Source organism: Notamacropus eugenii, chromosome 4, assembly GCF_028372415.1.
Source record: "Notamacropus eugenii isolate mMacEug1 chromosome 4, mMacEug1.pri_v2, whole genome shotgun sequence".
Classification (NCBI taxonomy): domain Eukaryota; kingdom Metazoa; phylum Chordata; class Mammalia; order Diprotodontia; family Macropodidae; genus Notamacropus; species Notamacropus eugenii.
The window spans coordinates 355090734-355234912 of record NC_092875.1 but is presented as its reverse complement, the minus strand read 5'-3'; the positions used below and the strand labels follow the sequence as shown (position 1 = coordinate 355234912).

The window sequence follows — 144179 nt, the reverse complement described above, 5'->3', positions numbered from 1 at the left end:
GGAAGAGCTCAAAAAGGATTTTGAAAATCAAGTAAGAGAGGTGGAGGAAAAACTGGGAAGAGAAATGAGAAAGATGCAAGAAAAGCATGAAAGGCAGGTCAACACCTTGCTAAAGGAGACCCAAAACAATGCTGAAGAAAGTAACACCTTGAAAAATAGGCTAACTCAACTGGCAAAAGAGGTTCAATAAGCCAATGAGGAGAAGAATGCCTTAAAAAGCAGAATTAGCCAAATGGAAAAGGAGGTTCAAAAACTCACTGAAGAAAATAATTCTTTCAAAATTAGAATGGAACAGATGGAGGCTAATGACTCTATGGGAAACCAAGCAATCACAAAACAAAACCAAAAGAATGAAAAAATGGAAGATAATGTGAAATATCTCATTGGAAAAACAACTGACCTGGAAAATAGATCCAGGAGAGACAATTTTAATATGATGGGACTACCTGAAAGTCATGATTAAATAAAGAGCCTAGACATCATCTTTCATGAAATTATCAAGGAAAACTGCCCTGAGATTCTAGAACCAGAGGACAAAATAAGTATTCAAGGAATCCACCAATCACCCCCTGAAAGAGAACCAAAAAGAGAAACTCCTAGGAACATTGTGGCCAAATTCCAGAGTTCCCTGGTCAAGGAGAAAATATTGCAAGCAGCTAGAAAGAAACAATTCAAGTATTGTGGAAATACAATCAGGATAACACAACACCTAGCAGCTTCTACATTAAGGGATCAAAGGGCGTGGAATAGGATATACCAGAAGTCAAAGGAACTAGGACTAAAACCAAGAATCACCTACCCAGCAAAACTGAGTATAATACTTCAGGGGAAAAATGGTCTTTCAATGAAATTGGGGACTTTCAAGCATTCTTGATGAAAAGACCAGAGCTGAAAAGAAAATTTGACTTTCAAACACAAGAATGAAGAGAAGCATGAAAAGGTAAACAGCAAAGAGAAGTCATAAGGGACTTACTAAAGTTGAACTGTTTACATTCCTACATGGAAAGACAATATTTGTAACTCTTGAAACTTTTCAGTATCTGGGTACTGGGTGGGATTACACACACACACACACACACGCACACACGCACACACGCACACACACACAAAGACAGAGAGCACAGAGTGAATTGAATAAAATGGGATCATATCTTTAAAAAATGAAATTAAGCAGTGAGAGAGAAATATATTGGGAGGAGAAAGGGAGCAATGGAATGGGGCAAATTATCTCATAAAAGAGGCAAGCAAAAGACTTTTTAGTGGAGAGAAAAAGGGGGGAGGTGACAGGAAAACATGAAGCTTACTCTCATCACATTTAACTAAAGGAAGGAATAAAATGCACACTCATTTTGGTATGAAAACCTATCTTACAATTCAGGAAGGTGGGGGACAAGGGGATAAACAGGGTGGGGGGGACAATGGAAGGGAGGGCATGAGGAGGAGGGTACAATTTGAGGTCGACACTCATAGGGAGGATCAGGATCAAAAGAGAGAATAGAAGTAATTGGAAGCAGGATAGGATGGAGGGAAATATAGTTAGTCTTACACAACACGACTATTATGGAAGTCATTTGCAAAACTACACAGATATGGCCTATATTGAATTGCTTGCCTTCCAAAGGGAAGGGGTGGAGAGGGAGGGAGGAAGAGAAGTTGGAACTCAAAGTTTTAAGAACAACTGTCGAGTACTGTTCTTGCTACTAGGAAATAAGAAATACAGGTCAAGGGGTATAGAAAGTTATGTGGCCCTACAGGACAAAAGAGGAGATGGGGACAAGGGAAGGGAGGGATAATAGAAAAGAAGGCAGATTGGTGATAGGGGCAATTAGAATGCTTGGTGTTTTGGGGTGGGGGGAGGGGACAAATTTGGAACCCAAAATTTGGTGAAAATGAATGTTAAAAGTTAAATAAATAAATTTAAAAAATAAAAAAAATTAAAAAGAAGAGAAATATTTGAGTTTGATCAAAATTCTTGATGAATTTGATTTTTTCTGTAGCTACTATCCACATGTTGTTGCTATTTGTCCTTTCTCAAAGAGGACCATGACATCAGGTAGGTGATGCCATGTCTTGCAGGTGAATTGGATTTAAGTAAGAGAAAGATATGGAAAAGCACCAGCCTCACTTTCTCCTCTGGTGCCATCTGGATCCAGTGGCAAGATGTAGATCAGGATGACTAGAGGTAGCCCCATATGCACACATACAATATTCTGGTTGGACAATGAAAGAAATTGCAAAGAATAAATGAGCTTATGCTCTAAAAGGCTGATGGATCAGTCATCACATATAACTCCATGTTTTAGTTTGACACTCCATTCAAATTCAGGATCAAAGCCAATCAATCACATGGAAACAAAGTGCCCAAAGATACCATCTTCTGGGGAAAAGTTTCTTGACACAATCATCCTCAAAAATACTACATTCTTAATACTTATTGATAACACAGCATATCAGGAACTTCTTCCTAAATGTCCATTATTCATGGGGTACCCTCATGGGAAGATAAAATCCTACTACATCACTGTAAGACAAGGAGAAAGGACTAAATTTGGTGTCACTACATTGCCTATATAGGAAAAGTGAGTACCATAAAAAGTAATTACCTTGCTCATGTCAAGTAAGTGGGAAAATGAGGAATAAAAGCTGTACTTTCTGATTCCCAATCTTTCCCATCAGTGTTCTACCATTAGAAGAGTCAATAAGGAAATCCTCAGTGTTTGAATGTAAAATCTGACAGAAAGGCTGTAAAAGTGTAATACAATTCAACAAAAGGTAGTGAGTTTTCCATCATTCAAGATATTCAGTGTCTGAATGACTTTTTTTCAGAGTTGAGGTAGAAGAGACTCTTTTGTTTCAGGTGTGAATTAGACTAGATGACTTATAATGTTCCTTCCAACTCTGAGATTTTATAATTATGTCATAAATTCATGTTCAACACAAACACTAAATTGGTGTTGCTCCAATTTGAGAAGGAATAAACAGCTTTGTAGATGGTCATAGCTTACAGCCAGTAGGAATGGTAACTAGAATGCAATAGACCAATCCCTTCCTTTTGCAGATGAGGGAACTGAGAGCCAGAGGAGGGAGGTAAGTTGTCCAAGGTCACACAAATAGCAAGTGGCAGAACTTGGAGTTTGAAACCAGGTTCTCTGACTCCAAATCCAGAACTCTTTCTGCTACTCTGTGTCATTATTATTTGATGAATATATTCTTTTACTCCCCCAAAATTCTTTCTATAAAGCAATGTTTCAGTGTTTCTCAAACATTTTCAATCAGTGAATCACTTTTATGAATTAAACTTAATCCATCAATGAGTTATGTATTTTTGCTTTCTATTCTCTCTCTCTCTCTCTCTCTCTCTCTCTCTCTCTCTCTCTCTCTCTCTCTCTCTCTCTCTTTCTCTCTCCTGTTTTTTAAGAGCTAGAAATTCTCATCATCCTCTGGAGGCAGCAAGGGGGGCACAATGGATGACTGTTGGATCTGGAGTCAAAATAACAAGTTGACTCAGGTTAAATCACCTAACCTTGACTCAATATCCTCAAAAGTAAATTGGAGATAATAATACCTCTCCAGTTTTCGTGTGAGAATCAAATGAGATAATATTTGTAAGCATTTAACCCAGTTTCTGGCACATAATGGATGCTTAACAAATATTCATTTCCTTTTTCCCAATTTTTTTCTTAAAGATATAAAACTGAAAAAACAGTGCACAGTACCAGTAAGAACTATCATAAATATTTTTTTTTATCTCTCTGAAAACAAGTAGGCACCCTTGCATATACAAATCACTATAATAAGACCCTTGGCCACCATTCCCCAGTCTATTGGTTGGTTGATGTCCTTCATTCTCAAAGAGGACCAAATGACATCACCATGATAAAGTGAAGTATCAGTGTCCAACTGTGGCTGATCAGACCAATGTGGGCTTGGAATGTTTTACCACAGATTGGCCACAGATAATCCATGGTTACTCCAAATTTTCACATCTTACATTTCCTTTGTGCTGTCTCAATTCCATTTTGCTCATAGAGCATGGCACTCTTTCTGATGTGGGCACGCCACGCTGGGCATTCCTGTGCCAGTGTCTCACATGTTGCTCAGTCAAATCCAAAGTTCTTGAGAGAGACCTTGAGAGTGTCCTTGTATCGCTTCTTCTGAGCACCATGTGATCTCCTGCCTCATGTGAGTTGTCCATAAAATAGTCTTTTTTGGCAAGCATACATTTTGCATTCAAACAACATGGTTCCAGCCTATAATTTGAGAAGAATTATAATCAATCAAAGAATATAAGTGAGGAGATGGAATAAGAAGTAAACATCTTCTCCACAGTAACTGATACAGGCATATATTGAGGAATCAAATTCTTCCAAAAGCCCTCTCCTGTGAGAGGAGGGAAGATCATTAAAGAAACATGACTCAACCCTACAGACTTATATATATATGACTAACTAGACATCATATTATCAGACAATTTATTTCATAATTTCCCTCATTATTGAAAGCAAACATCACATTTCAGAGAACTTGTACCCACATTCTATTACTAACATCTAAAAGCTCACTTATACTCAAAGGAAAGTTGGTGGAAATGTAGGAAAGAATCCGCTTTCATTGTTGTTTGTCTTTCCCCTTAAGGGAAAACCAGAGTACTGAATTCTAAAAACTCTGCCCAGCAGGTGGGCCCCTCCAACTCACAGTGAGAGACACATCACACTTGGCTGTGTTGAGACACGATTCTCAGATCCCTGTTCCTATATAAAAATAGTTGTGTGGAGAAAAGAAGATCACCATCAAATATATCATATTCTTCTATTTTTTGATCCCACACACAACCAAATGAATAATACTACTTTCATCTCCACAACTGATTATCCAGAACGTGCTTAAGACCCCTCCCCTGTTCAATTAAATTCATTTCAATAAAAATGGTCAAATGCCTGCTACAGGTAAGGAATTGTGCGTTGTGTCTAAAACATTTCAAAAGTAAATTATAGTCATGAAATATAAATTGCAAAAGCATATTATCATTTGATGGCTGCAAATTCAAACTGTGAAACTCAGGGATGCAAGAGTACCTTTGAGACATTTCAAAACTATCAAAGTTGGTGACTTCACTCTCTTCTCTTAGAACAGAAAATAAACATAGAGGTGAAGATTCAAGGCCTCATAGTAGAATAGGCTTTAAATCCCCTTCCCTTTCTCTCATGGTCTCTCACTGGACCCCATGAGCACAGCTCAACAATGAACAAAGAAGCTGAGGAAAAAGAAAATAACTTCTTCCTGTACCCACAAAGGAACTGCTCACCTTTCTTACTTTCATGACCCAGTACATATACTGATAGGCTAAAAAGTCTCCAGTGTTTGCACAAATCTAAGATGAGAGATGTTCATCTTCAGTAGAGAAGTCCTTTGGTCAAAGGGCTTCACGCAGAAAACTAGTTCAGATTAACTGAATTTGCCAAGCAATTAAAATGTACTTAAAGGCTCTGTGGGCTTAGAAAATTGGCATTTTCTTTTTCTTCTATCTATTCTGTCATGTAGCATGAAAACCATTTACAAGATAGTGTCAATATGAATGGTAATTTCCCCTGGTTCAGGAAACCTAGTACTGGCAGGGAACTAAAAGCAACATTTTCAAATAAAATATTTGAGCCCTGGGAAATGTCAACATACAAAACAACCAAAAGAACAGGTACTGGAACTCAAATATTTCCACGAGAGAATAAGGATTCGTGAATACATGTCTTTTTTTCTTTTTCTCAATGAGTCAAGGAAAGTTTCCAGGTTGATCTATAATGAATCCATTGAGGACTGTCCATCCCTGGAAATGTTACAAGTCAGACAACACAAAGGTCTAAGACAGTCACAGACATTGTAATTGGTGTTTTAGTAATAGTCTGATGTCTTAGGTGAGGACTTTGACTTTTGACTTTCTTGTTTTCATTTTGTGTTATTATAAAAAACAAAGCATTAAGAAGTTACCTCTGGGGTAGTGTTTGGTAGGTTTGCTTACAACACATTTTACAATCTCCTGTGAATGTCCTGTGGAACAGATGTCTCTTAGACACTAAAATAATACCATTTTTGTTTTGTTTTTATTTTGTTTTGGTTTTTAATTTATATTTATTTATTTAAGTTTTCAACATTCATTTCCACAAAATTTTGGGTTCCAAATTTTCTCCTCACTTCTCCCCTTCCCCCACTCCAAAATGTCAAGCATTCTAATTACCCCTATCACCAATCTGTCCTCCTTTCTAACATCCCTCACTTCTCTTGTCCCCATCTTCTGTTTTGTCCTGAAGGGCAAGATAAATTTCTATACCCCATTACTTGTATTTCTTATTTCCTAGTTGCAAGAACAATACTCAACAGTTGTTCCTAAAACTTTGAGTTCCAGCTTCTCTTCATCCCTCCCTCCCCACCCATTCCCTTGGAGAAGGCAAGCAATTCAATATAGGCCATATCTGTGTAGTTTTGCAAATGACTTCCATAATAGTCGTGTTGTGTAGGGACTAACTATATTTCCTTCCATCCTATTCCACCTTCCGTTTCTTCTATTCTCTCTTTTGATCCTATCCCTCCCCAAAATTGCTCCCTCCTCCCACTGCCCTCCCTTCCATTATCAACCCCAGCCTGCTTATCTCCTTCTCCCCCACTATCCTGTATTGTAAGATAGGTTTTCATACCAAAATGAGTGTGCATTTTATTCCTTCCTTTATTAAATGTGATGAGAGTAAGCTTCATGTTTTTCCTGTCACCTCCCCCCTTTTTCTCTCCACTGAAAAGTCTTTCAATTGCCTCTTTTATGAGAGATAATTTGCCCCATTCCATTTCTTCCTTTCTCCTGTCAATATAGTTCTCTCTCACTGCTTAATTTCATTATTTTAAGATATGATTTGATCCTATTCAATTCACCTTGTGCTCTCTGTCTCTCTCTCTCTGTGTGTGTGTGTGTGTGTGTGTGTGTGTGTGTGTGTGTGTAATCCCACCCAGTACCCAGATACTGAAAAAAGCTTCAAGAGTTATAAATATTGTCTTTCCATGTAGGAATGTAAACAGTTCAACTTTAGTAAGTTCCTTATGACTTCTCTTTGCTGTTTACCTTTTCATGCTTCTCTTCATTCTTGTCTTTGAAAGTCAAATTTTCTTTTCAGCTCTGGTCTTTTCATCAAGAATACTTCAAAGTCCTCTATTTCATTGAAAAACCATTTTTCCCCTGAAGTATTATACTCAGTTTTGCTGGGTAGGGGATTCTTGGTTTTAGTCTTAGTTCCTTTGATTTCTGGAATATCATAATCCATGCCATTCAATCCCTTAATGTAGAAGCCACTAGATCTTATGTTATCCTGATTGTATTTCCACAGTATTTGAATTGTTTCTTTCTAGCTGCTTGCAATATTTTCTCCTTGACCAGGGAACTCTGGAATTTGGCCACAATGTTCCTAGGAGTTTCTCTTTTTGGATCTCTTTCAGGGAGTGATCAGTGGATTCTTTCAATATTTATTTTGCCCCCTGGTTCTAGAATATCAGGGCAGTTTTCCTTGATAATTTCATGAAAGATCATATCTAGGCTCTTTCTTTGATCATAACTTTCAGGTAAATTTTAAATTGTCTCTCCTGGATCTATTTTCCAGGTCAGTTGTTTTTCCAATGAGTTATTTCACACTATCTTCCATTTTTTCATTCTTTTGGTTTTGTTTTGTGATTGCTTGGTTTCCCATAAAGTCATTAGCCTCCATCTGTTCCATTCTAATTTTGAAAGAATTGTTTTCTTCAGTGAGTTTTTGAACCTCCTTTTCCATTTGGCTAATTCTGCTTTTTAAAGCATTCTTCTCCTCATTGGCTTTTTGAACCTCTTTTGCCAGTTGAGTTAGCCTATTTTTCAAGGTGTTACTTTCTTCAGCATTGTTTTGGGTCTCCTTTAGCAAGGTGTTGACCTGCCTTTCATGCTTTTCTTGCATCTTTCTCATTTCTCTTCCCAGTTTTTCCTCCACCTCTCTTACTTGATTTTCAAAATCCTTTTTGAGCTCTTCCATGGCCTGAGCCCATTGAATATTTATTTGGATGTTTGGGATATAGAAACTTTGACTTTTATGTCTTTCTCTGATGGTAAGCATTGTTCTTCCTCATCTGAAAGGATGGGAGAAGATATCTGTTCACCAAGAAAGTAACCTTCTATAGTCTTATTTTTTTTTCCCTTTTTGAGACATTTTCCTCAACCCGTTACTTCACTTTTGGGTCCTTTGTCAAGAGTAGGATATACTCTGGGAATCTGTAAGATCTCAGTTCCTCCAAGGTGGCATGATGAAGTGTGTACTGGTCTGGATGCAGAGAGGGATTTTTGTGCCCAGAATCTTAGCAGTTACCTCTCCACAGCCTCCCAGCCTCTAGTTCTGCCAAGTCAGCACTGGGGGCTGATTTTCAGATAAGCTGGATGGGCAGGGCCGCCATTCAGTGTGAGACAAAGACCAGCTCGCCCAGGGCCTTCACACAGGGTGGAGGTAAGACTCAGCTCTTCAGTGCCCCTAGGGGTTTTTACACTCCAACAATGGAGCAGTCCATATGGGCTGCTGTGCAGCCTCTGTGTCCACTGCCTGAGGCCAGAGCTATGGGAAGGCCCTTCTCCCTTCTTGGCCAGCTGAAAATACCCCGTCACTGACCTTTGGCACCTGTGGGTTGAGGGATGTGGGAACCACTGCTACTGGAACTGGTGATTCTGTGACTGGAGACTCCACCCCCAGGGGCTGTTCAAGAGCCACGAGGTTAAGGCTGGGCTGGGCTCCACTACACATCTGGTGCAACCGACATTTCCTGTGGGTCTTTCAGGTCACCCAGGGCTAGAAATCTCCTCCACTCTGTTGTTCTCCATTTCTGCTGCTCCAGAATTTGTTGAGAGTCGCTCTCTACAGGTATTTTATGGGCTGTATGGGGAGACCCTGCATATGTATGTCTTTCTACTCCACCATCTTGGCTCTGCCCCCTCAGTAACTGTTTTTCTACCACTTTGGGCAGGCTATTTCTCAGAGAGAGCAAGTGGATATCAAGTGAAGTGTGGCCCTTTCTAGATTGGGGAAACTGGAGTAGATGCAAGAAAAAAGGGGAGGCTCCTGTTAACCTATATGATAAGTTAACTTCTGTTCAAACCAGGAACAGCAGGGCATAACCTTCATTACTATCTTCCTAAAGACACAGCTGTAATGTAGTCCTCCAATGGTGCTTAATGCCTAGGCAAACCCAGTGTTTATTATGAACTTGTGTGTGTGTGTGTGTGTGTGTGTGTGTGTGTGTGTGTGCACATGTGTGTGTGTGTGTTCATATAGAAAATTACTAAGCATGCACTCATCCAGACTGAACGTTGAACCAATGGGAGGATGTTCTCACCATTACTTTGTTATCCTGATATTAATCAATCAACAAGCATTTATCAAGTCCCTACTATGTGTTAGGCATTGTGTTAGTCTCTGGCTATGAAAATACAAAACTGACACATCTTTCACATCAAGAAACTTACAGATTTCAGAGGATCTACGGACTTCGATGAAAAAAAATATCATAATAATATTTCATAAAGTAATTGATTTCTTTTGTAATACTACATATTTTACTTCATGCATTTAAAAATGTGATTCTGAGAAGGGGTCCTTGAGCTTCACCAGACTGGCAAAGAGGTCTGTGGCACAGAAAAGGCTGACAAAAGACATCTGAAAGGAGATTGTATTAGAGCAGAAACTTGAAGGGAACTGGGGAGTTTCAAAAAGAGTTGAAGAGGCAGAACATTCCAGACAGAGGGGCAATCCGTGTAAAGGCATGGTGGGAGATGAAATGTTGTTAAACAGCATGAAGAATAGTTGAGTTTAGAGGTAATATTGAATAATCAGTCTAGAAAGAGAGTTTGGAGTAAGTCTGAGAAGGGAATTAACTGTCAAAAGTAGGAGTTTACATTTTAACCTAAAGTCAATAGGGAGCCACATAAGATTCTTGAGCAGAAGAGTAACATGATTAGACCTACACTTTAAAAATATCAACTTAGATTCTAAGACTTGGGTCCACATACTGATTCTACTAATTAGTACTGGCATCAGCCAATAGATGTTAATCACCAAAAATTATTAAGTGCGTACTGTGTCAGACATGCGTACTAAGAGCTAGGGATACAAAGAAAGGTAAAGGATAGTACAAAATAAAATAAATAAAAATATCAATTTGGGATCTATGTGAGATATTGGAAAAGGGAGAGAATGAATGTGGGGAAAGCAATTAGGAAACTACTGAAATAATCCAGACAATAAATGATTGGTCCCTGGTCTAGCATTTTTATAGTGCTTTTGGTTTCAAAATGCTTCACAAATATTATCTCATTTTTAGTGGGATGAATATAAGATCAATCATGTTGGCCATCTCTTGGATATAGGAAGGGGGAAGAGTAAAGAGTCAAAGATGATTCTTAGCTTGTGAATCGAGATTTTGAGAAAATGGTGAGAAAGTTGTAGAAGGGGCAGATTGAGAGGGAAAGATAGAGTTCTGTTTTTGATGTGCTGAGTTTGAGTTGCCTAAGATACATGAAGGTTACTGTCAAGTACTCAGTTCGAGTGTATAAATGGGACTCAGGATAGAGGTTGGGTATGTAGATATGGAAGTCATCTGCACCAAGATAATAGTTAAATTCACAGAATCCAATAAATTATGGAGAGAGAGCATTTAAATAGAGAATATAAAAAGAAATGACAAGAGGGACTGGAAGAGAGCCCTGAAGTATATCCATACCTACAGTGAGGGATATAGATGATGAACCTGCAAAGGAAACCAAGAAGAATTAGTTCAACAGGTAGGAAGGAAGTCACAAGATAATGTTATCAAGGAAACCCAGAGAGAAAAGAATATCCAGATGGAGAGGGAAGGTTATTATAGAGTCAAAAAAAGAAAGTGAGGAGGAAGTATTGGAAGCACACTCACTCCCCCTTCTGTTACAGTATGTCTTGGGACCTAAGAGAAAGTACAAACAGGACTAAAGAAGAAGCTAGGAATACAGCATATTCAAGGGAAAGTCAGGTTCTTGTGCCTTCAAGAAGATGAAAAGAGCATGATAGGAAGAGGGCTAATATGGAGAGCTGTTTATGAAAAATGGAACAGGGCACAGTGAGAGGGAATGTGTAAGTGGATATCCCATAGAAGAATAGAGCTAAAAAAAAATAGTTAACAGGTAGTGAGGAATGATGGCTGAGGAAGGGAGAACCCTGTTTCAGCAGGAAATATCCCTCACTGATCTCTCTGCATAGAGATCTCTTGTGAGACTCTCATAAGTCTCAGTCTTGTGGGGGAGATATTAGGGAGAAAGTTAAACAAGTTATCAATAGGATTGTTTCATGGTTTTGCTAGACGTCAGTATTTTTTTAAATCTGTTTTTCCTTGTAATTGCTGATGCCTCACCCTGATTGTGTTTGGGTTTATCTCCTGCTCCAGGTCCTCCAGATGCTCAGTAATCAAACCCAGCTGTTTTGCCAAACCCTTCAGTTAATCCATCAATCAAAAATATTCACACATCTCAGGGAAAGAATGTGATAGTCCATTTTTTTCCATCATTCTCAATGCACTCCAGTTATTCTCTTTGATTTTTATCACAGTCATTTCCAAATATATCATTCTTTCCTCACCTCCCAAGATGCACTTACAACAAAGAAAAACAAAAACAGGTCTCAAAACTAGTGGACTCATCATCCAAGTCTGACAGCATATCCCAACCAATTTTAAAGGGCTAATGCAAAATGGTTCTCAGGAGACAGTCTTAAGTAAGTATTCACATGTTTTTAAAATATAAGCCAAATTAAAAGATATATCAATATAGTTCTTTCAGATAATTTCTCCAGAACACTAAAATTCAAAGACACACTCGAAAGACCTGGGTTCAAACCGTGCCTCTGACAATTTAACTAGCTTTATGACCTTGAGCAAGTCACTACACCTTGTTGAACTTTAGTTGGCTTATCTGTTAAATGGGATTGATAACCCTGTAGTATCTACCTCACAGGGTTGTTATGAAACTCAAAAACAAAAAAATAACAAGTGAAACAATTAATGTCAGCTATAATTGTTGTCTTCTCCCTGGAAGACTAAGAAACTGTGAACAACATTAAAAAAAACTGAACAAAATTTACAGTCCAAGAGAAGGAGATTATCTACATGGTAGTAGCCATAAAATTCCTAGAGAACTGGCCTACGAAACAAGCATATATGTAAACACATTAGCCTGCCAAGGTGTTCCACATTTTTAAAGATTACCACCTTAATTACTCCTTGCCATATCTGGTGTTTCCATAAGAGGAAACTGAGACATAGAAGATTAGTCATTGTTGGAGCCAAAATGAGACATCCCCTGCTTCTTCATTAATTCTATTTAGATTGTTCTACTTTTCTCATAAGAGACACAGAAGGTGGGAGACAACATGCAAGCCTCTGGTCTAGTCCTTCATTGTATGATTGGGTCAAATTAGCGACTATAATTACATACATTCCCTGGAAACAAAAACTGATTTTTATCCCAGAGAAGGTCTCTTTAGATTGTTAAAGAAAAACCCTCTAATGCTTGGCCCTATAAGCCAAATTAAAATGAAATGTAGAATCAAATGGCTTGATCATCTACAGAAAGGAAGGCAACTTTGTTTGTGTAGGTAGCGGGACTGTGGAGGCAGAGGTGCTGAGCATGTGGGGGGAATCGAGAGATTCTTGGCTTTTTTGGGGCTCATATTTCTTGTACACAAGCTACCTTTTCTCTGCAGAAGCATTAGTTGCCAAAAAAATTCTCAATTACAGGTCATGATGAGAATCAAAACAAAAAATGTAATGCTTAAGCCTTTTTAAAAAATCCCACGTTTATAAGAAGTGACTGAGACTTAATTGGTTTGTTCCTTCAACTGTAGGCATTTCAACCCACTAGAAATGTGTTAGCAGCTTCCTATTCCAAAAATGAGGCCTGCGCTAAAGCAAGGGTTATAAACCTGCGGTCTGTAAACTTCCAAGGGACCTCTTGGGACATTTCCAGGGGTCTAGGAAAATTTATATATATTTTTTTTATTTTTACTGTTGGTTTACTTTATCATCTTATGTTTGTTTTTATTTGATGCATTTAAAATATTATTCTGAAAAGAAGTCCATAGGCTTTACCAGACTGCTAATACAGTCATGACAACAAAAAGGTTAAGGTTCCCTTTATTTGAGCAAAAAGATGCTTCTAAAACATGAGAGAAACATTCACTTTTTTCTTTAGTGTCTGACACCTCATTTGAAAGTCAGAATTAATGAAAGTTGGGTCATTGTATACCCATGGTGACTAGGACTAGGGGTAGGTGAGAAAAGGATAGAAGATAAAGTCACATGGAAATTTTAGAAATACTCCAAGTTCTTTGTCAGATCAACTAGTCGGCAGTCTGAGGGTCAAATCCAGCCTAATTGTGTACAGCCCTTGAGCTAAGAAAGTACCTTATATTTTTAAATGCAATAAAACTTTATTTAAAAAGGTAAAAACCATAGGACCAATTGCTTGCCATAGTCTGTGTACCCCTGGTCTAATCCAATGTATAAGCAAAGTTGAAATTAGAATTGTTGGGTTTTTTTCCCCTTAGAAAAACCCTAGGGGGGCGGAGCAGAAACACACAAATACGCTAGCTCCGAATCCACAACCCATGAAATATCTGTAGTAAAGAGCTGCCAATAAATTCGGGAACAGGAGAAGCCACATAACAGCAGAGCAGATAAGATTTCTCTTCCAGAGGGACCTGTAAACCTCTCGCAAAAGGTCCGTCGAGCTGCGAACGTGGAGCCCAGCCCAGCCCTGCCCCAGCCCCGGCACCGAGAGGAGAAGATCCAAGCAGACTTCAGGGACGGGATCTCCAGCAGCCACATGGGTCCCTCCACCCACAGGTGACAGGGGTCGGTGAGAAGGTCTCTTTGGTGGGTCGAGAGGGGAGTGGGGTGCCCCCACACTCAGGCCCCCTCAGGAGGCAACAGTGGAGGCAGAAGCAGACCGGGGCTCCCCAAGCAGGCAGGAGCCCTGATCCATTGTTGAAGGTCTCTGCATAAACCCCCTGAGGGAACTGAGCCCGTGAGGCGGCCCTGCCCCCACCTGAGCACCTGAACTTAATCTCAAACTAAATAGCAGCCCTACCCGTGTCAAAAGCCCTGAGGCTGGGAAGCAGCATTTGAGTCTCAGACCCCAAGCACTGGCTGGGAGGATCCGGAGGCAAGGTGGGTGTGAGGAGAATATTCAGAGCTCAAGTCACTGGCTGGAAAAATGCCCAGAAAAGGGAAAAAAACCAAGACTATAGAGGGTTACTTTCTTGGTGAGCAGGTTTCTCCTCCCCTCCCTTCTGATGAGGAAGAGCGGTGCTCACCATCAGGGGAAGACACGGAAGTCAGTGCTTCTACATCCCAGCCCACTCAATGCGATCAGTTCTGGGAAAAGGTCATAAAGAGCTCAAAAAATTTTCAAAATCATGTTAGAGAGGTGGAGAAAAAACTGGGAAGAGCAATAAAAGACTTGCAAGCAAAGTATGAACAACAAATCAGCACCCTGCTAAAGGAGATCCAAAAAAATGCGGAAGAAAATAACACCCTGAAAAATAGGCTAACTCAACTGGCAAAGGAGGTTCAAGAAGCCAATGAGGAGAAGAATGCTTTCAAAAGCAGAATTAGCCAAATGGAAAAGGAGATTCAAAAGCTCACTGAAGAAAATAGTTCTTTCAAAATTAGAATGGAACAGATGGAGGCTAATGACTTTATGAGAAACCAAGAAATCACAAAACAAAACCAAAAGAATGAAAAAATGGAAGATAATGTGAAATATCTCATTGGAAAAATAACTGACCTGGAAAATAGATCCAGGAGAGACAATTTAAAAATTATGGGCCTACTTGAAAGCAATGATCAAAAAAAGAGCCTAGACATCATCTTTCATGAAATTATCAAGGAAAACTGCCCTGAGATTCTAGAACCAGAGGACAAAATAAGTATTCAAGGAATCCACAGATCACCACCTGAAAGAGATCCAAAAAGAGAAACTCCTAGGAATATTGTGGCCAAATTCCAGAATTCCCAGGTTAAGGAGAAAATATTGCAAGCAGCTAGAAAGAAACAATTCAAGTACTGTGGAAATACAATCAGGATAACACAAGATCTAGCAGCTTCTACATTAAGGGATCAAAGGGCATGGAATAGGATATTCCAGAAGGCAAAGGAACTAGGACTAAAACCAAGAATCACCTACCCAACAAAACTGAGTATAATACTTCAGGGGAAAAATTGGTCTTTCAATGAAATAGAGGACTTTCAAGAATTCTTGATGAAAAGACCAGAGCTAAAAAGAAAATTTGACTTTCAAACACAAGAATGAAGAGAAGCATGAAAAGGTAAACAGCAAAGAGAAGTCATAAGGGACTTATAAAAGTTGAACTGTTTATATCCCTACATGGAAAGACAATATTAGTAACTCTTGAAACTATTCAGTATCTGGGTACTTGGTGGGATTACACACACATTCATGCACACGCACACACTCATAGAGACAGAGTGTGCAGAGTGAGTTGAATAGGATGGGATCAAATCTTAAAAAAAAAATTAAATCAAGCAGTGAAAGAGAAATATATTGGGAGGAGAAAGGGAGCAATGGAATGGGGCAAATTATCTCTCATAAAACAGGCAAGCAAAAGATTTTTTTAGTTTGGGGAAAAAGAGGAGAGGTGAGAGAAAAACATGAAGTTTACTCTCATCACATTCCACTAAAGGAAGGAATAAAATGCACACTCATTTTGGTATGAAAACCTATCTTACAATTCAGGAAGGTGGGGGACAAGGGGATAAACAGGGTGGGGGGGACAATGGAAGGGAGGGCATGAGGAGGAGGGTACAATTTGAGGTCGACACTCATAGGGAGGATCAGGATCAAAAGAGAGAATAGAAGTAATTGGAAGCAGGATAGGATGGAGGGAAATATAGTTAGTCTTATACAACATGACTATTATGGAAGTCATTTGCAAAACTACACAGATTTGGCCTATATTGAATTGCTTGCCTTCCAAAGGGAGGGGGAGGGGAGGGAGGGAGGAAAAGAAGTTGGAAAGCAAAGTTTTAGGAATAACTGTCAAATACTGTTCTTGCCACTAGGAAATAAGAAATACAGGTAAAGGGGTATAGAAAGTTATTTGGCACAACAGGACAGAGAGAGGATGGAGACAAGGGCAGAGGAATGATGGAAGAGAGAGCGGAGTGGTGATGGGGGCAATAGGAATGCTCGGTGTTTTGGGGTAGGGGGAGGGGACAAGAGGGGAGAAAATTTGGAGCCCAAAAATTCTGTGAAAATGAATGTTAAAAGTGAAATAAATAAAAAATTTAATAAAAAAAAAAACCCTAATGAAAGGAGGTAGTGTAGTACAGTAGTAAGATCACTAACTCTGAAGTCAGAGAACTTGTGTTCAAATCCTGCCTCAAACACTTTCTGTATGATGTTGGCCAAGTTGCATAACTTCCTTGGACCTCAGATTCCACACATGTAAAAGAAGAGTTGGAATAGATAGTCCCTAAGATCCCTTTCAACTCAAGAGTTATGATCCCGTCTGAAAGGGAAGTTGAAACTTAACTACCCTCCTATCTTCAAATGAGTACTGAATAATGCTTCCTAGTGAACTCTCCAAGTCTTTTCAGCAGAGTAGACATCATGTTGAATTCATAGTCAAGAAGACCTGGTTTTATTCATTTGTGTGACTCTGGAAGAATCATTTAACTTCTCTGAGTCTGTGACTGGGGATAAAGGGAATTTGCAGAAGAATTAGACAATCCATTCTTGCTAAAAAGCAATAAACTTTTATTTGGTATGTTAGAGGGAATACTCAAAAGAGAAGGCCACAGATATGATAAAAGGGGGCATAACAATAAAAGGAGGGGCTGAGTGAGAGTAGCCTAGCAAGCTGCACTCCAATGAGGTGAGGTCTTACATCTCCAAATTAGGGTATCAAATTTACTTCATTCACCTAGAAGCCAAGACTGATACCTTCAAAGCAACTATTGTCAAGATTCAAGGAGAATATACAAAAAAGCGTGTAGCCAGGACATGTCAAACTGGGATAGGAAGAGGGAAGTCTAATCATGGTTTGGAATTCCTAGATTTTTGCTTCAGGGCAGCTCAAGGGTCACCCTAGAAATCATGCAAGCTCTAGAATGTAACTATTGTTAGTTCCTGGCAGCTGAAGATGGGGAAACACATCTGCAAAGTACCAAAATCAGAGTTCCTCTGAGATTTTCTAGGTAAAAGAACTGTCCCATTCAATTGTGGCTTTTTGAATTTATTTTTAACTTTTTTTTTACTTTAGATTGAATAATTTACTGTGTTAACAATCATTCTTTTTACGTAGACATTAGGTTTACATCATATTGTAGTTTACATCAGCAGTCTGAGAATACAATATCAAATCCCCCCATTCCCTTTCCCACCCTATGTCCTGGGTAGAGGTGTCTGGGCAGAGGTAGTCAGCACAACCTACAGGTTCCTCCTATCCCTTGCCCCCATTGACTTCAGCTGTGCCTTATCTCTGATAGACCAACTTTGTAAAGTCCTCACCTTCTTTGCTTCTGGTGTCCCACTCCATAGATTTATAAACCTCTCCTCTCCCCCCCACTTAAGGTTTAGGCAGTTGGTAAACAACCAAGTTGTTTGGTGTCCTTGGGTGAGCTCTGAGCAGGCACTGGGGTGAGGAGATACGTGTGCAAATTCACCTACGTAATTGTCATGGGATGGTTTTCATAGTCTTTCAAACAAGAGTGCTACTGGGGGCACTTGTTCTCTGTTTTGTTTTTTGTTTTTTTTCTTTCTTTATTTATTTATTTAACTTTTAACATTCATTTTCACAAAATTTTGGGTTCCAAATTTTCTCCCCTTACTTCCCCTCCCTCCACCCCAAAACACCAAGCATTCTAATTGCCCCTGTCTGTCAATCTGCCCTCTCTTCTATCATCCCTCTCTGCCCTTGTCTCCATCCTATACCCCTTTACCTGTATTTCTTCTTTCCTAGTGGCAAGAACAGTACTTGACAGTTGTTCCTAAAACTTTGAGTTCCAACTTCTCTTCCTCCCTCCCTCCCCACCCCTTCCCTTTGGAAGGCAAGCAATTCAATATAAGCCAAATCTGTGTACTTTTACAAATGACTTCCATAACAGTAGTGTTGTGTAAGAACTAATTATATTTCCATCCATCCTATCCTGTCCCCCATTACTTCTGTTCTCTCTTTTGATCCTGTCCCTCCCCATGAGTGTTGACCTCAAATTGCTCCCTCCTCCCCATGCCCTCCCTTCCATCATCGCCTTCACCCTGCTTATCCCCTTATCCCCCACTTTCCTGTATTGTAAGATAGGTTTTCATACCAAAATGAGTGTGCATTTTATTCCTTCCTTTTAGTGGAATGTGATGAGAGTAAAGTTCATGTTTTTCTCTCACTTCCCCTCTTTATCCCTCCACTAATAAGTCTTTTGCTTGCCTCTTTTATGAGAGATAATTTGCCCCATTCCATTTCTCCCTTTCTCCTCCCAATATATTTCTCTCTCACTGCTTGATTTCATTTTTTTAAGATATGATCCCATCCTCTTCAATTCATTCTGTGCCCTCTGTCTCTATGTGTATGTGCGTGTGCATGTGTGTGTGTGTAATCCCACCCAGTACCCAAATACTGAATAGTTTCAAAAGTTACAAATATTGTCTTTTCATGTAGGAATGTAAACAGTTCAACTTTAGTAAAGTCCCTTATGACTTCTCTTTGCTATTTACTTTTTCATGCTTCTCTTCATTCTTGTGTTTGAAAGTCAAATTTTCTTTTCAGCTCTGGTCTTTTCATCAAGAATGCTTTAAAATCCTCGATTTCATTGAAAGACCAATTTTTCCCCTGAAGTATTATACTCAGTTTTGCTGGGTAGGTGATTCTTGGTTTTAGTCCTAGTTCCTTTGACTTCTGGAATATCCTATTCCACGCCCTTCGATCCCTAAATGTATAAGCTGCTAGATCTTGTGTTATCCTGATTGTATTTCCACAATACTTGAATTGTTTCTTTCTAGCTGCTTGCAATATTTTCTCCTTGACCTGGGAACTCTGGAATTTGGCCACAATGTTCCTAGGAGTTTCTCTTTTGGGATCTCTTTCAGGTGGTGATCTGTGGATTCCTTGAATATTTATTTTGCCCTCTGGTTCTAGAATCTAGAATTCTAGGCAGTTTTCCTTGATAATTTCATGAAAGATGATGTCTAGGCTCTTTTTTTGGTCATGGCTTTCAGGTAGGCACATCATTTTTAAATTGTCTCTCCTGGATCTATTCTCCAGGTCAGTTGTTTTTCCAATGAGATATTTCACATTATCTTCCATTTTTTCATTCTTTTGGTTTTGTTTTGTGATTTCTTGGTTTCTCATAAAGTCATTAGCCTCCATCTGTTACATTCTAATTTTGAAAGAACTATTTTCTTCAGTGAGCTTTTGAATCTCCTTTTCCATTTGGCTAATTCTGCTTTTGAAAGCATTCTTCTCCTCATTGGCTTTTTGAACCTCTTTTGCCAATTGAGTTAGCCTATTTTTCAAGGTGTTATTTTCTTCAGCATTTTTTTGGGTCTCCTTTAGCAGGGTGTTTACTTGTTTTTCATGCTTTGCTTGCATGTCACTCAATTCTCTTCCCAGTTTTTCCTTCACCTCTCTAACTTGATTTTCAAAATCCTTTTTGAGCTCTTCCATGGCCTGAGCCCATTGAGTGGGCTGGGATACAGAAGCCTTGACTTCTGTGTCTTTCCCTGATGGTAAGCATTGTTCTTCCTCATCAGAAAGGATGGGAGAAGATATCTTTTCACCAAAAAGTAACCTTCTATAGTCTTATTTTTTTTTCCCTTTTCTGGGCATTTTCCCAGCCAGTGATTTGACTTCTGAGTGTCCTCTCCACCCCTACCTCTCCTCCAGATCCGCCCAGCCAGCACTTGGGGTCTGAGATTCAAATGCTGCTTTTCAGCCTCAGAGCTTTGGGCGGGGGCAGGGCTGCTATTCAGTGTGAGATTAAGTTCAGGTGCTCAGGTCAGGGCAGGGCTGCCTCAAGGCTCAGTTCCCTCAGGGGGTTTATGCAGAAATCTTCAACAATGGATCAGGGCTCCTGCCTGCTTGTGGAGCCCTTGTCTGTTCCCGCCTCCACTGCTGCCTCCCGAGGGGACCTGAGTTATGGGGGCACCCCACACCCCTCTCGACCTGCCAAAGAGACCTTCTCACCGACCCTTGTCACCTGTGGGTGGAGGGATCTGTGTGACTGCTGGAGATTCTGTCCCTGAAGCCTGCTCAGATCCGTTCCTTTCCGCACCATGCCACAGAGGCAGGATTGGGCTCTGCTCCGGGTCCGGGGTGGGAAGGACCTTTTGTGAGAGGTTTTCAGGCTCTCTGGAGCAGAAATCTCATCCACTCCGTTCTGTGGCTTCTGCTGCTCCAGAATTCGCTGGTGGTTCTTTTTTTTACCAATATTTTATGGGCAGTGGGTTTGGAGGTAGCGTATGTGCGTCTTTCTGCTCCACCATCTTGGCTCTGCTCCCCGCATATGTTCTCTGTAATTGGGGAAAATGGAGACTAGTGAAGGGGAGGCCACCAGAAACTAAACTTCTTCATGTCAGGGATTTTAGATTCCAGGTTGCATTTTACAGATAGCTACTCATGTGCTGACCAGTACTACACCTGGCCCTTCAGCTCTTCTGGGCTTTTTGAATTCCATATTGGGAAAAATCATACCTCCATGAGATCTCTGGATCTTACCCTAAGCCACTGAGTCCTCATTTCAACAGTACGTGGTGCTAGATCTTTCTCTAATGGGGTTCATTCAGGTGAAAACCAAACACCAACTCTTAGGTGTCTGGTCCTGTACGAAAGAACCCAGGTATATTATTTGGGTTGGTATGAACAGGCTATGTTTTATTTTGCTAGAGCCTCATAGTAATCAGTATCTACTGATTAGATGGGGGTGGCAGAAGACTTTTTCTCTATATCCATCCACATCTCTCTTGTTTTTACCGTTTGTCATCTTTCTTACTCCCCTTCCCATCTGTTTATCCAGAAGTCCTTTCTCTCCTTTATCTTTCCTTGTCTCTTGCTAAGATTCATTGCCTGGCCATCAGGTCAAGGAAATGGCCTGGATGAGTCTCCTTTGGCATTTTCCAAATGATCTGCTGCTGAACTGGAACAGAGGTGAGGAGGCTGCTCCAGTGCACAGGGCTCATGTCTTCCATTTTTACTTCTTCCAGATTTCTCTCTTACCTTCTTAACAACTGGCTTTTACTCTGACTCCTTTGAGGCAGAAAATATGTTAAGGTAGGATTGGAGATCAATTCTTTGTTCTCCTCATTTTGTGATTCTCTTTATTCATTTTAAAAGAATCAGGTTAACAAAGGGTTAGATTATAAAATACGGATTGTTGAAATGTTCTCTGATTGTTGAGGTAACTGTTGCATACAATGAGAACCAATGTGAACACATTATATTTATAGAGTATCTATTTTTCCATTATGAAACGTGGAAAGGGTAGGGGACAGCAGTCATTCCTTTATCTCACTAGGTATTGCTATCCTGACATCAGTGACATAATAATAAAAATAATAACTTTAGCTGGAATTTATCTAGCACTTAAAGACTTGCCAAGTGCCTTACATTCCTTATTGCATTTGATTCTCATATCAGTAGGTGCTACTGTCATTTCTGTGACAGTATAAAAAAAATGAACTTTATCCAACTGGTTGTTTCCTATTCATTTCCCCTCTTTCTATCTGTTCCTCCTTCCCTTTGGTACTGTTCTTTCTCTAGAACATTTCTCATCCCTCTCTCCTTCCCCCACCACATATGGAGACTTTGATATTTGAGACAATATAAGCCAGACACTTCCAGTTTCATTTGGTGGCTTCCTGACTATGACCTAAGGGGTGGACAATACAAAAAGACACATGCTTTCTCCCAGCTTGAGACTTTACTTGGGTGTGTAAATAAACCTTTGGGACTGCTAGTGTGCAACAAAGAGGTCAAGTTCTACTTTATAATTCCTACCCAAGGCTGAGATATTTGAGACAATATAAGCCAGACGCTTCCAGTTTCATTTGGTGGCTTCCTGACTATGACCTAAGGGGTGGACAATACAAATGTTCTAGAGAAAGAACAGTACCAAAGGGAAGGAGGAACAGATAGAAAGAGGGGAAATGAGTAGGAAACAACCAGTTGGATAAAGTTCATTTTTTTTATACTGTCACAGAAATGACAGTAGCACCTACTGATATGAGAATCAAATGCAATAAGGAATGTAAGGCACTTGGCAAGTCTTTAAGTGCTAGATAAATTCCAGCTAAAGTTATTATTTTTATTATTATGTCACTGATGTCAGGATAGCAATACCTAGTGAGATAAAGGAATGACTGCTGTCCCCTACCCTTTCCACGTTTCATAATGGAAAAATAGATACTCTATAAATATAATGTGTTCACATTGGTTCTCATTGTATGCAATAGTTACCTCAACAATCAGAGAACATTTCAACAATCCGTATTTTATAATCTAACCCTTTGTTAACCTGATTCTTTTAAAATGAATGAAGAAGTTTTCTTCTCTTGGAGGCACATGGTTTTTCATAAAGTCTTAAAATCATGATAAACCTTTCTCAGATGTAAAGCTGACAATGTCTGAAAGTTTATCTTTTACAGTCCAAACTAGATTATATGCTGAAGAGTAATACTTCAAGCCTGACACTTATTTTAAATGCTCCTATTTTTTATTTCAGCCAATAATTCAGCTTTGTAGTTAATTTGTTATTTTGGGATATGAACACAGATCTGTGAACTGTAATTTATGGATACAGCTACTGATGTTTATCTGAAATTAAATCCCAGTCTTATCTAGGTTATGTTCCATGTGCAGACACATGACCATTTGCAGATAGAGGTCTAAGTGTTTAAAGCTTGAATGTTTTAAATATATCCTCTGAGATGACTCCTTTGTTTATGCTATATTGCCCAAGTCAGAGAAAGTGTAAGAAACTCATTTTATTTCCTGCCTCTTTGCCTTTGAAACAGCTGCTCCCCTATCTGGAATATTGTCCCTTCTCACCCTCATCCATGTTTTGGAATAGCAAGCTTTTTTTCAAGGGTCACTTCAAATGTCATTTTGTCTAAAAAGTTTCTCCTGATTCCCTTGTTGTTAGTTCTTTGCACATACATACACCTACACCTAGAAAATATTTTATTTTTATTGTATACATATTGTCTCTGTACATGTGATTCTTCCAGTAGAATATAAAGAGGACATCATGTGAATACCTTTTGAATTAATTTGAATTGTATTACCATATTTTAATTTTCAAGATCTACATTTTGTTGATTTTAAAAGGTTCTAAATTGATCACTCCTCTTGGACACTATTTGTCTACCCATGGGTATACTGGTTACGTGTAAATTGGCAAGTTTGAATATATGAGGAACAATATGTTTATCTTTGATCCAAGTTATTGGGTCAAGAACTCACTGTCCTACAAAAACTGCTGGAAAAACTGGGAAAAAAATTATCTGGTCAAAATTATGTATAGACCAACCTCTTATATAATATACAAGATAAGCTTTAAATGGGTACATGATTTAAAAAGAAAAGGTGATATCATAAACAAATTAAAGGAACATCGAAGAAATTACCTGTCAGATCTATGGCTCAGGCAAGAGTTCATGACTAACCAAGAGAAAGAGAATATTATAGGAGGCAAAACAAATTTGATCTGTGGATTTTTTCAATTTTTATTTTACCCTCTGGTGCTAGAATATCAGGGAAATTTTCCTTGAAAAATTATGTCTGTTTTTTTTTTTATCCTGGTTTTCAGGTAGTCAAATAATCTTAAAATTATCTCTCCTAGATCTATTTTCCATGCCAACTGTATTTTTCCAGTGATATATTTCACATTGTCATCTATTTTTTTCATTTTCAGTTTGTTTTGTAATTTCTTGATTTCTCACAAAGTCATTAGCTTCCATTTGTTTTATTCTAATTTTTAAGAAAGTATTTTCTTCAGTGAGCTTTTGGACCTTCTTTTCCATTTGGTCAATTCTGCTTTTTAAGGCATTCTTCACCTCATTGGCTTTTTGGACCTCTTTTGCCATTTTGGTCAGTCTATTTTTAAGGTAATATTTTCTTCAGCATTTTTTTGGGTCTCCTTTAGCAAGCTGTTGACTCATTTTTCATGATTCCCTTGCATCACTCTCCTTTCTCTTCTCAATTTTTCCTCTGCCTCTCTTATTTTATTTTCAAAATCTTTTTTTGAGTTCTTCCATGGCCTGTGAACAATTTGGATGTAGGATGTAAGAGCTTTGGATGTAGGATCTTTGCCTGTTGTCTTCTGCTTGTATGTTTTGGATACAGGAGCTTTGAATTTGTTGTCGTCTGGTTGTATGTTTTGATCTTCTTTGTCACCAAAGTAAGATGCTATATTTTGATTTTTTTCTGTTGTTTTCTCATTTTCTCAGCCAATCACCTGGCTTTCTAACTCTTTGTTAAGGTACTATTCTGCTTCTGGTGTGGAGGATGTACTGTCCCAAGCTTCAGGGGCTTTGGACAGCTTTTGTCAGAGATACTTCTAGGTACCTGGAAATTTTCAGGTCTTCCAAACTTGTGTCATCAAAAGAGAGATGTTTACTCTTCTCTGGGTCTATGCTCCAGTCTATGAGTGACCACAGCACTCTTTTCTGCCTTGGAACTGTGAGAAGGATGCCCTCTCCACTCTTGCCACAATCTTCTCCAGACCAGTGCTCCTCCTCACCCCAGGTCCACCACCCAGGACTGTGACACAGATCCAGGCAAAGCTAAAGAATCCTGCCTCAGCACCAGAGATCCCTGCAATCTTGCTCTGATTAGATGCTCGATCCCCTTACTATCTTTGGGCCAAAAGTTCTGGAAGCAATCACTGCCGCTGTTGAAGTGACCCCAAGCCTAGGACTAGACCACACTCTTTCTCACCTAGGTCACACAGACCTTTCCTACTGACCTTCTAAGTTGTCTTTGGCACTTGCGGGTTGAGAAGTCTGGAAACCACCACAGCCTGCTACAGGTTTGCTCGGTAGCCCATTCTGTACTGAGGTGGCCCACTCTGGACTGTACTTCACTCCCAACCAAGTGCAACAGAACTTTTCTGTCAGCCTTCCAGGTTTTCTTAGACTGGAAATTTGTTTCACTCTGTCATTTTGTGACTTCTGCTGTTGTAGAAATAGTTTGGAGTCATTTTTACCTATTTGGAGGGGTTTAGGGGACAGCTAAAACAAGTTCCTACTTTCACCCTGCCATCTTGGCTCTGGCCCAAGTATAAGTATTTTTCAGAGGAAGAAATAAAAATGATCAATATCCATATTTTTTAAATGCTCTAAAAATCACTAATATGTTTAAGTGCAAATTTAAGCAACATAATATACTATCTCAAGCCCGACTGGCAAAACTGACAAAAAAGGAAAATGGCAAATGTTAAAGGGGCTCTGAGGAAATTGGTACATTAATATATGATTGATGGAACTGTGAACTGCTCCAGACATGCTGGAAAACAATTTACAATTATGCCCAAAGAGCAATTAAACTGGGCATACTCTTTGACCCAAAGATAATGCCACTTTACCCATGTGTAAAATATATGTATATGTGTGTAATATATATACACACACATTTATAACATGTAAATATACATATACATACATACATAATACATGCATACATGTGTGTATATATATACATAAATTCATTACTCTTTTTGTAGTGGCAAAGAATTAGAAACTGAGGGGATACCCATCAACTGGGAAATGGTTGATCACATGGAATGTGAATGTCAGGGAATATTATTGTGCTGTAAAAAATAATGAATGGGGATGGTTTGGGGGAAAACTGGAGAACACTTGTATGAAAATATAAAAAGTAAAGTGAGCAGAACCAGGAGAATATTTTATACAATAATACTGTAAAATAAACAACTTTGAAAACTTAGGAATTCTGAACAACACAATGACCAACTACAATTCCAAAGGACTCATGATAAAACATGCTACCCACCTTCTGACATAGAGGTGATGGGTTCTGTGTGCAAACTGAAGCATATTTTCTTTCCTTTATTTTCTTTTCTTTTTCTTTCTTTCTTTTGGATATGTCTAATGCAAAAATTTGTTCTGCTTAAATGTGTGTGTGTGTGTGTGTGTATACACACATACACATATATAAAAGGTTTTTTTCTTATATTCTCAAAGGATACAGGAAGAAGGTAGGAGGGGGAGAATATGGAGCTGAAAATAAATTAAAATTTATTTTTAAAATAGGCTCATCTATAAGGGACTTCTCACTATTAATCTTTTATCATTTTTCACAAAAAGACTATATAGGACAAAAAAAATCCCAAAATGACTCACATTCTTTCTCAGTACTTAATAGCAAATGCCATTTTACCCCTATATTTGGTAATAAGAATATATAGGAAGCCTAACATCCCTTGACATAATTTCTACATAATACAAAATTACATGTATCATTTTTAATAAGTTGACCCATTTTAGTAGGAAATCATTTCTATGAAACGCAATATTATTTGTCTAACAAGAACAATGAAGTCTTCTTTTATATAAAGGAAGAAATAATCCACATGGAAAACAAAGGGGTGCAAAGGCCTTTTTGGGTACCCAGGAGAATCCAAATCTCTATCAAGAGGATTAATGCATGAAAGAATGAAACTCAAGCTAGGAAAGGAAGAAGGGACCTCTGAACTGCTGGAACTATATGATCAGTATAAAGCTCTTCCCAAGGAAGGTAGATCTGGCTTTTGGAGGAAGACATAGAGTTCTATGCTCCATGGAATGATGAGTGAAATACAAGTGTTTCCGGGAGAAATGGCATCTACTATATCCCAAAGCAATAGGAGCTGCTTTGCTGTGGTTGGCAATTCCCTGATAAGAGATTAAAAGGGATCAGTGACTTAAACTAATATGGCCAGTCCAAAGAAGGTTTAAATATTTCAATATATCTTTGATTTCATTGAAATGAACACTCCTTTCAATGGCACAAATTATAACCCACTCATACCTCTTTTTTCATGTCGTTTGAATCTTGTCCATGTCTTCCATTAAGTTTCAACAAGAGATCCATTCAATGTTCTGGCACCTTTCTCTGGCTCTCTTGATAATGTATGAATATCAGTCGAGCACGTGGGTTTCTTGACTTTTCTCTGGTCTCCTCATATGATCAACTCACTTTAATTTCTAGTTATACACATTTCCCTGGTGACATTTTTCACATGTTCTGGACAATTGATCATCGGTAATCCATTCATGCCCATCATGTTTTTCTCCCTTGCTGTCTGACAAGTGTATTTGGTGTATATGAAATGAGACAAAAACCTACCTGATAGTGATACAATCTAATGACCTTTACCTGTTTCTTCAATTCATATGGAAATTGATGCTATCAGAAAGATAATGAGTGTAACAATCTCTAAGGACCTTGAAGTCTGCCAGGCCTAGAGGCCTGAGGGCTACCTGAGTCTTACCTTACCTGTATCGCAGGTCTTTGGCTGGCCAAACCGGATAAACGTATGAGAGAAGAGACTTTACGGAGTCGAACAAGGGTTAGGCTTTTATTCAGGGTCCTGGTTACAAGTGCAGGGGGAATTCTTCCTTAGGAGGGAGCGAGGAATCTCCCAAGGAGGCAAAGATCTTATAATAAGAGATTGGAAGCAGAAGTGTAAGTGGGGAGAGAGGGGGAGGGGAGAGCGAAGAGAGGAAAAACGGAGACTTCTGTCCTGTCCGCGCCCCTCCCGTGCTAAGAGCGCTTTCAGGCTTTCCTGATCCCAATTAAGCTCACCGGCCACGTAGTTTGCATCTGAATACCGTGCCTGTTAGATAACAATAGGTGTGCCCAGACCCGGGACAGTCTCGAGGGGGATGCTCCTCCCATCACATTTCTCACGGGAAGAGGCGGAAATACACAAGATTGCTTGGTCTCACTCCTTGATTCCCTGCTGCATTATGGGGGGCCTCATGAGAACTCTAAGATTTAGAAGTTCCCACCTTTACCCGCCCGAGATTGTCCACATGGAATTGAGCTTCCATCCCCAGCAGAAGTCCTTAGAGAAAATTAAAGAATTAAATTATAGAAAGAGAAAATTAAAGAATTAAAGAAATAGATAGTGACTTTTATTATTATTTCTGATTAAAAGTACAAACTTCAGAGGAGGAATCAATACCCTAAAATGGACAGTTGGCTTTAAAAGAATGGTGTCAGAGAATAGTATTTAGCTTTTTTGATCAGAACTTATTAAATAAAAATAATGGGCTCATCACCAAGGACAAAATAAATCTAAGGAGGACCAGGAAAATTCCTATTTATCTGAAGTATTCCTAATGATATCAAGATGGCTTTAAACTGAAATCAGAAGGTTCCAAGGAATAGAGGCAATGACAAGATAGAAGACCAGCAAAAGAATGGTCATCTCTTGGGCTGGCTATACAGAAGGGACTTTCAGCAATGAGAACCATAAAGACTTTATGGAGACTTTAGGAGTTCCAAAGCTGAACAGGCTGACTTCTCAGGAGCATAATCACGAGAAGTATCAGACTGTGTAGCATAAGTAGTAGGGCAGAAAATCAGATACCTAAAGAAAATCATGCAAAGATCTAAGGGTCTGAGAGGGGAGATATCATTAGCAATGGGAAAATCAGACTTCATGGATGAAGGCTACCTGAATTCAATTCTGAAAGAAGATGATTTTGTAAAGTAAGGATAAGGAGAAAACACATTACTCAAAGGAGGTGTAGCATGTGTAAATACAAAATGGTAGTAGGCGGAGTAAAGTACTAATAGGAGACCTGACAGTCCAGTTTGGCTGGACCATAAAGTTTATGAAGTAGATTATTATAAAATAAGGATTGAATGATAGACTCTAGATTGTGAGGGCCTTAAAAGAAAGTCTTAAAATTGTATTTTATTTGTAAAACATTAGGGAGCTATGGATGGCTTCTGAGTAGAGGAGGGACATGTGCTTTAGGAAGTCTCTCATGATATCTTTGGAGATAAGAAAGAATGAAGTAAACTAATAATTAATTATAGTACAAAGAGATGGGTCAGAAATAGTGGAACAGAAAAGTGATGGTTAATGGAGTGACTTAAAATTGAGGGAAGCATCTACCAGAATTGTACTGTATTGTGTTCTATTCAACATTTTTGATAGCATATCAAAATTGCACATGATACAAATATAGGCAAGAATTTAGGAAAGGGAAATATAAATTATAAAGGGTGAATATAAAGTATGTGACTCAATGGATGGAGTACTGGATCTAGAGTCAAGAAGACCTGAGTTTAAATCCAGCCTCAGACACTTATTAGCTGTATGAACCTGGACTAGTCACTTAACTTCTATTTACTTTAATTTACTGGAGAATAAAATGGCAAACCACTTCATTATCTTTGCCAAAAAAAATGCCTTGGACAGTGATTAATTGGAGCAGAATGATTAATTGAAGCACATCTGCCGGAATAAAGGGAACAGAGACATAGTTCAAGTGCAAAACCAAGAAGCATTTATTACACAAGTACAGCATATGTGCAAGCAAAAAGTAGACCTAGTCAGGGCTGGTCTGAAGATTGGGCTTTATGAAGTGGTTTGTAAGGTTTTACAACAAAGGGAGGCAAGAGAATAAGAGGAGTGCAGAGTACCCACAACCGAGATGCTTGTTCAAATTCTGTCAGGTTGGGGCTGATATGAACTAGTTCGAGCCACCCCTGTGGTTGCTGGCACAGAAGAAGCTTTCTGGGTTCACCCAGTGAACACCACAAAGGCTCACTGGTATGTGAAACTAGAACAATACTCATTCTACCTCCTCATTGGCTGATTCCAATTCTCAGATTATTTTGGCCTGTCCTGAATAATAAAGGAACTCAAGCAAATCAAGGTGATTAATAGACTCATTATTCATTCCATTTCCAGAACAATATGGTCCACAGAGTCCAAAGATTCACATAAGACTGAACAATAACAACAAACATGAAGTCCTATATTAATAAATCACACTGAGTGTAGAATAGGGGAGATGTGGCTAGAAAACTGTTCATATAAAAAGGAAAATCCTTCTGGATTCAGTTGACTACAAAGTCAATACAAAGTATCATGTTCATCATCATCATCATTATTATTGGTTGTGGTGGTGATGGAAGGAGTAGTGTTTATCGTTATTACAAGTGTAATATGGAAACCCCCTCATCCCACAAAAATCAAATGCAGACATTTTTGGTCCAAACCAAGGTAAATCAGCAAGAGTTCTGCAACTTATGATCTTAGACAGTAGTCTGAGTCACATTGATGGCTACGGCACTTGCTCAGGGCCACATAGCCAGTATGTCAGACAAGACATTTGAATTCAGGTATTCCTGGCTCCAAAGTCATCTCTTTACACACTATACCACATTATTTCAAATAGAACTTTAGACTGGACTTAATCAGAAGTATCATTACCAGAAGAAAGAAGTGTTCATCATAGGATTAGAGATTTCTATGTGGAAAGAAGTCATTGAATCCAATCCACTTAATTTAGGAAAGGGAAATATAAATTATAAAGAGTAAATATAAAGTAGGTGACTCAATGGATGGAGTACTGGATCTAGAGTCAAGAAGATCTGAGTTCATTATGTGTTATGCAACTAATGAATGAACATTAAAAAATAATCACAAAGAATCTGTATTTCTTTATCAAAAACAATCTATAACAAAATAACATAATTTACCTATTTTTGACAGTAGAAGTATGTGGTAAATCAGAGAAATGTTCTAGATACATTTTACCCAAATTGCAGCAAGTCATTTGATTTATCATGCTATCATTGAGAGAAAGATAGAGGAATATGGCTAAAAATATTAAAGTTAAGTGGATTTGGAAATAATCAAATGAGAAGACACAAAGGAGAGTCACTAATGGGTCAATATCAGGAGGAAGATGTCTAGTGGAGTGCTTCAAAGATCTGTCCTTGGTACTGTACAACTTGAAATCTTATCAATGACTTAGATGATGGCACAGATGGTGTGCTTTTTATTAATCTTGAAAATTAAATGAAACTGAGGATAGCTAATACATTGGATGATAGATAACAGAATCAAAAAGAGATCTTAACAACCAAAAATTTTAGAACAAACTTCATAAGATGGAATTTGGTAGGGCTAAATGCAATCAACTATATATGATTACAAAAGAAAATTCAACTTCATAGACACAATATGGAGGTGCATGTTACTAGATAGAACTTTTGGATTTTCCTAGCTTCTTTGATGTTTAGTTTTCCTCAGCACATCTCTCTAGGCCTGATCTTATTCTGCTCTTGACAGCTAGTTCTTGTATATTCAATTGAACCTGCACTCACTAAACTTCCACTCTTGTTTCCTCACTTGGTAGAGTAAGGTGATGCAAAACATAGCACCAGTGTTCAAGGAGATCATAATTCAAGTAGAGAGGGCGGCCTTGGGCATGTACAGATTTAATAAATAATACATAATTAAATAATAATACCAAAAATAATATAATATTGATAATAGTAAGTAACAATGCTTCAATGTTTTATATGCCACCTAAGCAATGTGAATATTTCTTCCAGTAATATAGTTGGCAACCCATCCATGCTTTTCTATTCTGGGTGATTCTTGTACATATGTACCCATAAATTTGCCACAGTGTATTCACCCACCATGCTCAGGGTCTTTCTATAAATGTTTTAACATTATATAGATACTAATAAAGTATGTGGGCTGCCCATCTTTTCATTTTCAGTTTGTCTCTTACTCTTACTACCTACCTGGTCTTCCTTTTCTATGTAGCCACATTCTCATGAAATCCTCTCTATATATGGTTTTTTCAGTGATAACTTATTTCACTTAAAAATATTTTATTGATATACAAACATTTCCTCATTACTCCTCATGAGAGCTTTCTTATGAAAGAATTAAGTAAAAAATAACAACACATCGATTTTGTCAGAAAGCACAAATGCCTCATACTTTTAGCCTTCAACGTCTATATTTTAAGCGTTTTAATCTTTTTAATTAACAGAAATCAAATTTCTCTTTTGTACTCTCCTCACTACACTGAGAAGAAAGAGAAAAATAAATTCCTTTTAACAAATATGTATACTCAAAAAAAAAAACAAATTCTCTCATTGGCTATGTTCAAAAGTTATGTCTCATATACACTCTAAATCCATCACCTCTGTCAAAAAGTGGATACGATATCTTATTAATCTTCTGGAATTATGACTAGTTATTGCATTGATCATGAATCTTGCATTTTTCAGAGTTGCTTATCTGTATAATGATGTCATTCTTATAAAAAATGTTCTCCTAGTCCTGTTCCTTCATTCTTCTTTGGCTTCACAACTGTCCATTTTTTTTGATATTGACGTTATAATATAAATTGTTCTTTTATTTCTGTTCCTTTGATTCTTCTTCAGTTTATAAAATTCTTAAAGTTGTCCACTTCTAAAATATTGATGATATAGCACAAATTAGAACTTATACTATAAATTTATACAGGAAATACAATAAATCAACTTGTTTTCTTCTAGTTCTTCTACCTTCTTTCTTTTCTGTTCATATAAAATTTTGCATGTCCCTTTGATATCATTTATTTCTAGATTTCTTACAGTACAATTTCATTCATTCACATTCATATACCACAATTTACTTAGTCATTCCTGAATTAATAAGCACCTCTTTCATTTCCAGCTTGTCATCACAAGAGAAGGTCTGCTATAGATATTTTTGTCCATAGAAGAACTTTTCTTATTTCCTTACTATTTTACCCAATTAATAAGCAGATTATATATGTATATGTATATATATGTATACACATATATATATATATGAACAGACAATTCTCAAGGGAGAATAGTTATATAAAGAACGTCTCAAATTACTACTAATTAGAGGATATCAGTTAACATCATTCTTACACCCATAAAATTGGCAAAGATGACAAAAAAGAAAAATGAAAAATGTTGGAAGGCCTTGGGAAAACATTGGTACAGTGTTGGTGAACTTGTCAATATGTACAAGCATTCTGGAAAGCAATTTAGAATTATATACAAAAAGTTAGAGAAAAGTTCATTTCCACAGACCACTGCTAAGCCTATACCCAAAAAGTAATTGGTAATATTTGGCAGTCTACTCATGTCTACCATATGCCTCTTGTTGCCCTTTTGGTTATCCACAAATTAATTCTTCAAAGTCTGTAGTACTCAATCATGTGTAGGCATATAGCACCACTATAAAAATAAGATAAAAATTATTTGTTTAGGAGAAACTTGGAATCACCTGAAAGTACTGCACAAATTCCCAAAGTCAGTACAGCCCTGCCTCCTTTTATTTACTTCTAAGACCAGTTTATTTACAACTTGTTGTATCTATTCAAGAAATTTGTACTGATAGACTAGGGCATTGACTATGTATCCAGATGTTTATCATGGTTGAGACAATAGGCATATCTGTCCACTTGATTAACCAAAATAGGGATAGGGACTGGATCTGTGCTTTGTTGAAATATAGAACTCCAAGGTGAGAAAACAAGCCCTACACATTAGACCTTTCTGTAAGCATTGAAAAGTTGTGTACCTTGCCCAGGGTTATACAGATAATGTTTCAGAAGCCAGGCTTGACCCTAGGTCTCCCTAACTTTAAGGCTGTCTCTTTACTATGTTCTGTTACCTCTTCAGTTGAAAGATAATACAATATTCAAGAGTCAGCAATAGAAATAGTTGTATAAACTCAGGCATTATTAGTTGCCAAATGAGTGACTTAGATAATAACCAGTATCAAAGTAAGGAAGAGAGAGATCACTGTCAAATGAGATGGTTGAGGAAATAACATAAACTGATCCCATAAGATCATTCCCCTAGGTGATTTGTGTATGTATAGAAGAGAGAGGGAACATTTCTTCAGGGCAGAAAATGACAAAAAAAAAAAAACATAAAGCATTTTTCTTGGAAAGGTTGGCAAGAATGAAACATTAATGTAGAAAAGGAGTTACTTTTTATGTTCCCTTTATTTAGTTTTGCAAAATATTTTAGAAAATATGGAGTGTAATTTATGTTACTTTTAATGAGTATTTTCTTTCATATTTGAATTCACATCTGTAGCGTAGGCATTTAGGAATCAGTGAAAATACCCCACATACACACAACTGTCTCAATCTGGATGCATCAATGACCAAATTATTTTAGGGGTTAGTCAAACATCCTGCCCCACAAAAACACTTCCTAGGGAAGTGGCTTCTTATGTCTGAACATGGCACAAAAATGCAGCATGCACACAAACATAAAACATTAATTCCTTCTCTCCACAGAGTTCAAAAGAAATTACTGACTTCTCAGGTAACTAGGTTTGCAGTTTTACAGAATACAAATCAATGGAAGAGTCAGAATAAAGTTATTGATGAAAAGTTATTGGCCAAAAATGAGAACTAGATGGTAAAGTGGATAGAGCACTGGACTTGGAATCAGGAACACTGATCTTCATGAGTTCAAATCCAACCTCAAATATTTACTTACTGTGAGACCCTGGGCAATTCACTTAACCTTGCTTGCCCTGGTTCCTTATCTGTAAAATGGGTTGAAGAAGGAAATGGCAAATTACTCTAGTAATGTGGTCATGAAGAATTTGACATGACTGAAAAAACTGAATAGCCATGAAAGACATTTAAGGCATTCTTACAAAAGAAATCAGATGTTGGCAGATTACTTGCTTTGTAAACAAAAAGGGAAATACAAGAAACATAAATACAGAAACCATGGAAGCCACAAGTAATGAAATATACCCCAGAGGAAAAAACAGTAGGGGGGAGAGGGAAGAGAAAGACAGCTATGAGGTTAAAACAACAACAGGAACAACAAGTAACAGAGGGACCATTGAGAAATTTCATTTTATACCACATCACACCTATCAGATTGGCTAACATGACAAAACAGGAAGATGATAAATTTTGGAGAAGATGTGGGTGAGTTGAAACACTAATTCATTGTTGGTGAAACTGTGAGCTGATCAAACCATTCTGGAGAGTAATTTGGAACTATGCCCAAAGGACTACAAAAATGTACATACCTATTGACCCAGCAATATGTCTCCTGGGACTCTATCCCAAAGAGATCATAGGAATGGGAAAGGGTCCCACATGTACAAAATTATTTATAGCAGCACTCTTTGTGGTTGCCAAAAACTGGAAATCAAGGAGATGCCCATCAATTTCGGAATGGCTGAATAAATTGTGGCATATGATGTAATGGAGTACTATTATGCTACAAGAAATGATGAACAGGAAGACTTCAGAGTGGCCTGGAAAGACTTATATAATCTGATGGTGATTGAAAGGAGCAGAACCAGGAGAACTTTGTACACAGCAACGACCACAGTGTGTGAGGAATTTTTCTGGTAGATGTAGTACTTCATTGCAGTGCAAGGACTTAAAAAATTTCTGGTGGTCTCTTAAGGCAAAATGCCTTCCACATTTAGAGAAAGAACTATGGAATTGGACTGCAGAATGAAGTAGATCATTTTCTTTTGTATTATGTTTTGTTTTATGATTTCTCCCATTCATTTTAATTCTTCTATGCCACATGACTTAGGTGAAAATGTACTTAATAGGAATGTACTTGTAGAACCTATATAAAATTGCATGCTGGCTCAGGGAGGGAGTGGGGAAGTAGGGGGGAAGGAGGAGGAGGGAGGGGAAAAAAATCTAAGATACATGGAAGTGATTGTAGAACACTGAAAACAAATGAAATTTAAAAAAGAAATTTCATTTTAAAATACATGAGAGAGGTGGAGTTAAAATGATAAATTATCAGGAAGAATTGAAGCCTAGACCCCATAACATACCTCTTCCACAAAGATCTAAAAAATGCACAAGGCTTAACTCTGATTTAAAAACCTGAGAAAAAGTCACAGTGAGTCATTTTTCCCACCCAAGTCTGCTTAAGGAGACAAACAGAAAGGTTGGCAAAACACTGGGGACTGGATCTGACTAGTAGTTCTATCATAGACTCCTTGTAGTTTATGCTTGTGAAGCATTTCAAGGACTGAAAATGAGCCTAGACTGGGCACTAGAGCAGAAAATACTGAAACTCCCAGCCAGGGAAAAGCTAAGAGATCCAAATCTTGGCCAGGAACTTATATAATATAACCAGAAAGATAATAAGCAGATTTTGTCACAGATCACAGCACTTTCAGAGAAGTAAAAGCATACTTGCCCCCACCCTGAGCTTTAAAAATAGCAAAAGGAAGCAAGAAGAGAGAAACTCAGGCCAGACATTTTCCCCAGAAGTATGCAAAGGCCAGCACTAACATAAAGTCCAAAATCAGGAAATAAGCTGAGCAAATGACCAAATAAAGAATTACACTATAAAGAACTATAATGGTAACAGGGGAGCTTAAGAGAAGAGAAAAAGAAGAGGTTCATAAAGCAAAAACAACTGACATCAAAAAAAGGAGAAAATGTAAGAATTATTAGACTACCTGAAAAGCATATTTTTTAAAAGCAGAGTAGAAATTATATTGCAAGAAATTATGAAAAATTGTCCAACTCTCTTAGGATAGGAGGGCAAAAGAGAAGAAGGAACCCAACAATTACCAAAAGAAAAATAGTTTAGCCAAAGCCTAACTGCAAGGTCAAAGAAAAAATTCTGCAAGCTGCCAAAGAAAGAATTCAAGTACCAAAGAGACACAGTCAGAACTACACATAATACAGCAACTGTTGCTCCAAATGAACAGAGAACTTGGAATGCGATATCTAGAAGGCAAAAGATCTAGGCTCCAACCAAAAATAACTTATTCAGAGATATCAAGTATCAATGATTCTGTTTTGATGACCTTAAAGAAGAAAGCGCAGATTAGAGAACAGCAATACACTGGAAAAGGAGGGGAAGAAACAATACAAATGGGGAAAATTAAAACATGGATGATGCACAAATAGGAGTCTATATAATAAAGAAGAGAGAGTGAAGGAGAACTGGAGACACTCAAACCCCACTTTTACTTGAACTGGTCAAAAGATGAAAGAAGATATACAGAAGGAAACACACACACACACACACACACACACACACACACACACAACAGAAATTCATCTTATCCAACAGAGAAACAGAAGAGAAAGGAATAAGGGAAAGGGAGGAGAGAATAAGAAGAAAAGTGGATTAAAGGAGGGATTAGTCAGAAGCAGAATAAACTCTTAAAGAGGGGGGCCAAATAAAGGATGGAAGGTATAAAGGAAATATGTAATAAACAATTATTAACTCTGAATGTGAATGAGATTCACTCAAAACTGAAGAAGAAAACAGAATTGATTAGAATCAACATCCAATAACATGTTGTTTAAAAAAAAACATAATTGAAACAAAAATACACAAAGAGTTAAAATAAGGGACTGGAATAAAATTTATTTTGTTCAGATGAAATAAAAAATAAAAAGTCAAGGGTAACAATTATGAACTTGGACAAAGTAACAGCAAAAATTGGGCTTAATTAAAAGATTAAGAGGGAAATAACATTTTTGCAATGAGTTAATTTAACAATTACAATGAGTTAACATTTAACAATGAGTTAATATCAATACTGAATACACGTACCAAATAACATGGTATCTAAATTCTTAAGGGAAAAATTTAATGAGTTATAGGGAGATATACACAACAAAACTATAGTTATGGGAGATCAACATACCCACTCACAAATAGAGATAAATCTAATGAAAAAACAAAAAAATTGAAAAACCTCAATAGAATTGTAGAAAAGTTAGATGTGATAAACCTAATGGGGATATTGAATAGAAACAGAAAGAAATAAGCCCATTTCTCAACAGTGCACAGCATCTTCACAAAAATTAATTGGAAACTAATTTAATCCTAAAGAATGGATGAGTCAAAGAACACAATACAGACTATAAATAATATAGCTAAAATAATGACAACAATGAAACAACACACCAAAATTTTTGAGATGCAGTGAAAGAAGGAGTTATAGAAAAGTATATATTACTAAAAATGTTCATCAGTAAAAAGAGATCCATTAATTGGGCATGTAACTTTAAAAATATTTTTAAAAACAAACAAAAAGGAAACCCTCAATTAAATGCCAAATAGAAATCCTGAAAATCAAAGGAAAAATTAAAAAAAGAAAATCATTGAATTAACAAATAAAATTAGGAGCTAGCATGTTTAAAAAATAATAAATAGATAACCCATTATCTAAATTAATTTTAATAATAAGAAAATCTAATTGCTAGTGTTAAAAATAAAAAAGTGAATTCACAAAAAAATAAAAAAAATTATGAGAAACAATTTTGCTATATCCTAATAAATTATGTACTAATAAAATTGTCTATCTAAATGAAATACATGAATATTTACAAAAGCATCGAGTGCCTAGAGGAACAGAATAGGAAATAAAATACTTAATAAAATTTTTCTAAAGAAAATATATTGAGGAGCAGCTAGGTAGAGCAGTGAATAAAGCATAGTCCTGAAGTTGGGAAGACCTGAGTTCTAAACTGGCCTCAGACATTGACATTTACTAGCAATGTGACCTTGAGCAAATCACTTAACCCTGATTGCCTCACCTCCTCCCTCAAAAAAAAATATATTGAGAAAGCCATAATTTCCTAAAAGGGGGACAAAAACACCTGGAACTTTTCAAGTGAATTCTACCAAACTTTTAAACAATTCCTATACTATATAAAATTTCTGGAAAAAAATAAAAAAAGAATGGACCTAACCAAATTCCTTCTATGACACAAATATTTTTTGATACACTGGGAGAGTCAAAACAGTGAAAGAAATCTATAGACCTATTTCTCTAATGAATATTGATACAAAAATGTAAAGAAAATATTATCAAGTATACTTTATACATATCACAAAAATATATAGTAAAACTACAATGGATTTATAACAGGGGTACAAAGTTGGTTCAGCATGAGGGAAATTAAGAACCTAATTGACTGTATTAACAAAAACAAGAAAAAGATATATGATTATATCAACCAATACAAAAAATACTTTAAAATATACAATAATCATTATTACACACACTAGAATGCATAGGAATAAGTGACACTTTTCTTAAAGTGACAAGTGGAATTTATGTATAACCAACAATATCTATAATGGAAATAAGCTAGAAGCCTTTTCAGTAAGATCAAGGAGTAAAGGAAGGATGCCCATTGCACCATTAGTCTTCAGCATAATCCTAGAAATGATAACTATTGCAATAAAACAAGAAAAAGAAATTGAAATAATAATAAGCATAGACAAATAGTAAACCAAAATGTCAGTTTTGCAAATGATACAATGGTTTGCCTAGAGAAGCCCAGAGAGTCAACTTAAAAAAAATAAAACTGATTGAAACAATTAAAAACTTGAGCAAGTTTATAGGATATAACTGACACATACCATCAGTGTTTCAGTATATCATCAATAAAACCAAGCAGAATTTAAAAAAAAAAAAGAAATTCTATTTAAAATAACTACAGACAGTACAAAATATTTGAGATCCTAAGATGTGCACAGGAACTATATTAACACAATTAAAAAATACACTTCACGTGAATAAAGACATTTCAGAAGGACAGTATCAATTGCTCATATGTAGACTGAGCCAACATAATAAAGATGGCAGTACTTAAGTCAATATATTTATTCACCTATCAAATAATTATGGAGCTAAAAATAATAACCATATGTAACTGGAGGAATAAAAGGTCAAAAATATCAAGTGATTCAATAGAAAAAATGTGAAGGAAGAGGGCGGCGCAGTATTAGCTATTAACCTATTCTACAAAACCATAATCATCAAAACAATTTGGCATTGGTTAAGAAATAGGTTAATGAATATAAGAAATTAGGTATACAATGTACAGAAGCAAACAAACACAGGAGTCTGAAATATAAAGAAACACAAGATCTCAGTTACTGGGGCGAGAACTCATTAATCATAAAGACCAAAAAGATGTTGGGAAAACTATAAATGCCATTGGGCAGAAACTGTTTATAGACCAATGTCTCACACAGTATACCAAGAAAAGCATCAAATAGGTATATGACTTAGACATAAAGGATGACATCATAAATTAGAAAAATATTGTGGGGGTGCCAAGATAGAGTAGAAAAGGCAGAGACTCTCCTGAGTTCTCCCCAAACCCTTACAAATATCTTTAAATAATGCCCCCAAACAAATGTGAGAGTAGCAGAACCCACTAAAGGATAGAGTGAAATAATTTTCCAAGACAAGATAATTTAGGAGTTCTGTAGGAAAAGTTTATCACACTGGAGTAAGAGTGGAGCACAGTCCAGCATGTGTGCTACCTACACAGAACAGGCCCCAGAAAACCAGGAACAGGCCTTAAGATTGACTGAATCCGTGTTGGCTAAGGCTGCTTCCAGAGCTTGTGGCCCATAGATGCTAAGGGGAAGAAGAACTGGTCACAAGGAGATTACAGGGGCTTCTTTGCTGACACTGGGGGCAGGATATTGTTGCTTTGTCCATACTCAGATATGGATCACAATCCTGGGTCTTAGTCCCAGGGCTAGGAGGAGCATTAGCACACCAGAGCTTGCAGCTCCACAGGGAAACAGGCACCCCTTCTCACAGTTCCAGGTCAAAAAAGAGTGCTTGTGGTCACTCACACACCAGAACACAGAACAGGAGATCAGTAAACATACTTCTCCTTAGATCATACCACCTTGGAAGAACTGAAAACTTATAGGTCCTTAGAAGTGCCTTTGAAAACAGCTGTATAAAAACCCTGAAGCCTGTGACAGTGCACCCTTCAACCTAGAAGCAGAGCCCTACTTCCACAAAAGTCAAGAAATAGAAGCAACAGAAAAAATATTCAGACTATTGAAAATTACTATGGTGACAGGGAAGATCAAAACATATGCTCAGAAGACAATAAAGTCAAAACTCCTACATCCAAAGTCTCCAAGAAAATATGAATTGGTTACAGGTCATGCAAAAGCTCAAAAAAGGAATTGGAGAAGGCAGAGCCATGATGGCAGAGTACAGGCAGGAACTTGACTGAGACCTCCCCCAAATCCTTCCAAATACCTTTTTTAAATGACTCTAAACAAATTCTAGAGCAACAGAACCCACAAAAAGACAAAGTGAAGCAAATTTCCAGCCTAAGAGAACATGGAATATCAGCAAGAAATTTCTATTGCACCAGAGTAAGAGAGAGGAGCATAGTCCAGTGCAGGTCATGCCAAGCATAGCCCTGGCTCCAGCAGACTAGGAGCAGGCTATGGGAGTGACTGGATCAATAGTGGCGGCGGCAGCAGCAGCAGAGGTTGTGTCTGGAGCTCTCAACACACAGACAGTAAGGGCATCAAATAAGTGGTCAGAAGGAGATTACAGGGGTCCTTTTGCTAGCATTGAGGCAGAACTCTGTTGCTTTGCCCATGATCAGATTTGGGTCCAGGGTGTTAGTCCCAGGGTAAGGAGGAGCACTATCAGAGCAGAGCTCACAGTTACAGAAGACAGAAGACCCTCCCGACAATTCCATGGCCGAAAAGAGTGCTCGTGTTCTCTCACAGACCAGAGAAAAGGCCAAGACAGTAGTAAACACCTCTCCTTAGACCATGCCACCTTGGAAGAACTGAAAACTTACAGGTCTCTAAAAGTATCTCTGAAAACGGCTACACAAACCCCTTGAAACTAGGGACAGAGTGCCCTCCACCCTGAAAGCAGAGCACTACTTTAATAAACAGTTAAAAGTTAACTAATAAACTGGGGAAATGACTAAACAATGGGGAAAAACCTCTGACTGAGAGTTACTATGATGACAAGAAAGATCAAAATATACACTCAGAAGGAGACAACATAGTCAAAGCTTCTACTTTGAAAGCATCCAAGAAAAATATGAATTAGTTCAGGCCATCAAGGAACTCAAAAAGTATGAGAAGTAGAGGAGGGATTTGGAAGAGAAATGAAACTGATAAAAGAAAATCATGAAAAATGAGTCTACAACTTGGGAAAGGAGGAGCAATACTGAAAAAAAATAACATTTTAAAAAACAGATTAGGCCAAATGGTAAAAAGAGTTCCAAACAGCCAATGAGGAGAAGAATACCTTAAAAAGCAAAACTGGCCTAATGGAAAAGGAGGAGAAAATAATTCCTTAAAAATTAGAAAGGAACAATAATGACTTTATGAGAAATCAAAAAACAATAAAACAAAACCAAAAGAATGAAAAAATAAAAGACAATGTGAAATATCTTATAAGTAAAACAATGGGAAACAACTGGATGGAGCCAAGATAGTGGAGTAAAAGCAGGGACTTACTTCAGCTCTCCCCCAAACCCCTCCAAATACCTGTAAAAAATTACTCTAAACAAACTTTAGAGCAGCAGAATCCACAAAATGATAAACTGAAACAAATTTCCAGCCCAAGACAACGTGGAAGGTCAACAGGAAAGGTCTGTTGCACCAGCGTAAGACAGGAGCACAGCCTGGCACAAAACACACAAGCAAAGACTCGGTTCTTTTTTCTCCCCTTCCTCCTCCAAAAAGAAGAAAAAGGAAAGAAGAAAGGTAGAAAGAAAAAGAGAAAGAGAAAAAAGAGAGAAAGAAAGAAAGAGACAAAGAAAGAATGAGAGAAAGAATGAAAGAAAGAATGAGAGAAAGAAAGAATGAGAGAAAGAAAGAGAGATAAAAAGAAAGAGACAGAGGAAGGAAGGAAGGAAGGAAGGAAGGAAGGAAGGAAGGAAGGAAGGAAGGAAGGAAGGAAGGAAGGAAGGAAGGAAGGAAGAAGAAGAAGAAGAAGAAGAAGAAGAAGAAGAAGAGGAAGAAGAAACATGAAAGGATCAACAATTCTAAAGTTCACAATATTCCTTTAAGGAATGTTAAAATTTTTTGAAGCCTCTCCCCATTTAAGTAGATGAGGACTTCAGTCCCAGAAAGGTTAAGTGATTTGCCCCGATAAGAGAAGTAACATTTGGCAGTTCTCAAGAATTAAAATCAGGTACACTGACTCAAAACTGATGCATATTTCTGGCTATCTAAGGGCATATACTATTCAATTCAAATCAATACATATTTACTAAGTGAAAAAGAGAAAGAAAGAAAAACAACTTACCTGGAAAATAGATCCAGGAGAAAGAGATTTTTTTTTTAAAGTTATCACAAAGCAAGAATTTATTTATAACAAGTTTCCATCTTTTACAGAAATAAAATGGAAAAAAAAATAAAGGACAATGTTATCAAATAGACAAGTACTTCTTGTTCTTTCCTAAGGGCTCAGGCTCATTTTGCAAACAAGTCAAACCATAGAAAAATATTTCAAACCTTCGCAGTCTCCAAAAGAAAACATCCATGAGTAAGGACGCTGAATTGTTCTTCACTCTTTCCAGGGATGGTATATGCAAATAGAAAAACTGGCATACATTTACTCTACAACATACAGATTTGCAACAGCCTAGTTGTCCTTCAGTTATTTATTTTGTATTGTAAAATTTCTCTTGTTTTCATATTTTTGTTGGCTGTGGAAAAGCACAGTAAAGGCTCATTGGAGAATAATCTTTAAACACTGATTTTTCAACAATGCTGTTGTAAAAATGTACAATAGTACATATCTTGTTGGTAATTAGGAACTTTTCTTCATTTTAAAGTAAAGGGTTTTTTTAGGTACACACGTTTCAAAGGTCAAATTTGAAAAGCTGTGAGATAGCTACGCTATTTCAAAATTTATAAACAATAATTTGTCAATAACTTTCTCAGAAACAAAGCTAGGGCAGGGCTTTTTATACAGTCAGTTTCAGTCTTAGAGGAGATCTGAAACAGCAACAGACCCAAAAACACATTCCACCAACCCAGCGACAGAGGGCTGTGCGTTGTCAGCTGAAGATGCCTCCTCTAATGTGGACGTTCTCCTCCAATCCATGTTCAATCAGTTTTATGTCCTCCAGGTCGTCTTTGATGATGCTGATCAAGTGGCTGAGGCCTTCCTGCTGCTGCTTTAAATGCTGCTTGACCTCCCATAGAAGATCTGCATCTACATAATACTGTTCTTCTGATTTCACAGCTCCAAAGTGATTCTGCATCCTGATCTGGAACATCAACTCATTCAGCAGACCCTTGAACTGTGTAGGTACATTTAGCTCACACAAAATCATATCAAGCTGTACCTGTAACTGCTCTGCATCAGCCTGCATGGCATAACCACTCTTCCTCTGAATCTTCTGCTTAATCAGGACCTGCAAGGTCCTATGGGAAAGTTCCATGAGTTTCCTATTGTACTGTGTTATTTTAGCCAGAGTGGCGGTCTGATTCTTCTGTAACTCACTGATATCTTCAGATATAATATCTAATCTGACCTGATGCTGCTTTGTCATCTGATCCTGGACCTTCAGTCTTCACAGAAGTTCTTTGAAGCCCACCATTGGCATAGGAATCAGCTTTTCAGAATCAGGGTTATCCGCTTTGGCTTGTTCTCAGATAACTGGATCAATACCATCAGGAGGATTCTGCAAAAGCTGCTTGATCTATACAGGGGAGAGTTCTGTTCTTGTCTTGGAAAGGTGCTGCTGTAATGAAGTTTTTATATTCTCTTGTTCAAAATGGGCATGTAGTGTTGTGTCTGGAACCCGTCTTGATGTGCCATTTGGAGACAACATATATAACAACTTCTGTCTGGTCATCTGGCGATGTTTTTACCCCTTCTGCATTGACAGTAAGGGTCTGGTTTCCTCCCAAAATTTTATGGAACGATTCTATTAGTTGTTGTTGCTGGCCTCGGATGTCTGTTTCCTTCCTATTGAAGATTAATACCACCAGGGGCCATCTTCATCCTTATTGTTGGGCATACAGTTATAGCCCACTGCCTTAAATCTACAGAAGAGATTTTCCTGGGTGAACTCCCCAGGTGGAATGTTATTGTGGAAGTACCCTTTACCTGTCCCCCAGAAGGACTGGAGCTGATTCCATTTTGCCAAAATAGCATCTCTCTCATCTCCTAGCAGGGTTGGGGCAGAAAGAGCGCTTGCTGTATTGATCAGTTGGTTAGACTGGACAGGGGCTTGGGCAGGCTCACTGAAGAGACCACCTAAAGTATTTTGAGTCTGTTTTTCGGTCATGTTTTCTTTCACAACATGACTATTTTGAACTTGTTTTGCATGACTACACATGTATAACCTATACGGAATTGCTTGTCTTCTCAATGGAGGTGGGGTATGAATAGGGAGGAAGGGAGAGAATTTGGAACTCAAAGTGTTAAAAACAAATGTTAAAAATTGTTTTTAAATGTAACAGGAGAAAAATAAAATGCTAAAAAGCTGGAAAAGGATTTTGAAAATTAAGAGAGAAAAGTGATAACAGAAATGGGAGTAAAGCAAGAAAATCATGAAAAAAAATGAGTCAAAGGCCTAGTAAAGGAGACACAAGAAATACTGAAGGAAATAACACCTTAAAAACAGAGTAGGCCAAATGGTAAAAGACTCACAAAAATCCAATGAGGAAAACAATACCTTTAAAAGCAAAATTGGCCAAATGGAAAAAGATGTAGAAAAGTTCACTGAAGAAAAGAACTCCTTAGAAAGCAGAACTGACTTAATGGAAAAGGAGGTACAAAAGTCCACTGAAGAAAATAATTCCTTAAAAATTAGAATTGAGGAAGTGGAAGCTAGCAACTTTATGAGACATCCAGGAAAAAATAAAACAAAACTAAAAGAATGAAACAAATAGAATACAATGGAAAGTATCTCATAGGAAAAACAAGTGATCTGGAAAATAGATTCAGGAGAGATAATTTTAAAATTACTGGACTACCTGAAAACCATGATCAAAAAAAAAAAAGAACCTAAACATCATTTTTCATGAAATTATCAAGGAAAACTGTCCTGATATTCTAGAACCAGAGGGTAAAGTGGGAGTGGAAAGAATTCACTGATCCCAAAATGAATACTCCTAGGAATGTTATAGAAAAATTTCAGAGTTCCCATGTCGAGGAGAAATTATTTTAAGCAGCTGGAAATAAGCAATCTAGGCATCACAGAACCACAGTCAAGAGAATACAAGACTTAACAATTTCCATTTAAAGGAAAGGAGAGCTTGAAATATGATATTCCAGAGGGCAAAGGAGCTAGTATTACAACTAAGACTCACCTACCCAGCAAAATCAAATATAATCCTCCAAAGGAAAAATGAAATTCAATGAAATAGAGGACTTCCAAGCATTCCTGTTAAAAAGACTAGAGTTCAATAGAAAATTTGACTTTCAAATACAAGACTGAAGGAAACATAAAAAGATAAACAAGAAAGAGAAATATTAAGGGATTTAATAGGTTAAATTGTTTACATCCCTACATGGGAAGATGATACTTGTAACTTTTAAGAATTTTCTCATTATTAGGGTAGCTGGAAGGAGTATACCTATACAGAGGTCAAAGGTGTGGATTTACTATGAAGGGATGATATCTTAAGAAATAAAGCTAAATGGTAAGAAAGAGGAATGCACTAAAAGAAAGAGAAAGAAAGAGGTAGGATGGGATGAATTATCTCACATAAAAGAGGCAAGAAAAATTTTTACAGTGGAGAAGAAGATTAGGGAGGTAGCAGGCTTGAACCATACTCTCATTGTAACTGGCTCAAAGAGGGAATAACATAGACACTTAATTGTGTATACAAAACTCTGTCTTACCCTTTAGCAAAGTAGGGGGGACAAGGACAAGAGAAGGGGGTGGGGTAATATAAGGGATGGTGGATGGAGGGAAGTATATGTCAGAAGCAAAATACCTTTGTGGTGAGACAGGGTGAAAAGAGAGAGAACAGATTAATACAATGACCCATCACAATTTCAGAAGATTTGTAATGAAACATGATTCCACTTCCAGATAGAGAGTTAATGGACCAAGAGTGCAAACTGAAGCATATTTTTTAAGCATGGCTAGTGCAGGAATGTCTTTTACTTGACTATATATATTTGTAATGAATTTTGTTTTTTTTTTTTTATTTCCTCAGTAGAGAAAGAGAAAGGGGTAAGTTTGGGAAGGAGTAAATTCAGACATGAAAATAACATTGAATGGAATCCAAAAAAAGTTTTAAAATTTTTAAAAATACACAAGGAGACAGGAATGAAAGCAGAATTTAAATAGAACTGATTATGGTTGAAACACCATGGTCTAGTCCTCCTAACCCTTTGCCTACGATATTTTTAGAAGGGAAAAACTGTAGAAGGGGAGGGCTATAAATGGGAGAGGGGAAGAAGAAAATAAAGAAGAATGTCTAATGTACCCTAATTAAGTCAGTGCTTTTAAAGAGGAGTAGAGAAATAACTCCTGAAGTTTCTCAGGAAGAACATAACCTACAGGAGAAGAGGTGAGGTGGCAAGGGAAATGAATGAGATCAGCAAAGAAGGTAGGAAATCTTAATTCAGGAGAAGTAGGGAATACCACTGAAGAACTCTACTAAGGTGGATATATCCTAGTATGGGAAAATGCAACTTTACAACGGGGATAATTTGAAGCAATTTTGTACTTAGAACCACTACTACCTATAAAAGAGTATTGTGACTCCATGATGCATCCTGCCCTGAGACACGATGAATCAAAACTCCTGATGACAACTGACATTTGTAGCAGCAGAGGGCATTGATCTAGACAGGAAATTTCATGGCAAATTGGTGGAGGGAGGGAATCATTATACGGCAGGTGCAAGTAATGATCTGTATAATCAGAGGACCAAGAACATTTCTAACATGGACCAATACTTCTGTCCTCTATTCTGTACAAAGCGATGCTTGTAAGACTAAGTTGAGAGAGAGAGAGAGAGAGAGAGAGAGAAAGAGAGAGAGAGAGAGAGAGAGAGAGAGAGAGAGAGAATGTATGAAATCTATAAGCTTTATTATAGAAATTGATTAGACAGGCAGCAAACTAAATTCCATGAGAAATACAGAGATTAAAGAAGAAATAAATAAATACAAGCATCATGAATCAAATAATAAAACATTTAGGTTAAACAGAAAGAGAAGAGAAATAATAAATAGAATAAGGGAAATTTTTCTCAGTAAAAGGCCTAAAAATGAAATTTTAAGACGCTAATAAAAATTTTAAAGGGAGGAGAGGAAATTTGATTTTTTTTAACAGAGAGAGGAAGAGACAGAATTAGATAATGAGATAAAGAAAAAGCAATTAATAAGTTGAGCAAAACTCTAAAATTAGAGGAAGTGGCTACAAATCACAGAGAATGCTTGAAGGTAAAGGTAAGAAAGCCAATGGGAATAGGGTAGCCTTAAAGAAGAATAAGAAACAAAAATACAATTTCTCTAAAGAGAGAGAGAAAATGCTAATTGGAAAAAAACAGAATGAGAGAAATAAAGGAACTCTATAACTTTAACAACTCTCAATCATTTAATGTGAATGGATTAGAGAATCCAATGAACAGAGGGGAAAAAAAGAAACACTCTAGATAGAAAATCAAATCTTTCAATCAGTTACATACAAGGAATAGCTCTAAAAAGCAAAAACATATGCAGAATATAAATGAGGGTCTAGAACAAAATTTATCATACATCAGGTGAGTCCAAAATTATGAAACTGAAACAAAAGAACTAAAAGAATATCTTCAAAAATAGAAAATGCTCACACTAAGAGAAAATCAAGTGGAAGTCTTAAAAAATACAATCTCAGTAAAAAAGTAATAGAACTAGTTCCAATTTTTCCTATAAAAGAAAAAATATTCTAGTTATGATGGAAAATTCCAAAAGAGTGATTCTAAAAACCTTTTAAAATCAATCAGTATCAATGTGAGAAAGAAAAAAAGGAAAGACATATTTATTAAGCTTTTTATGCTAGGTACTATGCTAAGGGCTTTACCAATATCATCTCCTTTTATTCTCGCAACAGCCCTGTGAGTTAGATCCTATTGTTCCCTTTATTTCATAATTGAGAAAACTGAGGCAGGCAGAGAGTAAGGGATTTCCCAGGGTCATATAGCTAGTAAATGTCTGAGTTCTAACTTGGATTCAAATGTTCCTGACTTCAGGCACAGTACTATGTATTATACAATTTAGCTGCTTCAATATTATACAAATTATTCTCCAAAACTGAAAAAGAATTTCTTCCTTTTAGGAGACAAATATAATCCTGGGGAAGGATAAAGCACAGAAATATAAATATAGATTCAGATGATTACTATTGATTCAAAAATTTTGGATAAAATCCTGTCAAACAGACTACATCAGTTCACCCAAGAAACCATTCATTAGGACTAACTTGGATTTATGCCAGGAATGCAAGGAAAATAATAAGCATAATTAATCATATTAACAAAAATGTATAATTACATCAATTAATGCAGAAAATTTCTGATAAAATGCGACCTTCATTTATACTAAAAATCTGCAATATAGAAATAAAAATAGTAATATCATAAAAACTATTTAAAACCAAAAGCAACCATCATGTGCAATAAATAAAAGAGCAAAATATACCTCTTTCATCACTATTTTTATGTATTTCTAGAGATTCTAGCAAAAATAATAAGAAAAGAGAAAGAAGTTACAGACATTAAGATAGGTAAAGAGGAGATAACACTATCCTAATTTATTGATGACATGACTTACTTGGAAAATTCCAGTGGATTAATAGAGATATGACTTGAGACAATTAATAGCCTCATCAAAATTACGGGCTACAATATAAATCCAGAAAAATCACTAGTATTTCTGTACAACAAAAAATAGGAGAAATTGAAATACCTTTTAAAATAATTACAAAACAAATTAAATACTTTGGGTTCAATATAGCAGAACACACAAAATATTTACATAGAATAAATTACAAAGTACTCCTTAAGGAAATAATGAACAACATAAATATCTAGAGAAATATCCAATGCTCATGGCTATACCGTGCCAACAACTTATAGTTTTAATGCTACACCAGTCAAAGTACAAAAATATGTATTTTATGAAACTTGATAAACAAGTATCAGAGGAAATAATGAAAAGAGTTAGGGATGAAGGGAAAAAGAAATTCTAGACATCAAAATGTATGATAAGGGAGCAGTCATTAAAACTATATGGTATTTGTTTTGTTGTTGGGTTTTTTTTTTAATGGAGAGGTAGATCAATGGAATGGATTACAAAAGCGAGAATCAGAAACAATGGAACTCAATAATCCAGTTTTCAATAAATAAGAAACATGTATTATTTGGAAAAAACTATTTAATTAAAAAATCTGGAAAAACTGGAAAACAGTCTATCAGAAAAACACCTTAGATCATATTTCATAATAAATTATAAACGGATTTATCACTTTAATATTAAAGTACATAACATCAAAAAATCAGAAGAGAAGCAGATCATATCATCTCTATAGACAGGAAATGTATTTTTAACCAAACAAGATATAGAGGTAATTATAAAAGATATTTTTTTAAATGATTATATGAAACTGAAAAACTTGCACACAAACAAAATTAACATGTCTAGAATAAGAAAGGAAGAGGTAGGATAAGAAAAAATCTTCATGTCAAAATTCTCATATAAGAGTTTGGTACACAAGACATTAATAAAAACTAATAAATCAAGCAAAAGCACAAGCCTACTCTGTGCCAGACTGATGAGCTCATCAAGCAAAATGCTGTATTGGGAGAAGACCTAGTACAGATGCCTGGGGAATGGGTGTGACCTAAATCTATTGCCCAATGCATAAGTGGTCCAAGGATTTCAACAAAAATTTCTCAGAATGAGAATTGTGAATTATTAATAGCCAAATAAAAGAATGCTCCAAATTGTTACATATTTTGAATGCTATAATAAACTGCTAAAAAGAATATTTTATGGAACTTCATCAAACAGTAACATTCATTTTAAAAATGAATAACAGAGAAAATAATGAAAAGAAGTAGGGATGAAGGAGAAAGAAATTCTAGATATGAAAATTTACTAAAAAGCAGCAGTCATAAAAAATATTTGGTATTTTGTTGTTTTTTTAATGGAGTAGTGGATCAATGTGACTTAGTGGAATCAAGTGGATTACAAAAGGAAGAATCAGAAACAATGGAATTCAACAACCCTACTTTCAATAAATAAGAAACATCACTTATTTAGAAAATACTGAGGTAGTACTCTATTGTTTTACTTATACTCAGAACTGGGTCATAGTCCTGGCTGTCAGCCGCAGGGTGAGGGGGATAGGGCATAGAACTAGCATAGAACAGCCTGCAACCTTAGCAAAGGGGGAACCTTCCTTATAGTTCCAGGAGAGAAAAGAGTGGTTTGGGGTCTCTCACAGACCAGAGCACAAATCAGGAAAGCAGTAAACACCTCTCCTTAGATCATGCCATCTTGGAAAAACTGAAAACTTGCAGGTCCCTAAAAGTATCTCTGAAAACAGTGCCCCTGAGGTTTGGAGGGGTGTGCTCTTCACCCTAGAAATAAAGCTTTACTTTAACAAAGAGTTAAAAGCAAGTAATAAGTTGGGAAAATGACTAAACAATGGTAAAAAAACAACCTCTGACTTTTCAAAGTTATGTTGACAAGATCAAAGCACATACTCAGAAGAAAACAACAAAGTCAAAACTTCTACATCCAAAGCCTCCAAGAAAAATATGAATTGGTCTCACACTATGAAGGAATTCAAAAAAGGATTTTGAAAATCAAGTAAGAAAGGTAGAGGAAAAATTGGGAAAAGAAGTAAAAGTGATGAACAAAAACCATGAAAAATGAGTTAACAGCTTGGTAAAGCAGACACAAAATATACTGAAGAAAATAACACCTTAAAAACAGACTAGACCTAATGGTAAAAGAGGTGCAAAAAGCCAATAAGAAGAAGAATGCTTTAAGAAGCAAAATTGGCCAAATAGAGAAAGAGGTACACAAGCTCACTGAAGACAATAATCCCTTAAAAATTCAAATGGAACAAACATCTTTATGAGAAATGAAGGAACAATAAAATAAAATCAAAAGAATGAAAAAGCAGAAGTTAACGTGAGATATCTCATTGGAGAAAACAACTGACCTGGGAAACAGATCCAGGAGTGAGAATTTTAAAATTATTGACCACCTGAAAGTCATGATCGAAAAAGGAGCTTAGACATCAACTTTCAATAAATTTTCAAGGAAAATTGCCCTGATATTCTAGAATGAGAATGTAAAAATAGAAATGTAAAGAATCCACTAGTCACCTCTTGAAGGAGATACCCAAATGAAAACTCTCAGGAATAGTATAGCCAAGTTCCAGAGTTCACAGATCAAGGAGAAAGTCAGGATAACACAAGATTTAACAGGTTCTATATTAAAAGATTAGAAAGCTTGGAATATAATATTCCAGATAGAAAAGGAGTTAGGATTACAAACAAGAATCACCTGCCCAGCAAAACTGAGTATAATTTTACAGGGATAATATGAACATTCCATGAAATACAGTAATTTCAAGCATTCGTGATGAAAAGGCCAGAATATTAGGGTAGCTAGATGAAACATATATAGACTGAGGGCACAGTGTGACTTGAATATGAAGGGATGATGTCTAAAAAATAAAATTAAAGGTTTAAAGAGGAATGTAATAGGAGAAGGAGAAAGGGAGAGGTAGAATGGGGCAAATTATCTCACATAAGAGTCAAGAAGTAGAGGGAAAGAGAGGAGATGTGAGTGAAACTTTCATCAGAATTGGCTCAAAGAGGGAATAATATGTATGATCAACTGGGTATAGAAATCTATCTTAGACTATAGGAAAGTAGGACATGAAGGAGATGAAAGATGGGTGATAGAAGGGAGGGCAGATTGGGCAAGAGAATAGTCAGAAGCAAAATACTTTTGTGGAGAGACACGAGTGAAAGGAAAGAGAGAACAGAATAAATGAAGAGGATAAGATGGAGGGAAATATAGTTCCTATGATTTTTCCCTTTTGTTCTGATTCTTCCTTCACAACATGACTAATGTGGAAATATGTCTAACAGGATTGTATCTGTATAGCCGATATCAGATTACATGCTGTCTTGGGGAGAGGAGGGAGGTAGAAAAAAATTTGGAACTGAAAATTTTATAAAAGTGAATGCTGAAAACTATCTTTACATATAATTGGAAAAAATAAAATACTATATATTGGGGGAAAAGAAACAATGAATATGATAAATACAGAGAATCATGGAAAGATTCGCAGGATTTGATGGAGTTAAGTAAGCAGAACCAAGAAAACAATATTCACAATGATGTAAATAGTATCACAAAATAATTAAAAGTGAAGGTTGAAAAATTACAAAGCACATGCATGATTGCAAAGAAGAAATATCTCCATGTCACTACTCTGTAGAGATGGGAGGTCCATGAATATGGTACACTGAATATATTTTCAGTATAGATAGATGATAGGTAGATAGATAGATAGATAGATAGATAGATAGATAGATAGATAGATAGATAGATAGATAGATAGATAGATAGATAGTTGATATAGATTTACCAGTTTACCTGAATTTTTTTCTTTATAAAGATAATTTGTTGTATGAGATGACTTTCTGAGATCCTTAGAGGAGGGAAGATATTGGGAGACTTTTTGGAGCTGTACAAATGCAAAAGATATCAATAACAATTTACTTCTAAAAAAATAATCACATTTATCATATTCTTGGTCTCCACTTTTCCCATGCATTTGATGAAATATATCTATATGTGTATAGATATATATATACATAAAGATGTAACAAACTTTTGTTTTATCCCCAATGCCTTGTACATTGCTGGATACATAGTAAATGGTTAATAACTATCTGGTCAATTAAATTAAATATACTAGGTACTAGCTAGGTACTAAGTACTAGAGATAAAAGGATGAAAAAAGACATAAAAGGAAATTATTTTTCCTTTTTGTGTGGCTTTCTCTTGAAAATAACCTGGAACTCCAGACAGTCTCACAAAACCTGAGCCAAGATCAAGGAATAACAGGAGTCACTTTGTTTTTCCTTCCCAAAGGTCTCGTTATATTGAGTTCCATCATTAAATTGCATGTCAGTCATAGGGAAATCTATTCTTCTACAGATTACCTCAGGTGCTTGTGAACGAAGTATAAAGTTCTGGAGCCCTGGGAGGGTATATGATTAAAGAGTGGAATTCTTAGAGACATTCTGAGAAAATGCTTTTCTTTCCAGCCCCTTCACTTGCTTCATAATCAGCTCAGTAGCTGGTTTTTTTTTTTTCTTATTTGCCTCCAGACTAATTGCCATTACTCAGTCTTAATGGACCTAAGAACCATATTGAACACCCAGAAATGGTTCTCTGGGTGACTCATGTGAGCTACTAGATATCAAATTTCTGCCTTTGTGTGCAAAATGGCAAGAGGTGTTTCTATTTCTCTCTTCTCACTAGCTTACTGTTCATGATCCCCATCACCTCCCTCCATCTCTCTCCAGTTCCCTAGCATTTCCTCTGCTGCTAATAAGCATTATTCTGTTCTGGCCAGATTTTTGTTCTGCTTTCATGGAAAGAGTCACTGCTACCTCTGACCCTGGGTCTATATCAATGATGTTATGTTTATATTAATTTCTCACACAATAGTTACGCCATGGAATTATAAGTACTAATGTACAGCTCTCATGGCCACTTGTCTACAGGGCTCAAAAAAGGCTTATGTTTTACTACCCCTATTCAATTGTGCGATTCTCTCTACCTTGACCATCAGGCTTATCACTATCCAAGGTAAATTTTCCCACTTTCTGGGGTGCATATGAGTACAAAGAGAAGACAAAAGACAGAGGGAGGAACGTTAGGGAAAACTTGACCTAATTTCAGTAAAAGCAGCAGCACAGTCTTGCAAAATAACTCTAAATATTATATACATTTATTAAATTCCTACAACTTGCTATGGGTTTGGGGAGGTTATAGGTTTGAATAGGCATGAATTTTGTCCTCAGGAACTTTCTAGCAAACGAATAAAATTCAGGCGGAGTACTTATACACAATATTAATAAAAGCATCAAAGAAGTGCAAACAAGCTGTTGTTCATACTAATTTATGATGCATATGTGTATAACAGTGTCTTATGTTAGAGCACCTGCCAGTGACAATAATTAGTTTTTCTCTCTTATTTTCTGAGATAAATAAGCACTTTTATTACTTTGTTTCACAAATAAACTGGCTTAAATAATAGTTTCCTGTGAATTAATCATACGAGCCAAGCCCCAAATCTTCATCAGACTCCTCTGACTATCCTTTGGCTTCCATCTTTGCTGGAAGCAGGCAGGGTAGCAACTGGATTAGCCACTGCAAATATTGAAATGTGAGCCAGGGAAGTCTTAACCTTTTCAGCTAGTGGGAAGGTATACTAAGTCTCCGCAGCTATAGTCAATACCAGCTTGTACTCAATGATGATAGAGTGGGGTACTGATGAAATAGTTGGATAAGGAACCTGCAGACATACACTGGCAACAAAGATCCTCTAAGAATCAAGAGTACAAAGTCTCCTCCATGATGCCCAGCACTTTAACGTTGTGGATGCTGCCATTGTCAAACACCTGCAGAATTACAGCCCAAAGAAGAATGCGGAGATGTTCAGCATATTCAACAATGTGGATTCATTCATGCCCACTTTGTCCCCAGTGGCGAGTGCACATCCCTCAAAATTTCAATAGTGTCCCCTGGAAATCTTGGTGGTGATACACTGAGTCTGGAAGAAGAAAGTCTTCTTGAGATCCAGACCAGTGTTCTGAGTTGGCATTACATGGGATGAAGGCACCAGAACACTTGGCAGCTGGCACCTTATTGCCCAGAAGCATATCCTTAATTTCAGTCAGGTCTTCCCTGCTGAATACAAAGCCCACATTCCCCTAGATATTAGGCAGAAGTTTCTCCAGAACAGCGTTATTCTCCAGATGCCCATGAACAGCTTTGTGCATAGTGGTGTTTGTTTTTTTTTTTTCCCATCAGCACTACAGTCTTCCCACAGAGGAACATCTGGATCTGCTGCATCTGCTTGTAGCCCATGTTGCCTTCCCTCACAATGAAGCACTTTGGATAATCATACAAAACTCGGATGATCTTGAGGAAGCCATTTGATTTCCAGTACCTCTGTCTTCTCTGGACATCTCAAAGGGATTGCCATGTGGGATTTAAAGATGTCACTCACACAAGGCTGCCTGGGGAGAACAAGTTCTGAATTCAGTGGGAAACAATCTCATAAAGTAGTTTTAAGAATAACAATTCAGCCTGACAGTTTCAAAATGCAGCTGAGAATCAATGAATTTAAGAAACAATGATTCTGTTCAATGATAGAATAGAAAACTTCTAGTCATTAAGAATGATATATTGGGCAGCTAAGTGGCACAGTGGACAGAGTGGCAGACCTAGAATCAAGAAGACTTGAGTTCAAATTTAATCTCATATATTTACTAATCACAGAATCCTGGGCAACTCAGGTAAATTATATGTGCCTCAAGTTTCCTCATTTGTATAATGGGAGTAATAATAGCACTTCCCTTCTAGGGCTATTGTAATAATTGTAAAGTGCTTAGCACAGTGCCTGGCATATAATATATACCATATAAATATAAGCTATTATTATTATGTCTAAGGAGGCTGTATGAGAGCGGAAAAAGCCATGACTTAGGATTCAGAGGACATAGTTTCAAACATTTCTCCAAATGCTTATTACATCTATGAACTTGGACAAGTAATTTAATTTCTCCATTTCTTCATCTATAAAAGAAGTTGGTGAAATGAAATTGCTGCTGGTCCCTTCCCATTCTAAATCTGTAATATGATCCAAAATCTAAGGTAATCTTAAAAGTCAATCAATAAAAGCAAAAGCAATTTAATGATACAAAACAAATTGACAGAAGATTCATCTGTGTCTTTGGCATATTTACATTATTCATCTAAGGGAGAGCAACTGAAGGACACAATATAGTCTAATTTTTAATGTTGTTCTTTTATAAATACACATATTTTAATACCAGAAATTTCTGCTTTCTGTGACATATAGATCACGTGTGTGTGTGTGTGTGTGTGTGTGTGTGTGTGTGAGAGAGAGAGAGAGAGAGAGAGAGAGAGATGTTTTAGATTAGATGAGTAAAGCTCAGTTTCCAAGTTTTTCTTAGCAATGCATTGGAAATGCAATTTTCAAACACTTTGTGGCTCACATAAATTCTTTCCTCCAGCCCTATTTCATGTTGTCTAAAGCACAGTGTCTTACGCATAATAGATATTCCTTAAGTATTTGGTGAAAGAGCAAAAGAATGAATGAAATTCAAGGAATCACATAATTAAGAAGGTACGGCTAAGAGATGCAGTGGATAGAGGACCAGAGCTTAGAATCAGGAATACCTAAGACCAAATCTGGCCTCAGACACTGACTAGCTTTATGACTCTGGGCAAGTCACTTAATACTGTTTGCCTCAATTTCTTCATCTGTGAAATGAGCTCGAGAGGGAAATGATAAATCACTCTTGTGTGCTTGCTAAGAAAATTCCAAATTGGGTCACAAAGAATCAAACACCACTGAAATGGCTGAACAACATAAATATGTACGTATGAATACAGAGAGCTACAAGGTCGTATCTAAAATAAGTAGGATGCATATCTTAAGATGCCTAAAAGATGTAAATTATCTAAAATAATTAAGATGCCATAGCCTGGCATATATTACAGAGATAAATTGGTTATCCAAGTTTAAACCAGAATGGCTGAAAATAAAGGCTATCAAATGCAAACCCCCAATTTGCCTTAACTCACCGGCTCCCATTTAATTCTTATCTCGGTCTAAAAGTGTCACTCTTTTTTAAGGCTAATTATGCCACTTGTATCTTGAGCCAATCCCCTCCCACCTCCTCAAAGACCTTTCTCTTTCAAATATCCCCACTCTCAAATTCTTTAATCAATTCTCTGCTGGATCATTTCCCTCTGTATACAAACATGTCAACGTTCCCTCTAAAAAAGACAAAAACAATACAAATGATAACAGCCCAAAATTCTTCCTGTGGCCCTACTACCCCTGAAGCTTTCATCCTATCCCTTTACTTTCCCTTAATACTAAATACATTTGTGCACCACTTCATAGTTTACAAAACGTTTTTTAATCATTCTGCTATCAAGATGTATAAGGCTGCTTTGCACATTGGATGGAGCACTGGTCCTACACTCATAAATACCTGGATTCAAATCCCACCCCATCTCTGACAGCTACTAGCTGTGTGATTACTTCGAGGTTCCTTAACCAAATCAATTAAGCTCTGTGTGCTTGAGACAACTTCCTAGACAAATGGAGTTTCTACTAAGACAGACACGATGTGGTCCAACTTGTCATCTCCCTGCTACTGAAGGGAATTTCCACACCTCCACACCAGATGTTTCAAACTCTAATAAGAGCAAAGTTTTTCTTGTATTAGAGCACATACTGGTGACTCCCCAATTTCATCTCCAACCCTGTCTATCCCAAGCTTCAGTTAGGCCCTTCCCAGTTGTCTTCAGCTGAATGCCCTGCTCAAATTCAAGCTCCACATGTCCAAATTTAAACCCATTAGCTTTCCCCAAAACCCTAATCCTTCCTTTGAATTTCTTAACAAAATAAATAAATAAAAATACCAGCATCTTTATCCTCACAGTTATCTTTGATTTCCTTGTGTTCTCTATACCCTAGTCCAGTCAATCACTAAATTCTGCTTGTTTTTCTCTTTCCCAACATCCCTGTCATCTATCTTCTCTCCATTCCTACTGCCACTATACAACTTCAGGTTCCCATCCTGTACTCAGGACCGTTGCCAGTCATCCTGACCTATGTCTTGCCACTGGACCTGAATGACTCTGGAGGAGAGAGTGAGATTGATGATTTTTGCACAGCTTTGCTTTACTTAAATTCAATTCACTTGCCAAGTCAAGACATAATCCTAACGTCATCGGTCCTTTTTGAGAAGGAAGGATGAAGAACAATGATAAGGTTCTCATTACTTCTTGTCTACATTATTACAAGAGGCTCATGACCAGTCTTCCCACCAGATTAATATTATTGACACAAAGATCTGATCAAGTTATACAAATCTGGCACAATCTGAAAGTTTCAACGGCTCTCCATTGCCTGATGAATTTAAGTTGGCAATAAAGACATTCTAACATTTTACCTCAACCTGCCTTTTCAGTCTTATTTCCCAATACCTCCCTTCATGCAACAGCTTCTGTTTGGTCCAAACTTGGACAGTTTAGCCATTGTGAGCTTCATCATCTGCCAGGTGACCTTGGCAGGAGAAAGTCTTCTCAGAGGGGTCCTTTGCCCTGCCTCATTTCTTCTCCCTCTATCCTAACATACGTTCTACCTTTGGATTTGGGAACAATAATCAAGCCAATATCATTGCACTGGAAAGGTTGAGATAATCAATGAATTGTCGTATGAATTCCCTCACAATCTCTCTGACTCCCTAAACCAAAATCCCCTCTCCTTCTCACCATCCCCCACATATGTTGTTTCTCCCTATTAGAATGCAAATTCCTTGATGATAGAGATGGTCTCATTTTGTATTCACTGTTTCTATTCCCAGCTCTTAAAATCACAATTCCTGGCACACATTAGGCACTAAATAGATGCCTTTTCTTTTAGTTATTCATGTCATGTCATACTGAACTCTAAAATTCTTCTTTCTAAGCACAAATTCCTGTCTTTCAATATCTCCTTCTGCCTAATACCTTCTAAAGCTATTCTTCATACTCATCAGTTGCACCCATCTCCCACCTTTCCATTCTCTATCTTGTTCCAGCTTCATTTTCCACCCTGCGTTCATACTATTGACTCTACCCTTGACCAATTCAACTATTCCGTATTGACTAGCCTTAAATGTTTTCCCTCCTTCCATCATGATTCTCATACTTCCAAACTCTAACTCTAGGCTATCCATTACCATCAGTTTTTTTCTATATTCCTAATCAAGTGCTATTGAAGGCTATTGCCACAAGGTATGATATCTTATGAACTGGGTTCAATGTACATTTATGTAATCTAATCCCAACTGGGTTTTCACTACTGCCCAGCAACATTTTTATTCTTTCTTGGTTAAGCCTCTCTCACACTCTTCATAACAAGCTACTCTTTCTTCTTAGACCTCCTTGATAACCTCTTCCACCTCCCATCTCTGCCATAAAGGAACTCACTTTCTACTTTAGTGTGAAAATAGAGCCATGCATAAGTACCCTCTTCTCTTCAATCCAAGCCTCCAAATCCCTATGCATATTTTCCCATTTTTGTCTCTTTTGATCCAGTTTCTGGTTTGTTTTTGAACAAACTAAATATAGGCCAATCTAAATATAATCTTGAACTGATCTTCTCCCATCTCAAACACTCAGTCAACTGAAATGAATTGGGTACAATTTAGCACGATATCCATGACATAGTTGGTGCTTAATAAATGTTTATTAATTGACTAATTGATGTGTTGAATACTATGGTAAATTCTGGGGATATGTAGGTAAAAAACAGTCCCTGCACTCAAGGAATTAATATTTTAATAGGAAAGGGAACACATAAATAAGTACATACAAGACACATACAGAGTAGATAGAAAGTAACCTCAGAGAGGAAGGCACTAGTAGCTGTTGGAAGTTCAGTAAAGTTTGCCTGCAGAAGGGAGGGTTTGAGATGAGTCAAAATAAGCCAGGAGACAAAGAGGAGGAAGGACATTACAGGAATGGGAGACATTCAGTTCAAAGCAAGAGAGACAGATGATAAAGAACACGTGTGAGGAACAGGTCAGTACAGCCTACAGTTTTTCCCTTCATTTGTTATTTTCTTGTTTTTAATCACCATTCTCTTCATATTCTCCAGGTATATTCCATAATATCCATAAACATACCCAAGTTTCTCTTGCCTACAAAACAAAACAATTTGTTTTAAATCCCTTAACTTGACCCTGTCATTTCCCAAAGAGCCTTTACTAGGGCACCTCTCCTTCTCATAGCCAAACCTTTAAAAGGGATCTTTTACCTTTAATGTTTAATTTTTTTCACTTCCTTCTCTTCTAAATCTTTTGCAATCTGATTCCTGATCTCACAACTGGAATAAACTACTCTTTCCAAGATTACAATGAATTTCTAACTGCAAAATCCAATGGTTTTTTTCTCAGTCTTCATTGAACTTAATCTCTCAGCAGATTTTGACAGTTAACCATCCTGTTCTCCTGTGTGTACCTTCATGCCACTACCCTCTACTGATTCTCCTCCTATCTGACCACCAGTATCCTATACTGAGACATCATCTTTCTTACGTCCATTAGGCCTACCTCAAGGCTCTGTCTTTCTCTTCTTCAATAATTGCTCCAATTCCTATGGGTTCATATCTCTATGGAGAGAATTCATAATCCTATATGTCTAGGTTTCATCTCTTCCCTGAACTCATTGCACATTACTGTCTTTCTACTAAGCATTTAGAACTGTTTGTTTCTTAAGTAGTAATCTCAAAACCAATGTATCATCTCTGCATCTTCCCACTAAAGACTCTTCTCCAAACATCCCTCTTTCTGATGATTTCACCACCTTCTAGTCATCCATGGTCACAATCCAAAGCCTTCCTTGATTCCTCCCTCTTCCTCAACCTCAAGTCAATCTTCAATGAATAAGTTACTTAATTATTCCTTTATTAATAGGTCATGCCAATTTTAACTCTACATCTTCTCTCACCTCCATCTCTTTACTTCTACTTGGATAGCACCTCCCCTTTGGGGCAGGTAGGTGGTACAGTGGATGGATAGAGCACCAGTGCAGGAGTCAGGAGGACCTGAGTTCAAATCTCACCTCAGACACTTGACAATCACTAGCTGTGTGACCTTGGGCAAGTCACTTAACCCCAATTGCCTCATCCTGGGTCATCTCCAGTCATCCTGATGAATATCTGGTCACTGGATTCAGATGGCTCTGGAGGAGAAGTGAGGCTGGTGACCTGAACAGCCCTCCCTCACTTAAAACAAAGTCAAGTGCAGGTCATGTCATTATTTCTCTGATGGCATGGTCTTCTTCAGCAATGAAGGATGAACACACACACCTCCCCTACCCATTTCAGGTATTTAGCATTTTTCTCTTGGAGTATTGTGAATGATGCTTAATTAATCAATATTCCTGTTTTCTTATTTTTCTCTATTCAAACTATAGCTACAAAGCTGATTTTCCTAAAACATTTATCTATCAATGCTATTTCCTTACTCAGAAATGGTCAGTGATACCTTATTGCTTTTAAGATACTATACAAAAACTCTGAGCACTATAACTATAATGTATCTATTTTTCCAGTCTATTTTGCTTTTCTCCCTTTTATGGATCCTGTTTCCAGTTGAAGTTCCTTGGATCAACTCTTCCACATAGGGAACATTTCATTTTTCTCTTCTGCCCTTTGTACAATCAGTTTCCCATGAAACTCAGTTTCTCATCCTCACAGATACCATATACCAAGTTAAGCTTAAAAGGAAGTTGCAAAAAGTTTTTTTTGATGTCATGCTTTGAAGGAAGGAGTAAAACAGTTGTTTACCTTATGAAAATCACATAAGAAAAATGAATTTAAAAAATGTCTTTGACTGGGCATGGACATTGCAGCTGCAGCATCCTATTAGTTGATTGGAGGCCTTAGACCACAGAGAAGAGCATGTCTTGGTATCAGAAATGTCAGATACAATCTATGGGGACAATTAAAGTCCAAGTTCTTTTTGACAATCAGCCAGGAAGTGACTCTATCCCTAAAGGAATTGGGAAGGTTTCATATTCTTCAATGTGATAAGCCTCTTCCCTTCTCATTTTTGCCATTTTGATATTAAAGGAATCATTTGATAACCTTTCCCATAAATGTCCTTCAAGTGTGGCTATTCTCTTGGTGAAAGTGAAATTGAAAATGTAGATCTCATTAGGAGCAGCCACAACAGGAGTCTGCTAGTAAATATTTAACAACCAGCTCTCAGAAAATGCAAAACATATTTTAATCTGAATTATTTATATTTTCTTCATCAGTTTCTTAAGTCTAGATAATCAACAAAACAATAAATCCAGCCCTGATCTGTAGCATTTACAGATTTCTGAAGAATAAATTCTTACACTGAAAACTAAACCATTGTCTTCACACCAGGACACCTGAGCTGCAGCTACTGAGAAGCTGAAATTTCACACATTTTGTAGGAGTATCTAAGTCATTTGGAAGTTTTACCCTTTCTATTCAATTCAGTAAATATAGTCTCATCTATAATGGCAATATACTTTCTGGGTTATTCTGGGAACAAGATTAGAGTGCTAATAGAAATGGAGTATGACCCAAATTAGTTATGAGGAATTTCATAGTTTACTCCATAGACTAAACAAGGTGAGATAGAAGCTGGGTAAGGCAGGGAAATGCTATGAGTCAAGGACCCCAGAAAAGTACACATGCATGTAAGCAAAAAAGCTGAAAAAAGCCTCGATCAAGGTCCTGCAACTGTGGTCATGCCTGTGCCAAGGACTTTAGGCTGGCAGCATGGACTTGTACCACCACCTGGTGGCTTACATGAGACTGCCCTTGGGAAGCACATGGGCATTGCTTAATCACCCAGTTGTCTTTTAGTGTTCATATAAGGGAGAAGCTCTTGTGGAAAGGCAAAAGTCTTACTTACAGCAACTAAATCTATTTCCTCTATTTTCTATTGTTACTTCCAACCCAAATATTCAAGAATTTCCCAGAAAATAGAACAATTTGTATGCAATGTCCAAAATCTATTTCCTGATATTTCCATTAAGAACCTCAGCTGTCAGAGAAACAATTTTGAAATGTCAGAGCTCCTCCTAACATGCAAGAAGTAATAATCTACAGAAAGTGCTAATATAGAGTTTGAAACAATGACTGGACATAAGTAAATTCTCTCTTAAAACTCTAAAATTAACTTAATTAGAATAGGATGTCTCACGTTCTCTGGTACGACTCTAACCTATTACCTACAGATGGACTCTGTCATGGACTTTAAGTTTTAAGCCTCTTCAATCCCCATTTGGTCATAAATAATCTACAGTCTCAAATTCATCAAAGCCCTCAAACCCTCAAATAGCTCCTGCTAGGTGAGAAAGCTAGGGAACAATTTATGCATTTTGTTCTCTAGAATAATAAAATGTCACACATAAAAATGAGCGTGTGTGCTAAGAGTAAGTCAAAACAGGTCGACTATTTTCATTGTACTCAGGGCATGTAGTAAATGGGCCGTTTTAAGTTCATCTATTATATATGGAATTTAAGCATATTTTCCTGTTTAAATTATAACTTCTCTGGGCCTGAAAATAAAAGCCCCAAGTAACAAAGGTAGCAAGATGATTGCATCTCTATATAAACATATATATGTTGTGTATAATATATATTTTACATATATATTATATATACTCATATATGTGTGTGTGTATATTCAGACATATACAGGCATATACACAGATACAAAGATAGATGCATATATATATATGAATGACACTTTAAAAAGAGGAAAAAATGTGTGGCAAATAGAAAGCCAACTTTCAATTATATTTCCTAACAGGAATAGGGGCATGAATAAGCCAAACCTTGTAATTCTATATTTGACTTCAGAGTATGTTTTTTAACTCATATTACAATGAAATTAAAAACGTTCTAGAACCTAAAATCTACTGTAACTATCCTTTTTCCTCCATCCTTATTTTTTCCTCCCCCATTCTGACTTTAAATTTTTATGCAATACATACCTTCCTTGGAGACAGGAAAATAATTAAACTTATTTCCACAACACAAACTGTATTGAGAATTTTGACCCAAGCAGTGAAGTCATTCAAACAGCTGGCTTGATTGTTTTTATAACAAGAACGAGTGATAATGGCAGGCTAGTTGGAATGCTGGGACACTAGTAACCTCAAACTAATAAATGAACCAGGAAATAGCCTTTACCTCAATAGGTGATTCCTTTCTGGGTGATTTATAGACAGACAAACAATAAGATAACACATGATAAAAAGGTGTGGAAGGGTTATAATCTATTCTGGTCATGGTAGTAACCTCAACAGTGAGATCATAGATCCAATTAAGAACTTGCTTATGTTTTATTTTATAAGTCTCAGCTTATCTATGCCAGCATAACTTTAGTGTTCTGGGTGCAAAGATTGAGGTTGCAATTAGATTGATAAGAGTGGATGATCATGCAATAATATTAAGTGGTATTTACTTTACTATATAATAGAGATGATTTTAGGATCACATATCTTATAACTGGAAGAGATCCTAGTCCAGTTTTCTAGTCTTTAAATAAAGCATTAATATTTTTATCTGATAGATGAGAAAACTAACTCAAGATCACACACAGCTAGTAAGTTATTGATAGGGACTGAATCCCAAATCTCCTAGCTAATAATAACGTTGCTCTGTCCGCAATGCTTTATTGTTAATAATTGATAACAACCACAGGGCTGCATAACTTAATAGCAGGTTGGTCTCAATGTCCAGAAGACTTGGATTCAAATTCCCCATGTCTTATAACATGCTGATTGTGTGCCCCTGGGCTAGTTACTTATTCTCTCAGCTCCATTCTTACCTCATCTAGGGGTGAAATAATTTCTTAAGACAATAATTTGGGGAATCCTTGCTGAGTTGCATTAGTAAAGGGAGTTTCCAAACTAGGAAATTCCTAAAAAGTGAAATCACAATAGTTTACTTTATATAATAAAACATAGAGATTTTGAGAATATATATACTGACATAGTCCTTTACGTCTACTATATAATCTCAGATACAGGCACACCCTTCAATGATACAGATCAAAACCCATTTCTTCTATGTCCATTGTGATCCTTATCCAAATTCTCTTATAAATATTCATAGTGGTTTTACTTAGTATATCTGATGCCTTTCCCCTAGGTCATTTAACATTTAAACACATTTAAGAGTGTGGCATTTTGACTGTCAGTCTCCTTTTCCCTTACTCTTAGTAATAACTAACTCACCTTCTGTTCTGATCATATGCTTCCAGTATGATGTATGCTTAGGAGCTTTATGGCATTATGGACCAAGCATTGATTTCAGAGTTGGAAAGAACTACCTTGCAGTTCAACTTCTGACAAATATTGGATATTTAACAATAGGCCATACAATAACTAAATCAAAGCTCTCAAACAACTCTCTAATTCTGTAAGTTGTAGAACTTGACACCTCTCCATTAGTTAGTCAGTAAAGATGTATTAAACACCTACTATGTGCAAGGCACTATGTCAGGGGTGGGGAACCTGTAGCCTCGAGGCCACATGTGACCATCTAGGTGTGCCCTGCGTGTGGTTTTTTGTCTGAGTCCGAATTTTACAAAACAAATCCTTTTATTAAGGGCATTTGTTCTGTGAAGTTTGGATTCAGTCAAAGGGCCACACTTGAGGACCTAGAGGACCACATCTGGCCTCGAGACTGCTGATTCCCCATCCCTGTACTAAGTTAAGTGTTAGAGGCGCAAAGAAGAGTGAAAGATAGTCCATATTGTCAAGGATCTTGCGATCTAAGGGAGAATCCAATTTGAAAACAACTATGCACAAACAAGCTATATGCAGGATAAATTGGAGATAATCAATAGAGAAAAGATATTAAGAGGGATAGAGTTAGTCTTTCATGTAGAAGATGGGATTTTAGATGGGATTTAATGGAAGCCAGGGAAGCAAGGAGACCAATAAGGAAGGAGAATCTTCCAGGTATGGTGGATAGTTAGTAAAAATGCCTGGAGTAGGAAGATTTCTTTCAGTTAGGAGGCCAGTGTCACTGGATCAAAGAGGGAAGTTTAAGGTATAAATAGGAATCTAGGTGGCACAGTGGATAATAGGGCCAGGAGTCAGGAAGATTCATGTTGCTGAGTTCAAATCTGGGCTTAGACAATAGCTGTGTGACTTAACCCTGTTTGCTTCAGTTTCCTCTTCTGTAAAACGAGCTGGAGAAGGAAATGGCAAACCACTCCAATATCTTTGCTAAGGAAACCGTAAATGGGATCACAAAGCACTGGGCACAACTGAACAACCACAGTAAGAAGACTGGAAAGGTAGGGCAGTTTATGAAGGACTTTAAATGTTGACAAGATTAAGATCGATCCTGTATCATTTACTTTTTAACTATTTACAATTAATTGATTTTGTCTTGTAATCACTTTTGCTCTGTTATTGGGTAAGTCATGGTTCTTTGTCAAAATTTACTTCAGAACTCAGTTGGCCTATAATAGCTGAATTTTAGAAATCTGCTAATTACTGATCTTTTCTCATCTCAAGGAATTTAGCTGACTTTGGGGGATGTTTGTGAACACAAAGGAAGTCAGGCATAATATCTTCATACCACCAAGCTATCCTTCTAGGATGTTTGGTTGGCTGTCCAAAAGTCTGGGCTGCCACCTCCCACCTGAACTCAGACAATGAGCACTTCTTAGTATCATGAGAGAAGAGGGGGTGTCATTGCTAGCCCCCATTACCAAAATTCCAACCAGTCATGGGTTCCCTGAACACCAGCTCTGTAACTGATCATGTTGTCATCTCATGATGCCATCTACCTTGCTCTGATATTTGTTCTGTACTACTCAAAACCAATAAAAGGGAAACTATGTTTTGCATAAGGTCTTTGGCACACATAAATAGAGGATATTGAATGACCTTTTTCTTGGTGGGCAGCATGCCCCTGCTAGTAAATATTATCTTGTGCAGAGATGTGCCTCAGTTTACCATTTTGTTAAATTTCAATCATAACACAGCCTTTGCTGAACAAAGGATTTTATATCTGATTCTGAAGGTAGATAAAGAGCTTCTTCAACAGGAGTAATCTATATCCCTGAAACAACATAGCCACACCTTCCGCAAATATATATATATATATATATATATATATATATACGTATATGTTTTGTCACTTTTAACTTGTGAATCATTTTGACAATTTGCTGAAACTTACATAGAAACATCCCCTTCTAGTTACCTTTCCATTGCTTTTTGGATCACCTGCCTTTTTTATCACTGAGATATCATTCTATGATTTTCAATGGTATCACATCCTTGGAAGAATATATATTATACATATGCATTTATGTATGTATACATATATACTCATAAACACATATACATGCATACATATATGTGCATATGTATGCATGTATTTATATATGCATATATCTCTGTGTGTGTGTAGGTGTGTGCTTGCTTTTGTTAGGGAGTAAAACACTGTATAATGTCCCAAAACCTAACTCTGTCTCTTCTTTTCCTCCTATTCAGTTTGTAACTCTAGCTTATCATCAATCAACTGTAATAGTCTAAGATCCATGTATTGAGAGACTAACCCAATGGACTGCTTATAGAATTACTTGTCATCATCTGGCCAATAGGAATTCTTCACCCATTTTTTTTTCCCCGCTAAGCTTATCTCATTTGCATGGTAGTGGATTGTTTTTTTAGAAGGCACTCTGACATTCTGAGGTTTGCTCAATCAGGAATATTATCAACAAAGAGACTTTAAAGGACTTTGATATTCGTATCGATATTATTTCAAACACTGAAATTTTCCAGTTTCTCAAATTATTCATTTCACCTGACCTGCTCACTACTTCATCCCACCCAGCGGTGTGTTGTTAAATGTTTATTAACAATCTTTCTAGAAAAAAAAAATACAAGTTCAACACAGTTTTCTAATCTGACTAACATTTTCTAAAGCCCAAATAGGTAATCAATAAGACAATAAATCAAACTTTAATTTGCTTACAAGTGCAAATAATGACACTAAAAATTGAACAATTTACTCTTCTAAACCAGTTCCAACAGGCTCCAGAACATCTCTGATCCCATTCCAGCTGTACCTAGAGATAGTCCTATCCTTAGCCTTCCCATCACCCACAAAATTCTGAAATTCCCTCATTTGATTGTAATTTGCTGGCATTCAGCCTTTTCTTCTCTTTTGCTAACCCCAAACCTGTTCTTTGACTTCACAATGACTTTTCATCCCTCCACTCTTAAGTTCTTTCCAAGGCCATCACAGCTTCACTCCCAGAGGTTCTAAAAGTGGGTGATACTCTCCCCTAGGATGTCTAGAATAATCCAGGGGGGCTAAGTAGTAACCTTGGGTACAATTGGGGGCATTGAATAAAATTAAGGGGGTGATGGAGTATAAGCAAAGAAGAGAAGAGAATTTTGAAAAAACATTCATACATGTTTGATCTATTGTATAAAAGAGTTAAAGTCATAGTAAAGTTCAAAATAAACACACAAAATGCGAATTATAACCAATGTGGTCAAGTCTACTGACAGGTCTTAACAGGCAAGCATGTTGCACATTGTTGGAAAATCCAGCATGCATTGGCAGGAATATGTATGTAATGACAGGTTTATCATATACTATATGGTTATAAAATGCAATATCGTGTCATCAAAATCTCAATGCAGGGAAAAAACCTACAAATAGACAATAAATTATTAAATTAAAAATGCATCATTTTTTTAAAAATATTTTTTGAAATGATGCTAATGTGAAAAAAAATAAAGGATTAAAGATTTCCAGGAGGGTGCTGAATAATTTTTTTTTAAAAAGGGGTGGTAGGCCAAATAGGTTTGGTAATCTCTACACTCTCCTCCTTTTTGATATTTACTCCTTAATGAACCAGCTCAACTCTATAGTGTTCCCTTGCTCCCTTACCTTACTATCATGCCTTCTCAAGCTTCATCCTTAGATTACTCTCACCATCTATTTATTCCTACTCACATACTACTGATTAAAGCAGGAGAAAATCCTGAAACTGTACCAATTTAATCCTCTACAAATTTTTGCTACATAATCTCAGCTGGGACCTCTCTGCAGCAAGGCAGGTCTTTTATACCTTATTAATTGATTTGCTATCTTGCTCACCACAGCAGCTTTTTAGAAAACTTTTCATCCATACTCAAATCTCTCATGGCTCACTCTACCCATCATCCTCCCCTTTGAGAACCTTGCCTAATGTTCCACTGCAAAACCTCAAGACTATTCACTGAGGTGATACCTTAAACAGAAATAGAGGAATTTTAGAGGAAATTTAAAGAATTTAGAGGGAGATAAGATAATAAATTTCATTTTAGAGTTACTATGTTTGAGACATTAATAGGACTACCAGGTAAAAATGTCCAGTGATGTGGGACTAGAATTCAGGACAGAGATTAAGGTGAGACACACTGATTGTGGGTGGAGTCAGCAGGATAAAGATGATTTTGAATTTCAAGGAATTTTAGGGACGAAGAGGGGAGATAGACACACACACACACACACACACACACACACACACACACACACACACACATTTTACTCCAGGCATTTTCTCTGACTGTCCTCCACACTTGGAATGTTCTCTTTCCTCATCTTTGCCTACTGGCTTCCCTGGTTTCCTTTAAGTCCCAGTAAAATCTCATCCTAGACAAGAAGCCTTTCCCAATCCCTCTTAATTCAAGTGTTTTTCCTTTCATTTTCTATTTTTCCTGAATATAGTTTATTTGTTGATATTTATTGTCTCCCTTAATAGACTCTGAGATCCTTGAGGGGAGAGACTGTCATTTAACTCTGTTTATATCCCTACTGCCTGGAACATAGAAGGTGCTTAATAAATGTTTTACTGAGGTGCTTGATCCAAGATGGTGGAGAAAAGTCAGGGACTTGCCTGATCATTCCCAAATTCTTTTGAAGATAACTTTATTTTTCTTTTGAGTCAATCAGAGTTAAATGACTTGCCCAGGGTCATACCTAGCAAGTGTCTGAGGCCAAATTCGAACTCAGGTTGTCCTGACTCCAAGGCTGCTACTCTATCCACTGGGTCACCTAACTGCCCCACACAACTTTAAATAATACCTCAAAACCAATTCTGGAGTGACAGAACCAACAAACAATTTTCCAGCCCAACACAAGTTAGAAGGCAGGTAGGAAAGATCTGCTGCACTGGAAACGGGAGCACAGTACAGCACAGACTGGGCCCCAGCAAACTAGAAACAGATCTTGGAGGTCACTGTGTCAGCAACGGCTTTCTGACCTCTTGGCACACAGGTGGTAAAGGTGTAGGTCAACTGGTCAGAAAGAGATTACAGGGATAATCTTTACTGGAACTGGATGCAAGATTCTGTTGCATTGCCCGTATGTGGATTTGGATCACTTCACAGTCCTAGGTCACAGTCGCAAGTTGAGGAGGAATACTAAGACAAAAGAGCTTGCAGCTGCAGGGGAGTGGTTAACCTGGTCATAGTTCTAAGGAAGAGAAGAGTGTTTTGATTGCTAATATACTAGAGCACAGTCCAGGAGAGGAGGGACAACATCTTTCCTTAGATCATACCATTATGGAAGAACTAAAAGCTTATAGATGCCCAGAACTAGCTTAGAAAATAGCTACACAAAATATACAAAGCTTGGGATGTGTCATCTCCACCCTGGGAGCAGAGCTCAACTTTAATATAAAGCTAAAAGTCAAGAAATTGGTTGAAAAAATTAGTAAACTACAAAAAAGATCCTGACCATAAAAAAATTACTATAGTGACAGGGAAGATCAAAACACAAATCCAGAAGAAGACAATAAAGTCAAAATTCCTATGCTGAAAGCCTCAAAGAAAAATATGAATTGGTCTCAGGTCAAAAAAGAATTCTTGGAAGAACTCAAAGAGGATTTTCAAAAATTAAATAAAAGAGGTAAAGGAAAAATAAGAAAAGAAATTACAGTAATAAAAGAAAATCATGGTTGGGGGGGAAGATTCAGCAGCTTGGTAAAAGAGGCACACAAAAAAATACTGAAGAAAATAATACCTTAAAAAGCAAAATGGGCCAAATGGTAAAAGAAGCACAAAAATCCAATTAAGAGAAGAATTTCTTAAAAAGCAGAATTGACCAAATGATAAAAAATGTACAAAAATTAACTGAAAAAAAGAATTATAAATGATATCCTTATCTCCTATTGATTCAATTATGATTCTCAGATGAACATCCAGCCTTAACAGCCCTGCTAACTTCCACACTCACATCTCTAACTGCCTTTAGACATCTCAAACTAGTTGTCCCATGATCTTAAACTCAGCACATCCAAAATTGGATTCATTATCTTAACACACACACACACACACACACACACACACACACACACACACACAATATTCCCTGCTTCTGAACTTCCCTATTAATGTTGAGGGCACTGCCATCCTTCCAGATACCCTCACTCCTAACCCAGGTGCCATCTTCAACTCCTCACTCTCCTGTCAACACCCCCCCCATTTAATCCACCAAGTCCTAAAGGTTTTACCTTCATAACATCTCTTGCATGTACCCCCTTCTCTGCTCTCACACTGCTACCACCCTCATGCAGGCTGTCTTCACCTTACACCTGCACTTTTGCCTTCTGTTGATTTCCCTGCCTCTAGTCTTTCCCTACTCCAGTCCATCCTCCACTTCATTGTCATTAGATCTTCCTAAAGTGCATATCTGACCATATCACACACACCAACAATAAATTCCAGTGGCTCCCTATTTCCTTCAGGATCAAATATAAAATACTTTTCATGTATTCACAGTCCTTCCTAAACTAATACCTTCTTACTTTTCTAATATTCTTCCATTTAATTCCTGCAGTCCAGTGACACTGGCCTCCTTGTTGTTTCTAGCACAAGATACTTCATCTCCACACTCTAGGCATTGTCACTGACTATCCCCCATTCTAGAATTCTCTCCCTCTATATCTTTGTCTGCTGGCTTCTCTGGTTTCCTTCGTATCTCAAGTAAAAGCTCACTTTCTTCAAGAAGCCTTTCCCAATCACTCTTAATGCTAGTATCTTCTCTATTCAACATCTCAGCTTTATCCTATACATACCTTGTTATTTGCATATTGCCTTTCCCCTTAGACTGTGAGCCTATTGGGAGAAGAAATCGTTTTTTTTTCCTCTTTTGGTATCCTTTGCCCTTAGCTTAGTGCCTGGTAAATAGCAGACCTATAATAAATAATTGTTGACTTGAACTAACTTGTGCTCTGATAACAGAATCTATCAGCAGGCCCATCCTGTTACCTTTCCTGTTGTATAGGTCTTGTCAGAACTTGACCTCCACTTTGAGATCTTTGATCTGAAAGTCAATTTTATTCCACGATGAGGACTCACAACAGGGCTTTAGTAAAGAACTTATACTGATAGGAAATTCTTCATGCTTTCTTTTCTCCTCAGGGTACATCATAAGCTATTGTTGTCTTATCCATGAAAATGTTTCATATATTTGAATATGTCCCCTGTTTCTTTTACATCTTCTCTTTATTTTATAATTCTGACTAAGCTCTTTTTCCCAGTCCTTTAGTCAACATAGAATTCTCTTCAGAACGATCTCTATATTCTTATCATCCAGTTGTAGTACTGGAATCAAGACCTGGAATCTCTATTCTGGTTCTCCACAGGGCTGGGAAGACTAAAAGGAGACTTCTGTCAAAGCAGCTGAGTGAGTGGCAATGTCTAAGCCCATTTAACCTTGATCACCACAAAAGTGGGAGGGAGAGTCAAGGAGAAAAGGGAAAAAAAATGACCCTTTGAAAATTTTGCTTTACAAAAAAGAGTATACACCACATACATGAGAAAAACAAAAAAGGAAATGTGTAGAAATGAGATTTTAAAAATCTCCCAAAAGAAAAAGGGAATACTATCAAAACAATAATGAAATGACTAGAAGGAAAAAAATAAAAAACTATAATCACCATAAGATTCTCCAGCATATTATAGAAGGCCAGAAGAGAATTAAAGAAAGAACATAAGAATACAACAGCTGAATAGACTATATGTTGCATTTTTTTGCGTATAAATACATGTTACATTTGGGGCACTGTAGTAGTAGAAGTCTGTCTCCTATGCTATATATCTTTAGTCTACAGAAACATATTGTTTCAATGTGCTAATGATCTATCAGGGGATTGGAGAATCTTTTTGGTTTACTGCAGATGTTCATCCTTTAGTACCTGGGCTATTCCCACCACCACAGTAGAACATGGATGCAAACAATAGCTCTGAACATCCTATCCTTTACTAACCAGGGTTTTTAGCATGTAAACTAGGGACTTCAAACATAGAACTCTAACCATTAATGTCATGTTGATACTAGTAAAGAAAAAAATAAGGATTGATGTTAGAATAAAAACTTGAGTGCTAAAATAATCTTTGAAAAGGGAAAAAATAAATTGTAGAACAAATGAGGAAGAAATCTTCTTAAAAATTGAAAAAGAAGACAGATTCAGAAATCAACAAAAAAAGAGATGGAACAACGAAAAAGTATAATAATTATTATGATGATTATGATTAATAGCTAGCATTTATATGGCACCTACTATCTTCCAGGCACTGAACTAAGCACTTTGTAAATGGTATCCTATGTGATCGTCATAACAACCCTGGGAAGTAAGTGCTCTCCTTACCTCCTATTTTACATTTTTCTTATTTTAAAGTTGAATAAAATGAGGTAAAGAGAAATTGAATGAATTGTCCAAAGTCATACAGCTGGTAAGTGCCTAAAATCAAATTTTAACTAAAGTCTCACAAGCTCTAGGCACAGTGTTCTATCATAAGTTCCACCCAGGGCAAAATTAGACAATATCCACACCATGCTATATGATTATCTCAATAGATTTTTAAAAATATTTTAAAAACCATTTCTTCATGCTAAAAAATAATAAAACAGCATGAAAATAAAAGGTTTCTTCCTTAACATATTCAAAAATATGTATCTAAAGCCAAGTCAGTATTTTTTGTAAAAGAGAAGTTTGAGAAGCTTCCTAATAACTTGAGGTGGAAAGCAAGGATGACTTCTGTGTTTACTATTATTTAACAAAGTACTAAAATATGTTTTCTAATATAATAAAAGAAGAAAAAAATTAAGGGAATTGGCATCAGAAAAGAGGAGGCAAAATTACCCCTACTTGCTAAAATGTTGTCTCACTTACAAAACCCTAGAAAATCAATCGGTAAACTAATCACAACAATTAACAGCATCAGCAAAGTGACAAAATAGAAAATAAATCCACATAATTAGTGTTTTTATTTAACAAAAAACAAGAGGAAAAGTTTTATTTTTTAATTCTACTTAAAATTACACAAAAGTTTTTAGTGTTAGTTAACTTGAAAGTGTACTTAGAAAGCTACAAGTAGATAATATAGGGAAAATATAATAAAATATATATGCATATGTATGTGCGTATGTATTAAGATAATCATATAGCACGGTGTGAATGTTATCTAATTTTGTTGTAGGTGGAGTGGATGACAGAACATCGTGCCTGGAGTTTGGAAGACTTTAGTTAAAATCTGATTTTAGTCATTTACTAGCTGCGTGACCTTGGATAGTTCATTTAAACTCTGTTTACCTCAATTTATTCAATCTTAAAATAGAGAAAATGTAAAATAGGAGGTAAGGAGAGCACCTATGTCCCAGGGTTATTGGGAGGATCACGTAGGATATCATTTATAAAGTGCTTATACATACATATATGTATGTATATGGATGGATGGATAGATGGATAGATGGATGGATGAAAGGATGGAAGGATGGATAAGGGAATAATACTGGGAAATTATAGGGGAAAATGCTGAGAGAGATTACACCAGTATAATAAAAAATGATGACTACCCAAATTAATTAGTGCTATGTCAATCAAATCCCCAATGAAATACTTAATAGAATTAGAAAACATCGTGGCAAAATTCTTAAGAACAAAATTCTATCCTACTCAGACCATGGCTAGAGTAGGATATCAGGTTCTAGGTGACACATTTTAGGGAAGATAATGATAAGTTTGAGAGGATCTAGGGCAGATTCATCAGGACTAGTATTACTTGAAAGAACTGAGGACCTGGATTATAAAAGACTTAGGGAAAGTAATATTTAGAGGTATCATAAAATAGACTAAATTTCCATTTTCTATGTTTTTTCAATCCAATATAATTTCAAAATCCCTTGAAATTATATTTTGATGACCAGTTCTAAAATGTTTTCCATGCATATCCATTGGGAGAAGTAAAAATCATTATTTTCATCTTTTGGCAAAACCAACTATCTCTTAACTTCATTAATAACAGATTCACATAGTTGAAGTAGTCAGATAACTGTGTGTGTGTGTGTGTGTGTGTGTGTGTATGTGTGTGTGTTTCCCAAAAATTCTCCTCTGATACCTCTATGTAGTCTTGAGATGATTCTGATTCGTCAAAGGCTAGTCCAGCCAAGGACAAGTTGTGGAACATTCTATCAAACTAGAAAATCTTAGGGGACAGGCCCTAAGAAGGTCTATGCCATCATGTGAGGCTAGCACTGCCACAATGTGGTCAAAACGACATGACATATCTGTTATACAGCAGAGACTATTTAGAACAACTGATTTAAACAATAAAAAACAAATCAACATAAATTGGTTTCATTACACATAATCCTCAAACTGCCTTCAATTTACCAGTGAAGATGAAATGATGCATTACTTTTAGGCACAAAAATGGAAATATGCACATTTGCAAATAGGCCTTATGGCTCTTAACTACATGCTAAGAACCACTTAGGATCACTCAAAAACAAATGAAACATCAACACAATTTGAATGAGGGTCATTAGCCATGCAAATGTCAAATTATCTCACACTTATCAAGAGCAGAATAAACAAAGCAACGAACTCTTTGGATAGTGCTTATGATCTATTCAATCTCCAGTGACTTTGAATGGCAGTAAAACTATTTCCAGATGGGGTTCAATTAGGGGTAAGGATAGCAAGACTATTTATAATCTTTCTTATTCTGGACAACATTGAGAGTTATTAAATTAGTCTTTTTACTTGATTCATCACAATCTTGTCCCATATTGAACTCAAAGTCTACTAAAACTCTCAGGTCCTTTTAATATGAACTTCTGTTTTTCTACATCTCTTCTGTCCTAGATTTATTTTGTTTGTTTCTTTAAAACCAAATTTTGAGTCTTCATTATTCTCCACAATATTTCGTCTTATTAGATTTGCCTATTATTATCACCTGTCAAAAACTTTTTCAAATGCATTTCTAATTACCTATCCCTTTTACCTTTGTATCAACATGATATTTTTGAGCATGCTATCTACCTTCATCTTAGTCACCATTAAAAAAAAGTCTAAAAATAACAGGACAAAACAGCCCTGTTGTCCTCTATTCGAGGTTTTATTCCAGATTAATGCATATTCTACTACTGATTCCATAATGGCTCTGATATGTCAACTCAAGGACCTGCTAAATTGAGATCAGTTAAAAGAACTGGGATTTTGAAGACAGAAGAGATATGATAGCATCCTTTGAATATTTGAAAGGCTGTCAAATGGAAATTGAAAATTTTTGGCTAAGATACAAGAGAAAGAAATAGTAGGAGAGAGATACTTTAAAGTTTATTGTAAGAAAATACTTCCTGACAGAAAGAATTATCTAAAATTGAAATGCACTGTGTCAGAAGATACGGTGTTTTCCCTCCTTATAGGCTTTTCCACAAATGAAAATGACCACTTATCAGAGATGTTGCAAGGTAGTCATTCTTTTTTTTTTAAGTAGGGATTGGATTGGCTGGCTCTGAGGTCTGATATTTTATAATTAAATTTTATAATTTTATGAATTAGCTCCTAACCTTATCTAACTATACTATTAAATTTTGATGAGACTGTGCAAGTGTTGTATCTATCTACCTGTGCTCCAGGTCCTAATTCCAAAGCATTACTGTTACTCCTACCCCAGGATCATGGACTTTTGCTGAGTGAACAACATTAAGATCTACACTAGTACCACACGACTTCCTTGCCCTGCTTCTTTTCTCCAGCTTTCATCTACAAATTAGCACTACAATCCCCTATCCTTGGACACTGAGTAACAAATATGCATTCATCATATCTAACCCAGTAAAAAAATACTCCCTACAGTAATTTCTCTAACTATTTTCATGCTATGCCACTCCTTCATAAGTCTGACTCTAAAAACAGTCATTAAATCAGTGCTACATAAAACACCCCACCTTAATGAAGGGCCAACATGATATTCACAGCACCCACAGTGGCCATGAATATCCCAGCACAATTCTGAATTGCAAAATACTACAGATTCTCCACATGGAAAACAGAACCAAAACATTTATTCAGACACTAGAAAGCCAAATCCATCATAGTAACAAAAATCTACACACAATAACAATGCAGAGAACAGCACCATCCTCAAGCCTTCCCCCTGCTAGGCTTCCCACAAACCAGCTCCCTTGAACAAAATCAACAACAAGCTCTCTCACTCCCCTTAGCAGGCAGCTTACATCCTTTTTGGCTCTGACTGTTTCTCAAGACTAACTTCCTCTCAGTTCTGCTCTAGCTCCACCTCTTCCTGCTCCACTCATTCAGCAAGCTCCTCCCACCGCAGGCTCCATGTGACTCAGACTCATGAGAGCCAGGCAGGTCACATGGGCATATTAATGAATGAAAAAGATCTTCTCATTTTAGATTACCATTACACTTGGCTACCACTCCAAAAAATTCGTAGTGGAAGAACTAGTTCTAGAACCTGAGTATATAGCTTCTTCTCATATGCTTTTTTTTTTTTAAGTTTATTTATTTATTTTTAGTTTTCAACATTCATTGGAACAAAATTTTGAGTTCCAAATTTTTTCCCCATCTCTCCCTTACCCCAACCTGAAAATGCCAAGCATTCTGATTACCTCTTCTACCAATCTACCCTCCCTTCTACCACCCCTCTCTTCCCTTATCCCCATCTTCTCTCTTGTCTTGTAGGACAAGATAAATTTCTATACCCCATTACCTGTATTTCTTATTTCCCAGTAGTATGCAAAACAATTCTCAACATTTGTTCCTAAAACTTTGAGTTCCAACTTCTCTTCCTTCCTCCCTCCCCACCCATCCCCACTAAGGAGGCAAGCAATTCAATATAGGCTATAGATGTGCAGTTTTGCAAATGACTTCCATAATAGTCATGTTGTGTAAGACTAACTATATTTCCCACCATCCTATCCTGCCCCCCATTTCTTCTATTCTCTCTTTTGACCTTGTCCCTCCCCAAGAGTGTTTACTTCTAATTGCTCCCTCTTCCCATTTGCCCTCCCTTCCATCATACCCCCCAACCCTGCTTATCCCCTTGTCCCCTACTTTCCTGTAACGTAAGATAGGTTTTCATACCAAATTGAGTGTGCATGTTTTCCTTTCTTGAGTCAAATGTGATGAGAGTAAGCTTGACTTTTTCCCTCTCACCTCTTCCCCTTTCCCCTCCATTGAAAGTTTTTCTTGCCTTTTTTATGACACATAATTTGCCCCATTCTATTTCTCCCTTTCTCCTCCTAATACATTCCTCTCTCATCCCTTAATTTTATTTTTTAGATATGATCCCTTCCTATTCAACTTTCCCTGTGCTCTCTGTCTATATATATATACATGTATATATATATGTATAAATATATATGCATATGTATATGCATATAATCCCACCAGCTACCCAAATACAGAGAAAAGTTTCAAGAGTTACAAATATTGTCTTTCCATGTAGGAATGTAAACAATTCAACTTTAATAAATCCCTTATGATTTCTCTTTTCTGTTTACCTTTTCATGTTTCTCTTGATTCTTGTATTTGAAAGTCAAATTTTTTTTCAGCTCTGGTTTTTTCAACAAAACTTCTGGAAAGTCCTCTATTTCATTGAATGACCATTTTTTCCCCTGAAGTGTTATGCTCAGTTTTGCTGGGTAGGTGATTCTTAGTTTTAATTCCAGTTCCTTTGACTTCTGGAATATCATATTCCATGCCCTTCGATACCTTAATGTAGAAGCTGCTAGAACTTGTGTTATCCTGATTGTATTTCCACAATACTCAAATTGTTTCTTTCCAGCTGCTTGCAGTATTTTCTCCTTGACCTGGAAATTCTGGAATTTGGCCACAATATTCCTAGGAGTTTCTCTTTTTGGATATCTTTCAGAGGGTGACAGGTGGATTCTTTGAATATTTATTGTGCCTTCTGGTTCTGGAATATCAAGGCAGTTTTCCTTGATAATTTCATGAAAGATGAAATCTAGGCTCTTTTTTTGATCATAACTTTTAGGTAATCCCATAATTTTTAAATTGTCTTTCTGTGATCTGTTTTCCAGGTCAATTGTTTTTCCAATAAGATATTTCACATTATCTTCCATTTTTTCATTCTTTTGGTTTTGTACTTTCTTGGTTTCTCATAAAGTCATTAGCTTCCATCTGTTCCATTCTGATTTTTGTCAGGAAGGTCTGGATATGCCTTCTTTCACTGAATGTCCATCTCCTTGCCTGAAATGTTATGCTGAACTTTGCTGGGTAATTGATCCTTGGTTGTAGTCCCAGCTCTTTTGCCTTGCAGAATATCATATTCCTATTCCTTCAATCTTTTAATGTAGAAGCTGCAAGGTCCTGTGTGATCCTGACTGTAGCTCCTTGATATTTGAATTGTTTCTTTCTGGCTACCTGCAGTATTTTCTCCTTCACTTGATAGTTCTGGAATTTGGCAACAATATTTCTTGATGCTTTGAGTTTGAGATCCCTTTCAGAAGGTGAGCAGTGGATTCTTTCAGTGACTATTTTGCTCTATGGATCTAGCACTTCTGGGCAGTTTTCCTTGATAATTTCTTGGAAGATATTGTCCAGACTCTTTCTTTCATCATGGCTTTCTGGTAAGCCAATGACTCTTAAATTTTCTCTTCTGGATCTATTTTCCAGGTCAGTGTTTTTCCAATTAGATATTTTACATTTTATTCTAAATTTTCATTCTTTAGATTTTGTTTGACTGATTCTTGATGTCTCATAGAGTCATTAGCTTCTACTTGTCCAATTCTAATTTTCATCAAATTGTTTTCTTCAGTTAACTTTTACATATCTTTTTCCATCTGTCCAATAATTCCTCTTAAGGAATTATTTTTTCCAGTTAGTTTTTGTACTTCCCTTTCCATTTGTCCAATTTTGCCAGTTAGGTTTTGTGCTTCCTTTTCCATTTGTTCACTTTTCCTTTTTAAAGGGTTGTTCTCTTCAGCAAATTCTTTTCTCATACTTTTAAAATCATTGGCTATTTTTTCTTTTAACTCCTTCGTCAGCTCTTCCCAGAGTGCTCTTTGTGCATGCAAGTAGTTCATAGTCCCTTCTGAAGTTTCAGATGGGAGTACTGTCTCAATACTGACCTTTTTAGTATTTATGTATTGGTCCTTGTCCCCATAGTAAGATTCTATGATCTTTTCCTTCCTCCTGTGTTTCTTACTCATGATGATGATGCTTTTTCTGTTGTGGCCTCTAGTTCTTTCAGTTAGAAGCTAAAGAATCTCATGCTGATCTGGTTGGTATGAGAAAGCAGAGGCAAGCTTTTTTTTGGTTTTCCCCGGATTAGCCCTAAAGCTAGCTTGTTAAGTGTGGGGGAGGGGTGGTCTGGTCACAGGAGATCTCCTCAGCTGAGCTACAGCAAAGGCAAGCCCAGCACTTGGCCATCCTGGCAGCCATAGTGTCTTCCCATTTCCCTTGGGTTAACAATAAAGAATGTCTTTAACACTTCTGCTCTTCTATGTTTTATTTAATTGTTCTGCCCAAGCATATGACAGACTTTTGTAAAAGTGTTACATGTACCTGAGAAAGGTATATATTCTCTTGTACACTGAAAAATTGTCAGAGATCTACCATATCTAACTTTTCTAAAATTCTTTTTACAGCATAAATTTTTTTTTCTTAATAATAATTTTTGTTAGATTTGCCTAGGTCTTAAAGAGTCATATTGAGGTCTCTGGGTATGTTTTGCTGTCTAACCCTATCTTTATTATAGTTACCTTTTCCTTTAAGTGCTTAGATGATATGTCACATAGTAGTTATGTTAAGTACTGATATTTCACTACTTATGAAATAAGCACAATATAGTTTCTCTTTTTATCTTTATTTATGTCTTTTTTTAGTATTGCCTTGTTGGAGATCACAAATTGCTATTCCCTGCTATTCTAAGTTTATTGAGGTATAATACATTCTGTGTTAGTTCAGCCACTCATTTTCACTCTGAAAATTTGCTGTTTATTTCCTATGAACAACATATTGTATTGGAGTCTGTTTTTTATTTGTCTGTTATCTTCTTCTATTTAATGTTTCAGTTCCTCCCGTTCATATATATGGTTAAGATCATTAATTGTGAATTTCCCTCCATGAGATATTCTTATAGTTTTTCCCATTTTTCCTCCTACTCCCCATTTACAAAGAAAAAAATGAATAAAGAGAAGGAATATGATCAACACTACTGATTTCCATTCAATTTCCATTCTTCTGTCCTTCCCATATTCCCCTCAAAGACCCTAACAATTAGTTCTTACATTTTCTTTCTTTTTAATCCCCCATTCTGCAACCTACCTTCCAAAGTAAAGCTCATCTTTGTTAGAACCATTCCCTTCTCAACTTACCTTACCTCTTAAAGTTCCTCCTCCATCTTTTTGTCCCTTTGAGTTTAAAATATTTTTATGCCTCACTCTTTGTGTGTATATATGGTGTCCAACTTTCTTTTGTCCATTCCAACTTCCTCCATCCCTTCTTTCATGTTTGTATACTCTTCTTTTGGGGTATCCCAATTAAAAAAAATAGTATATTCCCCTCCCTTCATAATCATTTAGCACTTAATGTACTCCATTTTTCCATTTGTTTTTCTTTCCTTTCTAAAGACCTTCCTGGACCTCTGTCTTATTTAGCTCTCATCCTGACCCTTGAAGAAATTATAGTTTAAAGGGACACTTGTTTCTACTCCTTCTGTTAGAATGTAAATAGTTTATCAATATTTATCCTCCTTCTAAATGCTCAAATATATTTAAATAACCAGTTTTCTCTTGACACAATTGTGCTTGTCAAGCAGTCAGTGAACAGTATTTAATTGCTCAATATATTCCAGGCATTTTACTCATACCAAGATAGAAATAAAATAATCCCTCACCTCAGTAAATCCAGATTCCAACAGGGGCAGTAACATGTAATAACTAGCTACATACAGCTGGGTCTATGCTTCAAAGTTTTTACTTAGCTCTGGTCTTTCTATAAGAAATGTTTGAAGCTCCTTTTGTTTCATTAAAGGTCCATTTTCTCCTAAAGTATTATAACTTTGTTTGGGGTAGTAAATTCTTTTTCATTATAAGTCTTTAATTTTCACACTTTGGCGCATTAAATTCCAAGATTTTCTCTCCCTCATGTTATTACTTCCAAGTCTTGTATGATCCAGATTGTGGCTACTTTGCATTGAATTTTGCATTGAATTGATGCTTTCTATCTGCTTTCAACATTTTTTTCCTTTGCTCTGGAAATTATTCATTTTGACTATGATATTTATGAAAGTTTTTGTTTTGCATTTTCATTTAGGTGGTGAGTGAAGGAGAATTTTTCCTCTTACTCTTCTCTCTGGCTCTAATACATCCAGACAGTTTTCATTTATGATTTCTTGAAATCACACAGAAAAGCCTTATACAAATTTTTGTTTATTTGTTTGGTCAGAGTTTTCATGGAATCTCTGGATTCTTAAATTGTAAAATTTAAATAATTCTTAAATTTTCTCTTCTTCTTCTGTTTTCCAGGTGAGCTCCTTTTGATAATAGATACCTAATATATATTATATAATTTTTAAATTATCATTCTAATGCTTCTTTTTTCTCCTTATGTGATGACTGAGTCTTATTTGCTCCATTAATTTCCAGAAAGTCTTTTACTTGCATAATGTTTTTTTATCTTTTTATCCTGATATTTATTATCTTCCAATTCTTTTTATCAGAGTCCTTATTTTTCTTAGAACTTTTTTTCATCTCTTGCTTCTTTTCTTCTATATGCTCTTGTCCTTGTGGCTAAGTCATTTTTTGTCTCTAAAGACTCTGCTTGTAGTTATTACAGAGTCAGCCTTTTCTCACTAATTGAGCCTCTTTTCATTCGTAATAATTCTCTGTGGTGTTTAGTATCTTTTGTTTGCTGATTGTTTCCATTCTCAGTTCCTAGTTTCGGAACTTGTACCAAAGGCATGCTCTACATACACACACACACACACACACACACACACACACACACACACACACACACACACACCACATTCCTGGATGGAGTAGTCATACCTTAATTGGTACTTACATTGATTTCCTGGGCTCCTTCTATTGGTTTCCAACCTTCCCTGGTGTTTCCCTGGAAAATTTCAATGCTCCTCATATCATCCAGGTTTGCAGCCTTATGGTTTAGGGACCCCTAGAGTATCTCAATCTATAGAGCTGTAGACTTTCAGAACCCCTGAGACCTCTCAGTAAGCATCCATTTCTGTTCCCTAACCCTTAGTCTATAGGTTTCCAGCCCCTCCAGTAGTTTTCCCCCAAGGAACAGAAGATGAAGCTTTAAGGTACCCCCTGGAGAATCTTTGGTCAGAGAAGTGTAATGCTTTCTGATTATTTTGTTGTGCCCGTGAGAAGGAACTCCATAGGTTTCTGATTTTCTTTTTTTGTGTGTAGTCCTGGGCTCCAGTACAACCATTTTTACTACCATCTTAATCAGAAACCTTCCTTTATTTATCTGCAGATAGATTAGCTTATTTGTAAATGGATCTGTTTGTGCATATGGACTCATTTCATTCCTACGCACAAAAACTCCCACAATTTTCCGTAGAAAGCTTTCAACTGATAATCATTTAAGTTTATGCACATTCCATCTAGCACATGAAATTCATTCCCTGATGCCCATATGTACACATCAACTTTATGAATATGGCCTTCCATTAGACAATTACAATATTATTGGGTGTATTATATCACTCCATTTTGCATCTGCTATTCTGCCTAGTTTCAACTTCATGGAACAAGATGCCCTCTAGAGATAACCTGATTGCTCCTAATCTTATCACTATGCTGTTAACTAAGACTTGATTGCCACCACCTTCCTTACCCTCCTCTCTCCTCTGATTAGAAGACTGGAGTATAGAATGCCAAAGTCTTCCCAATGCCTTCCTTTATAGAGGTCTGTCAGTTCACACTACTTTGCATCTACTGCTCTGCCTGGTTCCAACTCCATGAAATAAGATCTACCAGGTAACCCTGATGTGTCACCCTAACACTTTCCTATCTCCTTTTGTGTGCTGTCTCCCCCCTACCATTAGACTATGACCTCCTTGAGGGCACGGACTGTCTTTATATTTTTTAATTGTATCCTCAGTGCTTACTATAATGCCTGGAACACAGTAGGCACTTAACAAATATATATTGGATTGTATTTGACTGGCCTAGATTGTGGAGAAGAATCCAAACTGGGAACAGGTATTTCAAAAATCAAGATCATTTAACTGCTATATAATTTTTTTTTCAATTAAATGCTGAGGAACTGTAATTACAAGTAGTTCCTTCCAGTAGCCTAAGGCAGGGAACCACAAGAGAAACTTAAATAGAGAAGTGGTCCCCAAAAGTATTTTTAAAATCTTCTTAATGGATAATAACTTCATATCACCAAATATACAAAAAATGAGTTCCAAAAATCAAGCACTTCAGCTGTTCTGTATTAAAATGAAAGTTTTCAAAACTACAAAAAGGAAAGAGCTTAGTCTAACATTCTCCAATGCAAGTCTCTCCAAGAGTCTATCTGCACATTGTCTAATTAAGAATTAAACAAACAGTTAAGCTAGGTGGATCTCTCACTGTGCTAAAGGAGTCCCAGTGATAACCTAGAAGCACATCCATCACATTCTAAAATGTTAAAGCAGGTACATAGAGAAGTCTTTTGAAAAGTCATTTTCGTTTGTGTTTTTGCAAATTCAGACAATGAAGTTAAAGATTTCCCACAGCTTGAAATGAATCTAATTTATGAGAATAAATGGAGTTTGCTGACTCTTGGCAATTGGAAGTAATATTAAAAAGACTTCAAACAGTTCAGTGGGTCCATTCAGCAAAAGGTGATATGCCCACAGGTTTAAAGTTTTAGTCAAATGAGCCAAACTATTTAGCCTCCAAATCAACTTAAACACAAAGCGTTTTGAAAGAAGACTTCTGACAGTTGTTAGAGGAGTCTGCAATTAACATGGAAGTTAGAACAGATGATCCTCAGTGAGATCTCTTGATATAACTCAAGGATTCTGGAGGAGTCCATTTTGATATCATTTATATAGCACTTTGAGATTTGTAGTGCTTTCTTGTATGGCTTTACAGTAGTGCTCTTATCTCATTTCATCTTTACAGCAACCTGTTAAGGGCTGTTGTTTTTGTTATTATTGTTATTCTTTTATACATATTAGGAAACTGAAGTCAAGGGAGGTTTCATGATTTTCTGAAAAGTGTCAAAATAGGACTCATATTTTCCTGACTTTGACTCTGCTTTCAGTGTGCTCTATTCACTCTGCCACCCATATAAACTGCCCCATGGTATGGCACCAAAGTTCAATCGTTAATATTTCCAGTGCTTAAATAGAGGGTCCCTCACAGAGGAGTAGAAAGGGCTGCCTTTCAAAGGGAATTTACTATAAAATTTTAGACTGGCTGTAGTGATACACAGAAGTATATTCATCGCATCTTGATAAAGATACTTCAGCATCCTCAGTCATGAAGTTTCCAAGGAGGTTAATCATGTTCCTTTATCCTCAGGACAGGGCTGGTTAGTTTGTCTTTCCTTCCTCAATTTTTTCACAACATTTTGCCTGGACTTCTTTTTTTAATTGTTATTCAGTAGTTTCAGTTGCGCCCAACTCTTCATGACCTCATTTGGCGCTTTCCTAGCAAAGATACTAGAGTGGTTTGTCATTTCTTTCTCACGCTCATTTCACAGATGAGTGACTAAGACAATTGGCAGTAAGCGACTTGCCCAGGGTCACACAAGTAGCAAATGTCTGAGGCCCAATCTGAACTCAGGAAGATGAATTTTCCTGACTTCAGATCCAGCGTTCTATCCACTTTTTTAAACTGATACCAGTCTGTGTTGTATCATAGTTAGATACCCAGATCTGTAATCTCCTTCCATTAGATTGTAGACTCCTTGAGGACATAACATATACCTTATTTCATTTTTTTTGTCTCCAGGATCTAACAGTATATTTTTCATGAAGTGGACAGGTAAGGTTTACTGGCTTGATTCCCCCATCAGGAATGTATATTGGTAAATGTTTAACAACCAGCTCTCCTGATACACTTTTCAGTTTAATCTGCAATGTTAACATTTTCTCCAGTACTTTTCTAATTCTAGACAATCATCAAAACAATAACTCAAGCTCTGATTTGGAGTATTTGCCAATTCCCTGGGGTGTGAATGCTTACCCTGAAAATTTGACACCTGACTCTTGAGAACTTGCTTGGTTCAGTGGTACACTTGCTCTAGAATCCTCATGCTCAGGGCCTGCTCACCTTCTTCCTTTGTTCCCTGGGAGAGTACTTCTTCCCATAAGCAAGAAGAGTGGATGATTTCAGAAGGCTTGTTCAGAAGAACCAAAAACCTTTTTGTGAAGAAAATGCTCTGCTCACAGAGGCAGTTACTTTTGCAACTCATTCACAAAATCCAAACTGGCAGGAGATAAGAGTAATCTGTACTTGTAGAAGCATGACTCCCCGAAGCATGCCCACTTGTGCTATTTCTGGACTAGGAGTAGTCAGACATCCAAATATCCACCTATTTATTCAATAATCATCTATCAAGTCCTTACTCTATCGCAGACACCTTGGGAGACCTTGGGGATACAAAGACAGAAAGAAAGCAATCCCTGATCTCAAAGAACTTACGTTCTATTAGGGGTAAAGAAGAGGAGCACAGACAAGCTAACACAAAAGATGGAGAGTCTTGTGCAGAAAATGTTAATTTAGCTGAACCTTGAAGGAAGCTCAAGATTCTAGGTGAGAAGGGGAATCTATTCCAGGCACAGACAACAGTCAGTCTGTGAAAGGACACAAACATAGGGAATATAATGCTATTTCGGGGGAAGAAAACGTATAGTATTCTGACTAGAGTATAGAATATATGAAGGAGGCAACATACAATAATCCTAGCTTATTGGGCTAGAGAAAATTATATGTCTTAAATGCCAAAGACAGTAATTTGCATTTTATCCTAGCAAAAATGGGGAACCATTGGAACTTAATGACATAGAGAATAGCATGGTTAAAACTTGTCCTTTAGGAATATCAATTTGTTAGCAGTGAGAATAACAGATTGGAGATGGAAGAGACTGAAGGAAGACCAATTAGGAAATTATTGCAGTAGTCTAAGTGAGAAGTGATGAGAGCCTGATCCAGACTGGTATCTATTTGAGTATAAAGGAGATGAATCCCAAACATGTCTGGGGGCAGAGCCATAAAAGTTGCCACCTAAAAAATGTCAAACTAATAGGAGATGTATGTAGGCACATATCAAAGACAAAGATTTAAGTAGTCAACAGTTAGGACAGCCAGCATGATATAATAATTCATTTACACAGCATTTTTCTCAAAACAACATGAGAAGATTGGGACTATACATATTATCATCCCCATTTGACATATGAAGAAACAGAGACTAAGTGTCTTCTCCATGATCACATAGGAACTGTCTCAGGTAGAATCAGAATCCTGAATCCCAGGTTAGTGTACTATCCACTGTGCCAGTATGTCTCTCAGTAGAGTGAAAAAAAAAAATCACATTCAACTTGGGAGTCATGAGACTAGTTCTGCCACTAATTCATTGTGTGACCTTGGTCATTTGACTGGTTCTTTGAATCCCACCTCATTACTAAACATACTAACAGTCTTTAGAGAAACCTTCTCTTTATAGGTGTTGCAATATGTCTGAGCAGGGATGGCTATGTTTCTGGAACATCACTGGGACTCCATTAGGCCAAGTAAATCAGAGTTCCAGCTGATTGAATTCTTTGCCTGATTTGTAAGACAGCAGCCATATCAAAAGATGCCACAAGATTCACTCCCCAAATTATCTCCTCTAACTGTGGCAATATAGTGTCTAACGTACTCACTATCTAATTTACTCTGTGGGTTAAGACTTCCTGCTAAAATCCATGTATTTTATTTGTGAGGAAGAACACAAACTCCCCTATATTACTAGCAGGTTCCTAAGAATTTAGATGATTTTTGCTACATAGACAAGCTGACCAAATGATATGTAGCAGCTATAAATCCAAGCCAAGAGTTTTATTCTCCAAAAAGTAGGAGAGGCAGCACAGAACACAGGGGAAAGCATTTTGGAATGGCAGTCAGGAGACTAATATTCTAAACATTGCCATGCCTCTAACTGATCATGCCATATTTCATGTCAGCTTTAATTTCCTCTTGTGTACAATGAAGGTGTTAGACTTCATGACCTCTAAGAAACATCTACCTGCCTCAGATCTTCATCTATAAAATGAACAGAAGAAGGAAAGGGCAAATAACTCCATTATCTTTGCCAAGAAAACCTTAAATAGGGTCATGAAGAATTGGACATGATGGAATAAGCCAGTATTGATCCAAAGGCCAGGATGACCACTATAACCCTGCAACTTCTTTTCTTTTTTTACCTATATTTCTGTCCCTGTGATGCACGGTCAATATTTGGTATGAAGTCAATGCCTAATGTATAAAACCCTGAATAGAGCTGTATGATATTTTAGGGGTGATCAAGGAAGGAAATTTTAGCTTTCTCCATGTCATGAAGACCAGAATTCAAGAGAAGTGGTGGCAGCTCTAACCCTGAAGGTGGCAGCAGTGAGGTAAGAGTGACAAGATAAAAAAAAAAAAGATTAGGGAAAAAAAGAACAGGTTTATCATAAGATATCAATGATAGTAGAGGTGAGGAGATACTATTTTTAAGTGTAGTGATGCAAGATTATATAAAGTTGGGAGCCAAAGTGACCTACTTTGTCTGAGACAGCAGAGGTGGGGAGGTTGAATGACAAAATAGGTTGTTGCTTTTTTGACTTTTTGTTTAGATGCATGGCTCAGTTCCAAAGGATTACAAAAGTCAATCCTTCAGTACTGAGGATCCTAGAATATTACAGTTGAAAGAGAACATCAGAATCCCACAATCTGACCACCTGCCCAGTTCAGAAATATCTTCGTCCATGAGAGTTTGGCATCACATGGGAATGAAGAACATTCTAATAGTTCCTATTAAAAATTACATTTTAAAAGCAGTGAAACACACAGCCCTCTCCTTGCACAACACTCAAGGTAAGATTTCAGTCTGATGCTTGCAGGGCTCAGCTCTGCATTGGGGAATGCTGTGGCACAGATGGAAATAGATTTCGGTTTTCAAAAAGCTTCAAAATGCATTGTAAAAATAGAATATTTCCAACAAAATGTGAGAAGCATCTCCCAACTTCCAAGATTTATTATCATATGTTTGAAACGTTTTTGATAGAAGCACTAAATATACCATACGGAGGACAAAAGTTTGGCCTCCTTTTCACTATAGTTGGAAAGTTGCAAATAGTTAAGGTTTTTGTTATTTTTTTTCTTGCTCTAATTCACAAGCAGCGTAAGATCAGCTGTTCCCCTGTGGATGGTCTGTGGCACTGCAGGTGAGTTCTAGTTTACACAACATACGTATTCTTGAAAAATTCTGGGCAAATCCATTTTTTAAAAATGCATTCAAATTAGTTTTAAATCCACAATGGAAATTCATCATTTAAAGCATTCCTATGGGAAAACCTTTGGCAATATGAATCATTCACTCATTCATTTTGTAAATTCAGAATTATTTATTATATATGAGATCTGTTTCTGGTTGGGCACACTTCATTGCAGTCTATTTGCAGTGTCCAAAAAGGATAACTAGAAGATTGTTGATAATCAGTGTCCCAAGTATTGAGAAATCAGTATTATTTAGCCAAGCTATTTGGGAACAAATGATTTGATTGATGATTGATATAGACTACACTCCCTCTTTCCACCTACCTTTCAGCCATATCATTTCTTTGCCAATGCCTCTACCAGATGATGGACAGTAGATACGCAGTTCACATTAATTCTTTTTTCTACTACTTGTCTGGTTATCAGTTACATGGCTAGACTATAGATGAGGAATAAAGATGAAATTCAGACTAACTCTACTATTCTTTATTCTCTGAACGATCCATCTTCTTTGGTCCTTGCATGACTTTGCTCCCATGATTCCTTGTGCCTAGAAGGCCCTCATCCGTCTCTGCCTATTGAAATCCATTTAGTATATCTGACCCAGGATCACATCCACTATAAATCTCTCCCTGTTCAGTCAGAAATAATCTCCCCCATGAGATGTCTTTCCCTACTAACATTTCATTTATATACTTATTATAGAATCAAAGATACTATAAACTCTAAGGAGAATTGAGAGGGACCATGTCTAGTCTCCCTGCTACAGATGAGGAAAAGATACCTCAAAATGTGAAGTGACTTGCCCAGAATTTTTACTGATAGAGATAGAAAGATAATCCAGATCTCCTGATATTCATTCCAGTACTCCGCATGACACCATTTTATTTCCTACATGCACTATCTAGTCAATGAATAGACTGGACAACAATAGATCCCTGCCTAAACTCCACTTAATGGCTATTTTCTGGACCCTCCTGGCTTTAGTGATTATCAATAGTAATGGTTGCTCTTTCCCTCCCAGCTTGATTTACTCATGTTTTTTTTTTTCATTTTTACTCATTAAAGGGGCCATTCCCTGATTACTTCTTAAAGAGGCCTATTCACTGAATGGGCATCACCTCACTCTAAGTGAGTACCTGAATAGGCCTTAGGTGAAAAAGGCCAAGGTCTCCCATTGAATCCTGGGCCATCTCCAGTCATCCTGATGAAAATCTGGGCACTGGATCCAGGTGACTCAGGAAGAGAAAGTGAGGCTGGTGGCCTTGTACAGCTCTCCCTCCCTCAAAACAAAGTCAAGTGCAAGTCATGTCATCATTTCTCTGATGTCATGGTCTTCTTCGAAAACAAAGGACGAACACAACAGCAATCATATGCCTACTGTGTGCAAGACATTATACTAGGCACTAATAATACAAGGATGAAAAATAATATGATCTCCATCCACAAAGAATTTATAGTCTATGAAGGAGTATACAACACATATGCAGATAAGATTTAGGTACTACAATGGATAGAGAGCATTGAGTATAGAGTTAGAAAGACCTGAATTCAAATCCAGACTCAGACACTTCTAGCTGTGTGACCCTGGGCAAGTCACTTAACCTCAGTTTGCCTCAGTTTTCTCATCTGTGAAATGGGCATGATATCTACCTTACAGGATTGATGTGAGACTCAAATGAGATGATAATAAAATAGCACAATGCCCAGAATTAAATTAAATGCTATATGAATGCTAGATATTATTATTATAGATACAGTAAGAGGCAATAAAGGATATTACCAGACAAAGCATTTTAGGAAAAACTGTGGAAGAAACAAATTCTCTTATCTGAGAGGGTGGTAGTAGATACTTATTTTACTATTCTTACTACATAACCTCAATAATGTCTCAGAAACAAAAATAATTTTGACAGCAAATGTCATTGTGCAACTTTACAGACTTTACAGAGTTGATACAATAGCATCTTGCTGTATACAAGGACAAGATCTGGACCTGTGCTTTCATTAGTACAGGGAGTTCTCACATAAGGACATATTCTCTACCAGTGAAAGTTTGCACCTTCTCTTCAATGTATTTTCTTAGAAAGTTACAAAGAATTCCAAGAGGCTATGGGATTTTCCCATGGTCATACAACTGGTATATATCAGAGGTAGGATGTGAACCTGGATCTTCCTGGTCCCGCCATCCATTCTCTACCCATTCTTCTAATATTTCCTCTCAGAAGCTATGTATGTATGTATATATGCATATATGAAGTGTTGGCAAAGCAATATGTCCAAAAGGTATCAGGAAGGGAGATGAGTTACATAATTCATTGTATGTATGGTTTTTCCCTGAATAACTTAAGCAATTCTGATTTTTAGTACTCTACATGTATTCAAATTCTCTGAGTCAGATGCATACTAGCTCTGTGACCATAAGTAAGTCAGCTAACATCTTTGCACTTCAACCAATTCCATAAGGCTCCAAATTGCAAACAGTTACTACCCTATGTCAGTAGAGGAGTTTCACACAACGGAAGTTCCCTACAATATAGAATTCATAAGTCTAAAAGAATTGTAAATATATATATGTATTATTTTATCCTACATATCTGATTTTATTTATACTTATTTCTCCACATGTCATACAACTCTAAAGACAATTCAGAATGTATATCTAGATCACATACATACTAAAAATGGAGAAAAACAAGATGTCTGCGAGATCTTTTGGGGTAAAGATAACACTTTATTCTTATCACCAAAGGCTTACATACTATACAATATATGTAGGCATACTATACAAGCACAGAATAGGTGCTTGAATAGAATAGGTACTCTATCCACAGCTAGGTTGCACAGTGGATAGAGCATTGGACCTGAAGTCGGGAAGACCAGAGGTCAAATTTGACCTAGAATACTTCCTAGCTGTGTGACCCTGGGCAAGTCATTTGACTTCTGTATGCTTTATTTCCTAGTCTATAAAATAGAGATAATAATGGCACCCACCTCCCAGGGTTGTTCTGAGGACCAAATGACATAATAATTGCAAAGCATCTGGCACATGGGAAGAACTCTATAAATGTCAGTTGTTATTATTGAAAAATATGTTTGAATTGGCCACATAGCTAAAAAATTAAAATTTTGGATTATAAAGAGCTATATAAAAGCTAGCCATTATTATTATTGTTGAAAAACATTTATTTACATGAACTGATCAAATAGCTAAAAAATTAGGATTTGGGACTATGTGTGGATTTTAACTATGTATTCTGTTCTAATTCCCAAATACCTTGAAAGTTGAAGTCCATACTGTACTTTAACTAGAGACTAGCAAAAAAAACTACAGAGAAAAGGAAATTCAAAAGACCTAATCGTTGATACTTGTCCCTTGAGGTCCTTGAGGGAAAGGTCTGTTGTTGGTATCTTTGTATCCCCAGATTCACAGAAGTGCTTAGTATATAGTAGGCTCTTAATTAATGCTTGTAAAATTGAATTGAATTCACCCCTAAAATAATGAAACTTGAAAGATCAGTTGCTCAAACTTTCTTCCAAAAGGTATGCAAGAAATGGCCTTTGTTACTGTTTTTCTTAGGGGCACAAAGTAAAACACATTGGTAAGGAAGGGTTCACGAGCTATCATTTAAAGTGGATTCTCACCAACAAAATATCTCAAACTTGGGACAGTTAACTAGGAAGTTCACAGTGAGAGGATCTTGACACCAAATTGACCAGCACTACATTAGCTAATTGTTTTAAATAAATGTGCCAATAACATGCAAACAGCTGTCAGGAAGAGAGACCTTTGGTGATTCTGCTGGAATGAGATATATCATCCCAAAGTGCTCAAAGCCAATTCTCCTAATGCCAAAGACTTAGCAACCCATGAAATAAGCAATAAATCCTGCAGAAAAATTGATAGCAACAGATGTCACTTACAAAACTGCAGGAAGTATTTTTTTTCAAGTACACAACCAGAATTGCCTGATGAACTGCTGCTTACATTTTTACATCATGATAACATGTGAATTTCTATGCCTACAGATGTTTCATCTACATAAATAGGTGTGCAAAAAAGAAATGGAAGGAGCTTGAACTGGGGAAACATTTACATTTTTTCTCCCTCCTCAAAAAGATTTGAATCAGAATGAATTATTTTGAAAGCATTATGTTTGAGGCTTATTTAAAATATCACATTGAATAACAGTTTTATCAAGAGGAGGTTTATCACAGGAAACAGCAAAAGGATTGAGTTGCACGTTAACATTTGCTGTTAAAATTGCTTTTGTTTCTAAAACATTATTGAGGTTATATAGTAAGAACAGTAAAAGAATATGGGTTTAGAGAATTACCTTTAATCAGTGTCTACATTGAATACAGAAAACTGAGGATAGGAAACCATCCAGGTGATTCATCCTTAAAAATCACCTGCAGAGGCATCCCTCAAAACTTCTGCAAAGTGTATGCAGAAATGGGAACCCACTTGCACATTTATTTTGACTCTTGCATTTGACTCTTACTCCACAACAAGAATCTGAATTGTTGTAGTCCTCTGGCCAATAAAAATTCTCATAGACAAATTAAATAACTAGCTAGTAAACCAAAAACTCACCCCTAATAATTGTTTAGGGGATGATTTTTCTCTATAACTGCTTCAGCCTTAATTTAGGCTTAATATCTGGTGTATAGTCAAGTCATTTAAATTCAACATGGGTTTATTAAGCTCCTACTAAGAGGCAACTAAGAAGCACAGTGAATAGAACTTTGGGTCTGGAGTCAGGAAAATCTCAGTTCAAATTTGGCCTCAGATATTTCCTACTAGTGTAACCCAGGGAAAGTCATTTAACTTCTGTTTGCCTCAGTTTCCTCAACTGAATAATAACAGCACATACCTGAAGGGGCAGTGTGAGAATCAAAATGGTGTAATATTTGTAAAGTGCCTGGCACATAGTAGCCCCCATATAAATTATTTTATCTCTACTATGTGCCAGAAAGGGGAACATTTAATGTGCTAAAAAGGGAAAATGCTAAGATCTCTGACCACTAAAGTCCTTTCTAGCTCTACATCTATGATCCTATATTTCCATGAGCTCTGTGAAATGAAAAGTATCTTAATCCTTCTTGCTTCTTAAAAAAAAAAGTATGAATCTAGACAAAGAAGACCTTCTTTACCATAAAGCACATTCAGCCTTGTAGCAGAGCCTGGTACATAGGAATCTGTTGTATTTATTTCTGCTCTTTCTCTCTCCCCCCACCACCAAAAAAAATATTTTTAGACTGGCTTGTGATAAGCTAAATTGTTTTCACCATTTTTAGTACATATGTGGTCTAGATATATATTCTGAATTGTCTTACTTTTTAAGCCTAGACCCCAAGAAATTGCACAACCTTGCTCATCCTCCATATCACTTCTGCATATGTGTATGGGTGTGAGTGCACACACATGCACATGCACACACATACACACATACATACTCACACATGCACACAAAGATGCTTTCTTTGGTCTTGCAGCTGCAACCACCACCAAACGACCATTTGGATCCAGCCTTGTAGTTCCAACCTCTCTCTAAGAAGTATGGCAAATTTAAAAGTCTAAAACACAGTAGGGACATGGTCCAAATTCTGGAAGGCAGTTCTTTTGGCACTCAAGAAGCCTGATATTTATTGTCCTTCAATTCCATTCCTGGGACCCTTCTTTGAACTGGGGTTTGCCTTGGGGTCCAAAGCTATTTCACTAATGTCCAGTTGAATAAACCAGTTTTCAGCAAGTGCTAACATCCTCATGGGTGAATGCAATTCATCGGGCCTTTGGAGCTAACCAAACTTTAGCAATCCTTTGTTGTCGACAGAACACGTGCCAGAAAAGAAAGAAAACTTGACCCCAACTTACTCTTGGCATCCTCTCAGCAGTGACTGCTGTCCTGCTAACAGTTGTTTGCTCAGGGAATTTTTATGCTATCAGCAGCAGCAATTTCCACCAGATGGCAAATTGACAAACTATTAAAACAAATTGTGTGAGTGAGAATAGTTGGCACTTCCTTAAATGTATTTGGAACTATCTCCTGTGCTGGAACTGTGATCATGCATAGCCCAGAAATGACAGGATCACTTGAAAGTGATATATATGACACAATGGCTCAAATCTTAAGTGGATAAAACACATGACTGTCTAGATCCCTATGAGAACTAAGCATGACATTGTACTCTTTGACAGTAATTTGTGGCTCATCTAAAAATTTATTTATTTATCCAAAGATGGATTAAAAGTAGATGTTCACAAGTGAAGGAGGAAAGTAAAGTGATTTGACCAAGGTCACACACATAAGCATCAGAGGTAGAATTTGGACACAGATCCTATGTTTCTAAAGCTTACTATACTTACTATAAGGAAACTGATCAGTATCAAAAGTCATAGTAAACACCTGCTAAGTATGAGGTACTTTGCTAATCAGATTAGGAAAACAGAACTTACCCTCTCCAAAGCCTTAGCATACCTGATGATTTTGATACAAAAATACTATAACTGGCACAGGTGGAATGATATTACACATCACCACTCTTGTTCAATTGGAAAGGAAACCAACAAGCATTTATTAAGTGCCTACTATGTGCCAGGCACTGTGCTAAGAACTTTCCACATATTATCTGATTTGATGCTCACAACAACCCCTCCCTACAACATGAGGTAGGTGCTATTATTATCTCCATTTTACACTTGAAGAAACTAAGGCAGCCAGAAATTAAGCAGCTTGCCCAAGATCACACAATTTGCAAATGTCTGAGGCCAAATTTAAGCTCCAGTCGTTCTGAATACTGGCCCAATGTTCTATCCCAAGGGTAGGGAACTTGGGGCCTCAAGGCCACAAGTGGCTTTCTAGGTCCTTGGGCATGGACTTTTGACTGAGTCCAAGTTTTATAGAACAAATCCTCTTATTAAAGGGATTTGTTCCGTGAAGTTTGGATTTAGTCAAAGGGCTACACTTGAGGATATAGAGCACTACATGTGGCCTCAAGGCCAAAGGTTCTCCATCTCTGCTCTATCCATTGTACCACCTTCATGCCTCAGTGAATGAAATAAATAACCAAGCAGGCAGAATCATGGGAGAGTTATATCTGCACCTCATTCTTCTCTCTCTGACCCTGGCCAGGATCACACCTTCTCAAGTTACATGCTGGGTAATTCAAAGAGTCACTCACTGTTAAAACAGTAAGAAGACTTAGAGATCACCCAGTTCTCTCCTTAACAGATGAGGAAACTGGAAAACAGTGGAATGATATGGTGATCCAAGGTCAGACATTCACCTAGTTACTGAGCCTAGACTAGAGCCAATGTCTCCTGACTTCAGTGTTTTGTCCTCTACACAACTGTGACTCATTATTGTGTTCCTACCTAAGACCATAATGTGAAAATCAGAACAGACAGGTAGGAAGACAGATAGACAAATGCCTTATGCTTCATGGGGTGCTACACAGATCACAGAGAAATAATTGAACTGAAAAAAGAAATGTCTTTCTTGACTTAGGGAGATGGGATTCTTTATTTCTACAATTGCTTCTGGCATCAGAAAAATACCTTATATTTTGGGAATAATAGGAGTGGATATTAAGACAAATAACATGACTCTGGCTCTGGATCTACTCGTTGTCTTAACCCCTCTGAAATGTTTAATCTTTAAGACCCAATTTCTGTGAAGGATGGTGTACTGAAGAGGACTGGTTCCCCACTCAAGTGGAAAATATATTCCATCATAGTTCTATTGATATATTATTGATATAAAGCCATTTGAGAGTGTCAAGAACTTTGGCCATGAAAACTACTTTTCTTTACAAGGTTGTCACTTGCAGAGTAGACATCCAGGTCACATTTCCACAAGGGTCATCTCCATGGGTAGTTCTGCTAAATGTTTAATACCTAGCACCAGCAACCTAAAATAGAGCTACATGGACCAATAATTTAACCAATTGTTTTTCTTTTCTTAAGCCTATGGATCAATTTAGCAGATCCCTCACTACCTCACAAAAAGACAAAAAACATCACAAAGTAAATACCTGAACTAGCTTCTGCAACCGAGGCTCTCATCACACCTTGCCTGTACTACTGCAAGGGACTTCTAAGTATTCTCCTGTCCTCAAGTTTCTCCACACTCTACTCCATCTTCACACCAGTGTTGCCAAACTCAAACCATACATTAGAATTCCTGGAGATTTATAGAAAGACTTAGAAAACTGTATGTTAACATTATGTTTTATTATCTTTTTACTTATCTTTTTAAAAATTTCCCAATTACATTTTAATCTAATTCAATCACAGTTGGGAGCTTGTGTTCCATAAACTTTATATTAAAATTCTGCCCTCTTGATGTGTATCCCCTTTAAAAACCAAGAGCAGGAAGAAAAAAAGAGTGCCCTTCTATATGAATTTATAAATAAATTTGTAAAGTACTCAGAGACATGTAGTATTCCTTGTTGTGTTGAATGTCAAAACTGACACCAAAACCATAAATATTAGATATTGGCAGAGTATATTTTTGAAGAACCTATTTTTATACTCAGGAAGCACTAGGCTGGAGTTGTGAATATATTATCTTTCCTTAACTAAATGAGTTTATTCACAGTCATGTGGATAGATCTGTTATTGTGAGATGTTTTCTCTATTTACACCACGGGAAAGTTTTAAATCAAACCATGTTGAGATGATTCAGTAATTATAAGTGATATTCCTTTCCCATTTTCTTTTTTCCATTATTTCTAAGTTCTTGTTTGTAACTCTCTTCCAATATAAAAGCTCACTTTTTGTTTAATTTGTCCCATTCCTCAGATTATTCCAAATAGCTATGCCCACTGTAGGTGATGTTCAAAGGTTATTGTACAACTTTACCCCAAGGGCCTGTGTAATAATCTGTGGTCAATATAAAACAAAATGGGAATAATTTAATTTACCATGAAATCAAGCTTCATTCATGGCTCAAGTGACTGTTTCTGTCTTTGCAATTTACATTTGCCATTCACCATTAACCAGTCACTAAAGCTAACCATTCAAGCCTTTCAGGCAAACAAGTTGGCTCAGCAAGCCAAAGTTCACTAGAAAGCAGATGAAGGAAGAGTCACTAGCAAGTATATCTAAATATTCAAAAAGTGTCCATGGAAATACACTCACACTCTGATGTCTCTTAAATTCTAGATTCTGAATCTGCTTATATTTCCCTACACTAATCCTTGACATTCTTTCCCAACATAAAGACTCTCAGAAGCTCCAAAGTATACTATTGAGAGGTTGTAGTAGCTCCTTCAGCAGTGGCCCCAGTACACTAGAGTTGCTCTGGAGAACTGCACACACTCAGCATACATCATCATTCCCAACAGTTGATGGTCTGAGGGATATTCATCTTCACATGTTATTCTAATCCCTGCCTCTTCCTGTGATCCCTAAATCAAGAATTACCTTGGGTACAAAGCCAGATATCTAAAGATCCAAACCTGGACTCAATTGCAAACTACTGAGGAGCCACATCTAATCCTACCTTAAAACTACTACCTGAAGGATACAAAGTCTCCCAAATAATCATATCATCCACAAGAAATCAATATGCACTTATTAAACATCTACTGCATGCCAGGCGCTATGCTAGGAACTGGACATACAAACACAAAAAACCTAAGACAGAGTAGCTGTCATTTATCTGGCTGTTAGATAAGAGCCCAGCAGTTTGCACAAAAAAAAAAGACCTTGGTGTTTCAGTAATTAGCAAAATCAATATGAAGCCATAATTTATTTGGGCAACTTGTTGCACTTTGTTTCAGTCTGATCATACATCAAATTTTTGAGGTCGTGGCTTTTTTTTCAGGTCAAGATGCTACATTTTTTGAATGATGCTGAAAATCCGGAAAGTATCCAAATGAAGGGGACCAGAGTCATATAGTGCTTGGAGATTATGTAACACGAGGGTCAGTTTTAAACATCTTTTAACCTGGAGAAGAAAAAATTAAGGGGGAATAAAGGGAAAGATGGCCCATGACAGCTATCTTCAAGTGTTTGAAGCTATTCTGTGGAAACCTGATTTGGCTTCTCTTTCTTGGCCCCAGGGGATAGAATTATGAGTGATAATTTGGAAACTGCAGAGATGCAGACCTAGACTTAACATAAGGAAAATCTTTCTAACAATTAGGGCTATACAAAATAATAATATTGAGAATTTGTATTGTGCTTTAAAGTTAGCAAAATGCTTTCCAAATATTATCTTATTTCATCCCCATAAAAACTCTGGAAATAGGTGCTATAATTATCTCCATTTTACAAGTGAAGAAACTGAGGCAGACAAAGGTAAATGATTTGTATAGAGTCTCAGAGCTAGTAAGTGGTTGAAGTCTTGAACTGAGGTCTTTCTGAATTCAGAACCAGCTCTCTATCTGCTGTGTCACTTAGCTGCCTCCAGGAACGAGAACAGCAGGTTCTTTTCTACAGGTCCTTAAGCAAAGACTTTATTGCCATTTGTGAGCTATTTTGTAGAAAGGACTCTTGGTAGGCACAAATCTGACTAGATGGTTTCTGAATCTCTTCCAACTATGATATTTTATTATTTTGTAATACGGAACAATGACAAATTAAGCCATGATACAGTAGGACGTAGTGCATGACATAACAATGCTGGGTGTGTTAAAAACGTCATTCTATCATACATATTAGTTTTCTAATGAAAGACAATTTTCAGAAATGTAAAAAAGGTTCTGCTAAATCTAAAGAAAACGTATATCTGTTTACAATAGAAAAAAGGGAACTAAAGGAATGGTATTGAATCAATACAAAAATGACTGGTTCATCTGTCCTATATGTTATAGGGGCTCAGAAAGGGTAACTCGTGACATTCTTTGAAGATTTTGCATTATTTGGAGTTGAGACTCATTACAATTTCATATGCTCTGCATAGCTGTCCTGTTAAAAAAAATGATGCTAATATCTCTAATTTAGTATTCTTTGAAAAGCAACAAGTTTTTTGAGCAGATGCAGTTGATTGAACTATGTCTTTGCAATTTCAAAATGAAAGTTTTAGAAAGCTAGATGCATCTGAAAGGGAGAGAATTATCAAATTGTGAAGATAAAGAATAATTTTGTGGGGTTTTTTCAGATAATTTATTTTTCAAGCACGATCCATGAACACTTTCATCATGATGATGAAACCAGGCTACTGATGAATCAAATTTTCTTGATATAAAGCAGACAGAGGCAGGTTAACTGTCTTCACTTGTGCTAATGTTTCCACAGATTACCTATGAATGTAAGTCCAATATAAGAGCAATTTGTATTTATATGGGCCCTTGGGAAATTGGAGGATCCTGCACATGATGATGAACAATTAACTCTTAACTCCTTTCTTATACTCAATTCCAAATGTCACCAACCTAGTGTGACAGCCTAAGTATTCATCACTTCACACCAGGAGTATACCAGTCTCCTACAGTAGTTGGCATACTTGAGTCCTGGCTCCAGGACCTCCCCATTCCTGTATGCTGCCATCAGATGACTCTTTCTTAATGTCTCTTTCATCATGTCAATCAACTTTCTACTCAAAACCCTTTAAGAGTAACATCTAAACTCCTCTGTCTGGAATATATGGTCTTCTGAGAAACACCATAAACAAAAAATGCTACAACTGGAGTACAGCCTCACAAATGATGCTTCTTCAGTGTAAAATAAGAAAAATTAAGGGATTCCAAATCTTTCCTATATCCTGGAGCCCTTTATCAGTCTGGTGAAATCTATGAACTGTTGGGGGATGCAGAGAGAGTTTTAAATTAATTGAATGAAAAGTTAAATTTTAGATAGAAATTAGTAAAAATAAAGATGTATTTTTTTCTCACTAAGACCCTGAAATATATGAAAGGACTCCTTAGCGGAGGGAGTCTGAAAAACATAGTTTAAGAACCTCAAGTGTAAGGGAATGTCAAAACCTAAGGCCAGTGGTTATATTTTATTCAAATCCAAGTAGAATGACAGATTACAAAGGAGTCTGAGAATTTGTGTGACTAGATACTCAAGTAATGCCTATGAATATGAGATGAGATTTTGGGGAGTTAACTGTGGGCTAAAAAAAAAGAATATTCTTACATGTACCAATCACAAAATCCATCAAAAGATCAAAGTTTCTAGGATGCTCTACAATATATACTTAGATCTACCACAGAGAGTACAACTCTTACTAGGCTAGTCATGTTATTCAAATGCCAAACATATATTTACCTAAAAGACTATTTTATGAAGAACTCACACAAGGCAAGTGCTCACAGAGAGGTCAAAAGAAGCTATACAAAGATACTCTAAAGGTCTCTCTGAAGAACTTTGGAATTGATTGTGAGACAAGAGAGATGCTGGCACAGGACCACTGAGTTTGGCATGCCCAAATCAAAAAGGCAGCTGTGCTCTATGAGCAAAGCAGACTTGCAGTAGCTCAAAAGAAACATGAGATGTGCAAAATTAGAGACATACCCACTCTAAATGTTCATATGGACTATTTTTCTCTGATCTTTCTGAGAGCTTTCTGAGTTCCTGCTGATGTGATCAAACATAATCAGATACACCCCAATTCACTGGTGTTATTTTCATCTTTTTCAAGAACAAAGGACAGGAGTGGAGCCAAGATGGCAGAATAGAAAGACCAACCTGTAGAAGGTCCCCCCTATAGCCCATAAAATGCCTGTAAAAAGTGGCTCCAAACAAATCCTAGAGCAGTAGCAGACACAAAACAACAGAGTGAAAGAGATTTCCAGCCCAAGGTAGCCTACAAGGCTGACAGGAAAGATCTATCACACTGGGCTCAGGGTGGAGCACAGGCCACGGAGTGCAGCCCAGCTTTGGCCATGCAGCACTGGTAGAAACAGGACTGGAGCAGGCCTCAGGGGGCAGAATCTTTGGCAACAGTTGTGGTTCCCAGATTGCTCAACCCGCAAACACCAAAGATAGCTTCAAACGTCAGTGAGAAAGCCCTCTTACCTGGATGAGAAGGAAATGTGGTCTGGCCCTGCCAGCAGCAGCAACTGCAGGGACAGCAGCCATTTTGGGAGCCCTTGGCCTAATGACACTGGGGGAATTGAGTCACTGATCTGGAACTCAGCCTTGATTGGCAGCCCTAGGGTAAGGAGGAACGCTGGCTGGCCTGGCAGAGCTGGTAGAGACTCTGGAGAGGGAACCCTACAGGCAGATCCTGGACAGAACAGAGTGCTAGTGGTTGCTCACAGACAAGAGTGCAGGCCAGGAGAGGAGTAAACCCTTCTCCCTTGATTGTATCACCTTGGAGGAACTGAGAACTTACAGGTCCTCAGAGTATACCCGCCTCCTGACAAAGGACTCAAAAGTCAAGTAATTGGCTGGAAAAATGTCTAAAAAGGGGAAGGGGAGGAAAAAAGACAATAGAAAACTACTTTTTTTTGTGAGCAGGTATTTTCTTCCATCCTTTTGGATGAGGAAAAACAATGTATATCATCAGAGGAAGACATAAAAGTCAAGGCTTCTGCATCCAAAATCTCCCAAAAAAATTTGCAATGGTCTCTAACTGTGGAAGACCTCATAAAGGATTTTGAAAATCAAGTAAGGAGGTGGAGGAAAAATCGGGAAGAGAAATGAGAGAGGCAAGAAAATCATGAAAAGCGAGTCAACAGCTTGCTAAAGGAGACCCAAAAAATGCTGAAGAAAATAACACCTTTAAAAATAGACTAACTTCACTGGCAAAAGAAATTCAAAAAGCCAATGAGGAGAAGAATGCATTAAAAAGCAGAATTAGCCAAATGGAAAAGGAGGTTTAAAAGTTCTCTGAGGAAAATAGTTCTTTAAAAATTAGAATGGAGCACATGGAAGCTAATGACATTATGAGAAACAAAGAAATTACAAAACAAAACCAAAGAATGAAAAAATAGGAGATAATGTGAAATAACTCACTGGAAAAACAACTGACCTGGAAAATAGATCCAGGAGAGACAATTTAAAAATTATGGGACTACCTGAAAGCCATAATCAAAAAGGAGCTTAGACATCATCTTTCATGAAATTAGCAAGTAAAACTGCCCTATATTCTTGAAGCAGAGGGTAAAATAAATATTGAAAGAATCTGTCTATTACCTCCTGAAAGAGATCCAAAAATAAAAACTCCTGGGAACATCGTAGCCAAATTCCAGAGTTCCCAAGTCAAGGAGAAAATATTGCAAGCAGCCTTTCTGGCAATTTGAGTATTGTGGAAATTCAATCAGGATAACACAAGATCTAGCAGCTTCTACATTGAAGGATTGAAGGACATGGAATATAATATTCCAGAAGTCAAATATGATATTCCTACCCAGCAAAACTGAGTATAATACTTCAGGGGAAAAACATTCATTCACTGAAATAGAGGACTTTCAAGCATTCTTGATGAAAACAACAGAGCTGAATAGAAAATTTGACTTTCAAACAGAAGAATTAAGAGAAGCATGGAAAAGTAAACAGGAAACAGAAATCAAGAGAGCACAGGGGGAGTTGAATAGGAAGGGATGATATGTAAAAAAAGAAAAAATAAGGGGTGAGAGAGGAGTATATTGGGAGGAGAAAGGGAGAAATGGAATGGGGCAAATATCCCTCATAAAAGAGGCAAAAAAAAGCTTTTTTAATGGATGAGAAAAAAGAAGACGTGAGAGGGAAAAATGGAAACTTACTCTCTTCACATTTGGCTTAAGGAGGGAATAACATGCACATGCAATTTGGTATGAAAATCTATCTTACACTACAAGAAAGCAGGGAAGAAGGGAATAAGTGGGGTGGGGGTGGATGTTAGAAGGGAGGCCAAATGGGAGGAGGGAACAATTAGAAGTAAACACTTTTGGGGAGGGTAAGGTCAAAAGAGAGAATAGAATGAATGGGGGGGGGGAGCAGGATAGGATGGAGGGAAATATAGTTAGTCTTACACAACATGACTATTATGGAAGTCATTTGCAAAACTACACACATATAGCCTATATTAAATTGCTTGCTTTCTCAGTGGGGATGGCAGGAGAAGGAGAAAGGAAGAGAAGTTGGAACTCAGGGTTTTAGGAATGAATGCTGAGAATTGTTTTTGCATATAACTGGGAAATAAGAAATACAGGTAGTAGAGTATAGAAATTTATCTTGCCCTACAAGACAAGAGAGAAGATGGGGATAAGGGAAGGGAGGGGTTTGATAAAAGGGGGGGGAAGATTGGGGGAAGGGATAATCACAATGCATGGTGTTTTGGAGGTGGGGTGGGTAGAGATAAGAAGAAAATTTGGAGCTCAAAATTTTGTGGAAATGAATATTGAAAACTAAAAATAAATAAACAAAAAAGAAAACAAATGAACAAAAGACAACAATCAACCCATATCCTTCAACCCCCACTGTCAGTGAGCCCAAAACAAGAATATAATTTTTATATGCTTTATGATTTAACTAGCAGCAAAATTATGATAGCCTGACTCAACTCTATTTAGAAACTAAATTTTTCAAGAGAAAAGATGGTAATGTTCAGGAAAAGAGCCATTTTTCAAAAGATCATTAAAGATGTATCTTAGAAAAGCTTTCTGAGATGTTCCATCAAAATGAAAATTAAAATAGGCTCCAACTGACTGTCCCCTCTACTATCAATCTATGGGTGCATAAAGCATATAACTGAAATTCTTTGTGAATATGGATTATCTCATTCTTTGTATTTTTATGCCCAGTGCCTAGTAGAATGCTTAGCAAATAGTAGACCCTTAACAAATGCTTATAGTTTGATTGATATGAGTCAGCATAGATGAAATTTTGTGCTTAATAATTTTTTCAAAAGTATGTAAATCTACCTCCTACCTCTCTCATGTTTGATTTGGTATATTGCCTATACGGTATTAAAATTAACAATATACCTTTGGTATATTGCTATAATCTGGTCCTATTTTTACCTTCCTAATCGTATTTTTCACTAATTCTCCTAAGTAACTATCTGTTCCAGTAAGGTTTATTCCCTCCTCTTACCTTCATCACAAACAATAATTAAATCTCTGCTTTCCCCTTTCTTTCATACCGGTCCTTTTCCCTCAAATGCTTTTTCTATCCTTACCATGAATCCAAATTCTACTCGTCCTTCATCAACTACCTGAAGAGCCACTTTTTCTATCATGCCTGCACCCATTGTTTTTCTTTCTTGCTGCAGTATCATATTGCTTTAAATTATCTCTCCACCAGCTTATAAACTTCCAGAAGGTAGCAATTGCATCTATTTTTGTTCCCTGCTCCATCCACCTCATGCCCCAAAGAACAGTACTCTGTTGTTAGTAAAATAGTTTCTTAAAATGTTTTCTGCTTTAGATTGAATTGAATTTACTGAATTCATGAATCAGTTTATGTGTCAGAATACTGTCTCCCTGGTGAAACTGTAAGATCTTTGAAGACAAGGACAGTATCTTCTACTTCTTTTGTATCCCCCACAGCATGCACAGAGTCAGGCACACAGTGGATGCTTAAAATCTTTTGGTGACTGTTTGTTGAAGGGACTAATTGGTTTTCTTTTCTCCTCATTATTTTCCATGTTGATTGAGTCCTTGGCTGATAGATGAAGATGGCTTCATTTCCTCCCTACTACTTTCAGTGTGCCCAGTAATTGTCATCATTAGTGACTCATTTCTCACTAATAGAAATTGCCTTCTATCTCCAGACTGTGATGCAGCAGTTTCATACATGAATATGGAAAAGGCTCATGCTTGCAGCTTAATGAGCAGTAAAGGAAGAGAATTCAAGTTGCACATTTGAGAAAAATAAATTAGCACTCTGAGGAATACTAATATAGCTTTTCACTAATGCATTCCATGCTGCTTTTTTGACCTCACAATTATTTCAGGGGTCTCTATAATTTATGTTCTGCAGCAGTTTTCAAACCTTCTCTTGACCTCATTGCAAATCAGAAACCGTAACATTCCCTTTGGAGAACAGAGTATAAAGCAATTGAAATACATTTGCACAAAGTACTAAAAAATGGAAAGCTTCTAAATTAAGCATAATGGGAAAATTGCAATATGATCCCCCAACCCTATCATTTAGAAACTGAATTTTTCAAAGGAAAAAAAATCTTAAATATAGCAATGTTTGAGGAAAAGAACCATTTCCGAACTTGCTCATGCTATAGGATGGTAGGATCACATGAATGATATGCTCTAGAAGTCTCTGGACTATCGAAGGTTCCAAAGGTTCGAAGAATGAATTTAGGACCAGGATTTTTGTGAGTTCTAGAGAGGATGAGCATAGACCCAAGAACTTTGGAAATATTTTACTAAAGAACTCAAAATCCAAATTAACACCACTGAATGTTATTTTCATGTCACTATGGGGAAAGCATTAAAACATATCAGCTTCAAAGACAGAGACAGAGAAATACAAGAGAAGGCCAGATCAAGGGCACATATAGAGGGAAGTTGAACTCAGCAAAAAAAGGCAAACTTTTCATCAGAGACTGGAGTAAAAGAGAAGATGATGGGGTCTAACATCGCAGGAGATTTGATACGAGAAGAGAGATCATGGCAAATGGCCTCAATTTTTTCTGTTAAGTACATGGCAAGGTCCACAACTGGGAGGGAAGGAAGGAAGGCTTCCTGTGAAGGACTTGAAAAGAAAAGATTTGATATAACCACTGTGCTGAATGGATAAGCAGTTACAGAGGAATAGAAGCATGGCCTTCCTTCATTGAGCTTAGATACCATAAATTTGTCATAAATCCTCTCAGTATGGTTTTGTAACATTGTCTACTTCTGTTCAGCAACACGTAAGTAGTAGTGAAGGAGGAAGATAATAGAAGTAATCCTGAGTTAGGGTTTAGCAAGCTGTGAATGCTGATAAAACAAGAGAATAGGGGATTCAAGTTTAGAGGATAGTGTAAGTCACCTTTCAGAAATTCAGATGTTCAACTTTGGAGTCAGTCTCAGCTTTTCCATCTACTTAATCACTCAAATACAATCACTTACCAAGTTTATTTAATCTTACCTTCATAATATAACCCACATCTGTTCTCTACTCTCCAATCATACAGTCACTTTTCTAGGTCAAGTATTTACCACTTTTCACCTAAACTATTGCAATAGCTCCCTAATTGATCTCCCTGGCTCTAAGTCTCCCTTCTAATCAATCCTACATACAGCTGCTAAATTGCTTTTCCTAAAGCATATATAACCTCTCTGATTAAAATACCATATTCTTGCCTTTTGCTTCCTCTTGCCTCTAGGGTAACACACAAACTCCTATTTGGCTTGTAGTCTTTCGTCATATGGCTCCAGTTTACCTTTCCAAGCATTATCATCATAAACATTTATATAGTCCCTGCTATGTGCCAGGCACATTAGTATCTCATTTGATCATTACAACAACCTTAAGAGGTTGGCCCTTTTATTATGCCCAATTTATAGATGAAGAAACTGAGACAAATAGAGATTGAATGACTTGCTCAGGGTCACATAGGTAGTGAGTGTCTGAAACCAGTTTGTGAACTCAGGTCTTCTCAATTCCACTGAGTTAGAATACTGTTCTAACCACCATAATATCTATCTACTCCTATTGCCCATGCTACTCTCTTTCATATACTTTCTGTTCTGACTGACCTGACCATCTTGATCTTCTCCATGCATGGCACTCCATCACTCTTTTCTGTACTTCTGTAGAGCAGCTAAGTACAATACCTCATCACATCATCATTGCCCATTGAATCATAAAACTTAATAACAATGTTTTTAATAGGTACATAACAGGACATAACATATACTCATAATCCTCAATTTCTATGGAAGGAAAAGCTTTGAAATTATAGAGACCCAGAAGAGATCAAAAACTATATGAGAAGAGCTTGAGATATACATCTTCACTGAAATTCTTTCTCCTAGATTTGTGCAAATAATACTGTGAGACTACAAAGGTTTATATCAAAACACTTTTATTCAACTACAAAAACCACGTATTCTATGCAACTGTGCAATCGTCTTCAGAACATTAATCCAATAAAATGAGGCATTTAGCAACATCAAAAGTTATAGGAAGGTCAAAGAGTAAGGGTAGTTTTAAAAAGGCCATTAGCTTTGGTAATTAGGAAGTCAAAGATAATTCCTATGAGAGTATTTTCAGTAGAGTGGTGGAGATAGCAGTCATATTGCAGAGGAGTTAAGGAGAGAATGGATAGTGAAAAAGTTATATTAGGTTTAAACAGCGCTATCAAGAAAGGGAAGGAAGGAGATCAACAACAGTTCAATTGAATAGAAAGGTCAACAACAGGCTTTTCTTTAGGACTTGGGAAACTTGAACAGATTTACAGACCAATGAAGTGAAGTGTAGAGGGAGAGAGTGAAAATGTTTGAGAGAGAAGAGTAGATAGATAAAACAAGATCCTGACGGAGCCAGATAAATATCAAAGCTTGGGTACACGCAGAGGGATCAGCTGCAGCCAGGAGTGGGAATACCTTTTGTACGACCAGCGTGAATGATGAAAGAGTGAGTGATGATGCTAGACAGTTATGAAGAATGAAGGTGGGGAGCTGAAAATACCCAATTTGGATAGTATCATGATTCTCAGTGGTAGCAGCCTAGGTTATTTATTGTAAGAGACCCTGGAGGTAGGGTTGAAGGCAAGAGGTAAGAGACAACAGGCAAGAGGGAAAGTTTAGTGCACCAATTGGATTATAAACTCCATGAGGGCAGCAATGCTTTGATTTATCTTTGGGTCTCCCTCACTGCCTAACAGTGTTTAATAAATACTTGCTGTCAATGAGAAAGGAATCGTGGACAGCCAAAGGTCATTCATATGCATTCAGTCAGCAAACAGACTGGGGCCTGGTACAAATAGAGATCTAGACAGGAAAATCTGAAGTTTGCAGTCCAATAATTACAGATTTGAGTTCATTAAACATAAGAAGCAGATATAGTTCAAGATGGTATAACAGCAGAGTTTTATGTGCACTACCTGAACAATTTTGCTTAACTTATTATTTAGCTAAATAATTTAACTGGATAATAATTATTATAAATGGTTATATTTTATATAATATATAATTATATTAAAAATAATAATAAATCATTTAACTTTTTTAGCAACAGAAGGGAGTTTGCTTAAAACCTGCTTTTGAGTCACTTCACCTATTCCAGACTGCCCTGTCACTGTGTCCCAGTACTAAAACAGGAGCTGGGTGCAGATGGGAAAAGAGATATAAAAGGTTTAATAGACACTAAAAGTCTCCAATAATGTTCAGAAGGAGACATGAGACAATCCTAGTACAATAAGGGCAATTAAGGAAGTCCTGTGATCTGGTAGACTGGGCCACTTTTCCATAGAGCTGAGAATGAACATAAACCCCTTCCATTGGGATCCATGGTCTGATCTTTCCCAAAGGACATTCACAACCAGAGACTTCTGCTTAGATTGAAAATTGAAGCAGGAAGACTTACTCATATGATAGGCTATAAGAAGTGCAAAAATGCTCAACCATCCACTCTTTTTAGTGAGTGACTTGTTCTACACAGCTACCTCAAATTGCTGTTTTTATGGGGTCAATGTACTGGCAACATTTCTTCCCCATTCCAAGTACTGATACTGCCATGAAGCAGAAAAAATCGTTCTTTGCCTATCAGTTTCTACTTTAGCTGAATTCATTTAGGTTTGACATCTTCCTGGACTAAACTTTTCTTATCTAGAATGTATGAATGTAGGGGTGTGTGTGTGTGTGTATGTGTGTGTGTGTGTGCATGTGTGTTATCAAAATATTTTGGAGTTAAGACCCAACAGAGTAACTGTGCCCTGAGCTTGACATAACAATAATCCTTTGCACTCTGGAATGACCTCACCCTCTGACAAACAGTTTTGCTTGGACCAGTAACAGGTGTTTATTGAGGGATTTAGCTCCCCCTATGTCCCAGGCCATCCATCACAGGTTCACAATCCCTGTTCCTTGTACTGTACTCCTGTTTGCTTCACAGAATTCTGGTTCTGTATTCTACCAGGTGCTCATGATCACCAAGACTTGAGACAATGACTGTTTCCCTAGGCCCCAAGAATGCCTGTCTTGGCCCAAGAAATGCCAACCATGAGAACAGTAACTCAAGACCTAAAAATGATTATGTCATAGTCCAGCCCACCTATGGTTTTTATGTATATAAGACTTGTCTTTGGGCTAGCATGTTAAGCCCTTCTTCCTAGAAGAGAGGGTTTTCTGCCTATAGGCATCATTTTCTTCACTCTGAAATTAAATTTCTGATTGTGTCCTGATTCTCCTGTCTCTAGCCTTCTCTGTTTAGCTCTGGCCATTCCCCCGTTAGAGGCCAATTCCAGTCCCTTTAACATTAATTGCTGTCAGAAGTGGGACTGGACACAGAACAGGGCCAAATGGACTTTCTAGTACCAGTGGGAGTGGACTAGGTGTCCCTGGAGATTTATTTCTCCAGAGTCTGACCCATCTTGTCTGGTGAATCCTCTGAACTTTGTTCCTACTCCAATCCCAGTTCACCCTTAATTGAACTTGCCTTTTCTTGGTGGGCCCCTTTCTTGATCTGGTTTGTCCTGAACACTCTAGTAAAGCTTTGGATTAATTGCATGGCTTTGGTGTTTGTTTTTCTGAACATCTGGTAAATTTGTAAATTGCATAAGCCCTTGGGTTTTGTATTCACTTACACCTATGATTTGTGTGCCTCTGGAACCAGTTAAAATTAGATTTGCGTGTTTTGTTATTTGTATTTGTCTTGTCATTTTTTCTGTTACCCTGTGTCTGTGAAATATTTGTGTTATGTTTGTGCTGTGTGCTAAATTCTATTGCCTTGGAAGATTTAAAATGCAACCAGCCAGAAAAACTTCTAAGAGCTGTAGCTAGAGAGAACACTGGGAAAGATTTATGAACCTTCATAGCTGAAGAAGCTGGGAAATAAATAGAACTAACTCCCACCTTTCTGTGGGAGATTAGGTTATAAGGAAAGAGGAAAAGTCTGCAAGACATTTTTTTGTTGTTGTTGTTACAAGACTGGCCAAGTTGTAACTAGAGAAAGAAAGTTAGATAATTATAGTTGTAAAATCACTAAAAAACATCTTAGCAAATTCTGAAGGTTTTGAGATTAATCATTAAAGAGTTTGACAATTATTCATTTTAAGACTACAGGAGAGAACTCCTGAGACTTCAGAGTAATTCCAGGAACTCACTCTCTTCTGAAACATCTTAGTAAATTTTGAGGTACCACCCTGAACAATTTGTTTTAAGAAAAAAATAAGGATTAAATCTTATAAAAGGTTTTGAAAGTTTTAAAAAGAATTGGCAAGATTAATTACTTCATTGCTCTAGGACAATGAAGGAAAACTAATTAAAAGAAATCCCAGAAATGAAGAGAGTGAAGGAAAAAAGTAGGCAAATAGCAACCTCTTGTTAACCCTCAACTTTTCAGTTTTTACCCTATTTTGTTCAAATCATTTCCCTATAATTGAATTATGGTTTGCACAACTTGGTGGAAGGGGTGAGAAATAACAGCCACAGCAGGGTCCCACACTGACAGTGGCCCCAATAGCCTTATGCCTCTGGGCATCTTTCAATCTACCCCTCTAGGATACACTCACTGCCCACCCTGCTCCAGCAATACTCCAATCCCAGCATCTGCAGCTGGTGAGGTGTATAGAGTCAGGCCCCATGGCCAGCATTCCCTGAGTCCTTACACCTGGAACTATCACCAATGGAGAGATCCTGGCACCAGCCACTCTAGCCCCTAAACTGCATCTGCCACATATCGCCCACCCCCACCCCTAGAATCCAGACAATTAGTTTCTCCAGGGCAAAGCTAGCCCTTTGCAGACCCTACCCAGCTGCTGCCTGGGAGAGTATAGGTGCCCCAGCAGTGTCTATCATGGTAATGTGACATGGGTGAGCTAGTCAGCACCTGCTCTTGACAAACCTACCCTTCTATGTTCTGGTTGCCGAAACCTATTAATTGTGAAATTTTAGGCAATTTATTTTATCTGTTTGCCTCAATTTCCTGATTTCCAAAGAAAAAATAATAATGGTTGTTGTTAGATCAAAATGATATAAGGAATGTGAAGTGCTTAACATAGTGACTGGCATATGCTAAGTACTGCATTATAATTATTATTATTTCTCTAGTTGAATGTAATTGTTCCATGCTTGATCACTTTAAAGTGGTTTTAAAATGCCAAAGGTAACAAGATCAATGATTTTCATATGTGATAATTTGGAAATGTAATTGATATCATCTGAAGTTTATTGCTTGTGTTATTTTATTTCTAAGCTGTACTTCTAATTTTACATTGTAAAATTTGAGAGACCACTGTAAAACCCAAATGGTATTAGACAAAAACTCCCCTTTTAATTTAGCTGCTGTTACACATGAATTGGGCTTTTAAAAGGATGTGACAAAAATTGAATATTTGAAAACTATTAAATATTTAATGAGGTATATTTAGCTATAAAACAGGTAATAATATTTATTATAATATCAGATTTTCATTTGAAAATCTTGGCTGCTATGAAGGTAAATATGGTGATTTAAACATGGCGCTTCAACATATTGATGTTCAGACAACTGTCAGGTATTAGTGTATGTCTGAAGCCCCAGTATATGGGAAGATTTAATGTACAATTAAATAATTAATGAAAAAATAACTATTAGGGAAATGTCCGGAAAGATATTCAAGCTTTAAGTTGTGGTTAGCAAAATTTTGCTATTTTAGGTAAAAATTCCTGAGACTGTAACTTATTTTTTTGTTTGAGTTTTGATACCAGGATAGTTGTCTGAATTGTCATGTGTACAAATGGCATATTTTACAGTATTGCTTAAAGGTGGATGGCTGTGCCTGAGAAAGATTATGCAGACAACCTAGAAAATGACCTAACTGGGCTCCTCCTGATTCTATTTCTCCATTGTGTTGTTTCCTTGATGAAAAGGAAAATTTCCTACATGCTTAATCCTAATCTTTGCTGTTATCACCCTGTGACTACATGATTAGATGTCAGATATGACTCATGCCTGGAATCAAACAGAACTAAGGGAGTTTTCACCTGGTATGATATAACTATATCCCTCTTTTTCTATTTGTAGCAAATTTCTATAATCAAGAAGTTTTGTAAGTACAACACTAAATCTATTAAATAATAGATTGATACTGGAACATCTGTGAGTTATTATAATAGGATGAAAGTATAAACATCTTAAAATTTTAATTTACATTGATGGTCAAATTATAAAATAGGGATGATATCCTCCTAAGGGTGAAATGATGAGACAAGGTAATAAGCAATAGAAAATTTGGAGAAAAGCATTAAGATTAGGCTGTTTTCTCTAAGAACCATATGCAGATGTATATAAATATCTTCCAAATCTATCTATCATACAAATACAGGCTTTAAGTATGTTAAGGTAGAAAGTTCTAAGGTTTTATTAATTAAGGATTAATTGGATTTTATGAATAAATTGTACTGATAATGACATTGAAAGTGAAAATATTTTCCCATTTTTATCAGTAACTATCTGATAATTTTAAAAGGCAGAAGAATGGGCCATAAATAAGCTTCCAAAAAGAAAAAGCACTAAAACCAGATAGATTTACAAGGGAATCCTATCAAACATTACATCAGTTATAAGATTTAAATAAGGATAAAAATAGCAAATGATATATAAACTAAAATTCTCTGATATTTCAAAATTGGAGAACCAAATTTAAGTGATGGTATTAGATTAAAAAAGAACCTCTTGATTTGGAGTCAAAGAAGCAGAGCCCCCTTTAAAGTTGTCCTGAAAATAAAGTATATTGCCACATGTAAATCTCCCTTATCAGAATTAGTCTGTTGTGAGTGCTCTAAGTAATCTGATCCATACCTGACAATGTAATTACACAATTATGAGAATTGTGAGAAAAACTGTACTGCATTGTTTAAATAGAGCCCTGTATGACTAGTAAACTGGGTCATCTGAAGAAAAACTCCTGTTCCTAAATGGACAAACCCAGAAGCAGCCAACATTCAGATGAGACAGCTGTCCCAAGATTCTGGATGAGGACTGAGTCTATGGCTCTAGTTTTTTTTTTTTTCTCTCCCTTTTTTTGTGTGCCCAGCCACCAAGACCCTGATTAAATTATGTGTTAGCATTTTCTCACTCTGATATTCTTGTCCCACTCCCTTTTCAAACAATAGTTATAAAGATACCTGGGGCACACTTCCCTGATACGTTCCAAATGGAACTAACCCCCTGAGCAATATCCCTGTGGCATATACCTGCCTCTCCTTTATTGTTCATGAAAGTGGGGAGTTCTTTCAGATTCCCTTCCTTTGGCCAAAAGGGGGAAATGTCTAAATATTTTGGAGAACATTTTGGAGAGTTGACCTTGCAAGCAGATCATGTCCAGAGCTTGGCATAACAATAATACTTTGCATTCCGGAATGACCTCCCCTTCTGGCAAAGTGGATTGCTTGGACCAGCACCAAGTATTCACTGAGGGGTTTAACTCCCGCTATGTCACAGGGACATCCATCACATGATCACATTCTCTGTTCCTTGTACTATACTCCAGTTCCCTTCATAGAATTCTGGTTCTAAACCTCACAGGAAGGTCATGACCCCAAAGATGAAACAACAATTGCTCATAATTGCCCCAAAATACCTATGTTGTCCCAAGAAAGGCCAACCATGAGAACAGTAACTCAAGACCTAAAAATGAGTATGTTGTGGTTTTTATGTATATAAGACCTGCTTTTGGTCCAGCAAAAGCCCTCCTTCTCAGGAAAAAGACCTTGTGCCTACAGGAGTTATTTTCCTCATTCTGAATTTAATTAAACTTCTGCTTGCATCCTGACTCATTTCTCTAGCCTTCTCTGTTCAGCTGCAGCCATCCCCAGGTTAGGGGCCAGTTCCAGTCCAATTTAAAAATATATGCCCTCTAGGACAGATGGTTAAGAATCACCTGAGATGTGGAACAACTAAAATCTGTGCTGGTGATGAAATATGATTCTTCTGACATGCTCAGCTCATCTCTTTTTTCTAGTAATACATACTCTTGATGATATCTTGTACTCTTCTCCTTCAATGATTGGCCTAGCTCATCCTCCTTTTGTACTTCCTTTCTGAGACAGATTGATGAACTTACTCAATAGACAGGCCTACCCAGTTGCATGTCGAAGATAAATGTTAATAAGCCATTCTCTCTTTCTTTGAAATTTCTTCTACCATGAAAAAAAAAATGGTCCTCTTATGGAAAGGGCAACTACCAATCTGGCATGCCTTTGATTCAGATTACTCATTATTGAATAACAAAGGTCAAAATTATGGGAGAAAGTAAAAAGGATGTATTCAATAAATTATTTGACATCGATAGACTTTTTTCTTATTGTTTTCCTGGACTTTTTCTAAGGGTTTCACTTAACTTTGCTTCTAGATCCTTAAAGCTTTTTAAAAGTCCCTGACCTCCAGCCTCACTTCACTAATAACATTAAAGGAGTAGCTTCTCACTGCTTTCCTAACCAATAGATGAATCAACAAACATTTATTGCTTGCAGGAAAATAGAAACCATAATCAAAAAAATTCCCCAATATAAGCACTAACTATATGTGAGGCACTATGCTAAGCACTGAGGAATCAGAGACAAAAATGAAATAGTCCCTGGTCTCAAAAAGCTTATATTATGATGGAGAGACAATGTACACATATTCAAATATACGTGCAAAAAAAAGTACAAAGTAGTTTCGGAGGAATGACGCTGGGACCCGAGAGGCATGAGGAAAAGGCATTTAAAGAGGGTATTTAAGTTGTAAAGAAAACCAGAGGCATGAGTGTAAGCCCCATGAGGGTAAGGAAGAATGGAGTCAGGAAATGTAACGTAGAATCATGTGCAAAATTCCACAGTCAGTAGGACTGTCTATGTATGTATACCATCAACATGACTATTGCTGCAGATCAAGACTTGGGTTACCCATGGTCTACCTCAAATTGCAACCCACTTATAAACGTGACACAATTCTTATAGATCTTTTCTTTGTTTTCCTGATTTTCTCTTTCAGAGCTCAACATTCCATTTGCTTTCAAAAGAAACAACTGAGCCTCATCCAGTCCCTGAGTGATTAAAAGATAAAAAGCATCCAGTGTAACTTATTGGAGGGAAATTGAAATTCTCTCTAGAGGGACAGAGACACAGAGAAAGACAGCACAGAGATAGATACAGAGACAGAGGGAAAGAAAAAGGAAGACTTAGATGGAAGAGATGCTCCAGAATTGTTTGCCAGAAACAGGTGTTGCTGGAACCAAAAGAAGAATTGCGAACTTCCCTTTCCCTCATTCCTCATCCTGCCACCTGGAAGCCCACCTCAAATCCCAATGTGAACCCTGAGGATGGAGGCAGCAGCTAGATTTAGGAACCCTGGAGGAAATACCAGAAGGGAGTCAGAAACAACAGAGCAGATGATGAAGAGATTTTACAGTAGGAAACTTGCAAATCTTGAGATTTTTTTATCTCTTTTCCTTTTAAATCCACCTAGATGAAAGGCCATTTGATTTTCTTCTCTTTGTTAAAATCACCTCAACCCAAATTTACTAACTCCTCAATTGAGTCCAGCTAGCTGCTGCTTTGATACAAACTACCCTATTAAATATGTTTCTTGGGTTCACTCTCCTAACTAGTCATTTTCTTGTAACAAAGGGCCCTAGAATTCTGAAGAAAATACACTGTTAATTACCACTATCATTCTGTGTTATCTATTTACATGAATACAACAAATGCCTCCTAAGTGTTATTCTAGTTGAGCAAGCACTGAATTAGCAAATGGCTTTTACTGCCATAAACATTCTCTGAAAACAGCCCCTGGGTAATAGCATGAAGGATTCAGCACAGCTATTTTTAACTAACAATGACAGCAGTGGCATCTAAATTTGGCCCAAAGTTCTGTTTTTATAGAGGAAGAAGGTAAGTGGAGGAGGAATCAGCAGAGAGACAGAGTCAGGTAAACTTCCCTCTGACTGACCCCATCATTAAATGAAAATCTGAGTTTAAAAAACCCAAGCACCACTTATGTGAAGATGCTAGGCTCCATTCATTTATCTCTTTCCTTTCCAAAGAGACTCATCACTAAGAGGATGAAATAATACCTTAAAAACACTACCCTTGTCCCCAGTTTCTTCCCCTGTAAATGAATCTGGTGGGGGAAATTTGTCTATCTGATAACACATCCAAAGCTAAAATTTAAGTTGGGTCAGGTCAAACAGACATGGAGGAGAATTAAGGACTTCAATATTCCCTAGAGGAAATAGGCAAGAAGCTTCAGTGTTGGACAGGGAATAGGAGGCCTTTGAAATGCGACAAGGTGACCAAGTTTAAGAATTAAAAATTGTTTTAAGGACAGAGAACTCATATCCTAATAGCAATTAAAAAATCCAAACGAATCAGAGGCATTACTTCACAAAAATATGGTGCTTTTAAGGGGCCCTCCAAGACATTAGAACACCATTTTGCTCCCTTTTACCTATTCTATCCATAGTCCTGGACTCAGAACTTTCTAATAGGGCAAAGTCAACTGTACTTGCTCCATCTATAGTATTTTCAACAAATGATTACCTCGCTTTCATTTGAAGATTTTCAATCATAAGCAATTATGGTAGATAAGGCTAGAATAGGTATCTTAGAAAACTCTAATTATTAGGAAGCTTATGTTTACATCAAGCTTCAGTCGACTTCTCTCTAATTTCTACCCACTGCTTTTAGTTTAGCTTTCTGCAGCCAATTCAGGGAAAGAAGGAAGGAAGGGAAGAAGGAAGGAAGGAAATATTAAAATATTAAATAGCATTAAAATAAGCAAGGCATTGAGCTAAGTGATGAAGACACAAATGATGTAAGCAAAAAAGAAAATCAGTCTCTGCCCCCATTACATTCTAATGGGGGAATACAATACATGAAAGGGAATTGAAAAGATGGGAGATGGAGAGAAATCATCAATATGATTTTGAGTTCCATAAAGACAGGGGCAGGAACTAAAAGAGAAATGAAGGCAGTCTGGTCTAGACACTTTCACAAAACTGAAATGCCAGGAAGAACTCACCAACGAGAAAAAGGGGAATGGATGGCCAAGAGACCTATATTTCATGGTGAGTAGACTGTTAGGTGGCAGGAGCATCCAGGGAAAGGATACCTTGGGGGTGAGGGAAGTTCCAGAATGAGAAAGGAGTGGAAGCATGACTTTTGATAAAATAGGGTGATGAGGAGGATAGTCTACAAAATGGAGTCCAGGGAGGTGGAGTCAAGATGGCAGAATAACAGCACGTACTTTCTAGAGTACTCCCACCAAGCCCAGCTAAATAGCTATAAAAAATGGCTCTAAACAAATTCTGGAGCTGCAGAACCCACAGAGTGATGGAGTGAAGTAAATCTGCAGTTCAAGACAGCCTGGAATGTTACCAGGGAGTCTCTATCATGCCATGCTTGGAGCAGAGCGTAGTCCAGTGTAATCCATGCTGGCACAGAGGGGACCTAAGCAGGGCTTGAGGGGACTAAATCTCTCACACCTGTGGTGCTTTCCAGACTTCATGACCCCAAAATGTTGAGGACAAATTGGAAGGTCAGTGGAAAAAGCCTGTGGGACCAGTGGGGGACAGTAGAGTGCTCTGGCCTTAGCCCTAGGGAGCAGAGGGAGGAGGGGGTGGAGGAAACTGCAGCAGCCACAGCAGCAGCAGGGGCAGCTGAAGCCACTGTTTCTGGAGCTCTAGGCCCACAGATTGTAAGGGGACCGAGCAGCTGACAGTAAACCCTCCACCCCTACTGGAAGCAGAAAACTAATTTGACAAAGAGCTCAAAAGTCAAGTAAATGACTGGGGAAGTAAGCAAAAATCAGGAAAAGAATCAGATTATAGAATCTTACTTTGATGACAAAGAAGATCAAAACATGCAAAGAAAAGAAAACAAAGTCAAAGCTCCTCCATCCAAAGCCTTCAATAAAAATATGTATTGGTCTCAGGCCACGGAAAAGCTCAAAAAGGATTTTGAAAATCAAATAAGATAAGTAGAGCAAAAACTGGGAAGAGAAATTAGATGCAAGAAAATCTTGAAAAATGAGAGAGGAATATGTTGGGAGTGCCAGGCCTAGAGGCCTGTGGGCTACCCGAGTCTTACTTTACCTCTATCGGAGGTCTTCGGCTGGCCAAACCGGATACTCATATGAAAGAAGAGACCTATCAGAGTCGAACAAGGGTTGAGCTTTATTCAGGGTTCTGGTTACAAGTGCAGGGGAATTCTTCCTTAGGAGGGAGTGAAGAATCTCCCAAGGAGGCAAAGATCTTACAATAAGAGATTGGAAGCAGAAGTGTAAGTGGGGAGAGAGGGGGAGGGAAGAGAGGAGAGAGGAAAAGCGGAGCCTTCTGTCCTCACACGTGGCCCCTCCACCCAAGAGAACTTTCAGGCTTTCCTGACTCCAATTAAGCTCTCCAGCCGCATAGTTTGCATCTGAATACCGTGCTGTTAGATAACAATAGGTGTGCCCAGATCCGGGACAATCTCCAGGGCGGGGAGAGCTCTCTCCCATCACGTTTCTCATGGGAAGAGGCGGAAATACAGGAGATAGCTCGGTTCACCTCGATTCCCAGTCGTTTCCTGGGGGGCCTCGTGAGAACTCTAAGATTTAGAAGTTCCCACCTTTACCCGCCCGAGACTGTCCACATGGAATTGAGCTTCCATCCCCAGCATGGGAGGAAAAAGGGAGAAATAGAATGCAGCTAATTATCTCTCATAGAAGAAGCAAGAAAAAGCTTTTTCAATGGGGGGGGGGAAGAGGGGAGGTGAGAGGAAAGAAGTGAAGCTTACTCTCATCACATTTGGCTTAAAGAAGGAATAAAATGCACGCTCAATTTGATATGAAAACCTATGTTACACTACAGGAAAGTAGGGGAGAAAGGGATAAGTGGGGTGTGGGGATAAGATAGAAGGGAGGGTAAATGGGAGGAGGGGTAATTAGAAGTAAACACTTTTGGGGAGGGACAAAGTCTAAAGAGAGAATAGAATAAATGGGGGGACCAAATAGGATGGAGGGAATATTGCTAGTCTTTCACAACATGACTATTAATGAAAGTCTTTTGCATAACTACACATGTATAACCTATGTTGAATTGCTTGCCTTCTCAGTGGAGGTGGGTGGGGAGAGAGGAAGGGAGGGAAGTTAGAACTCAAAGTTTTAAAAACAAATGTCAAAAATTGTTTTTATATGAAATTGGGAAATAAGATATTCAGGCAATGGGGTATAGAAATCTATCTTGTCCCACAAGAAAATAAAGGAGATGGGCATAAGGGAAGGGAGGGGTGTGACAGAAGGGAGTGCAGATTGGGGGAAGGTGTAATCAGAATGCAAAATGTCTTAGGGTGGGGGAGGGGAGAGATGGGGAGAAAATTTGGAACACAAAATCTTGTGGAAATGAATGTCAAAAACTAAAAAAAAAAAATAAATTTTAAAAATAAATAAATGAATGAATTTTCCCCTTCTCCAAAAGAAAAAAAAAATACAATCCTGGGTTACAAGGTCCCTATGGCTCAAGTTCCCTGTACCTAGAATTGAAAAGGACAAAAAAAATAGAGCAAAATCCCAAACCTGTTCCTCAGAGCCAGAGAAGCTAAGAGGAGGAGAAAGTGACCCTTCCAGCACCCAATTTAGCACATGGTACCCACACTATGAGTGAACAAGACTTTTACCCCTAGACTACCATAAACGTTAGCAAAAGAAGGGATGAAGGGGAGATAAAATCCAGAGAGACTAAAGCAGATGAAGCCAGAAGGACAACAATGGGCTAAATGAAATATTTTCAAGTTGTGAAAGTATGAACCTTCATTAAATAATATTTTTAACAAACACTTTATACTTGGCATAAATCCACAAATAAGATTTGGGGATGTTAAAGATTACTATAAAGGTTACTACTGTGCCAACTAAAAGATATAATGAGTTTATATATCAGCTCATAGTTATTGCTGCTAATAATAATGGGTCACATTCTCTTCCAGGTGAGTGAATGGCACCTCCTTATAGGTAACAAGTACTTTGGGCAATAATAAATTGTTTGCAGCCACAACCATAGGGTTAAAATAACCAACAACATAAATATTAATGAACTGCTCCCTCATCGTCAGCAGGAGTGTCAGAGCCAGCAAGATGTGGTTGCCTCAGGGAAGCCTAAAGAAACAGCCTGGATCTTCTGTTGGCTATAGAAGATCCCATATAAAATGACTTACCTGACTCCTCAATAGAGACAGAGAAATGGAACCTTATTTTACCAGGAAAAACCAGTAGATTAATTCTACCCTGATAAATTGGCCTAAGCCTATAGAAAGAGGACAGAGAGACCCACATAAGAGGAAGCTAAAGGCTAGACTGTTTGTGTTGTCCAGTTGCTCAGTTGTGGCCATCCCTTAGTGATCCCATAGACTATAAAACACCAGACCTTTCTATCCCTTCACTATGTCCTGAAGTCTCTTCAAGCTCATATTCACTGCTTTTATGATACTACTAATGATCTGATCCTTTACCATACTCTTCCTTTTGTCTTCAATCTTTTCCAACATCAGGGTCTTTTCCAATGAATCGTTTTTTATCATTATGTGACCAAAGTATTTAAGCTTCAGCTTCAGTATCTGATTGTCCAATGAATAGCTTGAATTTCTTTAAGTATTGATTGATTTGATCTCCTTGCTGTCCAAAAACTTTCAAACATCTTCTCCAGCATCACAATTCAGAAGTGCTATTTCTGCAGTGTTCAGTTTTCCTTGTAGTCCAACTCTGTATGGCTGCTATACTATACAGACCTTCGTTGACTATACAGACCTTCATTGACTATACAGACCTTTGTAGGCAAAATGATGTCTACTTTTTGTGTGCTGTCCATATATGCAATAGCTTTCTTTCCAAGGAGCAAGCAGCTTAATTTCATGTCTGCAGTCATGGCCTGTAGTGATCTTTGAGCCCAATGATATAAAATCTGACATTGCTTCCATTTCTTCTCCCTCTATGTGCCAGGAAGTGATGGGACCAGGTGCCAAGATCTTAGTTTTTTTTTTCTTTGCTAAGCTTTAGGCCAGCTTTTACACTTTCTTTTTCCACCATTATCAATTGGCTTCTTGATTCTTCTTCACTCTCTGCCATCAGAGTACTATTGTCCACATATCTGAGAATACTGATATTTCTCTTAGCAATGTTAATTCTGACTTTTGATTCATCCAGCCTGGCATTTCACATGATGTACTTTGCATATAACTTAAATAGATAAGGTAACAATACACTGCCTCAGCATACTCCTTTTCCAGTTTTAAATCACTCAGTTGTTCCATGTTTGGTCCTAAGTGTTGCTTCTTGGCCAGCAAACAGGTTCCTCAGGAGACAAGTAAGATGATCTGGTATTCTCGTCTCTTTGAGAACTTGTCACATTTTGTGGTGATCCACACAATCAAAGGCTTTAGTGTAGTCAATGAAGCAGAAGTAAATGTTTTTCTGGGACACCTTTTCTCCATAAGAATCAAATCATTGGACTCTAGAGTCAGTGTTCATTCCACTGTAGTCTCTGCTGAGATCCTTATCAGCAGGGGCAGGAAAAAAACCCTGGACATCTATGGATATGCAGATAATTAACAAATGCAGAGAAATAACAAATGTTGTATATGTTGTCAATTTAGTCACTAGTCTCTTTGCCTCTTCAAAAACCATCCTGCTCTTCTGGTGATTCTTGGTTCACCTATTACTTGGTTCACCTAGTTTGTAGAATCTTAAGCGTAACCTTGCTGGTGAAATGAGCACAATTGTTTGGTAATGTAAACATTCTTTGTTACTGCCCTTCTTAAGGACTGGGATATAAACTGATGTTTTCCAATCCAATGGCCACTTTTGAGTTGTCCAAATTTACTGGCAATATTGAGTACAGTACTTTAACAGCATCATCTTTTAGCATTTTAAATAGTTGAGCTGCAATTCCATCACGAACACTAGCCTATTTGTGAGCATTACATCCCAAGGCCCACTTGACTGCATTCTTCAGAATGTCTGCCTCTAGATCAATAACCACACCATTGTGGTTATCACTGATATTAAGACTTTTCTGCATATTCTTGCCATCTCTTCTTAATCTCTTCTGCTTCTGTAAAGTTTCTACCATTTTTGTCTTTTATCATGACCATTTTTGCATGAAGCATTGCTTTGACATCTCTAATTTTCTTAAAGAGATCTCTAGTCTTTCCCAATCTATTGGTTTTTTTCCCATTTCTTTGCACTGCTGATTTAAAAAACCTTGTCTCTCCTTCCTATTCTCTGAAATTTTACATTCAGTTGGATATCTTTCTCCTTTACCTTTGACTTTCCTTCTTTCCTTAGCTATTTGTAAAACTTCATCAGAGGGCTATTTTGCTTTCTTGTTCTTTTTCTTTGGATTTGTTTTGGTTGCTGCCTCCAGCACAATATTGTGAACTTCTTTCCATAGTTTGTCAAGATCTTCACATAACTGATCACTTTCAGCCTCTTTGGTACCAGTTGTTAGAGCGCTGACATGCATTACTATAATGCTGAATGGTTTGCCTTAGATTAGAACACATATAATTCTGTCCTTTATAAGATTATGCCCCCGTATTGCTTTTCTCACTTTTTTACTGATTTTGAAGTCTACCCCTTTTCTTCTAAGAGATTCATGCCCACAATAGTATATGTAGTGAGAGGTCTACCATTTCTTTCTCCAGTGGATCACTTTTTGTCAGAACTCTCTGCTATGACCTCTCTGTGTTGGGTAATGCTGAATGGCATAGGTCATAGTTTCAATAAGCTATGCAAGCCCCTCTGTCATGACAAGGCAATGACACAGGAGGGAAAAGGCTAGACACAAAACTACTAAAAAGAGGAGGCCACTTAAGAATTGAGGAACACCTGATCCACAAGATCAACATGTTGAGCATTTTTTCACAAAAAAAAATGGAAATCTTACTGATGTCATAGGATCTAGTGCTGAAAGGCACCTCAGAGGCCAGTTAGTCCAATCCTTTCATTTTTCTGATAAGGAAACTGAAGCCCCAGAAATGTTAAGTGTCATGCCCATTAAAACCAAAGGTGGGATTTGAATGCAGATCCTCTGACTTCAGAATCAGTTCTCTTTCCACTATTCCAGGATTTTCTAGCAATTTTTCTGATATAAACTTTAGCAGTCAGATGAACTCTATGAACTTATTCTCAAAATGATTTTTAAATGCATAAAACAAAATGTATAGGATTATAAAGAAAACCAATGTTGTTGAAATTTTTAAAATATTTTGAAAAAAAATACATAGACCCCAGTTTAAGAACATCTGTCTGGGGAGGAGCCAAGATGGTGGAGTAGAAAGACACACATATGCTAGCTCCAAACCCACAGCCCATAAAATATCCGTAAAGAATAACTCCCAACAAATTCTGGAACAGCAGAAGCCACAGAACAATGGAGTGGAGGATATTTCCGTTCCAGAGAGCCCTGAAAACCTGATGCGAAAGGTCCCTCATGCCCTGGACCCAGAACGGAGCCCAGCCCTGCCTTGACCATGCAGCACTGGCACTGAGAGGAGCAGATCCGAGCAGGCTTCAGGGACAGAATCTCCAGTGGCCACACAGGTCCCTCCACCCACAGGTGACAAAGGTCAGTGAGAGGGTCTCTTTGTCTGGTAGAGAGGGGAGTGGGGTGTCCCCATAACTCAGTCCCCCTCGGGAGGCAGCAGCGGGGGCAGCAGGGGACAGAGGCTCCCAGAGAAGGCTGGAGCTCAGATCCATTGTTAAAGGTCTCCACATAGACTCCCTGAGGGAAATGAGCCCTGCATGGCAACCCTGCCCCCACCTGAGCACCTGAACTTAATCTCACACTGAATAGCAACACTGCCCCACCCCAAAGCCCTGAGGCATTGAAGCAGCATTTGAATCTCAGACCCCAAGCACTGGCTGGGTGGATCTGGAGGGGAGGTGGGTGGGGAAAGAAAGCTCAGAAGTCAAGTCACTGGCTGGGAAAATGCCCAGAAAAGGGAAAAAAAAATAAGATTATACAAGGTTACTTTCTTGGTAAACAGATATTTCCTCCCTTCCTTTCTGATGAGGAAGAACAATGTTTACCATCAGGGAAAGACACAGAAGTCAAGGCTTTTGTATCCCAGCCCATCCAATGGGCTCAGGCCATGGAAGAGCTCAAAAAGGATTTTGAAAATCAAGTTAGAGAGGTGGAGGAAAAACCTGGGAAGAGAAATGAGAGAGATGAAAGAAAAGCATGAAAAGCAGGTCAACACCTTGCTAAAGGAGACCCAAAAAAATGCTGAAGAAAATAACACCTTTCAAATTAGAATGGAACAGATGGAGGCTAAGGACTTTATGTGAAACAAAAAAATCACAAAACAAAACCAAAATAATGAAAAAATGGAAGAGAATGTGAAATATTTCATTGGAAAAACAACTGACCTGGAAAATAGATCCAGGAGAGACAATTTAAAAATTATGGGACTACCTGAAAGCCATGATCAAAAAAAGAGCCTAGACATCATCTTTCATGAAATGATCAAGGAAAACTGCCCTGAGATTCTAGGACCAGAGGACAAAATAAGTATTCAAGGAATCCACCTATCACCACCAGAAAGAGATCCAAAAAGAGAAATTCCTAGGAACATTGTGGCCAAATTCCAGAGTTCCCTGGTCAAGGAGAAAATATTGCAAGCAGCTAGAAAGAAAACAATTCAAGTATTGTGGAAATACAATCAGGATAACACAAGATCTAGCAGCTTCTACATTAAGGGATCAAAGGGCGTGGAATAGGATATTCCAGAAGGCAAAGGAACTAGGACTAAAACCAAGAATCACCTACCCAGCAAAACTGAGTATAATACTTCAGGGGGAAAAAATGGTCTTTCAATGAAATAGAGGACTTTCAAGCATTCTTGATGAAAAGACCAGCGCTGAAAAGAAAATTTGACTTTCAAACACAAGAATGAAGAGAAGCATGAAAAGGTAAACAGCAAAGAGAAGTCATAAGGGACTTACTAAAGGTGAACTGTTTACATTCCTACATGGAAAGAAAATATTTGTAACTCTTGAAACTTTTCAGTATCTGGGTAGTTGGTGGGATTACACACACACACACACACACACAGAGACAGAGAACACAGAATGAATTGAATAGGATGGGATCATATCTTAAAAAAATGAAATTAAGTGGTGAGAGAGAAATATATTGGGAGGAGAAAGGGAGAAATGGAATGGGGCAAATTATCTCTCATAAAAGAGGCAAGCAAAAGACTTTTTAGTGGAGGGGGAAAAAAGGGAGGTAAGAGAAAAACATGAAGTTTACTCTCATCACATTCCACTAAAGGAAGGAATAAAATGCACACTCATTTTGGTATGAAAACCTATCTTACAATACAGGAAAGTGGGGGAGAAGGGGATAAGCAGGGTAGGGGGGAGGATGGAAGGGAGGGAAATGGGAGGAGGGAGCAATTTGAAGTCAACACTTATGGAGAGGGACAGGATCAAAAGAGAGAATAGAAGTAATGGGGGACAGGATAGGATGGAGGGAAATATAGTTAGTCTTATACAACATGACTATTATGGAAGTCATTTGCAAAACTACACAGATATGGCCTATATTGAATTGCTTGCCTTCCAAAGGGAATGGGTGGGAGAGGGAGGAGGGTAAAGAAAAGGAACTCAAAGTTTTAGGAACAACTGTCGAGTACTGTTCTTGCTACTAGGAAATAAAAAATACAGGTAAAGGGGTATAGAAAGTTATCTGGCCCTACAGGACAAAAGAGAGTTTGGGGACAAGGGAAGGGAGGGATGATAGAAGAGAGGACAGATTGGTGATAGGAGCAATTAGAATGCTTAGTGTTTTGGGGTGGGGGAGGGGACAAATGGGGAGAAAATTTGGAATCCAAAATTTTGTGTAAATGAATGTTAAAAGTTAAATAAATTAATTAAATTTTTAAAAAAAAGAACATCTGTCTGCCTTCCTGTGTATTATGCTATAACTGTGGTTTTAGTTTGATTTTCTTCACCCTGTGAACCAGAGACAGTACAGACTGAGGCCTGCCCTGGAAGATAACAGAGTTCAAACTAGATCATAGCATCCCACACAATAAACATTTAGAGGAAAATTTTGAGAAATTTATAGTACTAATGGAGGGGAGGGGAGATACATTGTTTCTGCTTTGATCTTACCAAAAAATAGGCAAAAATTCAAGGATTGGAATGTTCTCACCACATATGTAAAAATATGTGGTGACTTGCACCATATCATGAACAGAGCTATTGTCAAAGGCCAGGTATGAGCCTGAAGATGAAATAGGGGGAGGTAAACTTTGTTAATTAATTTTCTGCCAAAAACAAAGATCAAGGGGGATGGAGCCAAGACGGTGGAGTAGAAAGACAGACCTGTAAAAGCTCTCCCCCATAGCCCATAAAATAACTGCAAAAAATGATTCTAAACAGATTCTAGAGCATCAGAAGCCATAAAACGAGAGAGTGAAAGAGATTTCCAACCCAAGGCAGCCAGGAAGGCCAACAGGAAATGTCTATTGCATTGGGAGTGGATTGGAGCACAACCCTGCATTGCTCACCTGGAGAAGCAGGGACAGGATGCAGAACAAGCTTGAGGGTGCTATCAGCAGCAGCAGTCCCCAGATTGCTCAACACACAAAGGCCAAAGACAGCTTTAAAGGTCAGTGAGAAAGGTCTTTCACTCAGGAGAAGGGAAAGTGGTCTTGACTGCTGACAGCTTCCACTGCAGTGGCAGCATCCATTTTTAGAGCCCTCCACTGAAAGTCCCTGGCGGAATTGAACCTCTGATCTGCACCTCAGCCCTGAGTGGCAACCCTGGGATAAGGAAAAGCACTGGCATGGTGGAGCTGGAGGAGGTTGGAGAGGGAATTCTATTGGCAGATCCTGGGCAGAAAAGTTTTTAGTTGCTCCCAGACCAGTGCACAGGTCATGAGAGGAATAAACTCCTCTCCCTTGATTGTGCCACCTTGGAGGAAGTGACAAATTACAGATCCCCAGAGTATACTCTCCTCTGGACAAAGGACTCAAAAGTCAGGTAACTGGCTGGGGAAACACCCAAAAATAGGAAAAAAAAATAACATTATAGAAGGCTATTTTCTTGGCGTACAGGTATTTTCTTCCGTCCTTTCAAATGAGGAAGAACAATGCATGCCATCGGAATAAGACCTAAAAGTCAAGCCTTCTGCATCCAAAACCTCCAAAATAAATATGCAATGGTCTCAGGCCATGGAAGAGCTCAAAAAAGATTTTGAAAATCAAGTAAGAGAGATGGAGGAAAAATTGGGAAGAGAAATGAGAGCAATGCAAGAAAATCATGAAAAACGTCTTGCTAAAGGAGATCCAAAAATGCTGAAGAAAATAACACCCTTAAAAATAGACTAACTCAGTTGGCAAAAGAGGTCTAAAAAGCCAATGAAGAGAGGAGTTCTTTAAAAAGCAGAATTAAGCAAATGGAAAAGGAGGTTCAAAAGTTCACTGAAGAAAATAGTTCTATAAAAAATTAGAATGGAGCAGATGGAAGCTAATGACTTCATGAGAAATTACAAAACAAAATGAAAAAGAATGAAAAAATCAAAGATAATGTGAAATATCTCATTGGGAAAACAACTGACCTGGAAAATAGATTCAGGAGAAACAATTTAAAAATTATGGGACTACCTGAAAGTCATGATCAAAAAAAGAGCCTAGACATAATTTTTCATGACATTATCAAGGAAAACTGCTCTGATATTCTAGAACCAGAGGACAAAATAAATACTGAAAGAATTCACTGATCCCCTCTTGGAAGAGATCCAAAAAGAGAAACTCCTAGGAATATTGTAGCCAAATTTCAGAGTTCCCAGGTCAAGGAGAAAATATTGAAAGCAACTAGAAAGAAATGATTCAAGTATTGTGGAAATACAATCAGGATACCAAAAGATCTAACACCTTCTAAATTAAGGTATTGAAGGGTTTGGAATATGATATTCCAGAAGTCAAAGGAACTAGGATTAAAACCAAGAATCACTTACCCAGCAAAACTGAGTATAATACTTCAGCGGGGGAAATGGTCATCCAATGAAATAGAGGACTTTCAAGCATTCTTGATGGAAAAACCAGAGCTGAATAGAAAATTTGACTTTCAAACACAAGAATCAAAACAAGGATGAAAAGGCAAACAGGAAAGCAAAATCATAAGAAACTGACTTGGAGTCAGGAAGATCTGAATTCAAATCCTGCCTCAGACACTTACTAGCTATGTGACTCTGGGGAAGTCATTTAAGCTCTGTCAGACTCAAGTTTCCTCAGCTATATGAGCAGGGATAATAGAATCTACCTCACATTATTGTTGTGAGGTTCAAATGAGATGGTGTGTATATTTTACAAAATATAAAGTCAATCTGTCACTCAAAAAAATTAATTTTCTACCTCCCATTTTGCCCACCTTTTCCTCTAAGGAATCCAGGGTTTTTTGTCCTGCCTCTGCTGATGAGGGAACCCAAGGGGAGAGTACAGTGGAAAGAACACTGGCTCTACAGTCCAAGGATTTGAGTTTGTGTAGCACCAATGCAATATTCACAGTGCCTACAGCCACCATGAATATCCCAGTGCAATTCTGATTCACAAAATACAACAAACTCTCCATGTGGAAGACAGAATCAAAACATGTATTCAGATACCAGAAAGCCAAATTCATCTTAGTAACAAAAATCTGTGCACAATAACAATGCAGAGACCAATACTATCCCTAAGCCTTCCCTCTACTAGGCTTCCCACAAACCACTTCCATTTAACAAATCACAAACAGGCCCCCTTAAACAAAATCACAAACAAGTTCTTTCAGTCATGCTAGCCACATGTAATGGTAATTTAAATGAGATCTTTCCCATTCATTAACAAGCTTTAAGACCTGCCAGGTCACATGGAAGCCTGAGTTACATGAGTCTGAGTCACATGGAGCCTATGGTGGAGGAATTTTCTGAATGGGTGGAACAGGAAGAGGTAGGGTAGAGCAGAGCTGAGAGGAAATTTGGTCAGAGTAGTCAGGAAATGAGAGAGAAAAGCAGGCAGCTGGCTAGTGAGAAGGAGAGAGCTTGTTTGTGATTTCATTTAAGGGAGCCTCTTTGTGATGTTTTTAAGGGAACTGGTTTGTGTGAAGCCAAACAGAGGGAAGGCTTGGGGATGATATTGTCCTTTGCATTGTTACTGTGTATAAATTTTTGTTCCTATGATGAATTTGGCTTTCTAGTGGCTGAATAAATATTTTGATTCTGTCTTCCATGTGAAGAATCTGTTGTATTTCACAATTCAGAATTACACCAGCATATTCATGGCTGGTATAGGAGGTATGAATATTGTGATGGTGCTACAAATGGTGATAAGGATGGGATTGTGAAATATCAGACCTCTATTTGGAGGCAGGAAGACTTTAGAGGAAGAAATAGATATCCCAGGGTGAGAGGATTTGCATTATTCCTCCCTAGCAAAAAAATGGGCTAATGGCACAGGACTCTGTGAAAACTGGGAACCAAGGCTACAGAAGGGAGAACCTAGAGACTTAGAAATACATTTGCAGAGAATACCAATAGAACCAGGGAAAGAAATGCAGGGGTGTGTAGGACAGGCTGGGCTATCAAATTATATGTAAAAGCAGAGACAAGCTGCTGAAAGAAAAAGTTCAGGTGGAAAGGGACTTGGCTGGTTTGCATGAGAAGCTTTTATGCTGCATCATTCAAACTCTCCTTTAGATGAGCAAGCTAGAAAGTCTCAGGTGGTAGAAGGAAAAACTGGTGTTAGTTTAGCTCACAAAAAGAAGCAATTTTGGAAGAATGGATGACATTCCAGCTAATATACTATGTAAAATGTATTAAGGATAGAGGTTTGATATTAGGCTAAGCAGGGAAGTGAGAGCTGCCCCTGCAGATCCGCCTGAAACGCTGTATCCAGGTTCATCACACCTTTAGGGAGAATCAGGTTTGGCCAGGCCCCAGCTCAGATTAAAGAGGGTGTACCTCTAGCCAGAATGATGACCCCAGGACTGCAAGTTGGAAAACAGTAAACAATAGTGAATGGTGGGTTCACGGGCTCCAGAAGCATGACTGACCTTATCTACCCTGCTTCTGGTTACTGTCTCTTTGTTTCTTTTTGGCTTTTTGTCTGTTCACCTTATTTTTCAGGTTTGTTTTCTGCAGGCTTATTCTCCACCTGCAGATGCCTACTTGCTTAAGCCAGTTGTCATCCCCTGTCCATGACTATGATGTGTCACCCCTGGACCTGGTTTCAACCAAACTCTGGATGCCCTCTAAAGAACTGACCTCTCAAATGGGACCTATTGGGGCAGGAACAGCTCTATGTCCAATCTCAGCACCTTCATCCCTTACCCCAAGATTCTGGGTGTCATTAATTCAAGCAGGAAATGATGGGGTCCTTTTGCTCAAGCCCCACCCTAAGTTATTATTTTATGTGCTTATTTTATGTGTTCCCTCTTATATTGTTGTAAAGTTCTGTTGATATCAGTTGCCTACGATATTGTTTTATATGCTTATTTTCTGTTATCCCTATTAAAGTTCTGTTGATATCAGTTGCCCCACCTACCTGTATAATGAATACAAAAGACCTTGGGGCTGCATGGTAACGGTAATTTAAATGGGAAAATCTTTCCCATTCATTAATAGGCTCGTGTGGACTACCTGGGTCACATGGAAGCTTGAGTTACATGAGTCTGAGTTATATGGAGCTTGTGGTGGGAAGTTTTCTGAATGGGTGGAACAGGAAGAGATGGAGTTAAAGCAAAGCTGAAGGAAATTTGGTCAGAGCAGTCAGAATTGGGATAGAGAAAAGTAGGCAGCTGACTAGTGTGAGAGAGAGAGAGAGAGCTTATTTGTGATTTGTTTAAGGTTTGGGGAAAGCCAAACAAAAGGAGGGCTTGGGGATGGTATTGTCCTCTGCATTGTTATTGTATATAGATTTCTTTATTACTATGGTGGATTTGGCTTTCTGGTGTCTGAATAAATGTTTTGGTGCTATCTTCCAGGTGGAGAGTCAGTTGTATTTCACAACTCAAAATTACACCAGAATATTCATGGCTGCCATACGTGCTGTAAACATGATGTGGCACTACAGTGTGAAACTCACCTGTGACATTATTTGTATGATCTTGAGTGACTTATTTAACCTTCCTAGGCCCTCCGTTTCCTCAATAGCAAAATGAGAAATTTGGACAAGATGATAGCTAATATTTCTATGTTGGAATTCCTTCCTGGTATTTCTTGAGAAATTTATTTTTCTGAATCCCAAATCCTAAGAAAAATCAGTCAAGAAATAAGGAAAAAGATTTATAATTCTCCTGCAACAATTAAAGGTTAACAATCAAAACAGAGATGTTACTGGTTCAAAGAAATATACCAATGTCAAGTTGAAAACAAGAGAACAAAATACAAATTGAAGATTAAAGTCAACATTTCCAGGAACCAGGACAGAAGCATACTGGAGACAAGTGGCCATGATGTAATCAGTTATTCTTGCTTATACATGAGAGGGACTGGAAGGAGGGGGTGTCTAGCTTTATGATTTCATTGGTGTAGGGAACTTCCTGTGTGGATGCTCCCTCTACATATGTAGACTGACAACTCCACTTAACAATAGTCTTAGAGTTCCTTGAGGGTCTGGGAAGATATTATCTCATCTATGGCCATATAGCCAGCATGGGTCAGAGTGTACAAATGAACTCCAGTAATTGTTCCTAAAGCTAACCCTCTATCCATGATCCCAAACAAAATCTCAACTAAAAGGGAGGATTTCAGTCACAGGATGGTGGAAGATATATTTGGAGTATGGGCCTTCCCAGTAGCTCTTAAACTTTCTCGTATATGCAATTAACTATGCTTTCTATGACCAAAATTAAAAGAGTATAATATTCTTCACAAATAGGATTTAGAGAAATGTATGTTTTCAGTTAGAAGTAGCAAAAAGGCAAGACAGTAAAGGACAACACTGTGGAATCCCTTTAATCCCATCATCACCACCACCATCTTGTGACTGTAATAAAGGTTGAGAGGGGGATTGAGGGGATCATAGGCCCTTTCAAAATCCAACAATTAACCACTTAGTGCTAAACCCATTAAGCATTAGTAGTTTTTCTACATAAAGTCAGACTATGGAAATCTCCAGTTCCCAGAACAAAGAGACTGAAAACTTCTTTAGTGCCTTCATCAGCTCTAATTAATAGTCTTTACTTCAATGATTTAGAGCCTCCTCTCTGACTGAACTTCATAAGGAAGTCAAAGTCAAAGGCACTGTCTAAATCTACTCTGCAGTGCTAACCCCAACCTAAACCCAGCTGAGCTATTATAAAAGCAGAAATAGGACCAACTACCCCCAAGAAGTCCCTGCAGCCACTGTGCATAGCTCCTACTGTAAACATTAACACTCCCACCTCCTGAGAACATGGGAATGAAATGATGAGATCAGTCACTCAAAAGTGTCCCAGAGGTGGCCACAAAAGACAAGCCTCCTATTAACACTGACATGATTCAAACTGCTAGGAGGCATTTCTGCCACAGAAGCTGAGCAATATCGTATCTAGGGCATGATATTTTTGAGACATAGATATGACTATGCCACCCACTTATACTCAGAAATAAATAAATAAATGAATAAATAAAGCCTTCAACGGTTTTCTATTGCTTCTAGGATCAAAGGAAAACTCATTTCAGTCCCTCTTCAATCTGACTCCTACTCTGGTCATATTTCATTTTATTTCTCATAATGAACTCTTCATCACTGTCAGATTGAAACACTAGTTGTTTCCCATACACAATATTCCATTTCCTACCTCCAAACATTTGTATAAGTAGTTCCCCATGTCTGAAATGAACTCCTTAATCCACTCTGATTTATGAAATCCCTAGATTCCTTTAAAGTACAGATCAGGGGCTTACTCCAGTTTTTCCCAATCAGACCAAATATTAGCATTTTCTACCTCTTGAAACTATGTTTGTTCCTGTTACTGCTGTTATTGTGGCTGTTGTCATCTTTATCACAACTACTATTGTTAAGATTGAATTGATCTTATATCATTTTTCTTATCGATCCTATTTACAATTAATTGCTTTTGTCCTGTAACTGCTTAAGGCATGGTTCTCTGTCTCTATACTTGCTTCAGAATTCAGCTGGTCTGTTATGGGTCATTTAGAAATCCAGCTCCCTGGATAATCACTAATCTATTCTTGCTTGAAGGAATTTAGCTGACCTTGGGGGATGGTGTTGTATCATTAAGCACCCCAACATACATGGGGGGGGGGACCTGCTACCACTGGTTCTGAGATCTGCATTCATAAAAGGAAAGGCAACTTTTGAGAGGTTAACAATCACTTTAATCAAACACAGGTATCAGAGAAAATCAAACTTTCAGAGAAACCAAAAATCAACAGACAGCACTTCCAAACTGCCTGACCATTAACATACATACATCTTTACCAGGGAGGGCAGCACCAGTATCTGGGTTTTCAAAAAGGCTGGGATGGGGGAGCCACTTAGGGGCTTCCCAGATTCACATCGGCACACAAACTTTCTTCCAAAAATTAAGCCCCTAAGTAAAATCTCTTCCTCAAAGTATTTATACACTTTTCCCGAGCCAGAGGGCATAATCCTCTGACCCAGTGCCTCAACAGAGAAAACAAAAAGTGCTTGGGATCCTCCTACAAAACAACTCCTGTAATCAAGCTTCCCACAATGGGCAGGTTCATTAATGTGTGAGGAAGATCTTCATTAATCACGTTATTCAATCAGAGGCACTTTTAGTAAAACAAAAACAGCAAAAGATTCTAATTTGATTGCCATCACAGGTGTGAACAAAAAGGAATTGGGTCTTAGTATCATCATACCACCAATCCCCTCTTCAAAGCTATCTCATTTGCTGTCCAAAAATGGCAAGTCTGTTATCTGCTTGTACCTAGACTCCAACAATGAGCCTTTCTTAAGCAGAAGGGAGAAAGGAGGGGCTTGTTGATAGCCCCCATTACCAAACTTTCAACCAATTTTGTTGTCCCCTGTGCCTCAACTCTTTAACTAATCAGGTTATTATCCCATGATGTCACCTACCCTCTTCCGTTCTTTGTTCTGTACTCTCCAAAACCTATAAAAGGAGATCTGTCCTTTTGGTTGGGGTCTGTGACAGACACAGAGGCAAGACATTGTCCCATTTATTGACAGCATATTCCTGCTAATAAATTTTGTCTTGCTCAGAAAATTGCCTCAGTTCACCCTTTTGTTAAATTCCACTTGCTACACTGTTGCTGTCATCATTGTTTAATGCGAGCTATGATTTCACCCATGCTGGGAGTTCCTGGTGAGGAACTTCCCCTAAGGAAACAGTAATACCTTCACAGTAACTTTGATTCTTCAAGAACTTCCTACAGCCCACAGAGGTTCAGTGACTTGCCTACTGTCACATAGCCAGTCACATAGTGTCAGAGGTGAGATTTGAAGCCAGATCTTCTTTTCTCTTAACCAGCTTTCTCTCCACCATGAGATATTACCTCTATTACTTTGTCTATATCCTGTGTTTCATTGTTTCTTCACTTGTCATGGGAATATTTTGGTTTTTTTCTACTCTTATCATCTAGCAGAGTTAACTGCCTATATAGGCATTTGATAAATGCTTCTTGACTTGAATTGAATGAGACAGACATTTAGGGACACTGTATTCAATTTAGTAAAAATTATTGGTACATTCACCTTCATATTACAATGGTCTCATGATATGAAGGTACTAATATAATCAACAAATCAGTAAACATGTATTATACACCTGCTTCATTCCTTGTAGGTCCAACTAAGGGGAAGGGCTTCAGGTATTGCTCTGTGTCTATGATAAAAGGACCAGTCTAGTATAATTCAGACTAGCTCATCACAAGAAGCCTGACTACAAAACAATGATATTATTTAGCTGCAACAAGTCATGAAGGTTTCCCACTAAGATATAAAGGAAACTTGTGATCATCTACATCCAGGGAAGAAATGACCATGATGATGAAACTTCATATCATAGAATCAGAGCCAAAACTGGAAGGACCTTAGAGGTTATAAACATCAACCCTTTAATTTTATAGATAAGGAAACCAAGACTGAGAGAGGCTTAGTAACTTACCCAAGATCACATATCAACTAACTATCGAAGGCTGAATTTGGGGACAGTTAAGGTACAGTGCCAGGCCTAGAGTGAGGAAGACTCACCTTCCTAAATTCAAATCTGGCATCAGACACTTACTAGCTGTGTGACCCTGGGCAAGTCACTTAACCTTATTTGATTCAGTTCCTCTTCTGTACAATGGGCTATCAAAGGAAATGACAAACCACTCCAGTATCTTTGCCAAGAAACCCCCAAATGGGGTCATGAAGAATCAGATACAACTGAAAAACTACTGGAAAACAACAACTGGATTTGGACTGAGGATTGTCTTCCTGACTCCAAGGCTCATACACTTATCCTCACTGTCACTTAGCTGATTTGTTACAATATTTAAGGTTAAATTAAATAAAATATTTCTAACAAAATCCTATTATGAAGACTTGACCCTGGAATAATATGGAGTGTCTCAGATTTCTGATTTTCTTAAACAGCTCAGCTCTTCCTCACTCTTCACTGTAAGAAGTATAGTCTCTCAGACTGAGGTACAAAACCCTCACCTCTGACCTTGTGCTCCTGTAATTGATTCTTTCTCTAAGGTGCCTTGATTACTTGATTAAAAACCTTCACTGAATCAGGAGTCAGGTCTTTTATTTGTTTGTTTATCCCAAGTGTCTTTCCAAGCTACTGAACAAGGAAAAAGAGCAACATTTCCTGAAGTACCTGTGAGACATACCACTATGCCTGGGTCACTCAAAACTCCCTATTATCTAAGATGATGCTAGGCTACAAGTAACCCATTACACTGACAACAGCGATAATATTGTCTTTGGAGGTGAAAGCAAAGTAACAGCATTTCAGTTTCCCCATGGCTAGTTTGCAAAGTGGTGATGTATGGATTAAATGTCAGCTGTAATACTAGTGGGGCCATTATGGCCAAAGCTCTCTAAGCTTAATTTCCTCATCTTTAAATTGTGGCTTATAATACAAATGCTACCTATCTTGTAAGGCTGTTGCGAAGAAGGTATTATTAAACTTTAAAGTATTATATACATTTTCATCATTATCATAGAGACTTAGCTTATATATTTTAATTGTTACAACGACAGGAAAATAATAATAACAAAACTTCATTTGCAGAATGGAACACGCAAGTTGCATTCTCCAGATTCATACAATATTGACTATTGATCTATAATAATTGATACTACTACTTCCAAACATGAAATATAAGGGGTTTTTTTCAGACTTGTGGTACACTGAAAAATAAATGTATAGATAGATGACAACAAATGAACTAATAGAAATGAATAAATAGGCAGGTAATAGACAGACAGACAGACAGACAGACAGACAGACAGACAGATAGATAGATAGATAGATAGATGGACAGACAGACAGATAGACAGACAGATATTGCAGGTCTGTAAGTCAGAAGATCTGGATTGTAGTTCTGACCAAAACCAAATATCCACACGCCCTTGGGCAAGTAACTTCTCTTTGGATCTTAGATTTTTCACCTATATTCAATTATCGAGAGGATATTGATGTTCCATAAAAAGATCAGGCATTCTGCTATGCCACATCACTCAGATGGTTGTGTGCTCCAACCTACACTTGGAGATACCTATGGAGAAATGCTAAACTCTCTGGTTCTCAAAGAAGCACACCTTTTCTCCTCTAGTCCTTATGGGTGCCAGTTTCTCATGTCCTTAGTCTAGGGGCATGATCTATATAGATTTATGAAAAACTCTTGGCCTGAGCCAATGGGAAAACTCTTCCCTTAGTTCAGAGTTCCAATAAACCCAAGTCACTGGCCATAGCAATTAGCATTCATATGGTATTTTAAGATTTGCAAAGTGTTTTATAAAGATCATCCAATGTTATTCTTACAAGAGCCCTGGTAGTTAGGCAATACCATTGTTCCCATTTTACAGAAAAGGGAATTGACAAAGGCAGACTTGTCCAGGGTTTTAAAGCTAGTAACTGTCTAAGGTTAAATTTGAACTGTTCAAATTCCTGACTCTAGGTTCAACTTTATATTCACTGTCACATAGCTAAAGGATATTCATCAAAGATACATCATTGACTCATTAGGATACAGGTTCTTTGTCTCTCTACATTTGTCATGGTGGTGTCCTTCACAAATATGTGTCAAGTCTAAGGGAGAAGTCTCTGATTTTCAACCAGCTTTTGTACTTAGGCAAAAAGGAAGTTATATCAATAGTATTACGGCTTAGTCCCTGGACCACTTAAATCTCAAGGATGATTTTAATGCCTTCTAAGGAAAAATTAGCCTGGTATTCAAGGGGTAAATGTTTTTCTGCAATGCCCCCCATACCACACACACACACACACACACACACACACACACACACACACACACACACACACACACATACTATCCCTCCTGAGAAGTTCAACTCTAGTCAGACCCAGGGAACTCAGGACCTGGAGCTGCCAAAGTCACTGGCTTTGTGTCTCTCATAGAAACCCTTCAGGTGCGCCTTCTAACTACCTCTATAAGTGGCTGGCTCATGGGCTAGAGCTCAGGTGGCAGGCCAAATGAGATTCTAAGCAGTCCTCCCTTCCTATCTTTGCTAATGGAGCAGTGAAATGGAGTGAAAGGCAAGTCAAGGAGGAGAGATTTCTCTAGTTACCTTTCTTTTTGCTTTCCTTATTCCCACCAAAGTCCACCCTGGGTCATTTCTGCCATAGCCTACTGGAAAAAATGAGATAATATTTGTAAAGTGCTCAGCATAGTGCTTGCACGTAAGAGGCAATTACTAAAAGCATGCTCCCTACCTCTCCCTCTTTGCAGACAGTTTCAGCTCAAAGGGTAGGCTATAAGGCCCATGTCTCACCAGACATGACATAACTGCCGTAAGTAAAGGAAGTGGGGTTTGAACAGGTGATTCATCAGCTCCCTTCTACTTCTCTAATTTCTTGATTCTGGTGTAGTCTGCCAAGTGTTGAACAATGGTGGAATTTCCATTTCTCCTCATACTCCTTAGGGACACATTTGTGTAAGTAACCTAGTTTATGCTTCCATTAGTTCTCCTAAATTCATGAAATATTTATTTGAAAACATGTTTACTAGAGTGCCTCTAGTTGTGTAGACATCAAGCCATTTTCTGTTTATGCTTTGGCCTTTAGATGATGCATTCACACTACCTCATGCCTTTCAGATCCTAGAAAAAAATATAGACAGTTGGAGCACAAAAGAGTTTGGACGAAGAGCACCAGAGCCACATGGGGATAGCAGTTAGGAGAACTTTAATTCAGTTCACAAGGGGAGAGGAGAATAGATGTCGATCTGAAAGAGATTCAATGTGGCAGCCCCACATAGTTCAGTGGCTTTCTGGTACAAAGTCATATGCAGTGCCTTTCACAGGTAGTCAAAGGCCTCTAGCCTTTCAAGGCTCAAACTTACACAGAGTTTTAAAGAGTCACTTGACACTAATAGGACATTTCTGCCATCTATGGTGGGGGGGAGCGGATATTATTGGTAAATTCGGGATCAGTGAAATGAGGATATTTTCTAAATCTCCTAATAAGGAGTGAAAAATGAAAAGCAGAGAATTTACCTTCCAGAAAGAGGTTGGGTGGGGTGGTTAATTTCTAGTTTGGGGGTTTCTTAGCCTTAAGGTGCAATCTAGGGATCCAGGGCTATACCAGTCAAATCATTTTTTTTACCAGTTCACAAGATTTATTCTTGCAATGTCGTTGAGAATTGATGATACCACTGAATGTAGTCTCTTTCTTTTCCTACTATGAGTTTTTGAAACTTTCTAAAATTTCCAACCTGGCACTTTATCAATTACTGATCCCAAGGCTGTTCCAGAACTGAATGATTTTTTCTTTCAAAAGGATGTTGTGAAATTATGTTTGCACATTTCTAAGGCTTCAGAGTCATTGCTTTCTCCAGTCATATGTATCTGTGCCCAACATTACATTTTCAAGAAATATACACTAGTTTTTTAATTCTGTTTTCTGAGGCTAAGAAATAAGGACATGTAGATGGCAAGACGATTAAATAAGACTTATGTGATTGCTTCAGAAATAGTTCCAGAACAACAAATTGTCGTAAAGATAACTTTGTATAGATTGAGCAAATTTCTTATATCCTTCAAGGGAATATATTTAGAATTATTTTCACTCGATGAGAAAAGGGAAAAAAAGAAAAGAAAATTTACTACATACATGCACTTGAACAGTAAATAAACTGAAGTTGGGAGTCTTGGCTATAAACAACTTGGCCAATGACAACCTCCAAGTCAGTTAGATCCTCTCTTCCGACTTCTGTTCTTCATATCACATCTTGATGAAAGATTTATTTTATCTAGACTACAAATTCCTTAATAGTCTCTGTTTTCTTAAAATATAAGCCCTTCATCCACCCTGATAATCAAATATGTAGCAGTCTCTCCCTTCAAGAAGCTCATCTTCTTTCAGAGGTAACAACATATGGAGAGGTAGATGAGAGAGAGAACAAGGGAGGGAAAGGAAGAGAAATGGGGCAATGGCATATCAGTCGTATTGAACACAAATACAAACAAGAACAACTAAGCTCTATGTAAGGATCCCTGCAGAATGTGTACTGGCTTAGAAAACAGCATTAATATTATTATATTCTATTATATTTCTATTTATTTCATTGAATATTTTCCAATAATATTTTAATCTTGTTTGGGTAGCAATGTGGAGTGTGGTGGGCCAGATGTGGCCTGTGGGCTGCAAGTTTGATACCTCTGAGATAGATAGATAGATAGATAGATAGATAGATAGATAGATAGATAGATAGATAGACAGACAGACAGACAGACAGATAGACAGACAGACAGACAAAAAGATATTTAGATAGGTAGATAGAGGAATGGATAGACAGATAAGAGGCTGAAACAGAGAAAAGAGAAAACATAGAGGGAGGAAGGAAGGAAGGAAGGAAGGAAGGAAGGAAGGAAGGAAGGAAGGAAGGAAGGAAGGAAGGAAGGAAAGAAGGAAGGAAGGAAGGAAGGAAGGAAGGAAGGAAGGAAGGAAGGAAGGAAGGAAATATAATATATAATATAATAGATGCAAAGTAATTTTGTATGAAAGATACTAGGAGATGAGGAGGGATTCAGAAAGGCTTCATGTATAAAGTGTGCTTTTATTGAGTCTAGAAGGAAACTAGGAATTTTTAGAATCAGAAGTGAAAAGGGAGTGCATTACAGATATGGGGATAACAAAAGTAAAGACATAGAATGTTAAGATGGATAAGTGTGTATAAGGATAACAAGTAAGCCACTTGCACTGACCCATAGTTTTGAAGGAAGATAATGTATAATAAGTCTGAAAAGCTAGGTTAGGATCAAGGCATGAAAGATTTTAAATGCCAAATAGAGGTATTTATATCTGTTCTGAGAAATGATAAGAAGTCACTGCAGTCCATTGGAGCTGGGGATAAGAAGTAATGTTTATCAAACCTATGTTTCAGAAAAATCTCTTAGGCAGTTGTGTGGATGATAGATTGGAGTAGGCAGAGACTTGAGGCAAGGATACCAGTTAGAAGGTTATTGCAGTAGTCATGGTGAGCGAGATCAGATGAACTCTGAGATAAGAGAAGTAGCTGCGGTGGGTAGGAATAAGGAAATGTGAGAGAGTTTGTGGAGGTAGAAATGACAAGATTTCACAATTAATTTGATATATAAGATGAGTGAAAGTGAGTAGCTGAGAATGAATGATACTGGAGTTGTGAAGATGGATGACTAGAAAAATGGTGGCACCCTAGTGGTATGAAAGAATTCTGGAAGAGACATAAGTTTGGGAAACAAACCTAATGACTTCTATCTTAGCCATTTTAAGTTTGAGATATCCACAAGTCATTCAGTTTGAAATGTTTAATAGGCATTTGCATAAGCAGATACATAACTAGAGCCTATGAGAAGTATTGGTATTGAATATATAAATCTGGAGTTATCTGCATAAAGATGATAATTTAATCTATGAAAATTGATGAGGTCACCAAGTGCCAGAGGTATAGCAAAAGGTGAAGAGAGCCCAAGTCCAAGCTTTGGGGTACACAAATAGCAAGTGTGACATGGATGAACATCCAGCAAAGGATACTGAGAAGGAGCAATTAGAAAGGCAGGAGGAGAACAAAGCATAGTATCACCAACACCCAGAAATAAGAGAATATCCAGAAAGAGGTGTACAATAGTGTCAAAGACTGCAGAGAAGATCAAGAAGGGTGACAGCTGAGAAAAGATTTGACAACTGAGACATCAGCAGTACATTGAGGAAGACAATTTCAGTTAAGCGATGTAATGAAAAGCTAAATTGCAAAAGGCTGAGAAGTGAGATGAACAGAAGATGCAGTTAGTATAAAGGTGGTGGTGGTGGTGGTGGTGGTGGCAGCAGCAGCGGTGATTGTAGTTGTTTTTAAGGAGTTTGGCTTAACCAAGTAGTAGAAATATTAGGTGAGAGCCTAGAAGATGGAACAGTAGAAGAGGACATTTTTTAAAGGATCTGAGAGTCTTTGGAATGTTTGTTGGCTA

General features: G+C 37.5%; 3 pseudogenes; 1 reads left to right on the top strand and 2 right to left on the bottom strand.

The window, feature by feature from the left end:
- Positions 1-43782: 43782 nt before the first annotated feature.
- LOC140502573 (nucleoporin p54 pseudogene) lies at positions 43783-45178 on the bottom strand (annotated as a pseudogene).
- A 10022-nt stretch (positions 45179-55200) lies between these two features.
- On the bottom strand, positions 55201-103568 carry LOC140502572 (large ribosomal subunit protein uL10 pseudogene; annotated as a pseudogene).
- A 25545-nt stretch (positions 103569-129113) lies between these two features.
- Positions 129114-144179, top strand: part of LOC140502571 (NADPH oxidase 4 pseudogene) — a 21082-nt pseudogene continuing 6016 nt past the window's right edge.